We start from the raw sequence: 144,179 nt of genomic DNA, 5'->3' as shown, positions 1-144,179 counted from the left end.
ATGCAGCTTTTATTTAGCACATTTATTTATTTTTTATCCCAAGTTAAGCACTGGGTTGAAAATTCAAGCTTTTTCCTTATATTTTATCAGTCGTGGTAACTTTCAAATGAAGTAGAAAATGTACTGCATTCGTTTATTACTGTTTTAGTTAAAACTCATTTAATTATTTAAAAAAAAATTATTGCCGATTTTGAAAATCACAAAAAACGCGCATCTGTTTTTTTTTTTTTTTTTTTTTTTTTTTTTTTTCTGCTGAATCAACTTTCTCACTAGCGCAAAACAAAAATTTCCAGTTATTATAATATCTATTAAAGATTTATTATATGATGAAAGATTTATTACGATGCTAATTTGAAGTTAAAAAAATATCTGGTATCTTGAAAATTTCCTGACACATTTTTGATAAGTGAAAAAACAAAACTGATCATATCCTTTTAGCATTACACATATTTATACTTTCGCACTTTATGTTTTTATATTTTTTAATAAAATAGCACTGTTAATGTTTTAATGTCACTAATGGTCTTATTAAATGAATTATTTTTTTATGAGTAAAAATATTCTTTTAAAAACAAGCGGCATCTTCAAATACGTTATTGCGAAATTGTTCAAGACATGTTTCAACGCTAGGCAGACTACGAATGACACGTAAAAACTGAAAGTACAATAAATAAGACGTCTAGATCCGAAAGAAACCTTTTTTTTTTCCTGCCAATGAAAAAATTGTTGCTGTCAGGGCATTTTTTGTTGCAATACTTATCTTTGTTTCCTTAAATATGTGACATTTGCTCTTTTTATTCGAATAAAGAGGCTTAACTTAGAAAAAATATCGATTTAAAGGACCTGCATCAAGATGTTTGTTGCCTCCTAGGAATTTTATTCTCTATGTGTATCTTTGTTTACATGAAAGGTAAGGATTTTTTTTTTTATATTCGAAGCATTTTCTGCTTGTAAATTTTAAATAAATAATGAGAAAGTGTGTTATACACACCAGTGCTTTCTTCGGAAAAAGATGCTATGCTTCGTTTTTGGAAAAGACGTTGACATTCCCCTTTCATAGGAGAAGCAACGGTGGCTCTCTGGGTACTACCATGTTGATGAGAGAAGTCCTGGAATCCGAGGCGGGAAAGAACGGTGTTTTTTCTAGAAAAATGTTGGTCCCCCCGGGGAAGAGAAGATGAAAATAGTCTCCTTAAGGTATTCCGTTAGTAATCAGATTATTTCGTATATTGTTAGTTTGCATGTTTTAGAATTGGTGAACAAAAAAAGTACTTCTCGGTTGCTTTGCCCGAGTTTAAATGCGTAAATTGTAATGAACCGTTAATCAACACTTAAGCAATATTATGTTTTCAGAAAATCTTAACGTATGATATTTTATTCTATAAAATCTTTAAAAGTTCTAGCATTCAGTACATTACAGTAAAAATAATTTTTAACGAAAGACGTACTTTAAAGATAGATAGGTAGGTAAACAGACAGAAAGATAGATAGACAGACAGAAAGTCAGCTAGATAGATAGACAAATCGATAGATAGATGGATAGAGCCATTAAATTCTCCTGTATATCTATGTCAGGCTTTTTTGAAGGGGTCTGGGGAGTGTTCAATGCAAAGTTGTGTAGCAATCCAGAGGACAAACCAGTGGACAGATATAAAAATTCAAGTAGCTTATTTTTTATAATTATTTAGAAATAATTTGTAGTTGCCAGCTCATTTTTTAAATATTTAAAATTTTAAATTATATTTTGTAAAATACGAACGGTTTGTTAACTGGGTCTGTCCACATTAGTTGGACTACCCAAGTGATTATAAAGACGCTCTAGTCTAGGAAGCTTAGGGAATCTTTTAAACCAGTCATCAGCATTTGAAATTGAAAACTAGACGAACCCACAGAGATATTTGTAACTTCAGAAATCCTGAAGTTACCGTCTACCGTTGATTACTTTCTTGAAGCATTCTATAAATTCAGTATCTAAGAATATTTAATTAAGAATTGAATTTCATAAAATCTATAAAACATGTCAACAGAATGTATTTGAGTTTGCGACAACCCAGGTAGCCTACATTAGTTTTAAATGTTTTATAAACGTTTTAAAATGGTTGTTAACCACGGTAACAACCATTTTGAAACATTTATGAAACGAAATGTACCGTTTTGATAAATTTGTACGTGCATCAAAAGGGTTGCTTATAAGCTGCTCAATGGCTAATAACATCAGATTGTGACTAGAAATGAGGCAGTGAGAAGCAAAGGGATGTAAGTGGAGATTTTCAAGTTTTGAGTAAAACGCATCCAGACATCCAGAAGGGCAAATGTCAACTTAGCCATCAGATCATTGAACTCACAAACAAAATCATTGGTGCCCAAAGATCCTGCATTTTACAATGGATAACGGCTCATGTAAATATTTTTGGCAACGAGAAGGCCGATGAGCTCGCAAAGGCATTCCGTAATTCTCCTCAAACATCCAATGCCCTAACCCTCGTTGACGCCAACGCTGTTGCTGGCCGAAATCTAATCGGTCAACAAGCGAAAAGAAACTCCATTCCGGATTTGAACTGTGACAGAGTCATATCAACTACTATAACCAGACTTAGGACAAATCTCTAAAGGGGATGAGGATTTCTGCGGACGGACAGCGTAGTTGCACCAACTTTTGTCCTCATTGCCCAGATGACATCCCACTCTCTCGTCAACACATCTTCACCTACCCAGCAATCCAGGCCAAACTTTTTAACATCGGCTTACTAGACCCAGTGGACCTACTCTATAAAAGATAAGGCTGTCGAAGTTGCAAAGGCTGTCTACGACAGCTTCGGAGTCATATAAATGCACATTATCATAGACACGACATCATCATCATCATCAGTAAAATACGTATAAAGATTACGTACTAGGTGGGCTTTCATTTATTTTTTTTCTAAATAATGCTATACTGCAGCATTATTTAGACAGCTACAAGTACTATTTCGTGTCTCAAGACAGAGGAGGGGTTCGCCTACCATTTGTACTGGTTAGCTCCAAATTTTTAATTTTGCCACTTGCATCCCTTTGATTCTCACTACCTCAAATGTTTTCTTACTTTTTATGACAGCTGCACGTTTATAAAATTTCTACCGAAGCAAATTTAAGAAGTCAATCGGTTGAAAACTGTAGAGTATACGAGCAGCAGTATACCGACATTCTGGTTATGAGATCCACAGACTGCAGTTTTATTTTTGTTATAGACTGATCAATCTAGAGTAGTTAATAGCCGAGCTGAAGGCAAATATTCTATGAGTAGTGAAGCTGAGATTACCAACAAACTAGCAGCTGAAATTAATTTAGCACATCAATGAGAGTGTTATGCAATTAGTAAATTAAGGGTATTGGTGTGTTCTTTCTGGGTGTGCCAAATCAATTTTGACTGTAAAAAAACTGCAGTGCTACTAAAAATTCTCTGGGAAATTGGACTTTCATAAAGATTCTTAATGATGATACAGCTCCTTCTTAAGTAACTCTGTCAATGTTACCTTAGAGGAAATTGTATCGGAACAAAAAAAAGATTTATGGAATCCCAGTTTCTTTGAGGTTTTCTAGTCGTTCTGCAGGTTTTTTTACAGCATATACCATTAGCAAGAATATCTTATATGAATTAGTAAACTACAAAAGCGGAATGCAATAGCTTGTAAGTTGTATATATAGTTCTATATAAGTTATTGATACAGGAAGTGTATCATATCCTATCATACTCCAGGGTACGCCCCAGGTGACAGCTCTGTTTTATTGATCCGGACCAGAAGCCAAGCAATCCATGGTCCAGAACCCCCAGAGGTATTGAACCACTTGGAGGTCTTTGTGATAACAACATATTTAACTTACCCCATATACCATTAACAAACACAGAGGATCTTCGAGCGTCTAGCATCAAACCCAGGATCCTTTCGTTACGGACCCGATTACCAATCACGCCACAGCGGACTTTATGTAAGTTATAACCGTGTTCTGCAACTAGTTTGTGTAATAGTGATGTTTGACTTCTATAAAAATAGTAGAGAAATACCGATTCACAGCAGGTTCTGCTGATTTTTTAACAGGAGGACGTTTGTGTAGGATGTTTAATTACAAATAGCATGCCAAAATTCTTCTATATTGCTTTTAGAATACTGCTTAATAGCATTTATTTCCTTATTTTCCTTTTCCCGTAAGATATGCTTGATACTCTGTAAAAGGAAAAAAATGTCTGACTGCGCCAACCCCTTTTCGTGATTGATGCTGAAAACTAACCTGACTCAGTTCCTGCCAAATTCCACGTATACAAAAATTTTCGTTTGACCCCGTTAACTTGTAACATAACAACCATTCGTAGTAAGAAAAACGTTCGATTGTACTGCTCATAAACTTTGCAGCTGGTGTCAGCACCAGTTTTTAACAGGGATCATGAGAATGCAAAAAAAGTCTTCACTTGCGTGCAAATATATAGATATCTTCAAAAATGATTAATGTTCAGAACCTTAAAACTTGTTAACAGCAATTGTTGAATTTTTGTCAAAATTTTGAAGCGATGAAGCATTTATTTTTGCACTAGCGGTACCCGCACGGTTTCGCCCGTAGTAGAAAACTGAAAGGTCATTTGGTTCGCCTGTATATTTACAAATAATGGATAATGAATTTCTCGCCAATTTGCTATGTTCGTTTGTTAGCCCATGTTACGGTTCCACGTTATGATAATTTCGTAATTTACTCTTCCACGTTATGATAATTTGCTGGGTAAAATGTTCTTAAAATTGGAATAGAAAAAGAACAAAATCGAAGTTTCGAAAAATCGCTTTGGGGTGCTCACCCCAATGCTACGAACTACAGTGGTGGTGAAAAAATTGCATCACCCGCACCGCAAAGGAGAGGAATATCATCCCGACTGTATTCAACACACAGTCAAGCATCCCGTATCAAAGATGATTTGTGGATGTATTTCTGATCTAGGAGTTGGTGGGCTTCAATTTGTGCAAGGACCAGTAAACGGTCAGGTGTATATTGGCATTTTGGAGGAGAAATTGCTTCCTACTATCCGCGATCACTTTACTTCAGTTCCAAACCTCATTTTCCAGGATGATTCTGCTCCGTGTCATAGGGGTAAGTAACAATTTAAAAACCTTTATCCTGCCATTAGACTTAAATTGGTATAGGGTTAAGTAATTTTTTTTCTCTAATCTCACACGCAGGTTCAGAAATGGAAAAATGAGTATGGGGTCAGCAGTTTGCCTTGGCCCGGAAACAGCCTGGATCTAAGTAAACAATGATCGGTTTTCTGCAGTTAAATGTATATTTCATAAGTTTTGCAGAATTTCACATACACTCATCGTTAATCGGTCGACCAAAACTTCTCACATAATCCCATTGTTCTGAAAATGCGTGGGTGATGCAATTTATTTTACCAGCACTGTAATTCTATGCCAAATTTCATGAAAATCGGCCGAAAGGTTATGCCGCTATGCGCATAGCAGACATACAGAAATCCAGACATCAAGAGACACAGACTTTTAACTTTATTATTAGTAAAGATTTAATGATTCTACTGTGGTGGGGGGGGATTTCTCCCTCTTTTTTCAATAGTAGTGTTTTTAAAACAAAGTTTTTATCCCCATGTAGAAATGTCATCAGAACTTTAAACTTCGCACTTTTCTTTCCCCATGATAAATCCGCTAAATTACTACGTCGTTGCGGTGGACCTGCCATGTTACGCGTCTTCTTTATTTCAAGAAAATTCTTTGTCGGTGTTAAGTATCTGCTAATTGGCTCCTGAAAGTCTTTATTTTCGGCTCTTGTTTGAAGGTCAACAAAAGACGTTCATTAGCCAAGATTTCTGGATCAAAACTTACGTTGCAAATTTTTATCAATTACATCATTTTCATTTTGTTTCCAGTAGAAACTACTTTTAATTAACAATAAGATGCTACTGCCGTCTTCTGGTCTTCGGTCGCCAGTGATTGGAACTGCAAACAGGTCAATTCATTCGGAGCACTTCGAGATTCGAGCTCGCTTCACTTACCCCTAGGAGGGTTGGAGAAATCTATGTACCCTTACTTGGAGGAGGGAGAGAGTCAAACCAATTCTTAAGTAATATTTTCGAAGTCGATATTTTAACTAGAAATTGCGCGGTCAAATGGCTTGGCAGGGATTGTATTTCATTTGCGTCTGGTAGGTAAATAGTTCCTTAGAATGAGATTTTTTTCACTTGGTTTACAAAGAATAAATAGGATAAAATGTAATGAAAGAACCGCACTATGTATGGCATGTCTTATTTTTAACTAGTATGGCATCATGTTCAAAAAAATGTCGTTAAACATTCAGTCTAGATTCTTTTTAGTAAATATTTCTTCACACTAAAAGGTTTAAAAAAAATAAAAAAGGAATAGTGAATTTAACAACACGATTCCAGTATTGTAAGATTCGTTATTTTATTATTTTGAAAAACAAAATGGGAACCTTACATAAGAATAGGAAGAAAGTTTTTGAAAAATCGTACGTACATGGGGGTAGGGGGTAATTGCCAAAATCATCCTTACGTAATTAATGAATGGCCCCCTAATCATCTGACGCACGGGCTACACTTTGAGTCAATTTGACCTTAAAAACTTTAACATAATGAAAAACAGTATTATTTCTATGTATTAAAAAAGTTAGCTTTGTTGAAAAAAAAATGTGAAATTGTACATGGGGCTATCCCATGTCCAGATGACCTCACAGCACCAACAGCCTTGAAATTTAGGACACAATTGCTTTAGACCCCAAAGACTTGCACCACGGAGTGTTTTTTTTTTTTTTAATTTTGAATAAGCTTTTCCTATATATAGTTTAAGATTAAATTATCACATTAAATGCCTAATAAGAGGATGAACGAATTTCCATACGCCTTAATATTTCACGCTTTTGGAAAGAGCTTTTTGTTGCACCACAAGATGAAGGGTGTTCCAATTTTCTCAATTAGTTACAACAGGCGGCATGAAGATTTCTAATTTAGCGGGAATCATTGGATAGACTCAGTTCAAAACGGAGCTAAGGAACAAAATGTAATTGGAAACCACAAATTTGAAAATGGCTTCTCAGGGGTTCCAAGCTGCCGTTCTCCCATGCCTAGGATTCCCCTTTGTGTAAAATCTGGTAAAAATTAGTTTGGACACCAATCCATGTTCTTTTCGTTCTTCGAGTAAGAACGGTTTACATATAGTGAACTCCTTAATGAAATTCTATTTTCTTTGGGAGGGGGAGAGGGATTCTCATTTTATTCGAGTATTAACACTTATTTTTATGAAATTATTCCTTGTAGACGATTTAAATCTTCGTAAACCAAATAAGATTGCGAAACAATCTTCGCAGGCTACTGAGCGCAAGCAAGCATAATACTAGGAGGCAGAGCCCATAATATCGAAAAAATATTTAACATTTATAAGACGCTATCTCTGATTTGTTACCTGGATTGATGCTCTTGTAATTTGGAAGTGCTCTTAAAGCCTTCGTCGGATTGACAGGATTATCAGATAGTGGAAGAACTTGACCGTCTATTAGACAGTGAAAGAGCCACCCATTGAAGCATAAAACAATCTCGTAAAACAAAAGTATTCTAGATTGTAAAAACGTATGAAGTGTTATGAGAGAGTGCCGTGGAAAAATATGTAACAGATATTCAGCACGTTTGGTAACATAGAATATTATTTGAAGACTTTTTCTATTGAAATCCATGCATCTTTGTTCTCGTCCCTCTGACATTTCTCTTTTAAAAATAACAATAAGGTCGTTTCCGTTTTTTTTTTTTTTTTTTTTTTTTTTTTGAAAGAGCATGCTTAAAAACATAGCATTTGGCCATTCTTAAAATAATTTGACAAAGTTTACTATTTTTAAAAAAATATTTAAATCTGTGGCCAGACTCAATTTTATATTTTACGCTTCTGCGCATGACATCACAAATGATGAACTGCCATTCACTGTTGCCATTAGCGCAGAGCACAATATTTAATTCGCTTCTTTACTCATATGTAGTGGCAACGATATAGTTGATAGAAAGCGTAGAGCGCATTATTTAATTCGCTTTTGAATTATCATAACCTGGAAACGCGGTAGACAGCAAGCATAAACATTGAGCGCACCAGTGGAGTAGCGCCAAAGTACATTATTTGTGACGTCATAAAGACCACGCCTTGTTTGAAAAATCGGATCTTTTAAAAAAACTATTAAAAAACTGACTGTTGGGGTCCATGGATTTTTTTTTTTTTTTTTTTTTTTTCTCATTCTATCAACTTTAGTGACTAAAAGTAGTAGTATTTTTGATTGAAGGAAACAACCCCATTTGTCGAATAGAAAACTGTATGGAGAATTGTACGAAAAAATTTTAAAAAAAACCTTGCTGTTCTTTGCTTTTTTGTCGTATGTCCGTCTGGCTGTGAAGTAGCGAGCAGAAAAAAATGCTTGCTACTTAATTTCAATCTCCTTTATCGAATTAGAAATTTTCTCGTAACAAAATGAAACATTATTTCGGAAAATGAGTGGAAACGAAAAAAAAAATTATTATTTTCTTTTCAAAATGGCTACAGCATTTCTTCTGCAGTATCGGAAACTCTCAAGTTTGTCGAAGTTTGACAACAAAAGAGGAAAGGAAATCGAATTTTCTTACGAAATTGTCAAACAATGTGTAGGAGGCACTTTCTTACTAGTTCTGACATGTAAGATAAATATAAAAAAACGTCGGTAACACTGCAAGAGCACGTCAAAACAAATGACACAAAAATAAATTGGTCTCACCCTGCAGGGAGAGAAATAAATTTGACTGCAGATTTCTTTCAGGGTTTTATTTTTGCCACCTCGTATATTTGTAGATAAAATTTATGTTCGCTTTTTATGCTGAAGTATAAACACCTTCAAAGTCACATTTTCAAATCTTAAGAAAAAAATGAGTAGAGCAAATGTATTTTTATTTTGAATATTAAGATGCTTAAATGGAGTCGTTTCCAAAATTTTAAAAGTATTTTTTTCTGAAAGAGAATGCTTAAAAACATAGAATCTGACCATTTTTTAAATAATTTCTTTAATATTTTTAAAAAATTACTTAAATCGGTGTTTTTTCATCGTTTAACGCTTCTGTCGATGATATCACAAATGATGAAATGCTATTCAGTGTTGCCATTCACGGTCAAAATTATTTAATTCGCATCTTTACTCACTTGTATTTTCAACGATATGGTTGATAGCAAGCGTAGAGAGCAATTGTAATTCGCTTCTTGATAATCATAACGTAGAAATGAGGTAGAAAGATGCGCCACAGTTTATCATTTGTGACGTCATAAAGACCACGCCTTGTTTAAAGAATCGGACATTTAAAAAAATTAATTAAAAAATAACTGTTGGAAAAATAAAAGTATTTTCTGAGTCCATGTTTTTTTTTTTTTTTTTCTATCAATTTCAGCGATATTCTATCAATTTCAGCGACAAAAAGTACTACCTTTGGCTGAAGGAAACAACCCCATTTTTACAATTTTTAGTTTTGGGAGCACTAGAAGCTGTTTCCTCATCTAGTTTTTATTTACAGGAAGTTTCAATTAAATGGCAGTTTTCTTCTTGACATCTTTGTATTTGATTTTAATAAACACTGCTTTTAGAAGGTGGTTTCATCGAATGCTTACATTGTTTCTGTTGTACGCACTAGCCCAGCCTGAAATTCCTTCAAAAGGAGGTTTTTTAGTCAAAAGAGTCCTTAGATGTGAATTTACTGTGTTTAAATTGGCAATAAAGTTGAAACCTGGGCATCTGTGGGGTGTTTTTATTTCCCACATTTAATTTTGACATTTTAAAAAATTAATTAAAAAATAACTGTTGGGAAAATGATTTTCTGAGTCCATGTTTTTTTTTTTTTTTTTTTTGCTTATTCTATCAATTTCAGTGACAAAAAGTACTACTTTTGGCTGAAGGAAACAACCCCATTATGAATTTTAACTTTGACATAAAATTGAAATGTGAGAAATATTTTCTAATTAAGTAATGTTATTTATAAGATGAGAACGTTTGCCTTTTAGTTATTTTTACTGTACAAAATTATTGACATTAAAAAAGGAGGGGAAAAAATCTGCACTTTTTTTTTCAGTGCAAGTAGGTGTTTTATCAAAGAAAGTGTTTTACTTGGTAAAAAATATTCAACACTTTGGGTAAATTTTTAATATTGAAAGACTAAATATAAACTCTATATATATATAGAGAGAGAGAATAAATAAGATCAAAGCATGAACGTCTTCTAAGTCATCATGTTTTTAACAAACAGATTACTTTAAGTAAATGTACACAGTACTAAGTAAATCCGCCTTGAATATTAAGATGCTTCAATTATTCATTTGAATTTTAGAATAAAATTGAGTGTCAAATAAGAAACACTTTCTAATTAAGTAATTATGTTCAAAAATAAGCACGTTAGTTCTTAATTATTTTTAATCGAAAAAAAATTTTGATATGGAAGAGAAAAAAACTGCACTTCTTTTTCATTGCAAGCATGTTCTTAACTGTAAAAAAAAATTGATAAAAAATATTTCATATTTTTCGTCATTTTTTAGCAACACTGAACAGCTAAACTTATTTTTTAACGATGTGAATGCATTAAATACCACTTATTTTTATTTCAAGCGCTGAAATAATTTTAGTAAACACTCTCAAAAAAACTTCATGAAAAAATTTCTTCCTTTGAAAACGTATCAAATACTTCAAAAATTTTACTAAAGAATTTTGGAACCATTCATACCAAATAGATAGCTTAATTGCCTAAGTTAATTGGGTTTTCATTTGTAAAGAACACGAAAATATTAACATGAATATTTAAAGTCACGGATACGAAGCAGTTTTGTAGGCACTTAATATCTACGAAAGCTTATTAATATTTATAGCTTCATTAATGAATTAATGAAACTCTGTTGGTGTAAGTTTGGGATAACACTATGTGTTAATAGAGACTTTAAACAAGAATACGGTAGTGATGTGGAATTAGAAATAAGGAGGTTAAGGATCATTATTGAATGATCAAAGAAACCATTTTAACAGCTGGTATTGATTAAGGAACCTTAATTTAATCATGCTTAGGAAAATTCAGTATCACGAACATTCAAAATATATTTGAATTGCTTTCCACATCACCACAAACTGGAAAAAAGTTCACTCTGTCAATATATATGTTTCAGCTACAGATATTTTCATTTTAAGTTAGGTAGATTTTGTTATAAAATAGTAAATCGTGTGTCTTTGTTGATGTGAAATTATTATAAAAAAGATATCCTCTAAATTTCATCCACTTTCTTTAGAGCAACTCTAGACGTTTGATTCTTAAAACGTAGAAATTTTGGCCATAAAATCTTTCCTGATATTCTGCCATGACAAACAATGGATCACACATAAATTTTCTTGTCTGACAATTTTGTTATAGTGGATGATATTTCAGTTGCGTGCCAATGAGCTACCTTTTGCCATTTGTTAAGGCATCTAGAAGGAAACACTTCATGCCATTTCACTGAATTTAGTCCTGTATTACTAGCCTTACAATTTCCATGCAGTAGATGATATTTCAGTTACGTGCCAAGAAGCTACCTTTTGCCATTTGTTAGGGTATCTAGAAGGAAACACTTCGTGCCATTTCACTGAATTTAGTCCTGTAGGACTAGTCTTAAAATTTCATTGCAGCAGATGATATTTTAATTGCATGCCAATGAGCTAGCTAACTTCAGCAATTTATTACGACGTCTAGATGAAAACACTACAGGCCCTTTTGTTGACTTTAGTCCTATAGGGAAACTTCTTGACGCACTACTTGTTGTGAAATTTAGAAAAAAGACTGTTGATCTGCCTACATTAAGTGTAGATGCACATAGTAGTAGTGACTAAAAATATTTCGTCGAATAAGAACAGCACTCAGACATCTAATCCCAGGAATAACAATAAGATATCTTGCTATAGTTCTGAGGCGACGATTTATCTCAAGTATGTGAAGCGATATCATAATATATATTTAATAGAGAATTCACTGATCGAGTAACGCTCTTAGTAGTAGAAACATGGGGCTACGGCGCCGTGGAGTTACTCCGACCACGCCCACCCTGCCGACTCCACAGGGTAGGCGTGGTCGGAGTAACTCCACAGCGCCGTAGTCCCCATGTTTTTACTACTACGAGCTTTGTGGAGGGGTGTTTTTTGGTAAATTTTCACATACGTCATCCAATAATACGTTAAATTTAGCTTTGTTGAAAATGTACCAAGAGATGGTGTACTTAATTTAAAAAAAAAAAAATCATCAGCTGAAGCGACACTTATCAGTATTACTTCACTTTCATTATTTATTTAAGGTGTTTCAATAAAAATTTGAAAGAATGAAAAGGAAAAAAAAACAGCTTAAATCAGTTCATTATAAAAATAGTTAGTTATGAAATCAAGCTGCATTTTCATGTGAATCTAAGAAGGATCTTTTTTTAAATAATGTGCTTTTTCTACATTAATGAACTCGTCTTTGCTCTTGGGCAAAGCAGATTCCCCTAACCAGATTATTATGCCGTTTTCACTTCCATCAAACGGCGTATGTCCGAGGTTCGATCTGCTGATCTTAGAGCATTCGCTTTTATTAGTAGCAATTATACAATTTAGACCACGAAGCTTTTATCTCGTTTCATGTTACAGTCGATGTTTGGAATCATTTTTAAAGAAAAAGTTAAACTTATATTATCTGAGGAGAAATTAAAATTTTCTTTCCTTTAAAAAAATTTTCATTTAAACAATAACTCAGTATAAGGAGCGAAGCAAATGTCTAGAATTATTAGTAACAGTTGACTTTTCAATAAAAAGAAAATATATCTTTTAACTGGGAGAAAAATGATTCGGTAATTTAGCTATGAACATACAACTTAAAAAAAAAATAAGGGACATTTCCCCTTCGAATGGTAGTATAGATGAAATAGCTTTTAAGTTATTTCCACCCTTTACTTTAGGTTATATTTTGGGGGGAATATATTAAATTGATAGTATATGAGTAACAACAAAATAAAAAAATCATGTGAATTTTAAGGTGTTTTTACTGTTCTACTACTTTTTTTAGCCTACTTTCCCAATAAAAGTCAGAAAAAAGAAGAAAAAAGCATGAAAGAAGACTTAGTGCATATTTAAAATATCGCGAAAAACAAAAAAAAGTCAAAAATAAATAAAATAATTAAATAAATATCGAAAAATTAAAAATTAGAAAGTAGGGTATTGAGATAGGGGAAATTGTCTGTCTGTCCGTCTGTCACCCTCCCCCTAATAACTTTTGAATGAATATTCCGATTCGAACAAGCTTTTTTTGTTCGAAAGATCTCGGCGAGGACACCTCATTCCCATATTTCACTTTTTGGTTTGAACTATTTTTTGTTCAACTTTGAACAGTTCAAAAAAACTTAACATTAGCGATTACGGAGAAATTCAAGGCAATTCCGAACTGTGAGGCAAATTTGCTTCAAACAAACTTTGTAGGAAAAAGCTTTTGATGAAAAACTTGTATATAACATATCTTTTTGATTTGAACAATTTTCTGTTCAATTTTGAACAGTTCAAATCCCTTAACATTAGCTCCTACGAGGAAATTGTAAGTCCGTGTAGATTCCGCACTTGAAGGCGGATTTACTTCAAACGAAATTTGTTGGAAATAGCTCTTGACGACAAACTCCAGATTCCGACTACGAAAAGTTAGGGGCACCTGACTCCGACTCCGTTTTCTGTGCCCGACAATTAGTCAAATTCCGACTTCGACTCTGACTTCGTAGCTTTGGCAAAAATTTATACAAGGAAGAAAAATGACTGACTTCGATTCTTGGATAGTCGACTCCGACTCCTTCATCCCAAAATGAGATTGACTCCGACTCCGACGCCATGGTTTTAACTGTGAAATAATTATTGTTAATATGACTTGTTTTTATTTTCACTCTAAAGTTTTACTTTATGTATTCAGTTTTCCGCGGATAAACTCGAAGTCATTTATGCTTCTACATAAAGATATGCTTAGACGATTTTTTTTTCTTTTTCGACAATGAAAATTATTTCTTTAAGTTGGCATTTTAAGTGCATTAATTCATTTAAAAAATATATTTTTGGCAACAGGGGCAAAAGAAACGATTTCTTTTATGATGTATTTATTTTCTTAAACTTATTAATTTTAATTATTATTTTTTCGTTTTGAAAGCGGTTAAAGAATTTTTTTTAATGGAAAAAAGCGTGTTAGCTGCTTTGTTTAAAAGGTGCTGCTATTTTATTTGTTCGTTTAGTTATTTATTTATTTTTTAGATGTGTGAGGCATATTTTATTCCTAAAAATCAGCTTAAAATGTTTAAAAAATATGTTTGAAACAATTTGTGATTTTAGCTTTTTTTGAGAATATTGATCAGGTACTAGAAAGTAGTATGGGTACACGGGAATGTAGGCCCGTTTAGTTTTAGACGGAACTTCTTGTCATTATTGTGTTGGACATTCACAGAAACAATAAAAAAAATTTAATGCTTAAAATTTTAACAAGTGATCTATTTTTATTTTTTATATACTATATATAACTGTATTATATGTTATACAACTAGCAAGAAGGCATATTGTTGTACTAAAAACACAACACATGAAAACTTCGATGGATTTCAAGACAATGCTGTTTATCTTGCAACATTTATAAGCATAGTAGTTAAAACTGATTCTACCCGTTCACCATACTCGATGATTCAGGGCTTGCAATTGTTTTCTCATTTTTAAATACCAATAAGTTTCAATCCATTAGTAAAAATTGTATCCATCATAAAATATAATATTCTCATAATTTGTACTTACACACACAAAACACAATGGCACATACAAACACATTGGAGCAAGCACACACACTGGCACTCATTCGCACTAACAAACACAGACACTGGCATAAATTGCTTGGTTTTTTGATAAAGTAATTTATATAAATCTAACCAATTTTGACTTTACACATTACTGGTAATTTATATTCATAATTTTCGATAAAATAAGCACATTATGTCACTTTTTTTTCCAAAACTTAACAATTTTAAGTGCAAGTATTTTCTATTCATTTCACTAAACTCATACGTAGTCAAAGACTTATTTTTCTTTTTCCATTCATATTCAAATTACACACATTTTTATTTTTAAATACTTTCTACGATTGCGTTTAATGCATTACACTTACGATTTTAAATGAACTCTGTTGTTATATCAAGCATTTAGGCATTTTCATCGAATAATAGAACTTAGAAAATATTTAAAACAATTGATTTACAGAATTTTGTTCCGCGAATTTAACGTTTGTTTTTTTCATTCACACTTATTTAAAGTTACGAATATCTCGTTTAATATTTTGAAAACAATTATTTCAGCATTTGGCATTTTTCAGAACATTTCAAGTTCATTTTCGTATGCATTAATATGAAACAAAGATTTTAAAAATAAATAAGAATGCAACATAACATTTATTGGACAAGCTATTCAAGAAGCAAGTTCATACACAAATCATTAATCAACTATTCCTACATATTACCTTTTCCTTTAGAACTTTTCATTACATATGATAGCGAATTTATTTCGCTTATGCATCATTGTAAATGTTGATATAAAGAAATATATATATTTATACTCTTAATCTTTTAAATTCAGAAAAAAATATCCAACATATGTTTTTACATATAGATGAATCAAATCTTTTAACGATAATTTTAATCACAATTTTTTTTTTCTTTTCAGGAACTTAGAGTTCTAACGAATGCAATCTCAGTCTCTGATATTTAACGTTTTATTGAAAGAAAAAAAATCGTAATTGAAATTGTGATATTAATTTTAATTCATAGAAATTATCCAACAAGAAGATTTATACTTGTACACACTCTCAAAAATGGACTTTCAAATTTGACGAAATTTTCTTCGTTTTTGAGGAAACCACTTCCAGGGATATGCTCCGAGCGAACATTTCGTCAAATTGAAGAAACTGCTTTTGTTAGTAATTTGAGGATGCGAATTTCGTCAAATGTAACAAAATATTTCTTCATTCTAGTTTCGTCAAATTAACAATCATTTTCGTAGTTTTGAGAGCATTAGTTTCGTCAACTTAATTTCGTCATATACGAAGAAGTTAATTTCGTAAATTTGTAAGAAAATTTATTTCCTTTTTTTTTTTTATCTTGGAGCACATTAGTTTTTTTTTTTTTTTTTTTTTTTCAGAATACAGTCGAACACGCTTAAAATAAATAACTGCTGAAATGGACTTTTTTGCAATCCTTGTCTTACTGTTTATTGGTTTTCGGAAAAAGCGAACCACGTTTTTAATCGATTTTAATGGTCCCTTTAAGTTCGTTATAACGAGGTTCGACTGTATTTTATAAGATTCGTGTGCGTGTGATCAAATTGTAACTTCAGAAGCTTACCACCGTAGTTTCCCATTTTAATGCGTAGAGTCACTTTCACAGGCCCATCATTTATGGGGTCAGGGGGTCAATTAACGGCCCCTCCTCCCGTCTTGATTTTTGAACATTCATGTTTTTACACGTGACTGGCCGTCGTTTTACTTGGTTTTCTGTAAAATTTTTATTGAATACAGACTCTTTGCCATATTTGGGAAAAAATTGAAATAACGGGCCTGCAGCCACCCCCCCCCCCCCTCCCATCAAAAAAAAGACAAGTAATTGTTGAAAAAAGAGGCACATAAAATATGTCAAGCAAATTTTTATTTATGGTAAAAATGCAAACAAACAACTTCTTAAAAAAAGTAAAACAAATCATTGAAGAATAAACTCCCCATGGTATCTAATTAAACCCCCATAATGGGGGTTTTCTTTCAAAAAATCTGATTTTTGTCGGATATTTTCCAAATTTGGCACAGAGGTTCGTTATTGGAATCTCGGGAATTCACACAAGGTCGTTTATGTCTCTCTATGTGGTGGGGGGGGAGGACAGACAATCCCGCATTGAGGGTTCTTCGTATTAAAAAAAAGTTTTTGTCCTATCTTTTTTAAATTTGCCATAGAGGTTTTTAGATGCTCAAGAATCACGCAGGGTAGTTTTCATCACTTTATAAGGAGGGGGGGGGGGGGGGGGGCCTTGAAAAAAATCTAGTTTTTGTCGGATTTTTCCAAAATTTGGCACAGAAGTTCTTTGATGCCTGGGGATTCACGCAGGGTAGTTTTCGTCCCTCTTTGGGGGGGGGCAACCCCTATGGTAGTTTACCTACAAAAAATCCAGTTTTTGTTGGATCTTTCCGAATTTGGCACAGTTTCGTTATTTGATGCTCAGGAATTCTCATAGGGTGGTTTTCGTTCCACTATGGGGGGCAACCCCCATACGGGGGAGTTCTTATGAAAAAACAGTTTTTATCATATCTTTTCCAAATTTGGAACAGAGGTCCTCTGATGCTTGGAAATTCACACATGGTAGTTTTCAACCCTCTATGATAAGGGGGGGAGCAACCCCGCATCGGGGGTTCTCCTTATATAAAAAAAAGTTTTTGTCCGATCTTTTCTAAATTTGCCATAGAGGTTCTTTGATGCTCAGGAATTCACGGAGGTTAGCTTTCGTCACTCTTTGGGGTGGGGGCAACCCCGATGGGGGTTTTCCATGAAAAAAATTCATTTTTTGTCGGATCTTTCCAAAATTTGGCATAGAGGTTCGTTCATTGATGCTCAGGAATTCTCATAAAGTAGTTTTCGCTCCGCTATGGGAGACAACGACAAAATGGGGGGTTTTCTTATAAAAAACCAGTTTTATCAGGAATTTTCCAAAATTGTCACAGATGTCCTTTGACGCTGGGGAATACCCATTTTCGTCCCGCTATGGAGTGGGAAACCATGTGTGTGTCGGGGGGGGGGGGTCTTATAAGAATCCAGTTTTCGTCTGATCCGTTGTAAATTTAGTACATTTGTCTTTTGATGTTTGGGAATTCCCATATTGTAGTTTTCGTCCCGCTATGTGTGCCAAACCCCACGGGAGTTTTCCTTATAAAAATCCAGTTTTCGTCGAATCTTTTCCAGATTCGGCCCAGATGTCTTTGATGCTGGAAATCCACATAGGATAGTTTCCCATGGGGTAGTATTCATATGGGGTACTACCCCATGTGATTAAAGAACCTATGTGCCAAATTAGAAAAAGATCTGACAAAAGCCTGGATTTTTGTACGGAAAACTCCCCTACTAATGAGGGAGGGGGGGTGCCCCTAAAGCGGGAAAAATATTTCAAACTGTTTGGACTACATCGCGATGTAAGGATGGCGATGCATCACGATGTAGAAATTCCTACATCGCCCTGTCCTACTGGGAATATAAAAGTGCTACTTCCTCAGCAGACATTGGGTTCTGAAAAATAAATCATGTGCCCCTTTAATGCACAGTTACATCGATATATGCTCGGGAGAAATTTGCTGGGGATTTTCTTCTTCATTGCATTGCATGAAAAAATTCCAGAAAAAAAAAAGATTTTTATCCAACTTATACCACAAATTTCAAAGAAAAAGTACAATAAAATGAACAACTTTAAGTTAGTATATCTTTGTTCTAAAATTAGATACAGAAAGTAAAATTAGATTATCTTAAGAAAAAGCTTACCTTTTTCTTTTTCCAATCAATTATTTGTTTTATTAATTTTGCTTGTATGTAGAATGTTTATTTGGCCAAATTTATGTTTAATACAGGAACTTTATTATTGCATGCATTTCATACTTCATACTTTGAAAACAATTCTCTGCCAAAATTGCAAAAGGTATTTGAAAATATGAATCTTAAAAAAATGCAGATGTGAAATAAATCTTTTGGTAAAATTAATTTAGTGTAATGCTTGTTAAATAATTATAAAATATACCCTTGCTTTTTACCTCTAAGTTTTGATTATTATTTCCAAACATGTGCACCATGAAATCAACGTATAATATACTAACACTCTGAATATTGTTATAATTATGGAAAAAATCTTCGTCTGTCTTGGTTCTGATTATCTCCATGATGTTGGATCCATCCTAAAGAGTTTTAAAAAGAAAATATATGTATAATAAGTAAATGTGTAAGTCCATGGGTGTATGCCCTCATGCACATTGATCTTTTTTCTATTTCGAGGCAAGTTTTACGATTAATTGCAGCAGCTTATTTCTGAAATAAAGCATTTTTCCACAATTTGTTTCAAAATTGTTTCCCTTTAGTTAAAAAGCTACGATTCTCTTGTAACTTTAAGGAGCATCTGATTTCATTTTCATATTTTTCAAAATATGATTATTTCGACGGTGACAGCTATTTTTCCAAGCAGATTGCAAGAGTGAGTTATTTTTACAGCGGATGGAAAAAAAAAATTATTTAGGCAGACAGACAATGATTTCTCTCAGTTGGTATCTGAAATTAATTTTTGAATAGCGTTCTGGAATTAGAGTTTCTTCAATTTATCGACAATCAGCATTACTTAGCCATTAAACTAGTTAATTCCTTTGCGTATCAAGTCGTAAATTTTCATATTTTTTTTTCGAGCTATAAAAAAAATCAAGGGTGCGACAATTGTTGATCTGTGATTTTTTTTTAATTTATTTTTTATTTCAGCCGACAGCCAAAATATACCGTTTTCTCCCGACTTTCGTTTTTAGATTTGCAGTTTTCTTGACGAATGTTTTCTGAAGTACTCCCTATACCACAAATTATTTCTATTAAGATACTAACAAATTAAGTAGTACTGAAACTGGTAATTACGATTTATTTTTACTTTTTTCAGAAATTTTATTGTGTTATGTTATCAATAAGTAACATTTACTTACCGAGCCTTACCTCCTTAAACCACTACCAAATTAGAATCAAAAACCAAGGGCTCCAACACTCGATTAATTGATAGTATAGTACCTTGAAATCTTTAAAAAATATTCAAACAAAATCATAAAAGCGTCAGAATTAATCACTGGTACAAAAATATTCAAACGTCTCTCTACTAGTTTGAGACGGAGGGAGTATTACCAAGTAAGTATTACCTTTTCCCCAAGCATATTTGATTTCTAAAATATGTAATTTTCACGCAGTAAATAAAAAACACGCCAAGGGAGAAGAGTTGCCAAAGACAGGGGAAACCCAATAACATAGTGCTTTTCTTTGTTTGTGTCTTGAGAACTAATTGACAAATATCGATGGATTTTCTTTTTTTTTTTTCTTTTTTTTTAATTATTATTATTATTATCCTTTCAATTTTTCAATTAAAGTATAGCTGAACGGTTAAAATTTCAGATATTTTACTTTGCATCCAGCAAAAATCACAACTGTAATTTACATTTGGATTGATTAGTAGTTCAGCTATAAAATGCTTCTTAGTCTGGTTTCATGTAGACCACATTTCTCATTTTTTGTTGACAATGCCTTGAAACGTGAAATATGGCAATTAAATTAATGCTGCATTAATTTTAGCCGTAGAAACTATGTATAATAGAAAAACTCATAATTATCAAAAATCATGTAACACAAATTGACATAGAAAAACTTATAAATTTAGTGTATTAAGTGTGGAAATAAACAACAAAAAATGCTTATCATTATTATTTTCAAAACATGCTACTATATATGTATTTTTTTTTTTTAATCGACGTTAAACATTAAAACTCTATTTTCATTAATTTATTTAATTTGCGGAAAAATTGAAAAAAATATTGAAAATATTCTGCTGAAATAGCACTAAGATAGAGTTCTTTACGGAATTTAATATCTTCCCTCACTTAAAATGATTTGTATTAAATTGATATTTACTTTACTTCATGTTTTATGCAAGTAAAAAAAAAGGGCTCCACAAATAATGAACATAAGCACTTTTTGCTAGAAACTTCTGCCGTAGGGAAAGAGATTATATAAACAACATGGGGTAAGCATTTATAAGTCCTGTCTACGAGCATAAAAAAAAGGGTATCATTTCGGATCCAAAAGCTGATATAAGCGATTTGCATTTATTTTTTATTGCATCAAGAGCCTTTTTTCCTTGAGTTTTATCGGTTTTATTTAAAGATTGCTAAACAATTATTTTAAAATATTTTCTACGAACACTTTTGTGTTTTAAAGTTCTTGATACTTTTTGATTATTAATTTCTTCAAAATCATATTTTATTTTGCTATTAAAATACTTCATGTAGTTTTGTAATATTGTTTACCCATTCCAAAATATTAATTTTTACTAATGGGTAGAGCAATATTTCATTGAAAATGATAAGTGTACGAATACTTTTGGGAGCAACTGTATAAATTATAACATTGAATAAAACATTACATGTAGAGTGGCAGAAAAAAAAATATCAATACTTATTGGGGAATGGGTACATATTTGTTTAAGAAAATAAAAATGCACAGTTAAAAAAATTTGAACTATTAAACTAAAAAATACACTTTGTTTTACAGAATTATTTTTGTAAAATTCATGAACAAGAATGAAAACACATAACCATGCAATACATTCAACGTTGAAATTAAAAGCTTCAAAGTTCTATCCCTTTTATAAAAGCGCTATATTTATCATTTGCGTTAGTTTAGCTACGGTGGAATTTTTTTTGTAAGTTTAAATTTGTACAAATTCTGTGGTCATGTTTGACATTTTTTTAACGAAATAAAGGAACTACGTTTTGGGAAAATAATGTCAATAAACCAACATTTCCTTTTGAAAATAAAAAACAACGCTAGTTAAGCCTAACGTGGAGGTGACTCAAAGTTAGTTCAAAAAACACACAGAGTTCTATTGATTATCTATACGCTATGGAATTGTAAAGAACATTCAGGAATATTTCAAATTGACCCATTGAGTTAAAACAGTCACTACTTTTGTCATTAAAACATAAGTGTACGAATGCTAAAGAGGTTTAAGTATTAATTTGCAAAGATTAGGAACAACTAATTTACAGAAAACTTTAAGAAAACTAACAAAAAAATTCTAAAAATGTTAAATAGGAATGTTTATTGAATAGTTCACTGTTTCACGCAAGTGAAATCATGCAAAAGTTTGCTAAATTTCGAAAATCAACATCAGTCAAATGACAAAGTAATGAATTCTTAGGAATTTTATAATTTCTATCCTTCCATAATACGCTAGAAAATACAAACATACATACCTTGTTACATCATCACGTACCTAAAGTTTTAGAAAATTAAATCAGAAAAAATTATAAACTTGTAAACTTTCACGTGGAAAAAACTTGAAAACAAAAAAACTTATAAACTAGAAAGCTTACTAGCATAAAATCTTAAAAAACTTAAAAACTGGCATATCTTCACTTGCTAAAATTCTTTTTTTAAATAACATTCTTGAAACTTATAAATTTGGAACTTTCAGTTACAAATATACAAATCTTAGAACTTTATAAAGTTAAAAAATAAATACAAATAAATAAAAATAACTTGCAAACTTCGAAACAGAAAATCTTACAAGCTCTAAAATTTTGAAAACAGTATAGTGAATTGTTTTGTTTTTTTTTTTTTTTTGAGAAAAACTAACAAAGTGTAAAATAAAAATAAGAGGAAAAAAAACTTTTTGAAAACTTCAAAGGGAAAAATCTTTTGAATTTTGAGACACAAAGCAAGCGAACTTAAAAACCTTTAAAATTTTAAAACGACAGAAACTACGAAACAGAAAACTTAGTGGGGAAAATATGTTTTGAAAACTTAACAGGGAAAAACTAAAAATTTTTAAAACGGAAAAACTTGCGAACTTGAAAAAATTGGAAACAGAAAAAAATGAAAAACAACAATACAGGGGAAAAAAACTTAAAATTTTTTTCGCAAAAAAATAAAACTTGAAACTCCTCATTAACTTAAAAAACGTATTTCATGACAAAATTTGAAACTCTTATTAAGCTTGGAAAAAACTTTAGCTTCGAAACAGAATAAACTTCAGATTTGAAACGGAAAATATTCGAAACTATATAAACTTGAAAACACCGAAGCAGAAAAACTTGATAAACTGGAAAAAGTATATGAACAGAAAAAATTGAAATAGAACTACATACAAATTTTGCAACAGAAAATAATCTTGGAAATTAAAAAAGACAAATTAAAACGGAAAAAACTAGAAAAAACAACAAAAACCTAAAAAAAGAAAAAAAAAATATTTTTTTTTTTTAGAGTTTTTAAACTCTAAAGATTTCTCAGATTTTTAAAGACATATTAATTCATAAACTTAGAGAGAGAAAAACAGTTACATAATAATTAAAAACCTAAAAATAGAAAAAAAACTCAAACCTCTTAGAAGAAAAAACTTGAAAAATAGATAAAATCAAAAATGAAAGTCTTGAAAACCTTGAAAGTAGAATAATTCGAAAAACTATGCATAAGAGTATTATAAAAATTAAAAAACTTGGAGAAAAAAGCATGAAAACTTAAAAACATAAAATATTTAAGAATGGAAATAAAACTACCATTCAAACAAGAAGTATGAATTCTTGTAAACTTGAAATTTTAGACTGTACAAGATTTTCTGTTTCGTTGTAACAGTTTTTCTCTCTCTAAGTTTATGAAGGAATATGTCTTTAAGTATCTGAGAAATCTTTAAAGTTATTAAGTTTAAAAAAAAAAAATCTTTTTTTAGGTTTTTGTTGTTTTTTCTAGTTTTTTTCCGTTTCAATTTTTCTTTTTTAATTTCCAAGATTATTTTCTGTTGCAGAATTTGTATGTAGTTCTATTTTAATTTTTTCTGTTCATATCCTTTTTCTAGTTTATAAAGTTTTTCTGCTTCGGTGTTTTCAAGTTTATATACTCTCGAATATTTTCCGTTTAAAATCTGAAATTTATTCTGTTTCGAAGCTAAAGTTTTTTCGAAGCTTAATAAGAGTTTCAAATTTTGTCATGAAATACGTTTTTTAAGTTAATGAGGAGTTTCAAGTTTTATTTTTTTTTTTTGCGAAAAAATTTTTAAGTTTTTTTTTTCCTGTACTGTTGTTTTTCATTTTTTTCTGTTTTCCAATTTTTTCAAGTTCGCAAGTTTTTCCGTTTTAAAAATTTTTAGGTTTTCCCTGTTAAGTTTTCAAAACATATTTTCTCCACTAAGTTTTCTGTTTCGTAGTTTCTCTCGTTTTAGAATTTTAAAGGTTTTTAAGTTCGCTTGCTTTGTGTCTCAAAATTCAAAAGATTTTTTCCTTTGAAGTTTTCAAAAAGTTTTTTTTTCCTCTTATTTTTTATTTTACAGTTTGTTAGTTTTTCTCAAAAAACAATTCACTATACTGTTTTCAAAATTTTAGAGCTTGTAAGATTTTCTGTTTCGAAGTTTGCAAGTTATTTTTATTTATTTGTATTTATTTTTTAACTTTATAAAGTTCTAAAATTTGTATATTTGTAACTGAAAGTTCAAAATTCATAAGTTTCAAGAATGTTATTTAAAAAAAGAATTTTAGCAAGTGAAGATATGCCAGTTTTTTAAGTTTTTTAAGATTTTATGCTAGTAAGCTTTCTAGTTTATAAGTTTTTTTGTTTTCAAGTTTTTTCCACGTGGAAGTTTACAAGTTTATAATTTTTTCTCATTCAATTTTCTAAAACTTTAGGTACGTGATGATGAAACAAGGTATGTATGATTGTATTTTCTAGCGTATTATGGAAGGATAGAAATTATAAAATCCCTAAGAATTCATTACTTTATCATTTGACTGATGTTGATTTTCCAAATTTAGGTAACTTTTGCGTGAAACAGTGAACTATTCAATAAACATTCCTATTTAACATTTTTTGAATTTTTTTGTTAGTTTTCTTAATGTTTTCTGTAAATTAGTTGTTCCTAATCTTTGCAAATTAATACTTAAACCTCTTTAGCATTCGTATGTTTTAATGACAAAAGTAGTGATTGTTTTAACTCAGTGGGTCAATTTGAAATATTCCTGAATGTTCTCTACAATTCCATAGCGTATAGATAATCAATATAATAAGCAATTACAATAGCCAGGATAATAAAACAGATAAAAGTTAAACCTATGCGGTAATGTAAGAAAACTCGTATTTATGGTTACAATGTATAGTATAAATCGACTTCTTGGACAATTTCTATGAATTAAAATTAATATCACAATATCAATTACGATTTTTTTTCTTTTAATAAAACGTTAAATATCAGAGACTGAGATTGCATTCGTTAGAACTCTAAGTTCCTGAAAAGAAAAAAAAATTGTGATTAAAATTATCGTTAAAAGATTTGATTCATCTATATGTAAAAACATATGTTGGATATTTTTTTCTGAATTTAAAAGATTAAGAGTATAAATATATATATTTCTTTATATCAACATTTACAATGATGCATAAGCGAAATAAATTCGCTATCATATGTAATGAAAAGTTCTAAAGGAAAAGGTAATATGTAGGAATAGTTGATTAATGATTTGTGTATGAACTTGCTTCTTGAATAGCTTGTCCAATAAATGTTATGTTGTATTCTTATTTATTTTTAAAATCTTTGTTTCATAATAATGCATACGAAAATGAACTGTGAAATGTTCTGAAAAATGCGAAATGCTGAAATAATTGTTTTCAAAATATTAAACGAGATATTCGTAACTTTAAATAAGTGTGAATGAAAAAAACAAACGTTAAATTCGCGGAACAAAATTCTGTAAATCAATTGTGTTAAACATTTTCTAAGTTCTATTATTCGATGAAAATGCCTAAATGCGTGAGATAACAGCAGAGTTCATTTAAAATCGTGAGTGTAATGCATTAAACGCAATCGTAGAAAGTATTTAAAAATAAAAATGTGTGTAAGTTGAATATGAATGGAAAAAGAAAAATAGGTCTTTGACTACGTATGAGTTTAGTGAAATGAATAGAAAATACTTGACTTAAAATTGTTAAGTTTTGAAAAAAAAAGTGACATAATGTGCTTATTTTAACGAAAATTATGAATATAAATTACCATTAATGTGTAAAGTCGAAATTGGTTAGATTTATATAAATTGCTTTATCAAAAAACCAAGCAATTTATGCCAGTGTCTGTGTTTGTGAGTGCGAATGAGTGCCAGTGTATGTGCTTGCTCCAATGTGTTTGTATGTGCCATTGTGTTTTGTGAGTGTAAGTACAAATTATGAGAATTTTATATTTTATGATGGATACATTTTTTACTAATGGGTTGAAACTTATTGGTATTTAAAATTGAGAAAACAATTGCAAGCCCTGAATCATCGAGTATGGTTAACGAGTAGAATCAGTTTTAACTACTATGCTTAAAAATGTTGCAAGATAAACAGCATTGTCTTGAAATCCATCGAAGTTTTCATGTGTTGTGTTTTTAGTACAACAATAAGCCTTCTTGCTAGTAGTATAATATATAATACAGTTATATATAGTATATAAAAAATAAAAATAGATCACTTGTTAAAATTTTAAGCATTAAATTTTTTTATTGTTTCTGTGAATGTCCAACACAATAATGACAAGAAGTTCCGTCTAAAAATAACGAGCCTACTTTCCCATGTACCCATACTACTTTCTAGTACCTGATCAATATTCTCAAAAATAGCTAAAATCACAAATTGTTTCAAACATATTTTTTTAATATTTTAAGCTGATTTCTAAGAATAAAATACGCCTCACACATCTAAAAAATAAGATGCGTAAAAATAAATAAATAACTAAACGAACAAATAAAATAGCAGCACCTTTTAAACAAAGCAGCTAACACGCTTTTTTCCATTAAAAAAAATTCTTTAACCGCTTTCAAAACGAAAAAATAATAATTAAAATTAATAAGTTTAATAAAATGAATACATCATAAAAGAAATCGTTTCTTTAGCCCCTGTTGCCAAAAATATTTTTTTAATGAATTAATGCACTTACCAAAATAAATAAAAACAATAAAATGTCAACTTAAAGAAATAATTTTCATTGTCGAAAAATAAAAAAAAAAATCGTCTAAGCATATCTTTATGTAGAAACATAAATGACTTCGAGTTTATCCGCGGAAAACTGAATACCTAAAGTAAAACTTTAGAGTGAAAATAAAAACAAGTCATATTAACAATAATTATTTCACAGTTAAAACCATGGCGTCGAAGTCGGAATCAATCTCCTTTTTTTATAAAGGAGTCGGAGTCGACTATCCAAGAATCGAAGTCAGTCATTTTTCCTCCTTGTATAAATTTTTGCCAAAGCTACGAAGTCAGAGTCGAAGTCGGAATTTGACTAATTGTCGGGCACAGAAAACGGAGTCGGAGTCAGGTGCCCCTAACTTCTCGTAGTCGGAATCTGGAGTTTGTCGTCAAGAGCTATTTCCAACAAAATTCGTTTGAAGTAAATCCGCCTTCAAGTGCGGAATCTACACGGACTTGCAATTTCCCCGTAGGCGCTAATGTTAAGGGATTTGAACTGTTCAAAATTGAACAGAAAATTGTTCAAATCAAAAAGATTTGTTATATACAAGTTTTTCATCAAAAGCTTTTTCCTACAAAGTTTGTTTGAAGCAAATTTGCCTCACAGTTCGGAATTGTCTTGAATTTCTCCGTAGGCGCTAATGTTAAGTTTTTTTGAACTGTTTAAAATTGAACAAAAAATAGTTCAAACCAAAAAGTGAAATATGGAAATGAGGTGCCCTCGCCGAGATCTTTCGAACAAAAAAAGCTTGTTCGAATCGGAATATTCATTCAAAAGTTATTAGGGGGAGGGCGACAGACAGACAAACAATTTCCCCTATCTCAATACTCTACTTTCTAATTTTTAATTTTTCGATATTTATTAATTATTTTATTTATTTTTGACTTTTTTTTTTTTTGTTTTTCGCGATATTTTAAATATGCATTAAGCCTTCTTTCATGCTTTTTTCTTCTTTTTCTGACTTTTACTGGGAAAGTAGGCTAAAAAAGTAGCAGAACAGTAAAAATACCTTAAAATTCACATGATTTTTTTATTTTGTTGTTACTCATATACTATCAATTTAATATATTCCCCCCAAAATATAACCTAAAGTAAAGGGTGGAAATAACTTAAAAGCTATTTCATCTATACTACCATTCGAAGGGGAAATGTCCCTTATTTTTTTTTTAAGTTGTATGTTCATAGCTAAATTACCGAATCATTTTTCTCCCAGTTAAAAGATATATTTTCTTTTTATTGAAAAGTCAACTGTTACTAATAATTCTAGACATTTGCTTTGCTCCTTATACTGATTTATTGTTTAAATGAAATTTTTTTTTTAAGAAAAGAAAATTTTAATTTCTCCTCAGATAATATAAGTTTAACTTTTTCTTTAAAAATGATTCTAAACAACGACTGTAACATGAAACGAGATAAAAGCTTCGTGGTCTAAATTGTATAATTGCTACTAATAAAAGCGAATGCTTTAAGATCAGCAGATCGAACCTCGGACATACGCGTAATGAAAACGCGTGCGAAAGCTAAATTTAACATATTATTGGATGACGTATGTGAAAATTTACAAAAAACACCCCTCCACAAATCCTGTAGTAGTAGAAACATGGGGACTACGGCACTGTGGAGTTACTCCGACCACGCCCACTCTGTGGAGTCGGCAGGGTGAGCGTGGGCGGAGTAACTCCACAGCGCCGTAGCACCATGTTTCTACTACTGCTCTTAGTGTCATCAACAATGTTAATCGCGACACAGCATGATAATTTTTTTTTTTTTTTTTTTTTTGGTAATTTTGACAGGCAGGGAGAAATACTTTATTTTGACAAGGCTGAACTCGATCCGGCAACTGAACTGTTTTGCTGGTAAGACTGTCATTTTAGGAGAATGAAGAAACAAAAAAGGATCCAACAATGACCGCTATTTAATCAATTTAGGGTTCATCCACTGGAGTTAGGGTTAAAATTTCAGATATCAAAACATCACCAGACAGGCAATTGCTTCGTTCAAATTTAGAAGTAATTTTCACCCGTCATACCTTGACGGGCGATTTTCTAGTAACGATTTTTCTAAAACCTTTATACACTAAGCCACTAGAAAAGCTCTCTCCCGACAGGTTAATAGAATTACTTGTTGGTTGGTTGGTAGGTTATTCATCATCCTACTTTGACAAATCCCCAAGTTGACAAATATCATCCACTAAAATGAAATTGTAAGATTAGTCAAGAAGTTTCCCTACAGGACTAAATTCAGTAAAATCTCATGTCATGTTTCCATCTAGACGCCATGACCAATGGCTGAAGGTAGCTCATTGGCATGCAATTGAAATATCACCCAATACAAAAATTATTATAAAATACTATTGGGTTTTTTGGCACAAGATACTTAACAGGCTATGACGCCAAAAGATTGTTAAAAACTAGAAAAAGTTGCCAGAAAAATGAATTAAATTAACGGACAAAGGACAAAAAACTTCAAGAATTTTTGAAAAAAATACCAATAAACACATGAATGAAGCTTCAAATTTTGAATAACGATCCAAAAGAATAAACTGAAAATTTATTTTGAGTAACGTGAAGAATATGAGTAACAAGAGCAAGACAAGATGAGAATAAGGACATGAAGACGAACACTAAATTATAGAGATAAATTTTATCTCCTGAAGGGGGATTTTCAGCAGCAATTAAATGCTTTGTCTATACATTGGTATAGAAACATTACGATTGACAACATGTTAAAACATTGAAATTATGCAAATAATAAGAATTTCTCCGACCCAGCGGGAGGTTTAAATATCATACGAGATCAGAATATTTTTTATCAATAAGCAAAGAGTCTTACTGTGTAACTATTTATGCTAATGGCAAATAAAAATTGTCTTACATAAAAAATTTAAAATTTAGCTTTTTAAATGCTTTTTTTTATACATATTTAGCTAAACTTCAAGGACCTGTGTCTAATTTCTATTCAATGACTTCGTAAAAGAAAATGGTGTTTTTCGGTTTCCAAAGAATTTAGATATGCTTGGTTTATTTTTGAATGGAATTTCCCTGAATGTTTTCCTTTTACTATTTAAATCAAAATATAATTTATCATTCATCAACTTCTTGATGTGCAATCGGGTCGTTTTCAAAATTTTAAGTTTTTTTTTTTTTGAAATAGCATGCTTAAAAACATAGGATTTGAATTTTTAAATAATTTGACAAAGTTTAATATTTTTAAAAATTATTTTAATCGTTGCGCTAATTCTTTTTTTGCGCTACTGCACATGACATCCCAAGTGATGAAATGCCATTCACTGATGCCATCAGCGCAGAACGCAATATTTAATTTAATTCTTTGCTCACATGTTGTGGCAACTATATGGTTAATAGCAAGCGTAGAGCACAATATTGGATTCGCTTCTGAATCATCATAACCTGGATGATTCAGAATTCCTGGATTTTTTTTTTTCTCATTCTATCAACTTCAGTGACTGATGGAAACAACCCCATTACATATGGTTCCTTAAAAATGAATTTACATCTCTAAGTTCATTAAATATTCAACGCGAAAAGTATAAAAAAAGTCTGCATCTGATATTTGTAACAACGAAAGGTAACATAAAAATTCCCTTACACTAGTTTTCATTAAACTCTTATTTACAAATTTTTACTTCGGAATAAACACACATTAAAAGACCTTTTACCATAAAATACTTCTCGAGTTAAGATCCAAGAGACATCGAATTCAATCTTAAAATATCAATTAAAGAGCGACATGAAAAGTTACTAGGATTGTAGAATTAACAACGTTTGGGGAGTAATAAAAGTCATGAAAGGATGAAACAACACGCGACTAAACTTTATCTCAACGGCATAGCATAAATTTAAATGTGATTTTATTGATTCCGTAAAGATGCGTCGGATGCTAGGTATCTCAGATAGTTGAAGATTTTTATGAACATTTAACGGTTATTAATAGTTGTTTCAGCAGTCGATGTGAGACAGTGCAGCTAAATTGCTTCAGAATATTGCTTTCTTCGTTGTTTTGGTACCGAAGTGAAGCAATTTAACATAAAATGTATGTTTAAATACAGCAAAGTTTACATTAATTCATTAAAAGATTCATTTTTTTTAAAGCAATATGAGCACCTGTTTAGCCAATGTGCGATAAAGTAGTTACACGTGCAGAAATAAGTTAGCTTGTTTTCTTTTGTTGTACTATACTTTTTACACTTCGAAATGTTGCTGGACTACGAATTTGCTTTTAAGTTGTCAAGCTGTCAAGTCAACTGACTGTACCTTTGTTCAAAGGCTGACTTAAGTTAAAAGGTGTTCCCCTTCATTCTTTAGTTCGATCATTTGCTGATAAGTTTCTGAGAGACAGAGTACTCTGCCCATGATATTAAAAGAAAAATAGAAACTTCTAAAGCGGTAGAATCCAGGAATCCGAATTAAAAACGAACGAAGATGGGCACCTTTCCTCAAGTAGAATCAGCTCAATTCAACTGGTTCCAGCAGTATCAAAATCAAAACCATGCTTTTTGATTTTTTTTACTCGCAATATTTTTGATTTAACTGTGCACATTGTGCGATGGTTTTTAATACTAAAATGTCTAAAAACAAAACTAGTGGTGAGTCAAACTTCCGATAAGTCGAAGATTTTCGTCGGTCTTTTTAGATTCGAGTTATTGCGAATTGACTGTATATTTTTATTATAGCACAGTTTACATTAATTTTTTAAATTATTCAAATTTTTTCATTTTTTTTTTTTTTTTTTCATTAAAGAAGTAATTGGAGATTTTGAAAAACTGGTTTACTTCCCGACTCAGTTTTTAAATCTGATTTTATTGATTACGTGAGACACTTCTTTGAATGCTGGATATCTGAAACAGGTGAAAATTTGTATGCACATTTGAGGCAGTAAGAAGCAAAGGGATGTAAGTGGACATTTTCAAGTTTTGAGTAAAACGCGTATAAAGATAACTTCCTAGGTAGGCTTTCATTGATTTTTTTTTCCAACCTACCAGGACTACTAGTACTATCTCTTGCCCCAAGACAGAGGAGAGGTTCACCTACCATTTGTGTACTTGTTATCTCCAAATTTTTAATTTTGCTTCTCACTGCCTCATTTGCATTTATAGTTGTTTTAGCAGTCGATGTGAGACAGCGCAGTTAAATTGCTTCAGGATATTTCCTCCTGCATTGTTAAGAGTAACTTTGCTGCAGTAATTTAACTCCAAAAATTATATTTTTAAATATGGCACAGTAAACATTGATCCTTTAAATGATTCAAATTTTTCAGTGTTTGTCATTGAAGAATTAATTGAAAATTTTGAACAACTGTTTTGCGTAACCAAATCAGTTTTAAAATCTGATTATATTGATTACGCTTTGGATGATGAGTATCTTAGATAACTGACAATTTTATGCAGATTTAAAAGGTATTAACAGTTGGGTTTTAGCAGTTGATGTGAGACAGCGAAGCTACAGTGCTGGAAAAAAAAAATTGCATCACCCACGCATTTTCACAACAATGGGATTATGTGAGAAGCTTTGGTCGACCGATTACGATGAATGTATGTGAAATTCTGCAAAACTTATGAAATAAACATTTAACAGCAGGAATCCGATATTTGTTTACGTAGATCGGAGGTTTTTCCGGGCCAAAGCAAACTGCTGACCCCATGCTCATTTTTCCATTTCTGAACCTGCGTGTGAGTTTAAAGAAAAAAATTACTTGACCCCAAGTCAATTTAAGCCTATTGGCAGGATAAAGGTTTTTAAACTGTTACTTACCAGTTTTGCCCTATGGCACGGAGCAGAATCATATTGGAAAATGACGTTTGGAACTGAAGTAAAGTGATCCCAGATAGTAGGAAGCAATTTCTCCTCCAAAATGCCAATATACACCAGAGCGTTTACTGTTCTTTGCACAAAGTGAAGCCCACTAACTCCTTGATCAGAAATACACCCTCAAATCATCTGGGATACGGGATGCTTGACTGTGTGTTGAATGTAGTCAGGATGATATTCCTCGCCTTTGCGACGCGGGTGATGCAATTTTTTTTACCACCACTATAAATTGCTCCAGAATATTGTCTCCTACGTACGTTGTTAAGAACGCTGTAGATGGAGTAATTTGACTCCAAATGTATCTTTTAATGCAGCATAGTTTATATTAATCACTTATACAATGTTTCAAATTTTTCATTGAAAAAGTAGTTGAATGATTTGAAAAACTGATTTGCTTAACTGACTCAGTTTTTAATTCTGATTTTCTGCTCCAAATTTTGAGTATCTTGGATTTTTTTTCTTTTTACTTGCAGCGCTAAATATACTCAAACTGATTTGTGGGTTAAAATCAGTTCTTTTTTAAGACATAAGCTAAAGTAAAAAATATGGCTTTTTTCATACTCATGCAATAGCCAAAAGCGTTGAACTTCCTATGTTAATTATAAATAAACATCGTAGAAGATCAGGCAGACAAATACTTACAATCTTAAATTTCAATTATTCACACGAAAATACATTTGTATACATTTTAAATTTATTTTTAAAAATACGGAATAAATATGCATACACTTAATTGCTTTGTTTTTTTCCCAATCACAAGATCATTTTTGTAATTCTTGCTTTCATAAAGTTTTGATGTGAATATTATAGCCAATTTTCAATGCACCAGCTTCGGACACTCCACTTTATTCACATATTTACGCTTAGTTTAATATCAAAAAGGAATCTCAAATAAGCTCTTCACTCGAATATTGTGGAAGTGCCAAAACCGAATCTTGTGGCTAGTTGACCGAAACGTTTCATAAACACCAACTTCACTCCAATTCTCGCCATTTTATTCCCATTCATGGCAAACATCAACAGCGAGTTTCGACTGCGAACATATTACTAAGAGCGCAGAAATGTTTGTGATGGAGCCATTACACATTACGAAAGGCAATTCACTGAAATTGAGGCAATATAAGAATCAGCGTAGATTAGTAATAGTATGAAAGCAGAAGAGGAATGATTTTGATTACTTTTGCTGTGCAACTGTTGAAACTTTGGAAGTGGGAATGAGCTAGTTTCGCTTAAGTCGAACTATAAATAAGAAATGAAGCTGTCTTGTACGCTGCTTATGTGAAAGAGTAACATTTCTGTATAATGTCAGTAAAATAATGACTACTGGATTAATAAAAATTTCGGCTTGTGTTAATAGTTTCGTGATGTAAGTTTCGAAAAATTGCTGCAAAGTTGCTTCTTTGTTGCTATTCAAACTCGAATATTTGAAAGAATCTATTGTGCCAGCGTTGTCTTTAAAACTAATTTATTATCGCAACATTTTAATTTATCGTTTGTTACGATCTTACGCAGAGCCCGATCATTCTGAATTTGCACATGGGGCACATTTCTTATTCAGGGCCCACCTAGGGTTCAACTAAGATTTTTGAAGACACTGGGCACGAAATTCATTTTGTGCTCTCTGCATTCCCCTTCCCCCCTATTCCCACTTATTCTATATCATGAAGCTATAAAATATTTCGATTATGGCGTAGTAACACAGCCATACTAAATTTGGTGGTACTTTTTACATTTAAAAAGTTGAAGAGATATAGTATACGATACTTGTATAAGACTTGGGTTAAACTTTGCCTGTTGCAGTAAACCGTAAATATCAAATTTATCTCTGATATAACTTTTAATAGTAAATACAGACTAAACTTGGAGTCGTTTTGGGATTTGCAAAAAGATCACATTTTTAAAGGGAATTTTTATCAACAAATAAGAGATTTTTCCTTGTCTTGGCACTTGCAAAAATATCAATGATATCATTGTACTCTAGATTCTGCGTGAAATCATTAATTAATTTTAATTAGCATGATAAATTAAGAAGAATTTGGGGCCCCCTGAAATCAAAGAAGAGGGGCCTGTGCCCCGCATGCCCCTGCGGTATACGGCTCTGACCTTGCGCCAATTGTTTGCGCCAAAAAAATATATATATATTCAAATGAGTGAACATTGTTGTAATTCCATTATGTGAGTTACTGTGTATTTTGTAAAGTGAATAAAATATTTTGCTAACCGCATTTGTGTAGTTAATTTGTGTGTTCTGTATTGAAGTTGACAGTTTGCTTAAAAAATAATTTTAATCATAAAATTAAATTTTCCCAGGCATTTTCTTGGATTTTTTCTGGAACTTAAGCGTGTTCGAAAGACTTATTACGGCTCTATATCAGAGTAGAGGTTAAACTCAAATTATTCGAACTTCAATAAACCGAACGGTTCAAATACGATTGAACATTTTCAGATACGATTGAGCTCGCAGAATAAAAAATTACTCCGATGAATAACACAATGAGGACTTAGGGTAAGGGGTGAAATCAAAGTTAAGACAGAAAAATTCTAACAGTTGCCTCTTCTAAAACTGGTTAAAGTGTGCAGGACAATGTTTGTTAACTGATTCTACCTATTCAATTCTAAATTTGACTAAAACATGCCATACACTTGAGTTTTTTAAGCTATAAATCAGTGATTCTCAACCTTTCAGGCTCTACTTCCCCCTTTGAATACAGATGTGAGGCTACGCCCTCCCCCCCCCCTAATACTTCATACCAGATCCAGTCAGTCAATACAAGTAGTACAATTGGAATTCGCAACTGAAACTTTTTGTTAATAAATAAAAATATTGGAAATAAAAGTTTTTGAGCTGTTCCTACAACAACTCTAATGTATTTTATGAAGAAAACTTTCGTAAACCTTATTCATAGTCGTCAATACGAACATAATTCAAGATCGTCTAGGAGATTTGAAGCAGCACGTTATCTTATCTAAATCACAATAAATCCAAACCCGAAATAAATGGTATTGTAATACGGACATCATCTATTATCAATGATTGAATGTTTTGCTTTCAGGTAAGCGGTAATTTATTTTAACAATTCACCTTCAACTTGAGCCTCGACCACGGAGGGGATCGAGTCAGAAAACGATCCTGCAGTCAAAGTTGATTAAGATTTAATTAAATGGCTGATTGATGGCGTGTAGCTACATGCATCATTCTTTATTGACAAGATTTTCATACGATGCTGCGTTTTAATATTCATGTATGTGAAAATTTTGACTTGCATTTTTTTTTTTTAATTTGAATTAACAACTTACAAATTCCAATAAGTATTTAGGGCTAAGCATTGTTGATATGTGCCGAATTTATATTAAAAAAGCTCTATTTAGCAACATTATTTTGCTGTATTTAGAAATGCGATGCGAAGTTTAAAAAACCAATTATGAAGCTTTAGAGATTCATTTATTTTTATTTATTTATTTTTTCATTTGATTCATTATATCTGTGGTCAGATGGCAAAATGTTCTAAGACTTTTTTTTTTTTAATTCAGTTTTTTACGTTATGAATTGTTTTTATGTGTTTGTCTGCAAATAATCTACAACCAAAATAATAATAATAATAATAATAATAATTTCTGAATCATTGTTGGAAAATTTGCAGGCAAACGAAAAATTTATGATTTTTCCGGATTTATTGAACTTTTAAACAGCTGTAATGAAAAATTTGAAAAAAGTGTTTTACTACATTTTGCCATTTGATCACAGATATATCGTTTCATGAACGTTTTAAAATGATTTTCAACGCTGTGACAACTATTTAAAAATATTTAGGAAACGCTTGAACACCACATGTGTTACTAAGAGAATTAACTATTTAAGTGCGGTAAATACCTGTAAATATTTAGGGCAGCGTTTCGTAAATTGTGCTCACTCAAGGGTTCCTCAAAACGTTGTGACAACAATTTTAAAACTTTTACGAAACACTTGAACGCCAGATGGGCTACCAGAAGAATTAACTACTTAAGCGTGATAAATAGAAATAAATATTTAGAGCAGCACTTCTTAAATTGCGTTTTGTAGAATCCCAGGGCCCATAGAGCTTACTCAAGGGTTCCACTATTCGTTGTAACAACCAGTTTGTAACTTTTACGAAACGTTTGAACGCGACATGTGCAACCAGGAGCATAAACTATTGTCTGTTTTTTACAAGAAGGCACTTTGGCTCCTCCCTCGTCACGTGGTATTCGATGATTCTATTTCGGTGTCTTCGGCAGAAGGTATACACGGATCATAGCATTTCGTTGTAAAAGAAGCAGTTTTAAAAATGCAAGAATAACTAAAATGCCAACAGACAAGTGATGCAAGTGATGTAAAGGACACTAAGACTTTTTTGCACATTAAAATGCACGCCCATGTTAAGGCTGTGGTTGTCTCCTTTAGAAACGCGTGGATTGCGTACTGATCACCCCTGCGTAAAATGGAACTCTGCGTTCGAGGGGGTGTGGCAAAGTGCCTTCTCATGAAAAACGGACAATACTTAAGCGTGATAAATATCAGATTAGACACCAGGAGAGATTGTGAGGATTTTAAACAGCGCTCAAAGCTGTTACTAAAGTGAAAAAATTTTGAAATTTTCTAATTGATGCACTCACTTCTTCTTTGTACAAACTGAGCAGCTTGTTGAAAAAAGCACAAATGACGTTGGAACGATTGGTGTAAGACGAAAATAACTCGTTAACAGATTCAAGTCTTATATGAAGAAAAACTCTTTCCGCACTGATTATGAAAAAAAAAATTACACAAGTATTGTCCGCTTTTCACGAGAAGGCACTTCGCCACGCCTCCTCAAACGCAGAGTTACATTTTACGCGGTGGTGATCGGTAAGCAATCCGCGCGCTTCTAAAGGAGACAACCAGATAGCCTCAACTTGGGCGTGCATTTTAATGTGCGAAGAAGTCTTAGTGTCATTTACAGCATTTGCTTCACTTGTTTCATCGGATACCACGTGACGAGGGGGGAGTCAAGTACCTTCTTGTAAAAAACGGACGATAATGCTTTGCACGTTATGTTCTGAGATTGGTACTTCTCCTGTCTAACCGTGTGAATTATACACCAGTTAGCCGAAAACCCTACGTAGTCTATATACGGGTACAATATATTCTTTTATTTTAAATTTTAACTATAAAATTTCAAATGATGAATGAAAATTTGAAAAACCAAAACAAACTAAAGTGGACGTGTTTCAGGATTTCTCTGAAAATACTATTAATAAGGGTAAACCATTCCTTCGCAATCTTACCCTCTCACGATGAATGACTTTGAAACTGAAATCGTAAGAAAGTCATGCAATACATAGATAGAAAAATCTATGTCCCAGCTTTACAACTATTTTTGAATTTTCATTCTACTTCAATTAGGAGAGAAGTTACAGTCATTTATAAGAACGCACTTTTTATTTTTATTTTGAGTTTTTTACATTATTATATTTCGAACAATTTTCAAAATTGAAATCTAAAAATTTGCAGGATTACTTATTTTGTCATATGTGTCCTTCATGCTATTTTTTTTTTTTTTTTTTTTTTTTTGAAATCGAAAATGGTGCGGTCGAGAAGGTGATTTATCTCACATTGAATTAATTGCCCATAGGTAACTAACCCCGAGATGAAGTAAGATTGCGAGGAATGGTGTACTCCTATACATACAGTAAAAGCCTAAAACACGCAGTTGCCAGATAGGGGGAAATTTTCCCATTTTGGGGAAATCTGGTGCTCTCTGGGGAAATTTTGGGGAAACATTTTTTTCTTGCGGAAAAGCTGAAGAAAAAAAACCTCGGGGAAAAAATAATTTTTTTCGTATTTAAATTCGCGTCAAGAAGTTGTTTGTATCAAACAGCGTTGGTTTAGCTTTGCTTAACTTTATGGAATTCGCATTTCGCATTATGTGGAATATTATGCTACGGAATTCGCATTAATGTTCTGCGTGAGTAACTAGTTTTGATACGTGAATTAGGTAAAAATAAGTGATGAAGAACGTTCTTGGATAAATGTATACAAAAATCATAGCTTAAATGTACATGCAGAAGCAGCGTAGTAAATGCGAGTAGAAAAAAGTATTTGGTTATTTCTTATCTTTCAGTCAGGCGCTTGTATTTATGACTAGTGGCACCTGCACGGATTTGCCCGTAGTAGAAAATTAAAAGGTCTTTTGGTTCCCCTGTATACTTACAAATAATGCATGATGAATATCTCGCCAATTGGCTTGCGGACGTCACGGTTCCACATTATGATAACTTGGTAATTTACTCGTCCATTTTATCATAATTTTGCTCGGAAAAATGTTCTTAAAATTGGAATAGAAAAGGAACAAAATCGAATTTTCGAAAAATCGCTTAAAGGTGCACATAGCCATGCTACAAACTAATTCTTTGCCAAATTTCATGAAAATCGGCCGAACGGTCTAGGCGCTATGCGCGTCACAGAGATTTTGACAGACAGAGAGACTTTCAGCTTTATTATTTGTAAAGAAAGATAAAGATAAAGAAGACAAAAAAAAAAAAAAGCGAAAATGTTAAGAAAAAAAGTTGGGGAATTTTGTATGAAAATGTGACTATTTGGGGGGGGGGGAATTTTTCAAGAGACAAAAATATTAGAGGAAGTCGATTCATTTTATGAAAATATTAGTGGGAAAATAATTTTTGAATTTGGGGAATTTTGATAGAAAACATCGATTTTTGGGGAGAAGTTGGAAGGGAATTGGGGAAATCTGGATTTGACCATCTGGCAACACTAAAACACGCCACCTTTAGTTTTTTTTTTTTAATTTTCATTATTTGAATTTTTGTGATTATAAAATTTAAAATAAAAGACTATATTGTTCTCTCTACTATATCCCAATTATCCAATATTTAGGGGTAAATTTCACCCCGTTAAAAGTGTTAGTTGCCGATAAAAAAAAATGCAGATTCAATATTTTAAGTGTTTTATCGATGCGTTAAGTTTTATTCCAATCGATGATTCACACTTGGGTAGGGTTACTTATAAGTTGCCATGTGTGAAGGAGGCCTAAAATTATTTGATAGTTTAAATTAAAACTATTTGTAATCGTTATTACAGATAATTTCGTAGCATAACAGCTACAACACTTCTCTATATTTAGATATAAAATACGGAGTTTTAATATTCAAGTATGTGAAAGTTTTTGTTTTCCTTTTTTTAAATTTCAGACAACCATTTGAGCGTGGTATAATAATAAATATTTTCGGATAAACATTCTTGATGTGGTACGACGTTGTAGATCAAAAGCTATTTTAAAGTTTAAATTATTATCAATCTCTCAATTTTTATAACAATTAAATTTGTACATTTAAAAAATATCCTCTAACTTTTCTCTGTGTTTAGAAATTTTACAAATATTCACCTCCAATTACTTATTAAAACAGAAACTAGTTTAATTTCATGGTACAATTATTTAAGTCAGAGAGCTGATAACTTGGTTTAGAAAATTCATTGCAGTATACGCCAGTTAAACTTAATTGTCTTAGTTAGAGTATACGTGACGAAATTATGCGACCGGAAAGCAGTAACTCGATTTATCCCCATGTTGATAATAGTAGATTCTAATTCCAAGCGAGCTGTGTATTAAATGGATCAGGGTTAAGATGAGAGAGGATAATGTGAGCTTACGTATTCTATAATCGTTTGCTGAAGTTATTGCTAGTATAAAATTTTGAAGTCAAATAATTTCGTATCTCTACTGTGAGTTATATCAATTTCAAAACTCATAACGTGTGAATCCCACTCAAAACTCACCTACCTAAGCTTGGATTTGAAGAATTGATCGGACACAATTTCTTAATAAAATACTGTAACCCAAAAAAGGAAAAACCTTACAAAACATTCTTAAAGTGTTTTTTTTTTTTTTTTTTTACTCGATAACCTTTCTCCTCCTCTAACGTCACCAACAATGAAACTCGTCCCACGGCATGATAATTTGATAATATTTTTTGATAATGTTTGACATGCAGGGAAAAACTTTTTTTTGACTAGGCTGAACTGGATCCGATAACTTAACTATTTTAGTGGTAGCACTGTAATTTAAGGAGAATAAAGACACGAAAAAGTGGTCAACAACTAACGCTATCTACTGGAGTTAAGGGTTAGTTCACTGGATTTAGGGTTAAAATTTCAACGATCAAAATACCACCAAACAGACAATTGCTTCGTTCAAATGTTGAAGCAATTTTCACCCGTCATATTTTGACGGGCGATTTTCTAGTTAAGTAATAATAACAATGATTTACCTTGAGTTCATTTCTCACAAATAAAAGCTTTCGCAAACATTGATTGCAGCACTGATTTCTCCGTGTTTATGAAAGCAATAATTTTATACAAATTTAAATCTATCTTTTCATATCTTTTTCATTCTAAGTCTTATACAAAAGGAACACTAATGAATCGTAATATTTTTAAAGTTATACCATTAAAAATGAAGCAATAATCAAAAAATAAATTAATCTGTGGAGTGAGAACTGCTCTTAGTTATAATAATAAATAATAATAGATAATGTTAAAAAATATAACATTTTAAAAAAGTGAGAAACCTTTTTGTTTGAAAGAAAATAAAATGAGAAACTAAAACTAACTTTAAAGCTGAAATTCCTCATTTTGGACCAAAGAAAGTAAAGATATCAAATAATGAATTCAATACAAGAGTGTAAAATAATTTACTGACATAATTTCAATATTCAGTAGTATTTACAAGCACATTGAAACTCAATCTTTTACAAATAAATAATGCATTGTCAGATGCTGTTTTCGGCAAAATTTCTCTCCTAATATTCTTTCAGGGTATTTCACTGTAAAATAACTGCAAGACTTGGATTATCATTCCATGATTGCAGTTAATGAAGTTGGGTACCACAATTATTAACTGGGTAAACAACATGCTTAAACAAATTTATATACTACACTTTCAAGACATACTTTTTTTCCTTACTGCAATACATACATGAATATACATAGAAAATATTATTGCGAAACGTTCTTATTTGAATAAGGATGTGCTATAATAAACAGATGTAACCGGAATACCAGGGGAAAAAATCGCCAATAAAAAAAGTATTTAGGAGAAATAAAAATATTTTTTCTTCGAAACTAGCTAATTTCTAAGTTTAATCTTAAACAGTCGTAATTAATGAAGGTACTTTGAAAGATACTGTTAAACTAATTGATGACGTATTAACTATTTGGGAGAAGCAAGCATTAAATTAGTTCGACTGTATTCAATTATATTAAATTGATTAGACAGTAAATGAAAGATTGTACAAAATGCATTTGTATATAAATGAGTTACCGGTGTTTATAATGAATTTAAATGAGATGTAACTGTTTGATAAAAATATTAACATGAATCATCTATAAAAATAAATAGCGAGGAAAAGTCGAAAAATAAAAAACCTGGAACATTATTTCGGATTTAAGTTTTTGTTTTTTTACGAAAGACAAGCAAGTCAAAAACTTTAAAAATTTACTGCGTTTCTCACATTTGACTCTTACTACTTCCAACAAACTTGCGTTAAAATGTTTCCTCCATTTATTTGAAAGAGTATACATTGTCAAATGTACTTAGCAGACTTTACATACATTCTTTGGAGCAATAGTGAAATTCTTTAGGAAGAAAAATAGCATCAACAGCAATAAATAGTTAAGATTTGGTCAATATAAACCGATATAGTAAAAGTAACTTACAGCTGTTCAATAAAGAGGTAACATTAAAAATTTGATCATCAAATGCTCTTTGTCAGCTGCTGATACAGCCAGAATAACCAATTTGTGTCCCTTCAACTGCCATCCTATTCAAACACTTCCATGCCCATAAAACCTTTAGCCAATCTAAAAACAAACTACTGAAGCAAACAAAACTTAGTCACGATTACAAAAGACACATTTCTGTCCAATTGAACGATCATCAAACCATTCATCATTAGACATACCCTCCAACTGCTACGTTTCTGTAGTGGCTACGGAAATTAATCAAATTCCAAATTTAAAAAAATGCTAAAAATATTTTGGAAATACTGACACTAAAAATTCCTATCATCCATATTCATATTTGAGAAGATATTAATCAAAACCACACATCTCCATTCTAAACGACTTTTGGGAATTCACGAAAAACGTGTTTCTGAATAACCTTTTATAAAAAAAAACGTATGTATGTTTTTATTTAGATTTATTCAGTGTTATAAATATTCTTCAGAGAAAGTTTTGTTGGAAGTCTAATAAACCTGTAATTATTTCTTTAATTAGCCTATGTTTTCATTTGATTGGATCTAATGGACATATTTTCCTTTTGTTAAAATCGTAAGGGTCATGTTTGTTTTTGAACTAATTAAGAATCGAAAAATACTCACAGAAGTCCACCATACCCTCAACAGCAAGTAGCAAAGTTTGACAGTGTACTTCAGCTCTATGTCACGTGACAAAAATGGGGCATCCTATTGGCCAAATGGACATGTTTTTTGATTGAACAAGTCATGGCCCTTAATTTTTACAAGCCGTGACAATTGCTGAAACTCATGGCAACAAAGAGGGCGCTACAGGGAACCCCTGTTTCCGTTACGTTGCCATTGTTTGGTGGATACAGGGGTTCCGTTCAGCGCCTCTTGCTGTCAAAATGAGCGACGTTCAATCAAATATAAACATTCTTTGAAACGTTGACATTGATTAGGGAATGCATGGCAGATCATAAGTTGCATCGGTTTAACACAGAAAAGTCATAAATTGCCAAGGCCGAAAGTATGAGCGCCATCTAGTGGAGCCATGAACAAGTCTATGGTTCTTGTTTAATTTAGGACTCTAAGTTTTAAAACAGAATTTAAATACAACATGACTTTCGTTTTCCGAAACTAACAGTACAGTGTTGTAGGAACTATCCTGTAGTATTTAAATCTGCGGCTAACTCAATTTTTATTAAAAATTGACTTGTGTAGTTTTGGTTGGAACATCTTCATTTGATTGTTTCTTAGATTTTGGTTGTGTTTATAATATTTCGGTCACGGTACAGTAAATGCTACAGATGACTGGATGATCAATGTAAGAGGGTATGTCATTAGATCATATGAGGCCGTGAGAAACAAAGGAATGTAAGTTGTATTTATAAAGTTTCAAGGAAAACGCGTTTAAAGATAAGGTCCTAGGTAGGCTTTCATTCAATTTTTTTTTTCTAAATCATGCTGTATAGCAGTCCCTACCAGGGCTACTATAGCACTATTTCTTTCCGCAAGACAGAGGAGAAGTTCACCTACCATTTGTACTGGTTTATCTCCAAGTTTTTAATTTTGCCACTTACATTCCTTTGCTTGTCACTGCCTCATATAGCATCTTTAAACACTACTTTCTTTGTAACATAGTTCGTGGACATTACTTCTTTCATAAACTGACGAATTAATATCGCCCTAAAAATCATCACGTTGATCTATAGAGCAAAATTGTCAAGTCTTTGTAGGCTAGTCTGATGTAGCACTGCTTCGAATGCGTGACACAGCTGCCCCAGTTTCTCCCAACTATGCAGTGCCAGGTGGGATGGTACATTTGGTCAAAGTCTTGCTTTATGCTCTCTGCTATGTGTTTCTCTGTCGTGTAAAGTTTAATGGCTTGAGTGGCACTGAAAACAGCCGATCTTTGCATTTCCATAGGCATGTCTGCTGCCTGAATTTTAAGATCTGTAAGCTCTTCGTCATAGGTGGTTGAAGCCGTAGCAGACCCCATTCGACTCCTCTCTGGACGAGCATAAACGGCCCCGGTCCTCTTTGAGCTGGAAAAAAATACATTCTTCTTAAATGAAAAACAGCGATTGTGAAGTTTCGTACAAAATCTGTCCATTGGCAAACTAGAAACTAGCAATAGTGTAAACAAGCCCGTCATTTCGAATTTTTCCGGCTCAAAATACTGGTAAGCTTTAGAAAGAAAAATATGAGCCGCGCAGAAACAATAGATGCATTTAGAATTTAACTAACAGTTTTATCTTTCTGCTAATAGTATAAACGGAGGTGTAAGTTTTCTCATTGATAGCTATCTTTTACAATTATAATTATTTAGTTCTTCGCCCTATGTTTTGCCTTTTAAAGCTTCGAAGTATTTTGATACTTTTAAAAACTCACAATCACAAATTTTCCGGACAATCTACGAAATTCTGAAATTGTACAGGACTTTGAATTTGTATGAAGCTTAGAGAAATTGGGTTATACATTTTTGTTCACATTAAAAACATGATATATTAAAACTTTTTTTTATTTCATTAATTATTTTCTGATTTTCAGTATTATGTGCCTGAAATGTTTCAATCAATTTTAAGTAATTTGATCAGGCAATCACAGAGACGGTTAAATTGACAATGACGAATTCGGCAAATGTATTTAGTCGATAAAATTAGCTTAAAATTAGCAATAAACTGCACGATAAATAACACTGAAACCTAAAAACATGGAGCTTTATTTACAATTTCTATGCGCAACGTAAGTTCAATGCAAACAGAATATTTTTAATGTGATAATATAACCAACTATCATATATATATTTCCCTTCGAATAAACTGTAAACCCCCACATAGTCCATTACAAAATACACCATGGATGAGCCAAGCAGAAATGAAAACACATTTCTGCTAAAAAGTTGCAACTCAAACTAACATTTTATTTGCAGTTTCCAGCATTTACATTGAAAGTTTGCAAATCTGTAACGTGCCTTGCATACACTAATCACCACACTTAAATTGCTTTAAAAATTTGAGATACATATTAATAAAAGCTATGATCAGCAATGAATTTTTAATTGAAGACTCACCAAGATTTTAGAATAAAATTAATTAAAAACAATTACAATTCTCCTCTAATTACCTTGAAACACCGGAACAAATTTTATCAAATGCAGAAAAATCAGGGGTTTCTATAGATTTTACTTTTTGCAAAAACGTTTATCGTCCTCATATTAGAGGATTTATGCAAAAATGTTGATCAAAACTGGAACAAACTAATAATTAATAGTTAATTAATCAACTTCTTCATAGAATATTGCATTGTTTTTGGGGATACCAAATTTCAAATGATTTGTGATCATTGCTAAAGCATCGAAGGTAATAAATACAATGAACCAAAAAACAATGTTTCATTAAAACATTATTGTTCTAAGAGATTTTTAGAAAATGATATATTTTTCAGAATACCCGCATGCGTAAAAATTCATCACACTGGTAAAAGGAGATATAATTTTACTGATGCAGTGTAAGTTAATGTGAAATAAATTTTTCGATGAAAATATTGTCCGAAATATTTAGGAAGGATCAAAAACTTAATATTTTCAAAAGTGAAAGAACGAAATACAATTGAATAAAAAGAGTAAGCAGTATCTAATGAATATACTGTTTAGCTATAAAATATTTTCCAAAATTAATAAAAACACTCGAATAACACCTTTAAAAAAAATCGATTGAATACAAATATTTGTAATGAAAAAATCAAATATTTCCATCCAATGCTAACAAAAACAGTTGCGTGCAAGATTTTTACTTTCAAATAATAGCTAACACAAAAGAATAATAGAAATATTTGAATAACAAAATATCTTCAAGAAATAATACAAATATTTACAACGATTTGAAATTATGTACATCTTAGGAACGCGATGCGAAAGTTGATACATTTAAAGCAATGGAGTTTTTATTATCTAGTTTTTGGAGTTTATGTTTGTTTAACATCATTGTTTTCCTCTCGATCATTTTGCAATTTTCTTATTTTATTTTCGAATGAAGAAAAGTGTCACTTAAAAGGGAATGTAGCAAATATCGGTGTTAGAATTATTTTAAATTTTCCCTTACTCAATTAATAAGTTACTAGCCGTTAGTAGAGCATTTTCAAATCGCTGTAAAAATATTTGTATTTTTAGAGTTTGAAAAAAATTGTTGTGATGCGTTCTTTATTTTTTTCAATGTGTTTCTTTTTGTTTTCTCAGAAATTCATTTTATGTGTCATTGTTCTAGCTTTTATTATGATTTTATTGTTATTTATTTATCAATTTATTTATTTAAAAAATATTGCACACTACAGAGAAAATCCAATTACAGTGGCAAACAACATAAAAATAACAATTAAAACAAATTATTTATTTAAAATATTCAAACATCTACGCTTAAATTTAAAAAATGGCAGGTTGAAAATATCTAAACCACGGCAATGAATGTTAAAAATTTTGTAAAATAAAAGATAAAAATCATTAACGTAATTTATTTATTTTTTTTTAATAGTTTTAAAACATGAATGAGACTCCTAAGAGTTCTATTTACAACAGCAAATTTGAAGGAGTTAACAATGCCGGAGCAGTTAAATAAATTATTCAGGACTTTGTAGAAAAAAAGAAGACACAAAAATTCACGTCGTGACTAAGACTGGGAACATTGTAAGTATTACTAAAATAAGATTAAGAATATGTTAAAAAATCATGATTATCAGTTCTGTAACACAAGTAATACATAAATTTGGATTATGGTTATTATAACAAGAATAATTGTTATTATAAGTCAGTGTAAAAAATAATTGCTATTTAACTGAAACCTTTTATTATAAGTTAATTAAAAATCTATTTCCAAATGGGTAGATATCGCTATCATTGATTAATGTTTCGAATGTACTATAATCAGACTGAATTATCATAAGTCCCGCCCCTCTAAAGTTGATGATGCTTTTTCACGCTTTCTACTTATTGGGACAAAAATTCAACGTCGTAAAATATCGGCAAAAACTAGAATTTTAAAATAATACACATGAGTACTTTGTTATTTTTTACCCGACTGCGCGTGCGTGACGCAAAGGAGAGTAAAGGAGAGTGTTTATAAGTGTATGCATGTATGTTCTTATGTGGCATCGTACAGGCTAAACGCCTTGGCCCAATTTTGGTAATTCTTACGTCAATCGATTTGTCTTAGCCTTGGGAGTGTCTCTAAACACATGACAGTAATTAAAATTTACCATATCAACAACCAGTTCTAGTTGCCATTTTGTCAGTTTGGGATCGTGTCGCACGCTACCTGCGTGCGAGAAATGTAGATAGTTTTCGCTGCCTGAAATTTTTTGGTTACTACGTCTACTAACTGTGGTCTCAATGGCCTAGTGGTCTAAGCGATTGCTTCTCCCACTTGAGGCGGTGGGTCAAGACACCGTCGCTCCGGATGTACTTTCCCCTCTTTCTGATGTAAATTCTTTCATGTGTTCTTTATATGTATGCTGTACTGTAATAAAAAATATATCATGCGTAAGGGAGGCAAGACACTCAGATTGTAGTCCTCATCAAAATAAACCCGTGCAATAAGCACCAAAAGAAAGAAAGTCTACGAATTCGATTTTCATCTCTAACATGTTGCATTTGTTTTTGTCATGATTCAAGGGACTGAGTTTCGCGATGTGTACTTTCTTGACAGGCTTTTTTAGTTTTGCAAGAAGGATTTGACTGACGACGTTTCCTAGCTCGCCTCATCATGAGTTATACTGGCTGTTTATATAGCTGTGCTGAGGTTGACTTAAGTTCGCGCATTTTTGCTGAAGGTTAAGCACATGTAGCTTTAAGCCGAGTTGGATCCCTAGAGGGACTAGTTATCAGTAGCTTAGACCAGGGCTTCGCAACCGGTGTGCCGCGGCACACTGGTGCGCCGCGACAAGGAACCCGGCGTGCCGCGGTATTTTCGTAGTTATATTTTAAAAAAAAGGAGAGTATTTTATTTTAAAGTTACTACCGAATAGCGACATGCCTAACAAGGGGAGAGGCGGGATTTGCTGCCTCACCTCTTTTAAACTTCTTGTGATCCTATTACTTTCAGTTTTAAAAAACGGATTCTAATTTCCACGAAGTCAACTAATTAAACAAATATTTTTCTAAATCTTTCGCAAACGGGAGTATCGCCCCTCCCCAAGGCAGGGATCGTTCCCTCCCGCCCAGAGTTTTAGTCCCAGCTTTAGCTTTTGTTTTCTTCTTTTCCAGTTCCGATACTAATTCCATTCTATCGCAGTTTCTCGAAGCTTGGTTCTGAGGCTTAACGAAATGGAAATTAAAAGAAAACAAAAAAAAATTTAACTGTAAAAACAAAATCTAGGACGAATGAATATTTCCGGTTATTGCTGTTTGAACAATTCTGAGAGTAAAGCGAAAGAATTTTTTTTTCTGACTTATGTTCGTTTATTAGTTTTATTATTATTATTTATTCAGCTTATTTTAGACACAAATATTATTCACTTTTTCGTGCTCAAATCATCAGCAGCGACATTCTGGCTTGTCTTCATCTCTCAGTGTGTTATTCGGATGGGCGCAAAACATCCGCTTTTATAACGAATGTGATATGGAAAAATTCTTGGTTAGAGAAGGCTCATCAGCTGCTAAGTCTGCGACTGAATGTATCGATACAGATGGACCTCCAAGTAAAAAGGCTAAGTCACTGAGTAGGCAGTACAAGAAAGGATACCTGGCTTTCGGTTTTACGTGGATCGGAGATGTAAAATCACAAAGCCCTCAGTGTCTCATTTGCGGAGAGAAACTTTCAAATGAAGCGATGGTCCCCCTAGCAAATTAAAACATCACCTGTCGACTAAACATTCTTCTCACCCATGCAAAGACATCGGTTACTTCAAGCGATTGCAGGATAGCTATAATGTTGCACGGTTAGTTGCCAAAACGAAATATCCACACACTATCGGTGAAACGCTTATTTTACCAACGTGCAAAGAAACTGTACCGGAAATGCTAGGACCCGGTGCAGAGAAGGGGGTGGTCCGAGTGCCACTTTCTGACGACACTATCAGGAGAAGAATTGATGACATGTCGGGTGACATAAAAACAACTTTGGTAGAGAAATTACGAGTAGCTGAAAAATTTGCATTTCAAGTTGATGAATCAACAGACATCGGAAGCGGTGCACAACTCATTGCTATTGTACGCTTTGTTGATGAGGGAAGCATTAAAGACCATTATCTTTTCTGCAAAGAACTTCCCCAACGTGCAGCCGGTGATGAGGTATTCTGCGTTACAGATGAATATCTGAAAAGTAACGGGATCCAGTCGCAAAAGTGTTTGTAACGACGGAGCTGCTGCAATGACAGGATATATCAAGGAGTTCCTGCCAAATGTGAAAAATCGTAACTCCAAGTGTTCAAACCATACACTGTTTCTTCCATCGTGACGCTCTCATGGCAAGGAACTTATCAGGTGAGCTGAAGTCAGCTTTAGCTGAAGTCGTGAAAATCGTGACTTTCTTAAAATCGAGTCCGCTTAATTCCCGCCTTTTCAACGTACTTTGTGAAGAAATGAGGGCAGATCAACACTCACTACTTCTTCATACAGAGATTCGCTGGCTTTCAGGTCGTAAGGTACTATCAAGAATTTTTGAATTGAGGAACGAAGTACGACAGTTTTTTCTAAAAGCGAAATGCATTACGCCAGTTTGTTGCAAGACAAATATTGGCTGAAAAAACTAGCGTACATGGCTGACATTTTTGAACACCTTAACAAATTGAATCGGAAAATGCAAGGACAAGGAGAGAATTTGGTTACATGTATGGACAAGATGAACTGGTTCAAATCAAAAATTCAGTTGTGGAAAGTAGTAGAGCGTGGCTCGTTGGACATGTTCAAACGGACCGTCAACATGGTATGTGAAGGAAATGGCATGGAAAGCTGCTGAATGTGGTGGCAGAAGATTTTAGTCATACTTCAGGACAAGTTTGCACTATTTCAAGAACACTAACATAGAACAGTACGACTTAATTCGCGATCCATTCTCTTCATCTGTGGATTTTGGTTGCTGGTTAAAAATGAGTATCCCACCATATAATGGTGATAACTTGTGTAATAGCAAGACAAGACCATCTCTTGTCTTGCTATTGATGTTCTGCTACCATTTTCAACTAGATATCTTTGCGAACTCAGCTTCTCAGCCCTCATACTTATAAAAAAAACAGCAAGAGATCATCTCTAAAGAGCCTGGATCAAGAACACCGTGTAGCTCTTTCCAGCATAGAGCCGAACATCAAACGTCTTTGCTCCTCAAGGCAGGCTCAAGTGTCTCATTAGCTTCAAACGAAAGTTAGGTGCTTAGTTTTAATTTTTTGCTTGCTTCTTTCTTGAAACATTTTTTGATAATTCGTTTAACTGCAAAGTGCACTTTAATCACATGTTTGACAAAAGTGATTTTAAAACATATTAAGTATAATTTTCTGTAAAGTCTGATATAGGTAGTTTTTGTTGCTCATTATCAACCTCAATACTTTCGAAATATTTCTACTTTCTAAATAAATTTAAATACACTACGTTAGTATAATTGTTTTATTCATATGAAAAATGTGAAAAAAGTAACCCCTCCCCCCCCCCTCGTCTTTTTAACTGTGAATGATGAAAACTTTTCTATATTACCAATGCGAAATTAAGTTAAGTGTGCCCCGTTGATCTTGAAATTTCTAAAGTGTGCCGCAAAGTAAAAAAGGTAGAAAAGCACTGGCTTAGACCACCGCAAGTTACTTAATAAACCTCACGATACAAATTCTCTCAATGAAATGACAAGACTGCGAAATGTACCGTCTTATAATCATAACTAAGACAATGAAAATCAACTAAGAAGTGTAAAATAAACAAATTATTAAGTAAAAACAAAAAACCCGACTGCGTAAAAACCAAAAAAACTAAAAAGAAAAATGTGTAAGCCCAGTAGTTTAGAATGTTATTAAGTACTACGGAATAACTACACCATTGAAATAGTTTTATAATCGTACACAGATAAGAGAAATCATAAATTCAAAAGCAGAATAGAAGGATCAACAGTCGGGGTCCATTCAAATTTTACGGGGTTCCTTGATTCAGAAAAGAATGGGCCCTGACGTTGATCCTGCTATTCTGCTTTTGAATTTATGATTTGTCTTATCTGTGTACGATTATAAAACTATTTCAATGGTGTAGTTATTCAGTAGTACTTAATAACATTACAAACTACTGGGCTTATGATTTTTTTTTTTTTTTTTTACACAGTCGGGGGTTTTTTGTTTTTATTTAATAATTTTAGAATGTAAAGGATAAAATTCAAAATAGTACATATCACTTCTTCTCCTGCTATCTTCCATTTCGTCCTTAAAAAGTTAAACAAAAATACTATACTATACATTCAACTATAAACTAAAATTTTACCAAATTAATCCTCCAAATTTGAAGAATTGGAGTCTGAGATTAGTATTTTTTTTTTTTTTTAGTATGTCTGTAGACATTGTAGTGCTGATCCGCAAGTTTTCTTTCGTTTGATATTTTTTGTAATCCTTAGTTACAAATTTAATTAAAATAGATTAAAAATTGGTATATTTCCAGGGCTGACTCTAACTTACAACTCAAGTTTATTTTCGAAGCATCCTTATATATATAATAGCGAATGATCGAGTAACGCTCCTGATGTTATCAACAATGAAACCCGCTCCACGGCATGATAATTTGATACTATGTTTTGTTAGTGTTTGACATACAGGGAAATGCTTTATTTTGACGAGACTGAACTGGAACCGGTAACTTAACTGTTTTGCTGAAAAAACTGTGTCATTTCAGAGGAATGAAGAAACGAAAAAGTGGTCAATAATGAAGGCTGTCTCTTGTTGTTTAGGGTTAATCCACTGAAGTTAGGGTTAAAATTTCAACTCAAAATATCTCCAAACAGGCAATTGCTTCGTTCAAATGTAGAAGCGATTTTCCCCCATCATACCTTGACGGGCGATTTTCTAGTTTTTTAATAATAGTGATTTAGCTTCTTAGTATATAAGAATATACAAAATAGCTAAATTTAAAGCACAGTAAAATTAGTTAGCTTTTTTATTACAATATTTTTGGTTTTCTCTCTTATTTTAATTCTCTCTGTTTATGAGAAAATATTCCTGTAATATAGTACAGAAAAAGTCGATTTCTACGGAAAGATTTTTAATGGCCACATCCTAATGTCTTCAGTCAGCAATCTTTTATACTTAGATTTTCCACTAGTAGTTTTAACCACTTTTTATGTGTCTGTGCATGTGTTATGCTGGTAATCCAGAATCTCTGTCATTAGCATTTCAATAGCTACAAACTGCGAATTATATGAACGCTTATTAATTACAGCTTAACTGGTATATGTTAACTATACAAATTTCAGTTGCTTCTTTCAGTATTAACCATGAAATTGATCTGACATTGCAGATGAAAATCGTACAGGATGTTGCATAGAAAGCACAAAAAAAAAAAAAAAAAAAAAAAAACGAGTGATTTCATAATCGCATGTTTAATAGCTTTGAAACTGTTAGATGTGAGAGAATCGATTAAAACTGTTATAGTACACCGCGCTACACAGTTCAGATTTAAAAATAAAAATTCAAAAAAAAAAAAAAAAACGGCGTTTCCGAAATGTTTGAAAACGTTTTTGAAAATTACAGCGAGGATTCCGCAATGCTCAGAAACGTTTCTGAAAATTTCATCAACCGCAGCTGCACAATACATTCAGAAATGTTTTTGAAAACTAGAGTAAGAGGATTCCGAAATACTCGGAATTGTTTTTGAAAATTTCATGAATCACAAATGCCCCATATGTACACTTAGAAACGTCTACTTTTTTCGTATACTTTTATTATTATTACTATTATTATTATTATTATTTTGCAGTGTAGTAGAATAAATAATGGAAGACTAAAAACGGAAAATGTAGAAAATAAAGTGACCAAAACGGCCAAGTTCTTTTCCAAACTTGACGACCAAGCCAATTTCCCTTGGAAAGTCCTATTAAACATATCTATTTAATTTCTAATATCCAAAGTTTCAATTACATGAAGTTCTCCCCTCCATGCCTTGTGAGAAGTAATATGAATGCTATGTCTAGAGCCCTATTTTTGAAGAAAATTCTCATAAAATAATAGCAAATTGAAAAAGTAATCAAACCGTTTTGCTCAACAGAAGGTTACTTGTTTCGATTTAAAAAGAGATAAAAAAGGCAAAAGGGATTTCCCTTTTACCTTTTTTATCTCTTTTTAAATCGAATTTAATCTCTGTCTTTTGACAAGTTTTAGTACACGTAAGTTCTAACATATCTAAAGATCATGCATAACTTTCTAAGAAGATTTAGTTCTAGAAAATGCTACTTCAAACATATTTTATGCATTTTTTGCAAGCAGTTATAAACTCACTTTCGTCAAACTTACTATTTTCCCATCAGTGGTTTTGGCCCGTAGTCATCAAGAATTTTTAATCGCTCTATTCTTGAAGAAGTATCAGAATCGCCAGTAACTTGCTCTGCAATAAATTTTTGTACATTAAAAATGAAAAAGTAACTATACTGCGTTCACAAAAAAGATACACGCTTACTACTTTCACGAGAAAGATAGTCTATACTGCGTTCACGGGAGAGATAGACGATGTAAATAAAGAATTTTACCATTTGGCGTCATCAATCACGTGTTTATCTTGAACAAGAACAAATCGGTGCCAAGCAGATGGTGAAAGTGAAGTCTATTCGTCACCTTTAATTTTTTTTCCAGACAAAATCCTCAAAAGAGGCATAGTGGCAAACCTTCTGGCAACCTGCCTGTTGATTTCGGTTTATCTTTTCCGTGAACAGAATGTAGGTGTGAACAAAGAAATTCACCATTGGCGACCTCAATTACATGTTTGGCTTGAATAAATACAAATGGGTGCAGAGAAGACGGCGAATGCGAATATTATTGGTTTTTTTTTCCCCCATTTATAGAGAGAGAAAGCAGTGGCCCATAACGAAAAACTTTCTGGCAACCTATTTGTTTACTTTCGGTCTATCGTTTTCGTGAACAGAGTGCAAGTTCTATGAACAAGCAAATGAGCAATCAATATCAACAAATGAATGATGTAATTTTTAATGAAGGACTTGACTTACTGTGTTCATAAAGATCAAGACTCCCATTTTTAGCCTTTTTGTAGTACGAAAACACACAAACAACACTGTACACCTATTGAAAAAATAATAAATTCAGTTGTTGTTTAAGAACACAATTAATTTCTAGTTTTTAACTCACAGCTTTTAGTCAAACCTATTGTTCAGAATCATTTGATGGAAATGTGCACGGTAATGCAGTTAGAGTTACTAATATCTTCTTCAAAAAATTTTAATGTATCTGCCATAGAATTATGCATTCCTCTTAGTTTGATTTTAACCATAAATAACGCGGCAAAACTTCACTAATTATAAAGTAGAAACTTTGTGGCACAAAATTAGTTACGAATATGGGCCACACGTGGAAGTACTGTACATTGGGCTGTACGCCTCCTTTTAATATCCGACCCTCTCTACTTTTAACATAATGCTCTTTGGACAAAAATACCATCCAAAGCTCATAACATCCAGCATCCAGCACACATCATCTAGCATCCAGCAGCAGGCATTAATTTGAGTTTTGACGTTTTAAATTCTAATTACCTTTTTCGTAATTATGATTGCAATAGGAGATATTTGTGGAGAAAAAAAATTACCCAAATCGCAATTCGTGATTGTGAGACATAATTTCAATTTAAGCCGCCGAAATTCAAATGAATGCCAGCTGCTGAATGCTTAGGGTTGGTGGAAGCTAGATGTTGTGCGCAGGGTTTTTTTTTTTTTTTCCCCCAGCCATTTTTAGACAAACATTTTTCCATTTGATGCTGATAGAGGGAATAAATTTTATTCATATTTTTACGACATTCAAAAGACTGGATTTAACTACATAAGATGACGTTTGTTTGAAGAGCTTGAAACATTTATTACAAATTTTGTAAATGAATTCATTTCAAATTTTGCACATGAATTTATTGCAATCTTTGCAACTGTCTGACATACCCAAACCCATGCTGTAAACCAAATAATACATGGTGTCTTATACAATAAGCATTTTTCATGAATTTTAAAATCAAATAGGAAGATCGCATTTGAAAAAAATCATTGCTCAAAGAATGAATTAATTCAGTACTCAAAAACAACAGCTCAAATGCCTCAGGTTTTTCCGTTTTGCTACATTTTTTGCTATTTTAGGTATTATTTATTTTGACTATTTTTGGTCGCAATAGCACAGTTTTTAGTGGCGCCATCTCTACTTTAACAGAAAAACATTTTAAAGTAATAATTGTGAAAAAGAAATTTCATTACGTTGGGGGAGGGGGGGGGGGTGCTTAATTTTCATGAAAAAAAATGGAAGCTCAGTTTTTATCTTTTTTTTTTTTTTTTTCAGTTTGAAAAAATTCAGATTAACACCCAATTTTTATAAATGAAGAGAAAATCGGTTGAATAAACTTCCGAACGCCTGCACTAATTTTGCTCGAAGTTATACTCTCCAAAAACCAGCAGTACAACATCAATATCAATATAAATTATTACCTATGTACGCGTTGGGGGAAACTTTTAACTAGAGTTTTTGAAACGTTAAACAGTTATCAAAAGCATAATTATTGGAATATTGTTTCATTTTTTGATTTAAACAAACTCTTAAACGTAATCCAAAGACCTTTAAACTGCATAGTACTCCTTATTATTCCCTTTTCCTATGCACTCAATCACACACATCCACAAAATCCGCACAATGTTTCATGTAATGATATAAAGCTTAAAAAAAAAATGTAAATCAGATTTGATCAGTTTTCCCTATTTTTACACCAGATGGCAGCACAAGTAAACCGCTTCTATTGTCAATTTTGGGCATTTAAAGAATTTCCACATCATTAAAAAAGCAAAAATTTGCCAATTACAGCAGACACGTGTTTCGGCGTTACACGGAACGCCTTTTTCAATGCATAAAGTAATGCGCTTTTAGCTTTTATCGGATGTCTTTTCATCCATAAGGTCATTACTTTTTGCATTGAAAAAAGCGTTTCCTGTAACGCCGAAACACGTGTCTGCTGTAATTGGCAAATTTGTGCTTTTTTTTAAGTTGTTTTTCTTACTTCACAGTTCAGCACAAAGGTACTTATTTATCTTAATTTCTACATCAATCTAGAACGCGTAAAACATGTGCAATGTGCAATTCCTCAGTCCTTCTCGAATTCTCGAGGTACAAATTCAAGTTTGCGACTGAGTTTCAATCATGATATTTTATATTTTCTTTTACAGAGTCAAGTCCTCGCTTCCGATTTTACTCATCTCAGAGTGGTAGCTACGATTTCATTTCGGAGGGTGTTATTCAGTTACATATAAAGTTTTTAAAAAAGGGGAAAACTCAGCCCAATATAGATGTCCTCAAATCCAATTTTGCATAAAATCCTCGAACAAACAGAACACATAGTTCTGGACTTGAAAAAGTTTCTTTTCTTTTATCAAAAAAAAAGTAAAAAACTGTTTTAAATATGATTTTTCTTATATTATTTTTAAAAAAGTAGGAAAATAGACAATGTACAAATGAGTGTACTTTAGTACGAGTTTTCTCGTCTTTTCGAGCAGACAAATAATGAGTGAAATTTTGCATACTTTTATTTTTGAATCAACTAATTCATTTTGGGAAGGGTCTATTATTGTATTTACCTCTTCTGAGTGCATGAATGTAAAAATGAGTTGCCTGATATACTTTATTGAGCCTTCAAAAATTACTTAGACATAATTTTCAGAACAATAAAAGGGTGCTGGAAGGTGTTTATTTCAAAATCTAATTAAAATTTTAAAAAATGAAAATTTATCAAGTAACCAAAAATTTCCTACTATTCTCCAAAACTAAATGGTAATACAAAAACTGGGGGAGGGGGGAACACTGCAGAATTTCATTAACTTTATTCTACAGAATTATTAATGAGATCCTACTAAAAAACTTGTAAGGACAATGTAACAAGCAATCTAAGCATTGCAACAAATAATATAAGGATTGTCACTAACAATCTAAGCATCGTAACAAACAATCTAAGCATTGTAACAGATAATTTAAATAATTTAACAAATAATCTAAGCATTGTAACTAACAATCTAAGCATTGTAACTAACAATCTAAGCATTGTAACTAACAATCTAAGCATTGTAACTAACAATCTAAGCATTGTAACAAATAATCTAAGCATTGTAACAAATAATCTAAGCATTGTAACAAACCATCTAAGTAAATCTTACTCTTAATCCTGTTAAGAATCCAACAACTATGATGACCAGAATATCGATGCTGCCACAACAGGACTGAAATATTTTTTAAAGTCTTTACTTTAATTTACACTTAAAATGAACATGAAAGGTATTGATACATTATTACAAACGAAAAAGAATGACTTTAAAGTGATTTCAATAACTTATACATATTGCATCTATGGGGCAAGCTCAAAATGGCATCGTCATAATGCTGTGATTATAGATCTGCGTAACCTTCACAGTGCCGTCTGCTTAGGATTGCCCCGACTATAGGTTCCAATTTCTTTCTGCTTTGATAAATTTTTCTTTCGATAAATTTTCAAATTATGTTTTTTAAAATTAATGAATTTCAAAAATAAAAAAGGCAATCATTTTAGACTGAGGTTAAATAAGTTCCGTAATTAGGTTAGAATTACGGAACCATATTAGAAGATGTGTGGAATTCTAATCACAATATTGTGAAAAACTTGAAAAATACAAATACAAATGACCATCAAGAGACTAGTACTAGCGCAGCTGGGCAATGACCATCAAGAGAATGTCTAGGCCCAGCTGCGCTAGTACTAGTCAATTTATTGGTCTCCAAAAGTGACATACGAAATGGTGTGGTCCCCGGTTCCGGACTCCTCCCTTGAAGCTCAAAATGAATCTCCCTTTGAGGTGAAGAGTTTCTGGCTATCCCTCGCCCGCCACTGATCCCCAATGATGATCAATGGCCCTCTTAAAGCTGTCCACCACTTTGCTTATTGCAACCTCTTCCGGGAACCTGCTCGAAGCTTCCACAACGTATGTAATAATTTTTCCTAATTTCCAGAATTGGTTTGGTGAATACCGACGCGTTAAGCCTTTTTAACCATTTAACTACTTTTTTTACACCACCTTCAAAAAAATTACATTTTTCTATCCCTTCACTTTTTAAGAAATAACTTCATTGACAGTAAATCAGATTCATTTCGGAAATTTAAAAAAAAAAAAGGTTTTGAAAACACATTTTTAAAGAGTTAGTGATAAACTGAAATTTAAAAAAAGTTTTTGATAAACAAAACTTCATAATCATTCAATTTCATCATAGCGTTCATATAATGTGAATACAACATAAAACCCTTTATAAAAATAATTTCTTCGAGCTGTATTCATTTAATAACTATCAATTTCTAATTAGCACTCATGGCCATCAATATACTATTTCTCCAGTATTTTTCAACCAAACAATAGAATGCCGAAAAGTTGGCATTCCATTGATATGCATTAGGCATACCGAAAAGTGGCAGAGTTTGAAAATGCCGGGCCATTGGGAATGCAGGAAACAGGTATTTCAAGGTTTTTTTTTTTTTTTTTTTTTTTTTTGTATAACCAGAATGTGGCCGAATTTTTGTCGAGTTCTTGAGACTCTACTGTACAAAAAAAAAAAAAAAAAACACTTAGTGCAGATCACACGTCCAAATGTTTAGTTGTCGTTTAAATTGATGGAAACTTAAAAAGTCATGATTTGTTAACAGTTTAAAACGTGCTACAGCTGCTTTTCTTGGGGTATAAGAACGTGCCGTAAAACGGTACAACTTTGTGCCAAGGGAGCAACAATGGGCCACTGTGGGTCATGGCGATGATTTTGCTCTCTAGTGGCCTCTTTTTTTGAGCTTACAAGCTGTGAAAAAAATCATTATTCTCTGTAGGGATGCTTCCGTCATATTTTGAGTTATTTATTGCAAATAATGGGGAGAAAGCTTAAGGGTCGCCCTACCGTCCGTATTCATAGGAGCTTCTGCAGAAGGTGCTGACCGAAATCCGGACCAAATACAAACTGAGATAATTTTTAAAAATTATTTATTTTGATGAGATTTGGAATAAGAAATGTGATTTCGCATTTTAGGGTTTTTTTTTTTTTTTTTTAATCTCATTTAAAATTTGTCAGACCTACGTATTTTCTGAGACCTAAGTATAGGTACCTAGCTGTAAGTTGGTGAGATTTTTCTATGTCAAAACCTAGGCAGATAATAAAGAAGTTACTTACATTTACCATGTTGAACTTTTTTGATCACTCGAGACAACAAGTGAGATTAAGTCTTAAAAAATTAAAAAAAGAAAAAAAAGGTAAATGACGGATTAAAAAAATTTTTATACCGTTTTAAGCAGAGGACAACGTGTAGTCTCAGACCACAATAGGCGAGATCAAGTTTTCAATGTGTTATCTACGTTAAAATGAGGTCGCAACGCGCTCCCAATCAAGAGTTGCAAAGTGGTTTTGCGTTGCCGTCGCCAAGTGTAGTCGCGTATTGTCATCGTGAAACATCAGAACACCAGCAGATCTGAGGCGGCTTTTTTAGATGATTTCTTCCAAATTGCCTTTTTCCGTTTCGACAGTGTCACTGTACCGCGTAGCAGTGAGCCGTAGTGGCTAAAGCCCTGGATCCTTCGGTTTAGTAACAAAAAAAAATATTTTACGAAGGTAAAATTCAACATTTTTGTATGTATATTATCAGTTACATAATTTACGATTAAAAATCTGTAAATATTCGTTGATAAAAAGATACTTTTCAATGAGCGAAACTCTGTATTTTTCTACAGTTGAGATAGGAAGAAAGTTGCGGAACGACACAAAATGGCGGACGCTGGAGCGTGTCGCCACTTAAGAGACGGATCGAGGATTTTAGTGGTGGCCTGATCGGTAAGGCATCGGACTTGCGATCGGAGGGTCCCGGGTGTGATCCTAACCGGTCGAAGATTCACCGTCTTCTGAAAGGTGAATATGCTCGTGGTCACAAATTCCTCCAAGTGAAACGACACCTCTGGGGGTGTTGGACAAGGGATTGCTCGGTTACTGGTCTAGATCAAAAAGTCAGAACTGTCTTCAGGGTCCTATCCAACTGGCTAAACCACAAATAGTGGTAGGTGCAGGGGACCCTGAAGTGAAAAGCACCGCGTGGCATCATCCTACACAAAGCCCTGATGTTTATTTGGTGGGATTTTTGAAGCTTATCGAGCGGTATTACAAACGTCTCAACGTGCTTGGTACTTATTTTAACAAAAAAAGCTGTATCGTATTTTTATATCTCCTTATAGTGTTTGACTTCCATACACACCTGTGCCCACAGTTGCCAGGGCAAACTTCGTTTCCGACTCAGCCTCGTAGAACTTTCAAAAGCAATCTACATTCCGAAATTTCCTGTGACTCGCAACGGGAACTTTGTGCAAGTATCTGAAAAGCGAATTTCAAGCAGTGTAAAGAAAATATTTTTTGCCGCCATTTTAATATGCAGGTTGGGGGCAGGAACTTCCTTTTTGAATTTGGCGCGTAAAAAGTGTGGAGCATCAAAGAGTTATGGGGAGAGGCTCAACGGAAAGATCTGAATGGGAAGTTTTGTTACATTATGCTTTCAGTTGCCGTCATGCTTTGGTCGTGACAGCATCAGGTTTTTACTGCGGAGGCATATTTTTTTTAACAGTCGCTCGATCGGAATCGGGACTTTAACCGACCTGCACGCTCACCTGATTTAGCCCCCTGTGACTATTTCCTGTGGGGTTATCTGAAGTCGTGGGTTTATAACGATCGTCCACGAACCCTAGAGGACCTGAAACACCGCATCCGAGCCGAAACTGCCAATATACCGGTCGACATGCTCAAAAGAATTGACCAAAGCTTCCAAGTTCGACTGAATCAGTTTATTGACAGTGGAAGGCAACAATTACAAGATATTGTTTTCAAAACAGTGTAAAGCATAACCTCCCATTATGTGTGACAGTAAAAAGATAATAATAAAAAATTTTTACGAATATAGTTTTTTTTTATTTCATCTTCAAAAAAGGAAGTTCCCCCTGTACTACCTCCAGATGTATTCTGCTATAATTTCTTCTCCTAATATTAGCTTATATATATTTCGGAATGACATCGTGGTCTTGAGCTTTACAATTTTTGGATATTTCAAAAATGCACAAATAATAATGGAGTTCATCTGTTCTATATTTCAAAGCAAGTTAAAAATTAACAAGAAACGGTTTTTATATTATAAATAAATGCAGAAGAAACATTGCAGTTACCTGTATCGTAAACAGTCTCAATGCGGCATAAGCTGCTAATTGATCAAATTCCAGCGAAGGAATGGGTTTTCGCATTTCCTGAGGAAATACGTGATCTTTACGAATGTACTGCAAAACAAATAACGAAATTAATTTTCAGATAGAAGTAAAACTACGAAGTTTCAACTATTCTGCCGTGCTGAGCGCAAAAGTCGTATCTGCATCTTAATTCAGAAATTGCTGTTTAAAGTTTTGCGATATCATATATTTGATTCAGACACAACTTTTGCATTTTTTTTTTTTTTTTTTTTAATATTTCCCATTCTTAAATGACAATGAAACATTATGTTCAGGTAAAATATGCGGCAAAGAATCACATGGTGACCGTAACTTAATTTTGACAAAAATTGCAGATACGACTTTTGTGCTTAGCACGGCAGTAATCACTGAACGATTCTGGAAGGAATGATTTAGAGAGGGATTATTTAGATAAAATAATAAATACAGATGCAGTTTGTTAAACTATTGATTAGAATGAAGTTGAATAGATATATTTTTTACCATTATTATTCTGAGTAGGATAAAACCCGTGCTTGCAGCGACGTCAACTGCTGCGAAAACAGCAAGAAGTAAAACTGTTCTCAGAGAAACGCCACCCTAAAAAAGAATGAATTTCGGCGTTCACCACAAAGAAGAAAAAAAATGCACATTATACAAATAAGCAAGCTTAACAAAATTCAAAACAAAAATAAGTTCAATAAAACACATAATAAAAATTTGTTGGTTTGACAAAACTTAGTAAAAATGAGAAAATAAAACACACCATACACACAGACTCACATACACATCATAAAAGTAGGTATAATAAAACACCATACGAAACACACATTAAAAAAATAAGTAATTTTAACAAATCTTAAAATAAAATTATATAAATTTAATAAAGCACATAATAAAAATAGTAAGTTTAATAAAACTCATAATAAAAATTAATAAATACACATATTAAAAAGTTTTTATAGTACATCTTATAAAAAATGCATAAGTGAACAAAAGCATGCTTTTAACTATTGAATTGTTTTCAGTTTGACGAAATCTCTTCCATTTTTATAATTGCCTCTACCAATTTCGCATAAAAATGAATTAATCACGTTTAAAAAATTGTAAATTATTAGAATTGTTTGATTTCATCAATGAACAAATCCATAACTTACATCTGCCCTAGCCTGCTTGATAGCGAATGCCATCCACCACCAACTGAGGATGAAGATACCAACAAAAACGATGCTTAAAATGAGCGTCATTCTGGAAGCATCCAGTTCTCCTAAGGGAAGTAAGCAAAAGTTGAAGAAAACTATCAGAACTTATATTCATATTTCAGAATTTTCCTACAACTTAACAAATTCAAATAGAATATTACTTCAAATGTTAGGAGATGATACCGTGTATGATATACAGATGACTGAAGAAAATTTCCTTCCCTTTCAGCCTTGTGTTTAAATTGTGAGAGTGGAAGTAACTGGTGACCCGATCTTTTGATTAAAAGAACCAGTTATCATCGTTCAGTTAGGGTTTAAGGTGGTCACCCACTCTTAACCTCTTGACATCTGTCCATCGTATGACGAGAAAGAATGCCGAAAGGTAATGGGGTTGTTTCCTTCAGTCAAAAATACTACTTTTAGTCCCTAAGATTGATAGAATAAGCAAAATAATAATAATAATAATAATAATAACGTCAAGCAAGAAAACCTTTCATTTTCCCAACGTTTAATTTTTAATTAATTTTTTAAAATGTCCGATTTTGAAAATAAGGCGTGGTATTCATGACATCACAAATGATGTACTTTGGCGCATCTGTCTACCGCGTTTCCACTTTGTGATAATCAAGAAGCGAACTAAATATTACACTCTACGCTTGTTATCAACTCTATCGTTGCCAACACATGTGAGTAAAGATGCTTATAAAATATTGCGCATAAAGAATAAAATATTGAATGGCATAAGTGAATGGAATTTCATCATTTGGATATCATCGGCAGAAGTTTTAAATAATAAAAGTGTGTCGATCAAAGTAATTTTTTAAAAATATTTAACTTAGTCAAAGTAAAAGAATACTTTTAAAATTTCGGAAACGACCCCATTGGAGACACGTTAATTAAAAAATGTATGACATACCTTAATCAGTCAACAGTACTGGATTCCCGTACTATCCATCCCGGGTTCAATAACTTCGAGGAATTCTTTTTTTTGCCAAAATGTACCTCACTTGTTTAACCTTGTGACGTCTATTTTTGTAGAGAATCTAACATAGCGTATACAAAATTATGTGTATCTCATTGAAAATAATAGAAAAATAAATACCCCTGAACACTGCAAAAAAATACATTCGATAATCCATCATCAACTATCATCGCCAATTTTTAATAAAATCATTCGGTATGGCCGATATACTTCCAAATTTTCGGACAAAAGATAAATTTTCATGAATATTAATGAAGTATGGTTTCCTACGAATCTTTTACAGAAAAGTTGCTCCTGTAAACAATCTTCTTTTATACATTGTGCAAGGTGTCAAAACAGTTTTTGTTTTCCATGTTTTTATGATAATTAGCATTCAGGTGCATGTACATAAATATATAATCGATAAATAAAACTATATTGTTAAATTTTAGACATAAATTAACAAGTCCTACCCTAATTTTGTTGCCGTGGTAATTCAAATTATAATTTATAATCGATTGAATTTATCTCTATTTTCTCTATTAAAAATACATTACGTATTTAAAAATAAAGTATTTTCTACAAATCAAATTTCAATTAGCTGTAACAGTCGCTTAATAAATTTATATTTTAAAAAAATCTTTGAGAAGTATCGAACCCGAGATGGATTGCACGGTATCCAGTACGTTGACCACATAGCTACCGAGCTGCTGCTGGCGAGAAATCTCTACTAGCATGTATCAGCTGCGTGTAAAACTTTAGAGACTGTTTTCTCGGAATGTTCTGGCTAGTGAGATTTATTAGTTTACTGTGTGGATACTGTCAAGGGTTACTACTAATCTGCTGAATTTAATCCCGATCTCAATTTCTGAGACCCTAAGGTCTCCTTGTAAGCCAAATTGTCCCGGAGCCATTTTAAGTAAGTGAGGCTCTCAAAAATAAGCAATTTTGTCTCAATTTAAAGAAATCTGTTTTAACAGTATGGTGGGTAAGATATAAGAGTAGATGCACTTGAAAATTTTGTGCACCACCTTTATTACAGAAAAACGCTACGGAAAGAATTTTTCGCCTCTGCAACAATTTGTTCTAGTAATATAAACGAAACATTTAAATTTGAGCGTCTACCAGAAATAAGTCAAGCTGTTTTTACCACTACAATAACATACCTTTTAGACATTTATGAGTTGAAAAAACTAAATAAAATCACTGCAACCGTTCTTTGACAGCCTTAAGGCATTTCTTAAAGGAAACTAGGGTTTATATTGACCCATAAAAATCTCATTTTCAAACGTTATGCATCATAATACTATTACATTTAGGCCTTAATTGAAGCTTTAAAATTAAACTACAAGTTTGGTGATGGAATTTTTCTCAACTTCCACTCCTGTCCTATTAATCACAGCAGTCACCAATCCTTCATGAAATTTCCGACTACGCCCTCATTAAATTTTAATTACTTACGGTGAAAATACCGTACATCCTCTCTGAATGCAAGCAGCGTCCTCTGCGCATGCTCTGTAAGCATGGGTGGCTTCTGACCCCTCTGAGCAGCAGCGTTGGTTCCGGAGCCCCGCATGGGGGCGTTGCTGGTCATTGGGTGTGGAACAGTTTCGCGAAACCATGTGTTGAGAATGACTTGGAGGAAGCTGGCCTCTTTGTCCACCTGGTGCAGGCGACTGCCAAGGATGATGAGTGCGACGAAGGATAGGCCCTGAAAAAAAAAAGCAAGATGTTATATTATAATTTCCATTGTTGTCCATTGCTTAGTCACAGTACTGTTCGAACATGCATGGCCCCACCTGATTGGCTAACGCTTACGGGCCTTGACAATTTGTGATTTATCTGTGTAAAACCGATGCAACCTAGGCTAAGATGATCTGCTCTTGAAAATCTCGAAAAATGCGAAACTTCTTATGTCACCCATTTTGGCCGCAAGAGGCGCCGAACCCAGTTCTGCGTATCCACCATTCAATGGCAACGTTTCAAAGTTTGTTCATTTTTGATTGGACGTCGCCCATTTTGAACGCAAGAGGCGCTGAACCCAATCCTGTGCATCCACCAATCAATGGCCAAGTTTCAAAGTTGGTTTATTTTTGATTGGACAGGGAGTGGATATTTTGATTTTAGGAATGGAAAACAGGGATTGTTTGTAGCGCCCTCTTTATTGCCACGAGTTTCAGCGATTGTCACGGCCTATAAGAATCAAGTGCGGCCATGTATCATGTTATGGTGGTAGGCTCTATATGAATGCGTACCATAATTTTCAATTTGTTCGCTGCTGGTGTGCGAATAGTCAACAAGATTATTAAGTCCGTGTCATCACCAACTACACAAGCTTCAAGTTTTCACTTCCTTCTTAGATTTAAAAATGGCTGTTAAAACTGATGAACTAGGCAACCACCTCTTTGCAAGGAGAGAAATAAGTCCCATTTTGTTCTTAGCATTAGCTAGAAATTCACTTCGATTAATAGTTACATGTATAGAGTCTGAAACTGTCACTTCAATATTAGAGTGGTATTAGAACGTGATCTGCGTATGTGTTCGTCTTCTTTTGTGGTTCTTTGCTCGTATCCATCAAAAACAACAGTTGCTGGCCCATGATGAGCAAATATATAATCTGTGTTTTGCTTGCATATCTGTCAGAAGGTAACTGGATATTTCCAGACAACACGATGAAGAGGGTGACCCCCATCAATGATGTTGGACACTTTCTCTAAAACTGCGGTGATTGATGGTTCGTTTGAATTCAAAACTAAACAAACACCATTCATTGAAGATTTGCTTCCCTTCCTCATCAAGCCAGATTTGTCAAATAAAGATAGAGGATAAGAACACAATTCAAATTGAAATATTTCTTCAAGTCTCTCATCGCTTTTTACAGCACACATCATCCGATTTAAGAATGTATTTGGCTTCACACCTACAACGAAGTTATGATTGTCATATACTTTGTTATAGAGGTTATAGACTGAACAGCTAACTTTCTTTTCAAGTGTATCTCATTGAATGTTTGCTCTGATCAAAATAAATGGTTTTAAAATGTGCAAAAAAATACATAGTTAAAAAATAAAATAAATCAGTTGAACATAACATTCCAAAAGGTAAACTATCGATAGAATTAAAGTTATACGATGTAACTTACTCGGGAAGAAATTAATAAAATCGAACAAGTATTCATCAAAACATTGTACACTATTGCATATTAACCGAAAATTTTGAGCTGACAACACATTCTAAAACTTCTAAAACTAAAAAGCTTTAAAATGTCCCCCCCCCCCAATGATTTTAATTATTTTGCACATATTTTACATACACATATTTGAAGAGTTTTTATGGGGAGGGGGGGTGCATAGCTTCCTCATACTTTCCGAAAATTTCACACTGTATTCTGAAATATTTACTTGACTCCACTATCACCCCTGGCTCATGTTCTTACATTAATTCGTTGATTGCTCCTTAAAAACACCTTTCCAAACATTTTCCCCTAAATTTAGGGGATAAACCCCTAAGTTGGCAACCGTAGACGACTGATGGAAAGAAAAACCGCAGGTGAGACAGTGTGTGAAGGAGTGGGGCTGTGGCTGGTGCGGAATGTAGGTGCGGTTGACCAGCGCCACGCTTGTACTAAATCGGTTCTCGTTCTCAGTATTTCTACATTTCGAACCCTATATGGCGCTTCTTAGCTTCTTTTGGATTAAAAGAATTATTAACCGAAATAACTTAACAAATTGTTTAGTTATTTCTTTTTACATAGTAATTATGATTTCATTTTCCCAAAAAACCTGAAAAAATACGAAAAATGTCTACTTTTACACCCTCCGTAACTCTGAAATCGTACTAGGGTTTCTATTCCCGAATTCCTGATCCCGAATTCCGCGGGATCCCGCAGGATATTTAGCGGGATTTCCAATCCCGCAAATTTTTTCCATGCAAGCATTTTTCCAGCTTTTGCCGCTCATAAAATGACTATTTTCACAAGCATCATCTGAAGTTTGAATCATCTTCCTTGTATGTCTGCAAGAAGAGCAAAGACAACTTTGTGTCTCTTCTGATCAACGTTGGATTTACCATTTAAGAACACAATAAAAATAGTGTACATTTTCCTGAGAATGAATTGGTAATGGTATTCTCCTTCGAGGTTTCCACTGAAGTAGCCTGAATGCAATATTGGAGCCCTTCTGAAAGCTTAAGGAATGCACTGAAAACCTTAAAGTTACAAAAGTGCACTCCAAAGAAGAAAACAATGAAAACCCTAACATATATTTGGCACGACTTTGAAAGGGGCGACAGAAACTTATATGAAACACAGGATGACTCGACTGACAGTACAGTAAGTTAAGCAGCTCATGTTTTCGAATTTCTTTTTAAAGTGAGAGGTAAAATTAACGAAGTTATCCAAAACATTTTACTAAGACTGCGACTTGATGAATCCAAGTAGCTTTCCCCACTTGCTGTAATGAATCAAATTCACTGATACAATGACCAACGTTAATGAAGCAACAAGGGTATTATCCATACAAGTTAAGTTGGAAACAGCAAAACACATATCCAATGGACATATTTTTGTCCGAAATTTGCAGTTTTTTAGCAAAAACCAGAGCATAAGAGAAAAAAATCCTAGTTCAGAAGGTGATGAAGTTAATGGTGATATTTTTCTAAATGTCCACAATTATTTAATTTCAGTAAAACCAACTGCAGTGGAACCACAGCACGTGTTTTTATTAAGCACATTGTTTTTAGAGCAAAAATCTTTTACCATCCCATTCGAGCGGCACACTCTTGCTTACCAAACGATAATTGTTAATTAGGTTCTGACTTTGTAGTGATCTACAATTGGTGTACGGAACTCAAGAAGACTACTATATAATTCAAGTTATTAAAACAGTCTTTCCTAAAGAACATAACGTTTTCTTTTTGACATTAAAATGTAATTTTTAGAAAAATAAAGTCAATCCCGCGGGATCCCGGGATTTTAAAAGAAAAACAGTTTTGCTACTGAAATCTAAAGCTGTTAAGAAGCTTAAATCAGAAGATCAGGTCTTCAACCTGTATTATACGAAAATGTTTCATAAAACCAATCATTCTCCTTATGTTTTTGAAAACACGATTTTTGAAACACTTCTTGCTTATATAGCATAATCTTGATTGCATAATCTTGATTATATCGCAATTGTATCTCTAATAAAAGCAATAAAATTGATCCCGAAACGTCAAGTTTCTTGTGAGATTTCAAAATTTCTCGTAATCACTTTTCATAGCTTTATTCAAACCTCTCCACTTTGCAAGTTTGATTCATTTGTTTTATTAGTTTCCTTGTTTTCTTAATTACTGGAGAACATAAATTATAACCAAACAAAACTGCTGAAACTTTCGCACCGTTCTGTATTAAGCAAATATTCGCATTGTGTGCAATTTGTTTGACTATACATTTTCTTCTATATCTAAAGAGTAAAAATGTTAAATTTGTACTTGTTTAAAATGCTAATATGGTCGATATTAGACCCTTTTGTCTTTAAGTCTTTTTGATTTATCTTGAACAAAGAAAGACTCATTTATGCTCTTTAGCTCCTGCTTTCAGAGCACAGGAGATTTGGAATTGATCATTCTTTATCTTAAGCAATCACACTTATTCCTAATGACCAGCACAAAAAATAATGCATTAAAGTTTCATCGGTGATATCAAGGCACACAGGTCCACGGCAGTGATAGAGCATTAATAATTAGATTTCAAATACTACACGTATCAAATATCATTTAAATATTCCTCTTATTTATTATTATACAGGTCTGATTAGCATTTCAAGAAATGATAACATTCAGAAAGACAATCACAGCAATTTGTTCATTAACTCTTTAAAAATTAACAACTTTGACTTAAAATTATAACTGACTTTAATTGATGATTTCCCACTTTAGCAAACTACAGAAAATAATGAAGACAATTTATTACATTTAAGAATTTGAGTATCGTTGTCGTACTAACAATTACGTTCGTAAAACGGAAAACATTTTTGATTAATACTATTAGAAAAGTTTCGTTTCAGAGCAATGTCTATACACACGTTCACATGAGTTAAATAAAAAAATTTTAGTTTTCCTTCCGTCCCGGTAGCAGAAACAGGGCGACACTGCGTTACAGAGTCTTAAGAAAGTCGGTACTATTTTTTGGTTGGAGGAGAAAAAAACATAAAATAAAAAAATAACATCTTAAATTTCAGCCCATGAAGATTTTTATCGTGTACAGTAGGCCCTCATTTTGCGAAGGGGTTACGTTTCACGGAAATGCCGCGTAAATCGAAACCGCGTAAATTGAGACCTGATAGTAGTGTTAAAATAAGGGTTAGGTTCCGTAGATTAAAAAAAATACTTCATTCTAGTGATGACTAATTAAATAATAAGTTTAATGTGTACTTATATCGATTTTCACGCACAACATGCATAAAGAAAACAAACTAATTTCTTGTTCTGCTTATAAAGAAGAGCTGGCTATGATAGTCTTTTGACAGTCATTAAGAATGTGTCTCTAATTCTTTGCAGAACATTAAAGCATCCATCATCACTTGCGTCATTTCCATGATAGAATTTCCTTCACTAACAAATCAGAAAAATCATTAATACTGTCTAGGAATGGCTCAAAATTTTCAATGTAAACGTTTTTGGTCGTGTGTCACAGAAGTCGGTATCCTCGTTGACTTTGGCCTCCTTTGTCACTCCTAAAAGCTCTTCTTCCAGTGAGTTCTGAACTGTGTTTGTTTATTAATTTTACTTCTGGAAAGAGCTCTGTGACCAATCGCATAAAATGTCTCCAGGGATTCAAGTACGGTTATTACCATGCCAAAAAGCAATTTATTACGAGTAATCTGCAATCTTTAGGAGATTGAATTTTGAAAGAGAGGAAAATATTATTTATTTGCATTGCCGCATCCGCGTAAAATAAAATAAAGGTGTCCAATCTTAAACCGCGTATAATCGAAACAGCATAAAATAAACCCGTGTAAAACGAGGGTCTACTGTTAGTCCAGGATCTGAAGGGGGTTGAGCATGCATGGAAAGGCTGACGCAATATTATTTCTGATTATTGTTACAGGCACGATGGTGATTATGAAACCACATGTCGTCGCCCCCCTGGGTGGTCGACAACCCCGGGGGAGGGGGGAAAGCAGTGGGGGGAGCCGTTTGCTAAAACACTCATAACTCGCGAACTATTTGAGATAAAACACTGAAAACAGTGGCAATCGACGCAACAAAACAAGGGCTTCATAAAAGCTAAATATGATTATGAACCTATCTTTGTTGGTTTCTGAGTAAAATTCCATTTTTCGCAAACTAGCAAAATTTTTGAATAAAATGCGCAAAATAAACTTTTTTTGACCAAAATAAATTCCAAATCAAAACTGTTTGATTTTTTTTTCAAATAAAGTTCGAAATATCATTATTCAGTTTGTTAAATCTATTTAAGTACTGTTGACGCGTTGAAAAACAAAATGACAGTAGCAAGCTCGAACACGATTCATAGTATAGTTCAGGATCTGAAGGGGGTTTTGAGCATGAATGGAAAACCTGACGCAAAATTATTTCTGATTATTGTTACAGGCACTCTAGTGATTATGAAAACACATGTGCCTCCCCCCCCTCGGCGGTCGACATCCCCGGGGGAGGGGGAAGCAGTAGGTGGACGCCGTTTACTAAAACACTCATAACTCGCGAACCGTAGGAGGTAAAGCACTAAAAATGTGGCAAAAGATGCAACAGAACAAGGGCTTGAAACACCTAAACATGTTTATATATATAGTCCCATCTTTGTTGTTTTATAAGTAAAATTCCTTTTTTAGCAGCCATGCAAAAATTTTGAATAAAATACGAAAAGCTTTTTTTTTTTCAAAGATAAGTTCTTTTTCAAATTATTTAACCGTTTAGGGATTCAATAAAATCTGAAACTTCATCATTCAGTTTGTTTAAAACTATTTAATTATTTCCACCGTGAGCGTTAAAAAGCGAAATAGAAAATGCCTAAGTTAGCGCATTGAATAAAACTGCAGTATGCTAAGGAGAAAAAAAATAGCCTTTTTATCCTTATGACGAACTATTCATTCTTCAGTTTACAAACTTATTCTAATTGCAAAGTATTCAATTATGGCTTTAATTTTGTTATATATTGCTTTAAATTTGAGAGGAACTGGGGAACCAGGCCCACAGTAGTTTCAATTCAAATATAATTTTAATTTATTTCTATTAATTTATATTTTCAATTTGCACAAAAGAATATTGCGGGTATTGTTTTGCGGATATTGCTTTTTATAATTTACTCAACAAAGAACAATGATACAAGAAATAATATGTACTAAATAAATATAAAAAATGAGAAGCATCTTTGAGCTTGTATGAAAACGAATATCGATATAAAATTATACACTAGAGTTCTAAAAATACTAATTAAATAAAATTAGTAAAGTAATGCGTATTAAAAAAATAATTGCAGAATATCAATATGCTTACATAAAGTATTAATATATCAGAAATTCTGAATGCTGGATCATACTCTTTTTTTACTTCCTTTTACAAAAAAGGAAGTATTGTATTCGCGAAAAAATTTTCACTCAAAAATCGCCCTTAATTTCCATTTTGCTCACCCCCAAATGAATGTTGAGTTTTTTTTTCGATTCGACCACATGCGGAAAAGTGCCTAAGAATGTATAGACACGCGAAATATCCATTTTGACCATCACCGAGGTAATTACAACGACTTTTCTCGTGACGTCTGTATGTATGTGCGTATGTGTGTATGTGCGTATGTGCATATGTGCGTATGTATCTCGCATAACTCAAAAATGGTATGTCCTAGAAAGTTGAAATTTGGTACATAGACTCGTAGTGGGGTCTAGTTGTGCACCTCCTATTTTGGTTGCATTCGGGTGTTTCTAAAGGGGTCTTTTGCACCTTTTTGGGGGGAAATCATTGTTAATTTCGATGCAAACTCAAGTGGTGTTATAATTTGGCGGTCACTTGGCGATATATCGCCAGTCTTTTGGTTGCCAAGTTTTGTCGCCAACTTGGCGAAAAAATTTGGCGATTTTTTTTTTTTTTTTTTTTTTTTTTTTTTTAAATCTGCTTTCAATGTGGCCATTGCTAGTGATATTTAAAGAGTTAGAGAGAGAATCCCATTAAAATTGCAATAATAGGGAAAATAGCATTAAATTGGTGTAAAAGGAAGTCATGTGATGCACACATCAGCTCGTTGTTGACATGTAATTGTTCTATTGAATCGTCCTCTTCCGAGAATTTTTGTAGTTTAGGGGTTTTTGCTTTAGCCTTAAAAGCACAGTATTTGCAGCAAGATGAATAATTAATAAAACATTTACAAGATTATTTACAGTTCTTGCCTGCACAGGATGGAATTAAAATCTCTGGTAACACTGGCTGCATCATAAGGTGTGGGGCTTTATTGTTTTATTTTCATTCAAGTGAAACCCGAACTTGGTTACATCTTAAGGCACTGCTAAGGTACAGGGGAATTGATTCAATAGTACAGTTGAGCAATACTTCTTAGCACATGTTGGAAAGAATTGCAGGAGCAAGGTAGAGAGCTGATACAGTAAAACCTGTAAAGTTGACTACCTTTGTAAGTTGACCACCTGTCTATGTTGGCCGCTTTTGTCAGGAACGGAATTAGTCCTATCTTGTATAATGAAGGAAAACCTCTGTAACTTGACCACCTTTCTATCTTGACCACCTGTCTATCTTGACCACTAATGTACCCCAAATTTGGTTTGGAGTATTGTAAAAAACCCTTTGTAAGTTGACCACTTGGTTTATTTTTTAAAACTTAATTTAGCAAATTATTTTATTTTATTATTATTTTTTATAGCTTTCCAAGAATATTTTTGATGCCACTTTTATTCTCAAAACTTGTTTTTCTTTTGTTGTTCTATTTGAGATTATCTTTTGTACTCTCTGTTCAAGTAGAAAAGTACAAAGTATTTTTTTCCAGTTGCAATATTTTGTGGCAACACTGGAATTGTGCTGTGTAAAAGTTACTTGCGTTGCAAGTATTTCTGGTGCAAGGGATTAAGAAATAGGACATTTTCATATTCAACTGCCTTTTAGAACTATGAGAGCCCAGCTTGTTGCTCTTTGTGTTATAGTTTTACATAAAATGGCTTCAAAAAGAAAGTTAGTTAAACTTGAGATCGATGAAAAGTATGAAATATTAAAATTAATTTAAAAGGAAGAAATCCAGAGAAAATTAGCTGACACATATGGAATATCCAAAACTAGTGTCTAATATGTGCACCAAACTTCAATAAGGAGCTATTTTGTTGAAAAGTAGATCATCATGGTTATAAATGTATTAAATGTATATCAGAAAAAAAAATAAGCAAAAGATTTGTTATTTTTGATTAGCTATGAATTTTTAGGAACTATTAATATTTAATAACTTTTTATAAACAATGATTTTTTTTTGGATCAATTTGCTGAAATTTTAAATTTACTTGACACATTATACGTCATTCTGAGAAAATAACCTCTAAAAGTATTTGAATAACATTTTAAATTATTGTTTCAAAGTAATGTTAAACAATGAAAGTGAGTTGAACGGAAAGGTAAGTGTCAATTAGTCAAAAAATGAATACATGGTGCAAGAAATGACAAAAAAAAAAAAAAAACCATTACCCCCTTTATAAGTTGACCACCTGCCTAAGTTGACCACCAAAGTACTGCACCGCAAGTGGTCAACTTACACAGGTTTCACTGTATTATATTTATTTCTGTTGGAAATGACAAGAAGTTATTGTGTGTAATGGTTGCATTCGCAAGAAATACCTATTTTCTTGACAATTTTTTTATAATACAGTTTCTAACAGTTGAAATTCTGAAGCACTCCGATATTGTTTTAATGATAACTCTATCGTACAAAAAACAGTTTCCGACTTTTTTGGTAAAGTGAAAGCATACTTTTTTGTCCCTGTTTTAGTTGTTGAATCACAGGTGGAAAATGCGTCAAAAGCTTGTAAAATTTTAGATGTTTTTCCCGTAAGTGCTCCTGAAGATAGATGCCATCCTAAAGCTGTTTTCCTTTCCACAACACCAGCACATAAAATGGCAACCTCTGTCCTTTAACAAAGATTGCCAATAAAAATTCATTAGTTTCTGATCTATAAACTATTAGTTACTTTTTCCCCTATTTTGCACTGAATCATATGTAGGAAAATAGATTCTGTTGCGTGCTTCGTCCTGGTTGGACTCGGGCATTTCAAAGAAATTTATTACTTGACTCTCAGATTTTAAATAATATTCATTTTCGTTTTCAGAGTTACCAGACACCAGAAGCTGATTGGATGCAGGAACGGATATGTTACATATTACATACTCTGAAATGTACTTTTAAAGGTTCTTCTTATTTTCAGGAATGGCTATGACACGAAACCACTAGTTTGATACCAGTGATTTTTTTTTATAAGCGAAAGAGACTTTCCTGAACTTCTGGTTTTCAAGTTATGAAAACGACAAAGAGATGTACCGATTGTGTTTAAAGTCCACTCGTGTAGTTTGACTATTGGAGAGAAATTTTTATTCTTTTTTATTTGGAGACCTGCAAAATCTTTGCTACATTTGAAAGTAGTGTTTGGGACATTATGGACCAGAGTTATTCCATCGATAACTTGAACTTTGTTCTTAAAATAGGGTGCTTCTTCCAGAGTTTTGCTGCAAGAAGTATAATTTTCAATTACATTCACGAAATCAGACCTCGCGCTTTGCTTCAGTGAACCATTCTGATGAACCTAACCTATAGCATTGGGCTTATTGTATGGAAATGATTTTTAGATGTACTAACATCACTTTTGAGTTAACGTTTCCCAGCTTAAATGTTTTTTTGGTTTTCTTTTGCTGTTTTGCAGTGGCCATTGAAGACATTGCCATTGCTCTGGATAAGATACTGTTCATTTTTTCTTTAACGTTCCACTGAAATTTTTACGCTGCTTATGTGGCAATACCCTCGTTCACTATGTTTCATAACTCAAGTGTAAAATCTGCAAAAGGTTATAAAGTTATTTTAAGCAAACTGGACAATGATATTTCAGATTTTATTGGTTCCCTAAACAGTTAAATAATTTTGATTATTTGAAAAAAAAATGCATATTTTATTCAAAAATTTTTGCTTGTTTGTGAAAAATAGAATTTTACTCGGAAACTAACAAAGATTTGATCATAATCATATTTAGCTTCTATGAAGCCCTTGTTTTGTTGCGTCGATTGCCACTTTTTTCAGTGTTTTACTTCAAATAGTTCACGAGTTATGAGGATTTTAGCAAACGGCTTCCCCCCCCCCAACGGCTTTCCCCCTCCCCCGGGGTTGTCGACCACCCAGGGGGCGACGACATGTGGTTTCATAATAACTATAGTGCCTATGACATTAATCAGAAATAATTTTACGTCAGGTCTTCCATGCATGCTCAAACCCCCCCCCCCCCCTTCAGATCCTGAACTATACTGCAAATCGTGTTCGAGCTTGCTACTGTCATTTTGTTTTTCAACACGTTTACAGTACTTACATAGTTTTAAACAAACTGAATAATGATATTTAGAACTTTATTTAAAAAAAAATAAAGGGATGCAATAAAGGAATTTGATTTGGAATTTACTTTGGTCAAAAAAGGTTTGTTTTGCGCATTTTATTCAAAAATTTTGCTAGTTTGCGAAAAATGGAATTTTTCTCAGAAACCAACAAAGATAGGTCCATAATCATATTTAGCTTTTATGAAGCACTTATTTTGTTGCGTCAATTGCCACTTTTTTCAGTGTTTTATCTCAAATAGTTCGCGAGTTATGAGTGTTTTAGTAAACTGCTCCCGCCACTGCTTTCCCCCCCTCCCCCGGGGTTGTCGACCACCCAGGGGGGGCGACGACATGTGGTTTCATAATCACCATCGTGCCTGTAACAATAATCAGAAATAATATTGCGTCAGCCTTTCCATGCATGCTCAACCCCCTTCAGATCCCGGTCTATGTATTTCGTTATATATTTCCATAAACAGCATGTACTTGCGATAACATCTTAATTTAAATTATTTTTCGGTATGCCGATGTAGGTTTTACGAGTATTCATTCTTATGTCGGTTTATCTTAACTTTTTCGGTTTATCTTGCAGACTACTGTTTGATATTTGGTTAGGGTCGCAGACAATTGAAAAAAAATATATGCTACTGGGCCCAAGTATTCCTTTTAATAACTGTAAGCTGAAACGTTTCCGCAATTCTACATCCCTAAAAAGAAACAGATTAGTGATGGCAAATACACGGTGCAACCTTACTGCTACTAATACGACAGTGAAATAAGTAAAAACAATATAAAAAAAAGTTCACTACAAATTTTGAAATACTTAACCCCCCCCCCCCCCTCTCCTTTCAAAGGAAAACGCCCACATACTATGCGTATACAGGAACTATTAAAAAAATCTGGAAGTTCTCTATCAAAAATCTACTAAACTTTTCAATCAATGAACTTTTCTCAGGGAATACATTAAACGCAGAGCAGCAAATTTCGGCAATCTATAGCTTTTAGTATACTACAGGATGAAAATATTTCTACCGGGCAAGATTGCATTGCTATGTAAACGTATAAATATTAATAATTAAAATCGAACAACTAAAATAAATTTCAAATGGGAAAACTTCTAAAAAAACAATAATAAAAGGAAGTAAAAACTCTTTATTGTACTTTATGCATCTGCTTTTACTACGGGCTCCTAAAATCATACAGTTAAGAATAAAATTACACGAAGAAGTGATCCGCAAAGCTGTCCCTAAACCGATCTGCCTGCATATTGGATCACGGAAAACATCGTGCAATCGCTATCTTTTGCTAGTTTTATTAACGAACTTTGTCTAAAGATTTTTAAATTTCAAAGCTATATTTATTTCATTAACATTTAACATTAAAATGGCGAATGGATGAACAAATAAGTATTATGAATAACTGCGAAGATGGTGTAAACGCCATCTACCAGTTTTTTATAGCTATATTTATTTACCTTCGCAACATTTTACTACTACACACTTAAGTAGACATAAAACATGGGATAAAATTCTTATAGCAATAAGAAAGAAAAGGAAAAACTTTAAAGCAAAATTGTAGTTCGTGCAGCCTTCACAAAAAAATATTTCAATTCTGAAGTTTCGTGACTGTTACTAGGGATAATATTATATATATCTACTTTTTATTTTCCTTCATACTTCATTACAAATTTAGATATTCATCTCACAACGATGAAAACTTTCAATTACAATTTCGAATAATAGTTATGCAAATAATTTACAGACTGTATACTTATAATCAAACTTATTTTATTAAATGAATGAATCAAACAAATGTTTTGGAAAGCTTTAAAAAGAATTAACTTTTCTTTTCTCACTCCCATGAAAATGTTGAGTCACAATTTTGAACAATAGTTATGCGAGTAATTTAAGGAATGAAGAACTCTTTATCAAACTCATTTTTTCAAATAAATGAACCAAAGAAATGCTTTGGAAAGCTTCCAAAAAAGGATTTTTTCAAAAATGTTCTTTATAATTCCAGAGAGTTTGGAACGATCTTGCTTGGCCCCGTTACACAATTGCCACTCATTAGCTTAATGAAGATATGGTACACAATCGATCCGCGCCTTAATCACGTGAATCGAACCGAAAAAAGATTTATGACGAACTGTCATCCGTGTCCCACTCAGAAAACAAAGGGCGCTGTTGGATGCATTAAAGATGAGTTTTTGCATGCATCTGCAAACATTTTCCATCTGCAATGTTGGTTTGTGTTTTTTAATAAAATAATCAGATCATCAGAGCAGAGTTTTAAACAAGGGCTGTCCACAAATGACGTCACGCTTTAAGGGAGACGGGGTTTCGTGAAATTGGTACAGTTTGTGACCAAGGCGAGGGAAGGTGTGTTGTTGTAGAGAGAGAGGGTTGTGGCTTAGGTGTGTTGATGAAAAGAGTGTGCTGATGAAATTACAACGTGACATATGAGTGAAGAAAAGGGATAAGATGAACTGTGACGCTTCGTGATAAATGGGGGAAAGGGGGTCAAATTTATTGAACAAGGTGTTACATTATTACTGAGGGATTATTAATGGGGAGTACTTGGGGTAAAAAGATGGAAGCCTTAATTTAACTATTCATACAGATTATTCATTGCATAATATTGTTATAAATTTCCTTTTTATTATACTCAAGAAAAACACACTGTGTAAGTTAGATTATTATTATTGTTGTTAAATTTTCATAATTAAAAAAAATATGAGCATTAAATGTTCATTATTAATAATCTGGTTTTGTAAAAACTGTCTCGATTTTGGGCATAAAATGTGAAAAGTAAGATGAGGCACAGCAATTAAAAGTCCAAATACTATTAAAGTCTGTTTTCGAAACTTTTTTTTTTTTTTTTTTGCACTTTTGATAACGTCATGTAATTAAAAGTACGAAGATAATTATTTAATTAGATTTATAAAGAGGCTTAGCAATCTCATTTGCACTTCCAACTAAGATTGGTCACTTTGCATCTCATATTAGATTTTACTGTTTGAAATAGCAAACGTGATCTGGTACCATGGGCGTCCATATGAGGGGGGGGGGAAGTGGGGGCTCAAGCCCCCCTCCCCTCTATAAATTAGAACTGCCTTGCTTTTAGTACTTTATTCATCGAAAAAATGTAAAAACATATCTTCTCCAGCCATTAATCAATGAGTTATTAAAATTTTCAAATTTTAATAACTCTAATCTGTATTGAAATCGGTTTCCAAGGGAAATATCCTGCTAAACTTTAGGGAAAATATCTGACCCCCCCCCCTTAAAATTTTGCATATAAGCGCCCGTATCTAGTACGATAAATAAATACTTTTGTGCTATAAAGTAAAACAAGAAATAACAACGTCAAAAAGCACAAATTGCAGATTCTGCCATTTGTGCTTTTTTGACGTTTTATTTCTTAGTGATCCGGTACTACATTACTTACATTTATAATTCATACAAGAATGCCGCTTATACTTTTTTTTCTGAAGCTTTTGAGAATTTTTAATAGACATAACTGACCCGAGATGGGGGAAATTTTAAGATGATCCTTTTTAACTGGTAATAAAACATTGTGTCAAACCTAATTAGAGTGCAACAACAGAAACACATTAAATCTTTTGTAAATCTACCGTCAGCTTAATCCTGAAATATTTTAAGCAGTTATCTGCTTCGACCTTTCTTTTACTCTAGAGATGTTAAATCATCTGGTTTTTCTACCATTAATTCCGGAAATAGATATCTATAAGCAGCAAGTATTAAAAAAATCCGAAGATTCTTTTAATTGTCTTTAAAAAGAAAAAAAGGAAGAAACGTTCTTGCAAGTGAGCCGCCACGGTTCACTGAACACTAAAACGGCTCATTCCAATAAGAGGTCAACCGTAGAATGTTTCTTTTCTTGCTCGTCAAAGACGAATAAATTCTGACTGCATTAAAATTGCTTTTTCAAAAAAAAAAAAAAAAAAAATTGAACCAACGATGCTTTTTGAAACTGTTTTAAAATTATCTTCTAATAGTTTTGTCAGTAAAATGCTGCAAATCAAGAGGGGTTTTTTTCGTAAAGAAACAGTCGCAGTAACATCCAAACAGTAGAGGTTTTCTATTTCCATAGCAGCTTCATCATTTTCTAAGTGGATAGACAATTAGTCAGATAGGACGTGAGGCAATGTAAGGCAAAATGAAGTAGTTAAGATAATTTTTTTTAGAATGAACAAATCGAAAATTTGCTTTGAAAATTACTATACATAAAGAAAGAACAAAGAATTCAAAAAAAATTTGCATTGAATTTTTACTTAAGCCAACTGTGTGTTTAAGAACGTAGTTAAAATATGGCGAAATAACAGGTGAACTTGTTCAGTTTCCGACCCTTAAAAAATGTTCGGTGGCAGATAACAAGATTCCTGAACGTCCCTAAGCCCCCCCCCCCCTGAAATTCTAATTTCTCATCATCACCTTGACCAGTTAAAATCTGACATGGAATCAAGATTTGAGGACGTAACAAAGTTAGAAATTGCTAATTGGATTTGAGATTCATTTTGTTTTGGAGCTGTGATAAGCTTAATAACCTGTTAACATACGGAGTTTCTAGATCTGAAGTATAACAACTGTTGTGTCTTACTGGCCTTTAATTGCCTACTTCAAATTAAAATTAGACTAATATATTTTCGATAATATCGATGCATAGTAGCGGCAACGTATGGCGTTTCCAAGAAGAGAGAAACAGGGAGAGGAGGCGATGGGTGCCAGTCAGTAGCAACGATTTGGGGGGGAGGGGGCAAGGGGGGCAACCCGCCCCCTTTATGGTTTATTTATTCATTTTTTTTCAATTTTGGAACCAAAACTAGAAATTATATTTTAAAAAAAAAAAGCAGAACGGTCAAAATTTTCAGAATATAACATTTTTTTTTACTTTGTATATCTATTTATGAAACATTGTGTCGCACAAGCATTAACGTTTAGATATTAGTAAATCAATTGTTTTATTTAAACAAGTCATACTTGTTCAATGAAATTATTACCAAAAGTGTTTATAACATTTCAAAATACTTTGGAGTAAGTAATATACGCCAAAATCATGTCTACGTTGTTTCTTCAGGAAAAGTTATTGTGTGCAAAATTCATCAAAATCTTAACAAAAACGTGAGTTAGGTTTTTAAATTTACATCAATTAACACTCATTTGCTCTCAAAACAGCCCAAGCAAAATGTTGTACTCCCCCCCCCCCCCTCTTTTTTTTTTTTTTTTTTTTTGCTGCCGCTAAGAATCCTTTGACTTTTAGTTGTCGTCCTTTTTTTCCCCCTCCCTTCCCCCACTTTTTTTAGTCCAAATCGCTACCTGTAGTGGAATTCATCATGTAGAGGGGGTGGATGGGCCGAAAAAGGTTGGGGCTACTGGTTTAATATCATGTCTGAAATGTTGGGAGTTTTTATCTATCGAAATTTGATGTTGGTAATCAGTGATTAAACAATATTTCAGAAATAATAATAAGTAAGTACATCTTATTGAGTTATATATTCTGCTATAATATTAAAAAATGCACTTGTTTAATTTCACAGTTTATCAAATCTTTACTAATATTATAAAGAGAGAGGGCGGATTTTTGTGTGTTTATATGTTCGAGGTAATCTCTGGAACCACTGCACCTATTCGAAAAATTCTTTCACTATATGAAAGGTGCTTTCTTACTGAGTAACATAGGCTATAATTCGAAAAAATTCGATAAATAGTTCTTTTTTTATTCCAATTTAAGCCCAAATTTCACGTAAATTGCCTATTATTGGCTACTAAAGGGGTGAAAAATTACTTGCACATATTAATATTTTATATCGTTAAAAAGGGTAAAATTTTCTGAGTTCTAAACAATTTATTTCAATGCTCTATAACTTAATTACGGCGGGAGTAATTTTGTGTTTTTAGCTCGAACTTTTTTAGGCTTAGCTGAAATTTAAGTACTACTTTCTTCATTAAATCTATCAATAAAAAGTGAAGGAATTGTCCCACAGTTTTCTTTTTGACAGCATTGGAAAAAGCGAGATTTTTTACTCCAGTTCTCTCTCGACCTTTGGTCGAAAAAGTTAGCTTCTATCTTCAAAGGAAAAAAAGTTACTATCGTTTTTAAATCAATTTCGAAATACGTCATTTTGGTTCAGGTTTTCAACCATTTATTTTCGCGTTTCCATGGTTACGCTTTTTGAATCCATTGTTCATTTCCGTATTTTGCATATGATTCCTTAAACTTATTCTATTTCATGTTTCCTTGGTTACGCTTTTAAAATCCATCTTTCGCATTTTAATTTCTTAAAAGTATTTTAATATCTGTCGTCATTGTTTGGAAGGATAATTTTGCATGGTGTTTTTTTTTCTTCTTTTATTTAAGTTATTCTTTAAGTTATTAAGTTATCCTTTTAATTAATTGTTGAATATATGTCACTTCACACAATTTGTGTTCTCAAGGTAGACCGGGCAAAGCCGGGCAACGCAGCTCTTAATATGTAAAGATTTGAAAGCTACTGTTAATGTGATTTTATACCTTTTTGTTTGTTTGACGAAACATTTATTATTGCCAAAGAAAAAACATCCTCTTCACTCGCAAAAGGGCTGGGTTCCGGTAGCGTGGTCGCTTGGCACGTTAGGCGCTGAGCAGGTTCAGTCTAGTATTATTGTTTTAAGGCAACCGTTAATGTAATTCATTGTTTTGAAAGAAAAGAAAGTTTTGATTTGTTTTTATCGAAGTGAAATGTACGACATTTTCTTCTTTTTTTCTGACGATGATTTTTGAATGTTCCACGGGATGTTTTTCTTTTTTTTTTTTTAGACTGATGGATTATGATAGTGTGGTTGTTGGGCAAGTTTAGCGATAAACAATAGAGCTGCGGAATTATTTTTACATTTAAAAGATATTATTTGATGTCCTTTTTTGTTTATTTGGCGAAATTTTTTAAATTGTAGTAAAAAAACCGCTTCACTCGCTAAATAGAGTTTTAAAGCAACTGTAAATCTAATTTAAAAATTTGACGAAAAGTTTTAAATTCCAAAGAAACTTAAATAGTTTTTTTTTTAAAGGTGTGTACGCGTTTTATTCAAAGAAAAACGATCATTTCACATCAGAGAGGGAGGGGGCGTCAGTTTTTTTCATTCAACGGACTTCCATTAAATTTTTAGCACGGGCATCGCTGTGCGTGTACTGCTAGTAAATAAATATTTATAAAAATCTGATTAATATTTAGCTTTTATTGTGGAGAAAAGGCACGTAGAAGAATGTGGGGCAAAGTGAACTGATTAAGATGAATAAGCTTTTTCAAAGTAAACAAATTGAAAATTTGTTTTGAAAGTTACAGTATATAAAGAAAGAACATTATATTTTATGATAAAACTTGCATCGAAACATTATTTTTAATTTTTGGCAGTAAAATCGAGACTTCAAAAAAAAAAGTGGAAAATGTTCTTCTTTTTCCCATGGGGCAAAGCGGAAAATGAAACATTTTCTATTCGATTGTCAAAAATATTTTTGAATCAATTAAAGAGCAAATAAAAGGATAATTAAATAAATGAAAAGATAATGAAACATTTAACTAATAAATAAGTAAGTTATTTAACTAATACATGAGGGAAAATTTATGAGTGTAAATAAAACATTGACTGAATAAGAAACTAAGCGAATAAATGAATTAATAAGTTAATTATTATGTAAAGGAATGTAAATAAATTATTTAATCAATGAATAGTTAAGTGATTTAGTAAATGACTGAATAAGTAAACGAAATGAACTATTTCACTTTGCCCCGCATACACTTGACTAATTGTGGAAAATATTAAAAATACAAATAAGCTTAATATTAGCTAAATAAGTACGTACCGAATATTAAAAGATCCCGATTAATGTTTAAAGTGTTAAATTTGAGTCTTCAAAAAAAAAAGGGGGGGAGGGGAATTTCTCCCCTTTTTTCCATGGGGCAAAGTAAAAAATAAAATATTTTTTGAAAGAAATATTACTATTCAATTATGAAACATATTTTTGATCAAAAGAATTAGTAAATGAAAGGTTAATTAAATAAATGAAAAGATAATGAAACAAGAAGCAAATAATTAAATGAATAAATCAATTAATATATAAGGAAAAATAAATGAGCGAGTAAAAGAATGACTGAAGACGAAAATAGGTGAATAAATGAATAAATAAGTGAATTAATAAGTGAAAGAATGCAAATGAGTTAATAAATGAAAATGTAAGTGATTCATATTAAATGATTGAGTGAGTAAATGAAAAAAACTATTTCACTTTGCCCCACACGTACTTGACTAATTGTAAAATTTATTTAAAATTCAAATAAGCTTAATATTAACTAAAATAATACTGCATTGAATATTAGGAGGCATCAATTAATATTCAAAATGTTAATAACAAGAACGTTATCATTTTATAGTAACAAAAATAATTTTTGACTAATAACAAAATATTACAATATGAATATCACTTTTTAAAAATTACCTGTATTATCAAATGCTTTCATCTTCGGCGGTATTTTTTTCCTGACTTTAATAGACTATATTTATAACTATATACTTAAAATAATACCAGATAGATGGAGCTAAAAGCAGAATAAATATTTCATCATTTCACTTTGCCCCGCTATTTCATTTTGCTCCATGTTCCCCTACTCTAAATTTACCTCAACTGTACCACAAAGCACAAAACATACATCTATCAGCAACTGGCAATATTTTTAAATTTATTGAAATAAAAATCCTAATTTATGCGCAGTAAAAAATAGACTTTGCACCAGCATTAAAAAAAATCCTTTTTCTAACTTGATCAGTTTCCTACTTTTTACGTTATGGTTCTTAAAATACTTTTACGGAGTTTTTCTCTTGTTAACTTCATTGCTAACGTTATAAATGCATTTTACAAAGTTTATTCTTTGATTCTTTGCAAATGATTTTAACAAGTCAGTTCATTTCAAATCTCCCTTTTTTTTCCATTTCTTTTATATATGCAGCAAACATATCTTCTCCAAAACTTCACGGAAAGAAGCTATTGAAAGTCATACAATGGCGTGACTATTTGCACTTCACCAACAAATAGGAGAGGCTGAGCTACATACACAATTACACAGTAAATAACGAGTTGCAGATAAAAATCGCGTCTATGTTCAGAGTTCGTTGTCCTAGAAGCGTTTCACTTTGCTTTTGAAAAGAAGGGTAATTAAACGTCAACTGATGCAACTTTATTGGCCGCGAAGGTACGAAATGTATGAAAGGTTAAAATAAAAAGGGAAAATAACGGTGTTAAAACAAAAGTTGAAATTCCACAACAATTTTCAAATTTTTTATTAACTCGAAATTTACTTTTCTCGGAAGATAAAAATAATGTAAAACTTGGCAATGTTTTGCAATAGGATAAAATATAAGTGCAAAAAATATGTTGTCCAATATTAACGTAAACATTTTCAGGTTAATGAATTCAGTTTTTTTTTTTTTTTTTTTTTTTTTTCATTCAGTTACAACTTTTTGAAATTATATGTTCGTTTAACATCAGCACTACAAGTAGTAACTCCGACACTGAATTGAGCCAGTGAGAATCAACGGGATGTAAGTGTCCAAATTAAAAATTTGGAGATGACCAGTACAAATGCTAGGTGGACCTCTCCTCTGTCTTGGGGCAAGAGATGGTACTGGTACCCCTGGTAGCTGCTGCTGTACAGCATCATTTAGAAAAATAATCAATAAAAGCCTTCCTAGGACGTTATCTTCAAACACGTTTTACTCTAAACTTGAAAATGTCCACTGACATCGCTTTGCTTCTCACTGCCTCAGTTGGACACTAGCTTTTTGTTTTTTTGACAGAAAATTTTTAACATGTGTTGAGGAACAAAACAATCTGGAGAACAACAGAATAAAATGAAAGGCATTTCTCTGACAATTAATGCAAAATGAATTGCGTGACGTGCAAATGTAAACTGCAATCACGAAAGGTTCAAAAGTTTTTGATCTTAAAAATCATCTCCACAGATGCTATTTATTCGAACTGAGCAAAACCGCGATTAATAATGTTCTAAATACTACAAGATTTGATGCACTTGAAAAAGAACAGAAATAATCTACTTCTAATAACCACAACTTCAATCCAAGTAAATTTTTTTACCCTTCCATATTTTAGTTTAAAATTACCGTTCCATACCTCGAAAAAAGTACAACTTCGTAGGTAAAATATTATTTCACTATCTCAATTATACTTGTATTGAAAAAATTATTATTCGCATGATAATACTTGTAATATTTTAAAATAAATCTTACATGCAACTGCAAATGTAAAATGAAAAGAGATAAAAGTGCACAAAACAGCTTCAAAACAAAACCAGACAATACTAACTACATGTTCATGTGACACGTGTGAGACAAGCAAAAAAGAAAAGCTGCAAATAAATAGGCGCTGCACGTCTACTTAAATATAATATATTTAAGACAGTCGAAAATGGACAACCGAATTATAGCGTTATCCTTTTAAATGAGCTCTTGTAGGAAGTTTACACATGGCATAGTCTCACGTCTAGCGAATATTAGTTTGCTAACCTTAAGTTAAAATCAAGTTTGTGCATAAAAATTTGAAAACTATGCGTTAAGAAAGGTAGATAGTAATCCATAATATATTCAGGTCATGAAGAACTGTTTTACGTTATCTTTAAATTATTTGTAGTTAGTTTAAAACTTTGTTTTTCTTTATTTTCAAGAAACAGCTTAAGTATCATTTAAATAATTAATATTCTTACGGCTTTCCACTTCTCTCTACGATTGCATTCTGATTAACCTTTAAAGACTAATGATAGAAAGAGCTTAAAATAATGTAAATTTAATTATTCCTTACGTAGAATATACGAACAAAACGAAAGTTTAACTCTTGACTGTATAGCAATTTAATACATTCAGGAATGAATCTCAAAAATTCTGTTTAACTTTTGGTTGTTTAATCGTAAAGAAGATCACTTTGCGAACACATTATGAGGAACATTGCGTTTTTTTTAATGAGAAACTATTATGACCCAGCTACAGATCGAGATATAACACCTCTAAATGCGTGGTTTTTCACTAATTAACTAAGCTGACATTCAATTTTTTTTCCTAATCCTTTTTCCTTCCTTTTTTGTTCATTTATTTACTTTGTTATGAATCTCATGTCTGTAAATTTCAATTCATTTATGAGGATTTGCAAATTTTTGTTTGTTTCAATTACAACACTTAAACCCCCTTATATATATATATATATATATATATATATATATATATATATATATATATATATATATATATATATATATATATATATATATATATATATATATATATATATATATCATTCGAATAACAGACAGTTAAGCAATAAGTTACCACCCTTAAGGAAGGGTTAATTCGGAACCACACGTAGTAAACCGACACCTCGGTTTTCATATCCAGATATTGCAGTTTCGTCCTAAAGACAGTCGTCCTGCAGGACGAAACTGCAGTCTCTGGATGTGATAACCGGGCTGCGTGTTGTTTCAGTTTTCCCCTCGCTTAAGTGTGGTAACTTACTGCTTGAGATCCAAGTTTTGCCTTTAATTTACGAGTTGAACCGCACTATGGCTGTGGAATCTCGCTGGTGAGATAAATTTATTTTATCTACCAGTTTGTTGACTCTCTCAGCTTTAATGAAATGACATCTGCCTCCAGCTTGGATATTCACTATTCCAGACTGATGAGTTCATAACAAGGACTAAACTGCAGTCTCTGGCTGTGATTAACGGGCTGTCGGAACATCGCGTGTGACACAGTAGATTAACGAACAGGTTAGTTTAAGAAAATAAAATACTATATCTGACGCAAAATCTAATTAAGGTGTTATTCTTAAATTCGGAAATGAAAATCTAAACAAAACTCTATTAACAATAGTTAATGAGGTATTAAACTCTTTCAGACGGTTCACTGCTTAAAGTCTTTTTAACACGGGTGAACGCGCTTTGATGAAGGGCACTATATTCTCGGTTAATCTCCGTAGCTCCTAAAAGAAGGTCAAGGACAACACAGCATGACAATTAAAGTGTTAAACTAGAGGATTATAAGATTACTTTGCTACGTATCTTCATTGTATCCGGTGCATGTCAGTGATATCAAAGAATTAAGGTAATCAATGATTTACCTTGATGTTTTGGTCAGTATTACTTAAATTTGAATGTTCTAGAGCAGCGATAGGCAACTTAAACTAAATGTCGATCTACTTTCCAAGTTTAGCGAATGCCAAGATCGACTTCGGAGGAGAGGCTGATCCTCTCTCTTCCTTGTTACGCGGCTGACCACTGGTAAAATCCTGGTCCCCAACAACAATGTTTTCCTACTTTAAAGTTTTAATATTCATACCAAGTTTCATTTGTAAACCAATATAGTAACTTTTGCAGAAATTTTTCAAAAACAAAAGGCAACTTTTTTTTCGTAAAAATTAAAAATTGTGGCTTTTTAGCGATTATAAAAAGGAAAATAAACGGTTATAAAGATAAGAAAATATTCGAATAGCTTTTGATTAAAAAGTTGAGCCTATTTTTTTACCTCAGAAAATAATATTAATTTTTCTAGTAATTAACATAATAGAGATTTTTATCGTGATCAACTGAAAACAGGCTTGAGGTCGACCGGTCGGTAGCGATTGACGGGTTGCTTACCGCTGTTCTAAAGCATTCTCGAACCTTTATTTTCAACTTACATCAGTTACTTTGTTAGCGAATTCGTGGTTTAACTTGCCAGGATTTCAATGGCTGTATACTCCTACATTATGCGTGATTGCATAAAATTGCCATTAGCGGGAGAAAAGTGGTAAGTTCTTAGCCAGACTATTCCCGCAAAATTTTTTAGGAGAGAACATACGGACAGGACTGACAAACACTCCTTTCCCAGCTCAACAGCCTACTTTCAAAAAATTTTATTTTTCAGTATTTCCGTATTTAATTTCATATTAATTGTGTTCGTGAAACATGTAATACACCTTCTTTATTTTTTTTTCCTACTATACGGAAGTCATATTAAAAAATAAATTTCCGTTAAACAAAAATTTAAATTTTCGTGCTTAGTTTACTGCATGGGGTTCTCGACCTGGGGGACACGCTTCCTTAAGATACGTAGAAAAATTTCAAGGGAGGCGTGAGTCTTCAAAAAAAAAAAAAAAGAAAGAAATGAAAAAGTAAAACCAGCCATAATTTGCTCAATTTCACACATGTAAATATTTTCGACATTATCGTTCATTTTATTTTTATTTATTTATCAATGCATTTTTTTTTTTTTTTGAAGGTTTTCATATAGCTTTCATTCACATGTCTAAGGGCATCTGGATTTTCAGCGTTAGCATGCATAATGTAAAAATAACAAGAAAGGCGGAAAGTAACCCGAGATGAGCTTTGTCACAGTTACAACCTATGTTAAAAAAAGTTATCAAAGACAATGGCAGTCTTCGCATCGATGTTGAGAAAGCTGCTGGTTTTTTCATGCCTACCTCGCCTACGTAGATCTTTAGATCACCTCAAATTAATTCGAATTTAATTCTTTGATTTCATGTAACATGTGACCTAATCATAAGTTCAAAATAAAAATACGTGTAGTAATGTTAAATTTTGTGAACGAACGTATCTTTATTTTCATTTCATAACCAGCTTTAGGAACTGAGTCAGTGACGGTAGAGAGGTATGACCTCAAAACAGTGTTCAAAGCAGGATGCAGAGCCTGAAAAGTTGATAAACCCTGGTTTACAAAGCATATTTTTCATTAGCTTACTAAATGTAATGCGGCTATTTTTTAAAAAAAAATCAGATGCTCTAGGGAGAACAGAAATGTTGTTTGAATAATGAATGTTTTGAAATGGCGTAGATTCATAAAAGATAGAAGTTGGAATCATTTTGCTGGATATAATCCACTAATAAAGTAATAGTTTATTATATAATCTCATTTATAAGTCAGCATATAAAGCTAATTGAAATTGATGATTTTCTCTTGTTTCAAAAGTATTCTTTATTGTGTTTTATGGAAACTCCGAAAGCTACAGAAATTAAACATTTTTACCCAAAAAGTAGCTTAAAAAAATGATACTTCTGAGAGTTACTCACCCATGAATATTGCGTTTAAGATAGATAAAAACGAGCTAATGTACGTGCATCACATGACTTTCTTTTACGCTAATTTAATGATAGTACTGCTTTGGAGTAAACAAAGAAACACTTTAAATATTTTTACTCCAAGTTTGTTGCGAACCGAAGCAAAAAAACATTTTATACAGATTAATTTTCTCAATATTTTACATTTTAATGTGATTTAACGGTTAACTCTCTAAATATTGCCAATATTGGACAAAATGAAACCAGATTTAAAATAAAAAAAGACAAAAACCCGACAAATTTGTCGCCAAGTTGGCGATGAAACTTGGCGACCAAAAGCCTGGCGATACATCGTGAGTGATAACTTAAAATTGCCATTAGTGGGAGAAAAGTGGTAAGCTTTTAGAAAGACATCACCAAGTGTTTGCCAAATTATAACACTACTTGAGCTTGCATTGAAATTAACAATGATTTCCCCCAAAAAAGATGTAAAAAACCCCCTTTGTAACATCCAAATGCAACCAAAACGGGAGGTGCACAACTAGACCCCACAAGGAGTCTACGTATCAAATTTCAACTTTCTAGGACATACCGTTTTTGAGTTATGCGAGATACATACGCACATACGTACACACATACGTCGTCACGAGAAAACTCGTTGTAATTAATTCGGGGATCGTCAAAATGAATATTTCGGGTGTTTATACGTTCTTAGGCATATATCCACGTGTGGTCGGGTTGAAAAAAAAATCAATATTCATTCGGGGGCGGGCAAAATGGAAATTAAGACCGATTTTTGGGTGAAATTTTTTTCACGAATACAATACTTCCTTTACTTCGCAAAAGGAAGTAAAATATGAAGTGGTTTTCACAAGCGAATTTAATTGATTTAAAAATAAACATATCACACTTAATTACTTTATTGTCTGTGTGAAAACGTGACAGCAGTACTAATAGTTCCAAGATCATTAATAGGAACAATTATAATTTAATAACTCGACGGAAGAAGTGAAGATTTAATAGAATCCAGTGTTACCATTTGATTACATTTCTGATTATTAAAGCTATTAGTTTTTTACGTTGCATTACAGGAAAGTGTTTTAAACGAAAAATGATCGCGTTTAAACAAGATACGTGACGTACATATGAAGTCCACTGGACTCGTAAGAGGTCGCTAACTTGTCATGATAAATTCCAGGGCACCTGGAGGTTTTTTTTCCTTAATGTTATTTTTGTTTTAGATTCACTGATTTAATGCCTTTGATACCTGAAAGTAATTGAGCCTTAGCTGATTAACAATTAATAGTTTTAGTATGCCCACAACTAAGCGAATGTGACCATAACTGGTCAAATCAGTATGTTCTAATTTATTTCAAAAATATGCAGATAGATCATAGTTAAAATTCAATGAAATTTTACCGTTATAAAAATGCAATTTTTTGAGTTCTAACACCATGAGAATTAGTTTCTCCCTTGAAATAGAACTGTAACATCACAGTTCAACTACAGCCCAATTTTGTTTAAAAATCTAACTAGTCATTTACCCCATCTATATTCGACTGCTAATAATGTAAACATCAAGGTGTACCGAAACATAAAAAAAGACAAATAGCAAATATCGTTTCTTTATTTACATTCATCAAAAAAAAGTCTAACGAAGTTCAAAAACTTCCGCAAGGTTAAATCATTGCACAGATAAACATCTGTTCTATAGTCTACTCTGGGCCACTTCAATGCTCTGGACCAAGGGTGGAAACAGGGTCATGGGAGTCATGATTCCTTACTTTCTCAGCCCCTAAACCAACGATTTCAATAATCTTTTCAATTCATTAGTGACTTTTGAAATGTAATATTTGAAATACGACTTCTTTTCATTGCTTATAAAATTAGTAACGTTTATGTTCTATTATGTACCTTATTCCTGGCAAATGTGATGCTTTTTATTGGCACCCAAAAAGTTTAAGAAGTGTTTCGCCCTCGAAGCCGTAGGTTGTTCGTTTATAGGGTGGGGAGTGGGGTTCATTTTTCAGCATGACCCCTTCCCCCCTAAAATGGTATTATGTATCCACCCCTGCTCTGGACAGTGTTTATACTGCCATACCCTAGGAAAACCTGAAATGAAGTTAAGAGCAAAATGTATTAGCAGTAAGAATTAATGGGGTTGTTACCATCAGTCAAATGCTCTACTTTTAGTCACTGAAGTTGATAGTATGAGCAAAAAAAAAATAACGTGGAGCAAGGAAAAACTTTTACTTTCAAAACGTTTAATTTTTAAGTAATTTTTTTAATGTCCGATTTTTCAAACCAGGCGTGGTCTTTATATCGTCACTAGTGATGTACTTTAACGCTACTCCACTGGCGCGCTGCATGTTTACGCTTGCTGTCTACCGCGTTTCCAGGTTATGATAATTCAGAAGCGAATTAAATATCGCGCTCTACGCTTGCTATCAACCCAGTGACGCAGCGAAGGGGAGGGGGGAAAACAACCTCCAAAGGCATTGGTTTTAAAATAAATGCAAATTCTAATACAGTAGTTAGTGCATAGGAAAGGGCTGTTTTGATCAAAAAAAAAACCCTTTCGGAAGGTATTTTTGATCAAAAATCCCCTTCAGAAGGTATTTCTGATCAAAAAAACCCCTTCAGAAGGTTTTTTGATCAAAAAAAAAAACTCTCCAGAGGGTATTTTTAATCAAGAAAAGCTTTCCAGAAGGTATTTCTAGCTGCGCTCGAGTCTCAACCATATCGTCGTCACTACATAAGTGTAAAGAAGCGATATATTGCTCTCTGCGCTAATTGCATCAGTGAATGGTATTTCATCACTTGTGATGTCATGTGCAGAAGTGTAAAAAATGAAAGCGCACCGATTAAAATATTTTTTTTAATATTATACTTGGTCAAATTATTCAAAAGATGGTCGGATCGTATGTTTTTAAACATGTTTTTTCCGATAAAAATAAATTTAAAATTTCGGAAACGACACCATTGTTACGCACCACCCCTACGCAAATAAAGTTGCACGCGTGCAACTTTATTTGTTATAAGTAAAGTTATTGTTCCGTTCAAGTTAGATCAACATTAATGACACATTTCCCCTAATCATTTCACAAAAAAACAGCAATGAGTAGTACATTAGAGTAGCTACTTTAGCACGGTTGAATAAGGTTTTCTAACATCAAAACAAGTATTCCTACATTTCCGAAAACATCCCATCAAAATCTTAGAAGAGTTGATTGCGAAAGTTGACTGCCAGCTAATTTCCGGCACTAAAAGATCTGCAGAGGATCAAGAAAATTTGATGGATGGTACTATCCCCCGTGAATTGCTACATGAGTAGCTTTTTACACACAAAGAACTTATCAAAAGGTTTAAAGTTCATTCACAAAAATAGTTTCAAGTTCATCCATTATGGAAAAGAAACAAGTTTGTTCTTTCTAGAATGTGACTGGAGGGCCTAAAGGAATCCATGCCATAACCTCTCGTTTGGGTGAAGGTTATGTCTGTTGGCGAAACAGGGAGGCTCTAATGAAGCGGCGTCTTCTTTTAAAAAAATTTTCAATCTCAGCATGCTCAAAAAACGTAAATGATTTGATTGAATCATTAGAACTCATTTTTATGCAGTCGGTCTTGATCATCAACTTCAAAATACGCAAAGTTCAAACTACGAGTATAACAGTTTAAAGATTTTAGAGGGGATCAAGATAATTAATTCAGATTGCAATGAACAGTACATTTAAAAACTTCTACTTTAATAGTTAGACAATAGTTTTAAAACAATTCCATTTACATTAACATTAGTGGAACCATTCAACAGATTTAAGCAAATATGCATTGTTTCAAATTTCTACATAAAACTTCTTCTTTTAACATTCTTTTCCTTTAAAATCGTTTCTTTAAATTTTCATTACAGAAGCAGGGTTAACTAAAACAGGGGCACTAATAAAAAGTGAGGCCTTATTCCCACAATAATTTGGGTGGCCGCTGAAGGCTCTACAGCGGAATACAGTGGTTCATTTACTGGTTTGAGGGCCCCTTTTTCTATCACAGAACTATGTAAATCATTTATAAATCTCCTTCGGGGTATCTTAATTGGGACATAGTAAATTCCCTACTGACAGAATGAATAAAAATTAGTCTTCAAGAAAGTTTTTTTCAGCAATCACGATTGCTTATTGCTTTCATTTGACTGTTTTTGGCGAGCTATCATTTTATTTTCCCACCAGTACCTTCTGCAGCATCACCGTCGACCGGCTCCTCACGATGCTGCTCCTATTACGAAAGCCGTCTCAAGGTTGCATCAATATCCTACTTACACGCATACATACACACACGTACACACAAACACATACACACACGTACACACAAACACATACACACGCATACATACAGACGCCTACACATACACACACCTACACACAACTACCCACACATTCATGCATACACACAACTACCCACACACTCATGCATACACACAGACCCAAACACATATGCCTACACACACATACACATCCCCCCCACACACACACAAGCACTCATACACACAACTACCCACACACTCATACCTGCATACAGACACAACCCTAAAACAACACAAACACATGCCTACGCACACATACACATACCCCTACACACAAACACATATACCCTACACTCACGCCTACATACACACACACACACTCGTGATTGCAAAAAACATAAATTTAATTCAAAAGGTCAAAATTCAAACTAATTTTCTTTTTTTTTTTTTGGATTAACAAGTCATTATTTTTTAACTATTATTTAAAAAATTTGGGTATTTTTCACAAATGCTATGCGTAACTCTTTAAGTAATGTAGGGCTCCTTAGGAAGAGAGGCCCCAGGTCCAGGCCTAGTGGGCCTGTGCGGTAATCAGGCCCTGTACAGAAAGTGTCCTTTGTTGTCCTTTCATTAAACTTTGTTGTGTTTTAGTAATTTATGTTGCTTGTTAAAAGTTTTTATTCCCAAAAATCTTCGTATTAACTGTCTTAACTAAAAATATCTTTAGAGCTAACTAACTGCTAAGATGTTAGATTTGAGAAAAAAATATATATTAAGCGAGAAAAGGTGATTTGGAACTTAAAGCACGAAACTTATCCTAAACGAGATTACTTTTCCGTATGTCTGCATCGATTTTCTCTAACAGCAGTCGCATATCTCTCTTGATTGTTTTAGGTACAACCGATTTCAAAAATACCTTTTTAAAAGTCAAAAAAAAAACTTTAAAAGCGAAACGTGTCTCATATGGAAAAAAATTGGAAGTTAATTTAAAAGCGACTTCCAATTCATCCTCTCTAACTTGCTAAACATTATGAAGTTTTATTTATATATATTATCATATCAATTAACTTTTTAAATAGGAATATTTTGCATTCATGCACTTACATAGACAAAAATATGGGAAACAAACTATACAAATGAATTACAACAAAAATATTCTTCCGAAATAATATTTAGTTTAAAAAAAAGCAACAAAGTAAGAACTATTGCTATGCAATACTTCACATTGAAGCCTAACTTATAATAATATTGAAAATAAAGTTATTTTGAATCTACAGTGGCTCCCAAAAGTGTTCGTACACCTACGACTTTCAATGAAATAGGCCCTTATCCATTCGTTAGAATTAATATTTCGAAATAGGTATTTTACTATACGATCTATGATCTATTTTTAACAAAACCACACGAAAATTTTTAATAAAACATTAAAACTTAATTTTTTAAAAATCAAAAACCAAAAAGTGCCGGAAATTTTATCTCACAAAAGTCTTCGTACATTTTAAAAAAATGTCAAAAAATTAGTAAATAATATAACTTTTTACCAAGTTATTATTTAGTAGAATATCATGCAGTATCAACAAAAGCTTTTAAACGTCTGGGAATAGATTTCATTGTTTTTTCTTTCTTTTTTTGTGCAATTTCTGAGTAAACGTTTAGCCGCACTTCGAGCCTTACCGTTTCTAGTTCGCTTTTTGTTTTAATGGTGTATTTTCGTAATCTAACCACCAGATATCTCCAAATATGTTCCATTAAGTTTAAGTCTGGCGATTGAGGAGATATTTCTAAGCTTAAGGACAATTTTTGAGGCACCAAACGCAAACGTGTGATTCTTATCGTTATCTTGATAAAAAAAACAAAGTTGTTCCCAATTACCAAATTTTGGGCACATAGTTTAAAATTGTTTTTTAAAATATTTAAATGAACAGCATGATTCATTATTTCATCAAAAAATTCCAAATTTCCAAGTCCTGATGCTGATATGCACCCTCACACAAAAACAACTTCACCATCCTGATTAACTGATTCAACTAAGTTCTTAAGATTAAATTCCTCATTTTTTTATTCCATGTACAATTATACCACAATTTAACCCAAATTGTTAAATTTATTTTCTTCTATAAATAAGACGTTGCTCCAAAACGTTTTGAGCTTATTTATCATTGATTTTACGAAGGAAAGCGTAAGCTTACTGTTTTTCGCACGAATGAGAAAATTTTTGCTGGAAGAGATCCCATTTACTCCAGCTAATCAGAGAAGTTGGCGAACAATTTTAGGTGAAAATTAAACGTAAAATGTTTCATTCACTTCTGCAGAAACTTTTTCAGTTCTGAAATGTGTATTTTTCATATTTTTTTTAACTGTAAACCTCCGATCACGCTTTGTTAACTTTGCCAGTTGGCCTTTTCTTACCTTTTTTTCGATCCAATTCTTGTTTTTAAAGCATTTTATCAGGCACTTCACTATAGAATGGTATAACTTAACTAATTTAGAGACATTTCAAACCAATTTACGGCTACTGTGAGGGGAAAAAATCAAATTTCGAATCGTGTTTGTTGTTTTCTACGCATACCTGCCATTTTAAAATAATATGCAGAATATTGGGGAATAAATAAACAAAAAGTTAAAGGCAAATGATTTTACAGTGTTATTTCAATGCAAAAATAACAAAAAAACCACATATGATAATTTTAATTACGAACTTATTCGAAAATATTTCAGTGTACGATGACTTTTGTGGCGTATTTTTTCTCTGTCTCTTCGTTCTTTGACAAATTTCAAAAACAAAATCTGGCAACATTCTGATAAAAACTACTGGGTTTTATTCAGAATGGCATAGGAATGGTGTGAAAAAAAATTGGACTTCATATTCGATTTCAGTTTTGCGTTATTTTGGTTTTACTACAAAATTTCAAGGTGTACGAACACTTTTGGGAGCCACTGTATATCAATTTCCAACTTTCATCAGCGTTTAATCTCAAAGATACTACATTTCGATTTTTATTAGCGACTTTTTTCAATGTTTCTTGAAACAGGAAACCAAGAATATGTTTAGAATGTCTGCAATTTTCTCGATTTAAAAAAAGCCACTTAGAATTTCAAAATCTATGATATAATTTCGATACAAGATTACTCTAGATTTCCTTATTGGCTTTGGTTTATAATCAGGGCTAACTTGGCATATTAGCTCACAGAAACTCAAACCCATCACTTATTTTCAATTTAATTATAATTTTAACATGTTAGACTAAATTCAGGCTATTCACGAGTGAAAACACGTTTTGGGGATTATCGGGCTCCTGTACTTCCTTTAGTAAAAACTAAGTCCTGCTCATAATACCAATTAATTAAACATTATTATAATCAAGTTTAATATCATTTCGTAGTCAAGTAATTTTATTACATCCCATTTCCAAAACTTAACTCAAGATAATAAACACTGAACAATAATTTCCTTTGCCATGACCATCAAAAAAATCCAAAGGTCGAACCATAGACTAATATTTGTATTATTAGTCTACTAGTAGCACCCGCACGGCTTTGCCTGCAATAGAAAAATTAAAAGATCTTTTAGTTCGCCTACGTATTTACAAATGTACATAATGTATGGTGAATTTTCTCGCCAATTGGCTTGTACCCATGTTATGGTTCCACGTTATGATAATTTCGTAATTTACTCGTCCATCTTATGATGATTTTGTTCTTAAAATTGGAATAGAAAAAGAACCACATCGAATTTTCGAAAAATCGCTTCAAGGTGCACACTCCCATGCTACAAACTAATTCTGTGCCAAATTTCATGAAAATCGGCCGAACGGTCCAGGCGCTATGCGCGTCACTGAGATCCTGACAGACAGAGATCCGGACAGAGAGACTTTCAGCTTTATTTTGAGTAAAGATTAGTCAAACGAGTAATATTACGCAGTACAGCAATCAGCAATACATACGGAACATTGCCTTAGTTATGGGCAATTACATATTGTTCTCTCCTTATCAGGAAATAAGGGGAATCAATGTTTTAAAATCTCACAAAAATGAAAAAAAAAAATTGTCTAACATGATGTTTTAAAATAAACAGTGCCGTGCACGATATTAATTTAAGATAGCTATTTTTTTTTCACTCGAACAAGTTCGGGAGCGGCCGCAAGTGACTAATATTTTTCATGACTAATATTCGCGTGAACCATGATGTTTTAAAATAAAAAGTACCTGCACGATATTTATTTAGGATAGATAATTTTTCAACCCGAACAAGTTCGGGACCGGCTGCTATTGACTAATATTTTTCTTAAATATGCGTGCTCATGAATATTTTTCTTTGTTGTAAAAAAAAAAAATAAAAAAAATAAACATTTATTTTCTAACTCATTTAAACGCTTGTTTGTTATTCTGAAGGCTTTTAAGAGCCTAGGGGAAAACGCAAAACAATATCAAGTGCAACACGTGTTTCTTCTCTCGAACAAAGCTTTACAAACAATATCACGTAAATGGTGTTTTGCTTTTATGCAAGATCCGTTCAGTGTCATAATAATCTCAAGCAAAATACTGTAATCGGTATTAAAGATATTTATTTCTCTGCTACACTTGTTGCACATTGGAAATGCTTCCTGCGCCAAAATAAATTGCTGAAAATTAGAGTTTTTGATGAGATTATTAGAGCGTATCAGTTATTCTATGGGATTTTTTCCTTAGGCGAACCCACTACCCTATTTCTATTTCGGATTGTAGGAAACCTCACCCTATTGTTACGAAGTACTGAGGGAAAAAAATATTCCCTCGCTTTCCTTACTTACTATCACTCGTATTCTTTACGTGAATGGACTTTTGCGTTGAGACGCATTGTAGCAGATTTAAATGTTCTGCTGCTTTACAAAAAAAATCTCACTTGTTGTTAATGAATGATACGAGAATGAATGGGTTGAGATTATTTAATAAATACTCACACAGACAGGCAATAAAGGGCAAAACTGGGGAAGTTCTTTAGTCGCCAGTGGCCGATAGTAACAATATCCTTAGCAACCACTTTTTTGGAACAGTTGCCACATTTTTTTTTAACTCAAAAAGTAAGAAGTCATTTTTGTTTAATTTGTTGAAATTAGTTCAATAATAATGAAATTAGTTCAATAGAAATTAATCAAATACATTAATAGAGATTTCTTTTTCATAAATAATTGTATAAAGGCTGCATCTTGATTTGGTAGGAAATATTTTAGCAATTACTTAATGCATTTTGTGCTCTTGAAGGACTTCATTATTATTATGATTTAGTCACCCTGTTTCGGATGGCAGCCGCTACTTTTGTTCTTTGCCTAGTCGCAAGTATTCAATTAATTCCCTCCAATTTAGAATATTTTTACTGAAATATGGATGAAACAATTTAAAAATAAATGAAACAAATAAATAGGGAAAGTGAGTGAAAGGAATTGACAGCTATGGACTTGATACAGAATGAGTTTGGTGCTTTTCAATCTAAGTTTATAGACTGCTAACTTCTGGTTTCGGTTCAAACTTAAGAGGCGTACCAAGTTTCTGGTCAAAGCACAGTTTGTGTGTACTTGAAATCATCGTTTAATCAAACACTTTTTAGGGTATAAATGCAATTTTTAAAGGTGTTCAACAACAAAGAATGAAAGAAAAAATTCACTTTCAAGAACTTGAGAGCCCTGTTACAACAAAGCTTATTAGGGAAGCATGTTATAGGACACTTCCATATAAACAACGAGTCTATTAAATAATCAAAAAGGAAGTACTTTGCTTTTTCGTGCATACCTCCGCCCTTCAATGACCAGACCTCCATCAGAGCAGACCAGAAAGATATAAGCTATTTCATTATAGTACACAGTAAAAAAAAAACTATTTTCATCCCCTTATTTTTTCTTACAAGCAAATACACACTTATGGCACAACCACGTTGTTTTTACAGGTATTTAGTTTTAATTCACGTATTAGTAATAATTCAATTTCTGTCTCATACATTTAGTGCAGGGGCTTTCAATCTGTGGGTAGTGACCCCCCCCCCCCCCCCGAGTGGGGTCATGAAGCATTTCTAATGGGGTTCCACTTTTCGAAGAAGTAACATGATTTTAATTTTCCTTTGTAACGATGTTAATTGCGTTTAGTTTTATTAATAAAAGTAGGGGAGACCGGGGCAAGTTGACGAGACGGGCAAGATGACGAATGTCTTAATTTTTGCGTTTTTCAGTAGGAAACAGCATCAACTGGATACTACTGGCTCTCCTATCGGCTGTTCGTTCATCAATGCTATAAAGACGGTGAAATTGTCATATTTGTAGTAGTTCTGCAGCTCTGATTGTTTACCGCTGCTACAATATAACTTTTATGCATGTGTAAATAAGCTCTGCTAAACAAACAAGAATGATCGATTGTTTTTCTTTAGTATTTATGAGTAACTTAGTTTATATACTGCCACTTACCATGAATAAATGTCAATTAGTTGCCTTCCTTTATGGCAATGAAGATGAGTCCTTTCAAACAGGCAGTCCGGGGCACGATGACGGGCCGAAACACGGGGCAAGATGACAATACTTCTTCTTAACAAGTCCTGCTTGTAAAGAGGAATATTGTGACCCTCCAACAGAAGAATGGTTCTAGTATTGCAATGCCGAGAGTGGTGGCGTGAGGAATGTTCCAATTATGAAAATGGCATATTTATTTGTGACTATTGTTAGCTGCACAATTAAACACTTCAACATTACTTTGCAATTCATTACGCTTAATTTGATGCTTTGTAAGATGTAAAAACACAGTAAAAATTTGTTAAAATATGTAATATATTCAAAAAATAAATTGTGTTCAACCTTTTTCAGTGTTGTCATCTTGCCCCAGTACTGGGGAAAGATGACGATTTGCTAAGGTTATGAAAAATAAAAATATCTCTCATTTATTTCATTTGAAAAATTTAATGGTGCTATATTTAATACTACAAAGGACCACTCTAACAGCTCATGCAAAGGAAATTTTCTTTTCCTTAAAAATAAATTAATAAACAACAAAAATTGTTAGCATAGTCATCTTGCCCCGGTCTTCCCTACGTTGTTTCAATTTTTGTACAAAATGTGGCCATCAAGTTTCTGTTTTCATAGTAGATAACTGAATTATGGGTTACTTTTTTTAAAATAAATAATATTGATTTTCTATAATTTAGTATTTATCATAAATCCATGGTAAATCGTACAGTAATTTGTACAATAATTGTGTTAGACGGAGGACACGTATAGAGAGTACACATATGTGGTCACGGGTCATTTACTTGACCAAAAAGGGTCAAAACGTGCAAAAGGGTGGGAACCACTCATATAGTGGATCGTATTAAATATTTATTCTGCTTCACATCTCCCGTCTTTTTGGTAATTTTTATATTGCATCATTTTAACTAATGCGTTTATGCTAGCTGCATTTAACCTTTTGCATTAGAAAAGTCTCTTATGTACTCAGTATCTACTAAGTGACGATCGTGCTAGTAACAAAGTTAATAATTTAGTGTGTAGCTATTACAACAATACAATGTTTGACAGTGCAGTCAATATTGTAGAGAAATGCGTGTATTGTGAAATTCCATTTAGTTCACTACGGTGCAATATATAACAAACAATTTTTATCAAGCATTATTTTTCTTCTATTTTTATTAGTACATTATTATTCTAAAACTTAATTTCATTCATCAAAATAATACGACTAAGTTCAATTTTTATCCGCAATCTGCTTAAAATTTTAATAGAAATTATTGCAAGCAAAAACTCGTTTTGGACAAATTTTTCAGTCTTCTGCAGATTAATTTCCAGCTCAAGAAGTTAATGCTTTCAGAAAAAAAATATAACGAATGGGGGAAAGGGGGTGGGTTTTCTTGGGGGGAAAGTTCATAATAAAGAAGGGGAGGTAGGGAAAAAATACATGAAAAGTTTTTTTTGAGAACATAACTGATTCTTTCAAAAAGCATGTCTTTCAATTTCAAAAACGGAAAACATAATTTATTACATATTGAATGCCTTTTTTTTCTGGACACATTTAAAATTTAAACACAATTTTTATGATTGATAAAGAATAGTCTCAAAACTTTTTATTTTAGAGGTGAAGAAAAACGTAGCTCAACAATAGCATCTTCCTAAGAAAGAGTCACTTAAACAACTATGCCATTGCACGGTTGGACGTCTTATGTGGAGGAAGGATTTTTACGGTGGTCTTAGATTAATTTATGTTTGGGAGGTCAACTCGCAGTGGAAGATCAAACCGACTGAGCTGTAATAACTGTTTTTCAAGCTAACACGGAAGAGCGGATCAGCATACATTACCTAAGTTTAAATTGTGTTCAAATATTATGTCGGAAATGACTTTGACACGCTGAAATTTCAGTGAACTTTAGTGAACAGTTTTTCGCATCTAAATAATTGCAGCAACAAGTGTATTTTATTTATTTATATTTTCTTTCGGGATAACTTTTTCAACATTTAAAACATATGTATAAAAATAATATAAACCCAGTTCTTTTGAGGATTGACGGAGTTTGAAACAGCACTTGCACAGTCACCAGTGCAGAACACCAGTCATTGAACGTATTGTACTGCCTAAAGATAAAAAATATGTGTTTAATTATCACCTGGAGCAAAGTTATCTATGTTTTAAATTGAGTTCTTTTATAAACCGTAATTTTTAAAGCAAACTTTTAATTTTTCATATAAATATAAATAACCTTATTCTTCTCCTTTTGCCCAACATTCTTCAGCGTAAAATTTTAAAAACGAGCTACCAAGTTTCAAGTGGCCAGGTATCATGTAGTATTAATGGCACGAACCGCGCCATTGAAATTTTTCAGGATATGTATTTCATAGGGCATTTTTCTCTTTTGGGGGCAAGGTTCGAAAATATCCGATATTTTGATATAAATATCGGATATTTTGATATCTATCTGATATTTTCGATCAGCACAAATTAAAGTCTTCAAAATAGTAAATGAATCCTCAAATCACTCCTTATTTTCTTAAACATTGTTATTACAATATGTAGACTGAAAATTAACGCTTCCTTCATTATTTAAATCTAATATTTCATTTAAATTTTTTATCAATGTTAATGTAGTTCATTTAGTATTAGCTGCTGTACTCTTTTTTATTCAGTTAGCCGCTTTTACACAGTTATATGGTTCAGAAAAAATATGCTTTAGCCGGTGCACAGTCATAAGAAATTTTCTTTTTTTCTGACCAACATGTATTATTTAATGAGGCACTTTTAATATGAATAAAAATTGTAACATTACTAATCATTTTATGAATATAAAATTTAAAAGGAATATTTTATTACTTTGCTGTATTAATGCATCATAAAAATATAATACATAACTTATTACTTGGTTATGTTTAATAATAAATGAACAATATTACTATGATTAATTTAGTTTTTATATTGAAAATACCATAGTTGAGAAAATAAATTTCGAAAATATCAAAATATCATGATATTTTCAAAATAAATATCGGATATGTATCGTGATATATATCATGATACATATCAACTGATATATATCGGCGAACCCTGTTCGGGGGACAGCTTGTTCTTAGGGGGTAGGAATTCCGTAGCATTTGAGGGGGTGCGCCATCGCTCTTGGGGGAAGGGAACACACGTACACAATACTACCAAAGAGCCTCCATGAGGAAAAAGGAAGGAAAGTTTGAGCAATTCTCTCTTGTACAGAAAATACGATATTCAGAATCTACTTCGTTTTGTCTTGATTGAATAATTTTTCAAGTGATAATTCCTGTGAGTTTTTGGCAGCAATTACATTTTTATAAAGACTGCTTTCATCATTAATCATTTAACAGCAAGCTTGTTCTTACATCTCTTCGCAAAATGGAAACAGATAAATTCTAAATTAATTTTGGAGAGATTTTTTTTTCTTTTTTTAATAGTAAAAGAGCATTTTTCTTGAGATAACGTGCATTTCAGCACAATTATTCATTCAGAACTCCTATAACAGTAAATAATTTTTTATGAGAACTTTCACTATTTCATCAGATGATGAAATAGTGATCGATCAGTCGTTCAGATCACTCTGTAAAAACTACTTCTATTTAAAAGTTTTTGAGTACAGTCATTCTTGTTTTTGAGTACAGTTATTTCTCTATTCTATATTAAAGCATTATTTTAAGAGGGGTTTTTTTTTCTAATTTTTGGTATAAAATGAAAGAAACACTCTTAAACTAATGTACAGCTATCCAATTTTTTTTAATGTAATTTAATCCATTTAAAATGAATAATTAGCCTGTTTTAAAGATATCCTGCTATTTACGGTTACTTTGAGCCACGTCAGAAATGGATTGCAAAATAACTGAATTTAATAAAAGCAGTGCAACTTTAAAACAGAAAAATAAAATTTCCAAATGTTTAAAAGCTCCCCCGTCGTTCATCGCACAATATCACAAATCTGTTGTTCATAATATCCCTTAAAATATTGCTATGTAGAAAGAGCACTTTCAGTATCTTCAAAAATAGCTTCCAAGCAGCAACTTCAGAATTGTTGAATTTAATGCAATGAGCTGAACTGTGATGAAATATGTCACCTTCCAAGGATTCAAAAGACGCATTTGAAATTCAATCATTTCAAAACTTTATCCCTAAGGACCATAATATGTAAGATAGAGAAAATTCAAACTGAAAATAATGTAATAATGGGGTCGTTTGTTTCCGAAATTTTAAAAATATTTTTTCTTCTGAAAAAGCATGCTTAAAAACATAGGATCTGGCCATTTTTAATTAATGTGATAAAGTTTATAATTTTTTTAAAATTATTGAAATCGGTTCGCAGGTTCAATTTATTTTTTTACGCTTATGGCATGACATCACAAATGATGAAATGTCATTCATTGTTGCCATTAGCTCAGAGAGCAATAATTAATTCACTTCTGAATTATCATAACGTAGAAACATGGTAGACGGCAAGCGTAAACATTCAGTGCGCCAGCGGAGTAGCGCCAAAGTACATCATTTGTAACATCATAAAGACAACGCCTTTTTTTTTTTAAATTGGACATTTTAAAAATTAATTTCAAAAAAATTGTTGGGAAAATAAAAGTATTTTCTGGGTCCATCTTATATTTTTTGCTAATTATATCAACTTCAGAGTGACTAAAAGTAGTACTTTAGACTGAGGGAAACAACCCCCATTCACTAAAGCAACCAGAAGATTCTCAGTAAGTAGAACCGGCAAAGCTTACTTGAAACATTGCCACTCTGGTGCTTTTTATTATTATTTTTTTTTTAATAAAGAGTAGAAAACTTATTTCTCAACTTTGTCGGTAGAGTACAGCTCTGACCTCTTTCACGGTGTCAAATACGTATACTCAACAATTTTTGAGGTAGCGAAATATATTTCATGTGCAAGCATTTGGCTTTCGAAAAATAAACACATGAAGAAAAAATCAAAAAATTCAAAATAGAAAAAAGAATATTTTAAGGAATGAAGCGCGATGCGATTTCTATAAATCTTACAACGTTTTCCGGTTCTTTTCGGGGGGGGGGGGGGGTTCCCTAAATACTACAAGTTTAAAAGCAGTCATTATTTTCCAAAATGTGTTACTACACCCAAAGAAATCATAGATTTTAAAATTTTTAAGGTTAAAACTTGATAGTATATTTCAAGCCAATAGCATGCTAGCAATTACTTAAAACCTTTTTGTAATCATTAGCATGCTATAGCTATCTTCTGAGTTACCAGTTTAGTTTTTATACTAATACCATTTCCTTTTTTTCTCTAGTATTTAGATGTCTTTTTTCTCTCTTTTTTTTTTTTTTTTTTTGGTCTTGTCCACTCGATTTCTTTATATGTATGTATACAACCAAACGTTATACAAATACTTGGAACAGTGATTCGAAACTTAGATTGACCTTTTTTATTTCTTTTAGACTTTGAGAGTTTTTAGTAGAAACGACAATTTTTAACGATGTTCTTAGACTCAAGATGTCAGGTGCTAGAGATATAAATTTTGATAACTCTTTTTTTTCGCACATTTTCTTTTGCTTCATTTTCTTTAGATGATTAATTTTTTCTTTATTTCTTCCTTACTCATAATGTCCAAAAATAATGTGACGCATTTAGCACCCTCCTGTTTAATTTTATTTTTTCTTTAGATATATTACTGTTTCATTTATTTATTGACTAGTGGTACCCACTCTGATTTGCCTGTAGTAGAAAATTAAATGGTCATTTGGTTTGTCTGTATATTTACAAATAATGGATGATGAATTTCTCGACAATTTGCTACGTTCATTTCCTTGCCCACGTTACGGTTCCACGTTTTAATAATTTCGTAATTTACTCGTCCACGTTGTGATAATTTGCTCGGTAAAATTTTCTTAAAGTTGGAATAGAAAAAGATCGAATTTTTGAAAAATCGCTTCGAGGTGCACACCCCCATGCTATAAATTAATTCTGTGCCAAATTTCATGAAAATCGGCCAGAGCCGCACTATACTTATGCCTCAAATTTAGTAGTAATGATAGTTAATAAATACAGATGTATTTTATGCATAGCACATACTTTTTTATGAGAAATGTAGGGGGAGAATATAGTAGTCAAAACTACTCACCATAGCATAGTGGCAAATGACGATACTTCCAGACCGCAGGTCAGCAAATCCGCTACAACTTCTCATCGTCATGATGACTTTTATTTAAACACACACACAGAGAGATTAATGATAGCTTCAAACAGATAAATTATTCTCAACCAATCAGCTACTGATTTACAACTAGTAGTTAACGCAGATGGATCATTTTTGGAGGCATAATGGCACACTTATTACTTTTTAACTTACTTTAAAAGTTAAATCTATTTTCTTGGCACGGTAAAATAATGTTTGGCTGAAGGAGACAGTCCTCCAATAAAAATATCGGGGGGAAAATATCCATATAATTACTGAAATTTTCTACAAAAAAAAATACATTTAATTTCAAATTGAATAATAATCAAATAAAAAAATGTTACACTATCAGTCTACAATAAGAGTTCGAAAAAACAAACCTCAATTTTATTCACGAGTTGGGTCAATTTTACGTTCTAAACAAATTTCAAAACACGCGATCGTAAAATATCAACTGAATTTCATGAATCAGTATAACTTACTCATAGTAACAATAAAAAAATATCTCAAGGGCACTGCTAATAACATAACTTAAGGCGGTTCTAAAGGAGCAATATGAACGAGCAAATATTCCATCTTAGCGTCGTGAAATCATCTTCGGAAATGCAATAGATGAGTTGACAGCGGCTTGTTTCCGGCAAGCAAGTTTCCGGATTTAGACAAGAAGTAGCCAAGCAAGGAATATGGTTCACTGAACCAAAATCTTCGCTTGAAAGGAGAAATGCATCGCCAAAACTTGATTTCTTTTAGACATACATCGCCAAGTTGCTAACGAGAAGTTTAATAGTTTCTTCTTGAAAGAGAATAAGTAAAAAATATCGTCTTTCATTATGAGGCTTTAAGAGGTCGTCTTTTCAGTTTATTGCTGCAGTCCTTTAATTTATGTATTTTTTTTTTTTTTTTTTGTAAAACAATATATATTTATAAAATTCTCCGTCGCAGGTATATTTCTCCAAAAGAAAAGATGAAAGAAAAGCTAATAATAGTGAATATTAAGTAAACTAATTTATGGTTTAAGCATCAAATGCTTCATTTATTTATTTGTTTCAGTAATACAGGGTGTCCAAAAAGTCCTTAGAAGAAGAAAAGCAACAATTTGTCATGTGGTTTGTGCCATAATACTGCACAAGTTCAAGATTTTTTTTATGACATCGCAAAAAAACAAAAAAGAAAAAAACAAAAAGGGAAAAAGAAAATGTAATTTTAAGTAATCGCTGTATCGTCAAAGTAAGAGAAACAAGAGTCATGCGAGGTGTTTAATCAACTTATTAATCAGAAAGCAATACCTTTCATTACTAGAGTTCAATGTATGCACCGTTAGGGTGCGTCTTATAATGCACTTTTTGAAAAAATTTTGAATTTCTTATGGGGCACCCCTTTAATTGCTTCCTTTTGATGAAAAAACACCCACTTAAAAGTTTCATAGAATTTGAACAAAAGTTAGAGGTTGCTACCAGCGATTAAAATTACGTTCATTGTGAAAAAATAGAGTAAAAATATATTCCCCCCATTTTCGATTGCAATATTTGACATCAACATGAAATTGGGTTGGCTAAGGTAGAAACATAACCCAAATACTTATTTCCTACACATACAAAAAAATAATAAGCATTTCATGGTTCCTATGCTGTGTAATAATGTCAAACAAAAATCATGTGAAAGCTCCACTACGCCATTCATATCATTGGTTTACGATTTCAGTATCTTACATTCACCAATATTGTAATTTTTTCCCCTTTGTTTCTATTAATGTGAAACATACAAACCTTTTTCTGATTGCTACTCATCATCCAAACTATTTGATAATATCTCTTCAAAAATACTTGATGAAAAGACCTTTATAGTGAAAAATCTGAATGCTAGTAATGAAATTCTCTATTTTTTTCCTTTGATTTTAGTTCTGCAACATTTACTGTTCAGTGTTTCATTGAAGGAGTTGTTGTTTTAGGTTTCTTTAAGAAAGAGACCAATTTGGAGTTTGTCTGTTCAGAAATGATACGTAGATGTCAAATAAAATTACTTAAAGCAATAGTTTCCTTCTTGTAAGTGAAAATGCTTTTCAACAACAAAAGACCAAATCTAGATAAACTTTATTGCAAAATCGTGTTCTTCAGATTCAGAATCAGTCAAAGTACATTCATTTACGACAGAGGCTAAAAAAATATACTTTCACTACAGTTGATTCAGATTCTTCATGATTTTCTTACTTGCAAAATTTCTTCTTTTCACGCAAGTTCTATTGCCTTTTTAAATAGAGATTTATTTGTTATCAATTTCGCCTTGTCCACCTAGTTTTCTTTCAGTTAGAAATAATTTCTCGCCTGGAAGTGAAATCTTGCGTAAAGTATCATCAGCAAGAGCAAGGTCTAGCAAGCAATCTAATGATGGATTCCAATAATTTTGTTTTTGATTATTGAAATAGAACACTTTTAATTTTCTTTTTGAGTTCTTAACTGACAACTTGTGTTTCTTTGAGTTGCTAAGCAACGGTTAGTTAAGAGGTTGAGAGTTGATTGTAGCTACAGTTAATTAACATGATTTAATAAAATATGAAATGATTTCAAAGTCAGTAACAATCTAATTTATTACTAATTAAAATTAATGACAAAAAGATAACATAAATAAATATTATAATAATCGATGCAAAAAAAAAAAAAATAGATTTCAAATTTTGCAGCAATGGTAGCAACCTCTAAATTTTATTCAATTTTTATTTTTAAGACATGTGAATTTTTTTTTCATCCAAAGGAACAAAATGAGAGGGTGCCTCATGAAAAAATAACATCTTCAAAAATAAGACGCACCCTAATGCACCGTATGTCGCTCGAACCACATCTAAGCTGTACTGAAGTTAACCCCATTTCCACATATTGAAATCTTGTAATGAAAGGTGTTGCTTAATCTTTACTAATAATAAAGCTCAGAGTTTGTCTGGATATCTGTCGGGATGTCTCTCTGTGATACGCATAGCGCCTAAACGGTTCTGCCGATTTTCATTAAATTTGGCACACAATTAGTTTGTAGCATGAGGATGTAGCACCTCGAAGCGATTTTTCAAAAATTCGATTTCGTTCTTTTCCTATTCCAATTTTAAGAATATTTTAACGGAAACGGAAGGACAGTTTTACAAAAAGAAATAAATGCATTTCTGTCTGTGAGCATATCTCACAGAAAGTTGTTAAAAAAGCCAAAGCCAAGAATTTTTTGTTAGTAACCTTTTTTAAAAGTCAAATTTAAAAAACGGTAACGGAAGAACATTTTTGCGACATGATTTTTACGCCATTATGTTCTCCCCAAAAGTTCAGCCAAACTATAAAAGGGAAAATTCTATAAAAATTAGAGCATCTACGGGAGTGTTCAATCATTACAATTTCATCTTTAGTTTTAAAAATAATTATTTTAAGCACATGAATTATGTATTTGCTTAGGGTAACGGAAGGACAAGAAGTTCAAAACAAGTAAACTTGGTAAATTTCAACTTATAAATATTTATTCATTTAATACAGCAGTCTAAAACAATGATATATAATGCCTGAGTCAACTGTTACACTTCTGAATTCTTTAAATGCTCAATAATTTTAACATAATACATAGAATATTTATCTTCTTTCTCAGCAAACACGAAGATCATTCCCACATTATTACGCATTTTCAAACAAGATACTTCTATTTCTTCATCTTTTATATGAAGTACTTGTACAACATTGCTCTTTGTTCATTTCTTTCCCTTCCATCCAAGTAGCAAAACTTGTCCAAACGTTAATGAATCCTTTGACATATTCTTATGATTTGGTGTTTTTTGATTCAGCTGTATCTTCATTTTCAACATTATTTATTGACTTTCAAAGTCAGTCTGTTGACTTTGAAGTGAAATCTCCTTCAATTTGTTGAAGTACTTAATCTATTCAATAACATAACTTATTACATGATTCAAATAGCGCATATTTTGTGTGTCAGGATGAGAATTGGATATTTTTGGATTCTTTTTTCTCAATTTTTTTGAAAGTTGATCTATGAATTTACTGATCTCTTCGCAGTACGTTTAACGGTTAAATCAATGCTCTCAGCAGTCCTTTCCTGTGACTTTTGGCAACAAATCTGAAAGCAGTTTCAATATTGTATTGTTCCAATATAAATTTCAAGTTTTTAAGCAAATGCTTCTGCTTGAATTGGCTTGTCATATCACAAACATGTCATACCAAAATGATTTTCACATGCTTAGGAGTTTTTAAGTGTAGTTTTCATGATTTTCATCACATACAAAAGAAGAAATAAAATCACAAAACAGTTTTTAATAAATCTAAATAAAAGTTAAATTTTTAAATAGAAACAGGCATAATTTCGTACAAATATTACTTATATATGTTTTAAATGTGACTTCTAACTTTAAATAATAGCTTGTTTTGTACTAGCATTGTAAAAATTTAGCCTGTACCAGCTTTTAATTAAATGTCCTTCCGTTACAATTAAAATCATATAAATTAAATCTATATTAAAATTCTAACTATGCCTCTTTGACAAGGGACATAATTCTGCTTTGCATTAAAAAAAAAGTTTCTATACGCAATAGGCTCTTGGTGAACTAACTGAGATGTGATATTTTGGTAACGGAAGGACATCAAATTGTCACCTTAGTAATGGATCTATTCATGGTTGAAAGAAAAAAGAATTTTAAATTACTTACCAAAAAGTTTAACTATACATTCAAAAGATAAAAGTTAACCTAAATATTATAAGCAGATAACAAGTTTATTGAAGTTACAGTATGTAACAAAAAAAAGAGATTTTTTGCTCTGTAGAAACACAGAAAACTTGATTTTGCACTTGATTTTCTAAAAGTCAAACTATTTGGGAAAAGCAAGTTAAGATTCAAGAAACTCATTTATTTCTGAAGAGAATGGTATATGGCTAGAGACAGAATATTAAATTTTTAAATTTAAGTGTAATGTCTCCTTTTTCCTGGAATTCACCGCTAATAAAAAGGAATTGAATTCAAATTTTAAATCAAGAATTGTTACGCATTTTCCATTTTTTGATGTGTGCCACTATTGTCACTACTGAAGGATATGTTCATAATATTCAGTACACGTACACAGAAAAAGTATGAAAAATATATAATATTAACAACGCTATTTGAAACAAAAATGCGAAATACATATAACAAAAAGTTTTAAAAATGAAACAGTTTATGTTATTCAGTCCCTAAATATTTAACTTGAAAACGATGAAAAAAAATCATAATGAACAATAAACGCGATATGGAGCCTACATTGTGTTTCGAAAACTTTCAGTGCTTAAATTCGTTAATAATCATTGAAAAAAACCATTCAATAAAATTCAAGTTATAGCCTTTCAATTTTTTGTACTGTGCAATCGACCTGAAAATCATCACTCCCCACCTGGCGACTAAATGTCTTAATTTGGCGACTAAATAAAATACTCAACCGGCCACTTTCTAAAAATCCTACCGGCCACAGATAATAATTTCTACATTGTTTTCCTATTTTGTCGGTAAAAACGATTTCAAGTTCTCTCATGATATTCAATGTCGTCGAAGAATATGAAAATCATACATACATTTCAAATTTTCTTTCAAAAGCAATATTAATTCTTTAATTCTGATTATTCCTTTTTAATACAAATATTCATTTGTATAATGTTACAGTTAGGTCCCATATGCCACTATTTTCGTATTAAGTAAATTACGGATAAAAATGGCTACTATTAATAAAAATGCGGCTACTAAACTAAAAGATTCTACAGGCTAACGGCAACTAACTAAAATTTGAATTTTCAGGTCAACTAAGCAAATCTAGTCGTAGGTCATGAAACTGCAAATTCCGAACCACTGTGAACTGTGTGCACTGTGCAGTGCACATGTCGGAAGAACTAGTGAATCTAGACAAACAACAAACTAATTAAATTCATTTACAGAAATAGTAGCTATAAAACAGTATGAATGAACAGAGAATATGAGAGATTATCCAGAAACGAATTTAAAATTCGCTTTGTCTTTTTTTTTTTTTTAATCATTTGCTGCCATTCTCAAAAACAGTAATTAAATTCATGCGGTCTTCTTCATCTGTCTTATTTTCAGTAATGTTATTCCCCTTTTGTATGTTTGGGTTACATTTCTACTTAAAATTGTAAAACATTTTTATTGAAGAAAAAAATTTTATTGCACTGGTTGAATTATTTAAAAAAGAAAAAAAATGTTTTTTACAAGAATGGTCTATGTAAAGAAATTTTTTGTAGAAGATTTTCCAGCAAAATATCTTATTTATAGAACACAAGAAAAGAAACCTTCAGTAATATTCCAATATTTATTGCAGCCATTAGTGCCTGTTAAAAGAACACGACGAAAACAGTACGAAAGAAGTATCCCATTGAAACACTAAACTTTAAATCGGACGAAATAAACGTGAAGAAAAACTGAATGAACAATGGCTTTCAAAACAAAAATAAACCTCCTGGACATCTCGCTTGATTCCAGCATTAGAAATATTCGTGACCTATCAATCAAGGAAGAACACTTCCGATTCTTCGCCGTCACTTACTAAGTGAATGATATAAAAGCAACTCTGACACATGAAACGAATTACACACGGCAAATCACGTGCTTTGCCGGCATCGAAACATCGTAGGTATTGCAAGAAGCATTGACCCCGAAAAAAAAACTTTTTTTTTTCTTCTCTGGAGAAGATTCTCGCAACCTCTCAGAAGCAGTTTCACCTTCAGGTGTGGGCACTCCACTTGAAATGCCTTCCTTTAAAGGTTTAGAGGAAATTGCTAGGAGGAAAATTTCTCTCGTGATTCAATATGTTGTGCACTTGCGCGGTTATTTTTCTGCGGTGTATTTAGATAATTTAAAAAAAAATACAGTCATGGAGGATAATTTTGAGCCATTGCGGTTAACTTCGTACCACTTTTTTTTTTTTTTTTTGGGGGGGGGGGAATTGACTTTAAAAAAATGCTTAAATTTTGAGATCTTGAATTATAAAAATATATTTTTCGCATTCAAGAATTGCGATAGGACCCTACTCGTTGGGTTTCTTGTTGCTACTAATGGCTTTTATCGCATCCATAATTTGAAAGACGAAAAAAATGAAATGAATGTCAGGGGGCTGGATGTTATGTGCTGGATACCGTTTTCGAGTAAAAAGAATTGTTTAAAGTCGAGAAGGTCGGATCGATAAGTATAATTCAATTCTGGTGCACATGGATGCCTGCCGTATAAGCATACAAAAATAAAAATCAAAGGAGGCGGACGTCATTAAATGGTCATGTGAGAACAATAAGCAATTCGCGACTACTCAAAAACAACAGTGCTTAACTCATCTTGCCAAGTTTTTCTATTCTTTATTAAAAATATTTTTAAAAAGGGCAAAAACAGCATCCAGCACACAACATCCGGAATCTAGCTCATGCAATCAATTTTAATTTCGATATCTTGAACTCAAATTGTGATTTTCGCAATCACGAATAGCGATAGGACCCTACTCGTTGCGTTTCTTGTTTCTACATATGACTCCTATAGCGATAATAATTGCTGCTGGTTTTTTTTTTCCTAAGAGTATTGTGTAAAGTCGAGAAGGTTGGAATCAAATCGATTGATTGACATGGACGCCACCACCAAGAAGCCGTACTTCATGCACGGAGGCTGGTGGATCTCAAACATGACCCGGGACGCCAACTTCAACCAAGTGAGGACAATTTGCTATTCATGATAGCTTAAAAAACAAAGAAAGAAAGAAAAGGAAAAGAAAACAGTTTGACAATATTGCAGTACACAGCTCATTGCATCACTGAGTTACTGTTAGAAGTTGTTTTTGAAATTGAAGGGCTCAGGACAGGAATGTGACAAACCACAAGGAGTGACTTTTCGATCAAAATTTTTGTTTCCCATACTAAAATTGAAATAAACATGACAATGAATCATGCGATTTGGGAAAAAACATATCTGGTTTTAGTATTGCAGAATATAGAACGTATAATAGTACCTTTGAAAAATTCTACAAATATTTTTTATAAGTTGGAATTTGGTCAACTGAAAAATTCACATCATGAGGCATATCACATTTTTGCCCCCCAGCCCTTCAATTGTTCAATCGGCAGAATTTTTCGGCACATCTGCTGAGTTCTGGGCTGTTTCACCTTGGGTTTGAATGCAAAGCAAACAGAGCTGCAGAGAGTTTTCTAACAGCATATTTCAAATTTCAAAATTTATAAGCAATAAATATTTGATTTACAATACACCAAGCATCTCAAAATATAACATATGTAACAAAATATATAATTATTTCAGAACAATACGGCGAAAACAGTATTTTAATGTTTTGACAAGATTGGTTAAATACGTTATGACACTTTTTAAACAAATTAAGGAAATCTAGTGCCATCATTGGCAGCTTTTCAACCCTACCCATTACCAAAAGTGGAAAAATACCTATTTTTACTAATTTTGCTAAAAATGTCAAAAAACAGCATTCGGTCCAAATTTCAACGTAATTGCGGCAGATTGTCCAAAACATTACAAATTTTTTATGTGCCATTTTGCTCCACCAATGACACCCTTTCTGCTCTACCCAATCGAAATTAGAAAAAAAATGTTTTTTTTTTTTTTCGGACCACCCTGTTGACAGTACGTGGGATCCAGCTAGCTCGTTCCTGAATCTTTTGGTGAGTAAAGATAGTGTTTGAAGCACATTTTCGGATTTTCTCTGAAGTGTTTATGATTTCAACCGAGTTTAAAGCCCAAACATATGTATCACTTACCACACTGCCCGTGGGCAGGCAAACGGCAGTCTGCAGAAACGAGTTTTCGAGATAGTTGAGGAAATGTGTTAGATTCAATACTAACAAGAAGGAAATGTTGGAATTGGACTTTTTTTTTTTTTGCGCTTTTTTTTTTTTTTTTTTTTTTAATTTTTTTTAGCGGAAACCAAATAAGCGAGCTTGTACTATGAAATTATGAAATTAGCGTACATTAGATAACAAAAATACAAAAAAAGGAAAAAATGTGCAGTTACTGATCTTTACTTGTCTACGACAGCACAACAGTATATCAGCTGGAAAGTCATTTCGTTTTTGAGCAATAAATGGGAAAATGTTCCTTGAAAAACAATTATGTGATGATTAAAACATGTCAACCTTTCATTCATAAACTCGAAGATTTACGAAACAATCCGGAAGCTTCAAAAACCGTAATGGCACCCACTGCGGTGTTATTTAAAGTCTCTTGGTTCCATTAAATCTTTTGTATCACCTAATCAACAACCCCCCTCTCACAAAGGACCAGGTTAACGACTTCGAATCTTTTGCTTCCTGCTGCTGCTTCATGCAACAATCGTGGAGTTTGATTCCGTTTCATGAAATGGGAAAATAAAAGGACGCTTTTAAAAGATTTCATCTTTTTACATTTTGTTTCGCATTTTCCTCTTTAAGATAGAGTTTTGTTTGCGTAACGAGCTTAAGGAAATTGTCATCGGAGAGAAAATGATCTTCACGTTTTCTTCTTATTTTCCTAGGTGGTTGAAGTTGCATGTTTGCGGAAATGAGAGACAATCATTACAGAATTAAAAATGCAGAAATAGATCTAAATTTACTACTGAAACAAATATAAGACTTTGAGGGCTTTATCCTGTAATTATTAAGAACGTTTTTGAAGTAAATTGTATCAAATTGTGTGCTTAACTCACACAAACTAGCATTATGGGAATTGGACTTCATGTTCAGAAAAACTGAGGTTCGTTTCCTTACACAGCAAACCCTAGTTATATCGCTTATTCGGATACATTACCCATTTTCATGGCCTTCCGAAATACTTGAAGTAAATAAAAACTTTCCTTTAAATTTGAGACCACTGAAATAAAAATATTGCATTTATCACGAAAAGTCGTTTCTTCTTTTTGCCATGTCTTTATTAACTCGGTTTGGTATGTGTTATGCATGTGTCATTCATGTTTTCAAAATGAACAAAACAGTATAAAATGATTTCTCTAAGCTTCATGTAGATTTAAAGCCCCGTAAATTGTCAGAATTTCTTACAGATTGTATGGAAATTTTGTGATCGGGAGTTTTTAATAACTATCAAAATACTTGTAAGCTTTTTAGAACTTACAAAAATATGGGGAAATAGAAAAATATGGGGTGAATGTACTACATAATTATAGGTGTAAATGATAGCTATCAATGAGGAAACGTGCACCTTATTTTATACTATTTGCAGAGCGATAGAATGGGGGTAGTTTCCAAAATTTTAAAAGTATTTTTTTCTGAAAGAACATGTTTTAAAACATAGGATCTAACCATTTTTTAAATAATTTGTTTAAGTTTAATATTTTTAAAAAAATTACTTAAATTGGTACGCTTTCATTGTTTACGTCTCATGCCGATGACATTACAAATGATGAAATGCCATTCTGTATTGCCATTCACAGAGCAAAATATTTAATTCGCATCTTTACTCACGTGTATTGGCAACGATATGGTTGATAGCAAGCGTAGAGCGCAATTTTAATTTGCTTCTTGATTATCATAACGTGGAAACACTGTACGAAATGCGCCAAAGAACAGCATTTGTGACGTCATCAAGACTACGCCTTGTTTGCAAAGTTGGACAGTTTAAAAAATTAATTAAAAAATAACTGTTGTGAAAATGAAAGAATTTTCTGGGTCCATGTTTTTTTTTTTTTTTTTTTTTTTTTTGCTTATTCTATCTCAGTGACTAAAAGTACTACTTTTGACTAAAGGAAACATCCCCATTGTTAGTTAAATCATAAATGCGTCAATTCTCTGTTGCGTAAACCCCATATTTAAAAAAGAAAATTTAATATTTATTTTTTGAACAATTTTCTAACTATGGTTTATAACTCGTTTTTTATTAAAAGACTAGATGAATTATTTTTTTTTAATGTAAATGAAAGAACCTTTATTTTTAATGTGATAAATGGAGAAACAGGAAAAGCGAGTCAATAATAAATTACATGATTTTGAAATCAATAATCTGTATCGGTTACATTCTCAAAAGAAAACAGGAGGTACATTTGGAAAAATAAATTGAAAATGTTATGAAAGACTAGGTTTTATCGAAAAAAATGTTTAGTTTAAGTGATAATGTGAAACACCAAAATATTGTTGCACCAAATTGCTTTTCCATCGCATTTGATATTTACTGATATTTCATGATTAAAATTGACTCAAACTTTTTTGCGTGCAACCAGAGGCGCAGAGAAAGAGGGCTCGGGAGGGAAATAAAAACACCCCTCAGATGCCTAGGTTTTAACATTATTGCCAATTCCAATACAGTAATTAATACTTGTCTAAGGACTCTTTTGACTAAAAAACCTCCTTTTGAAGAAATTTCAGGCTGCGCGAGTGCGTGCAACAGAAACAATGTAAGCTATAAACTATTCGATGAAACTACGTTCTACAAGCAGTGCTTATTAAAATCAAATACAAAGATTTCGAGAAGAAAACTGCCATTTAATTGAAAATTCCTGTAAATAAAAACTAGATGAGGATATTGCTTCTAGTGCTCCCAAAACTAAAAATTGTCAAAACTGTTTACAGAAAACTCTAGCAGTCGGTGCAGCTCACCGGCTTAATGAGTTGAAAGGAAGCCTTCTTGAATGCGCTTCCTTTTTCCTAAGTTCTTGAAATTGGTTTAAGGGGGTCCAAGACACAAAAACCGCCAACATTTGCAACTTTTTTTTTTTAATCATTTAAAATATTTCTCCGTTTTTTTCTACGAAAATGACGTTTGACACTTGTTTCTATCTTAATTAGAATATATATATATATATATATATATATATATATATATATATATATATATATATATATATAAATGATATTATTATTCTCAACTTTAAAACTTTAAACACGTTTTTCTCCATGATGCAATTTTTCCCCGAATTTTCGCATTCAAACCCTTAAAAGTCAGGAACTGATAAAGTAATGAAATTTGGAGCATATTTCTTTCAAACAGTTTACTTTAATTTTTTTGGCAAATTCGAATAAAAAAGACGGTTACTGCCATTTTTTTAATTGAATTAATATTTTTCAAATTCCCAAATAAAAATTAAATCTTATATAGTTGTGCATACACTCTTTTGAAAAAAAATTTGAAAACTGACCGAGAATATTTTGAGTTTTAACGACTTAAAGCAACCCCCCCCCCCCTCCTTTTTTTTAATAATTAAATCTAAATAAAAGAATTTTTTTTATTTACGTTATGATTTCGCTTATTAAATAAATGGTGAATCAGTGCAAAAAATTTCAAAATTTTAAACTGTTTACTAATTTTTTTTTCAAATCTGTTCTGGACCCCCTTAAAAAATGATTCGTATTTTGGAACCAATAGTCAAGTTTTTAGTCGAAGGATCCACAATGTATTTAACCTTAAAAATAAATAAATGGGTATTTTATACCAATAGTTAAACATTTTTGTATACAGTGACGTACGTAGTGGCGTTCACCCCCCCCCCCCCCCCTCGTCACCTTAAGGCTGCGAGTTGAAAAATTTGTACATTATCCAAAGTTATCATTTTTCATACTATTTTAGTTTTTATTATATTAATTTTTAAAAAAAAAAGCATTTCAGAGTTGGATTAAGGGGGGGGGGGGTCTCGAGGGAATATTTGCCACTGGCGATAGCTCCGGCAGGGGGCGGCAAAACGACTAAAATGTTCAAAAATTTTGAATTTTATTGATAGTAAAAATTCAAAAAATAAAAAAAAAGTTGGTTCTCAAGTTTGCGAATTTAGAGAGTAGAAAAAAAAAGCGAAATAGCACAGGTTTGTGAAAGCAAAGACAAAAAAAAATGCAAAAAAAAAAAAAGGTAGAAATAGGGGCTCAGGCCAGTTCTCCTCTGCCTGAGCCAAAGTTCTTATTTCTGCTCCAACCTGAACTTACAACTAGGATCATGTATGTAATTAAACTTGTTGTTTTTGCAACAAAAGATGTATTAGCAATATTTCTTATTTCTTTTATTCACAAAAGGTTTATTTGAACATTGATGACTTAGAAGTTGAAATTAAATATAAAGTAGCAAAAATTGCAATTGCTCCGCCCAAAAAATTGCCCGGCGCTGGTATTACATTAGCTACAAGTTCAGACTTTGCTTACTTTGGGAATGGGGGGGGGGAGAGAAGCGGATTTACACATCGCTCTTCCGGTGGAACATTGGCGCAACTGCAAAAAGTGTAATTTTACAGGAGAACCAAGTATACTCGTACCAAATTATTTTATTCATTACTTCATGCAATGAAACATAGTTGAGTTTCTGCTCTGGTGGCCTAAAAGTTGAAAAACAAATCTGTCAGTATCCCTCCGTATGGGGTGACCACGTTTGGGCCCAGTCACGACAATTACTCATTTTCAGTTACTTTTACAGTTGCGTCAATGTTCCATCGGAACAGCGATATGTTTGGGGGGAAATTGATCTCTTTGAGAAAATCCAGCGTATGCCACCGTATACCATATTAGATACTTCTTTTCACAAGATTTATAATAACACAAATGCAAGTCTTCGTTTATTAAACCAGTAAATCTGCTACCCTAGAGTAAAGCTTCAAGTCCGAGAAGATGAATGCCAAGTCTAACAAGTTTATAACACAGCGATTCTCAACCCATGGGGCGCGGCCCACAGTGGGCCGCGAACAGCGTGTAACTGGGCCGTGAACACTGATCGAGAATCTGAACCGAAAAAAATCTTTGGGTATTAATTTCCGTTTTTTTGTGAAAAATTCACTTGTTAGATGTAATGTCACTTAAAAGCTCTCCCTGTCTCATAGCTAATTAAGGAACTTTAAGATTAAGATTTTTTGTGAAGATGAAGCCTAATGAATCGGAAAAATTGCCAAAGAAAGTAGTATTAGCTTCAAGCTTCAAGTTAAAAATGCTTCTTATCTCCTTTGTTGAACTGTCAAGACTAAACAGTGAATTGAGACACTTGAGGGGCGTTGGTCAAAAATTCCATGGAGCTTTAACTTAGATGATTTGCTTTTGAGTTTTCTTACAGCTATGCCAGCTAAGTGAATGCATTTTTTTTTCTTTCTTAAAAGTCATTCTGAATATTCTTCTATTACATCATATCGATATCAGTGATGCGGAATCAAGGGAGAAGGGGATTAACATCTCCAAAGCTCTTGTTTTTAACACTTTCAATCCCAGTAGGGTTTAATATTTACACTTAAGGACAGTTATGAGCACATGATATCCCTCCCCCATCAGAAAGTAAATTTAGGCTGTGCAAGTAATATATAGTAATTAGTGGACCACAACAATGTTTTCTAGGAAAACAGTGGGCAGCACAACTAAAAAGGTTGGGAACCTCTGTTATAAACAGATTAAACAAACAATAAATCAGATTAGACACCTATAATCTATTTCTTTTTACGAAATGTTTAAAAATACAAATGCATGTTTGGTTTATTTGATCTGTACATCCGCTACCCTACATGATTCTTAGAAACTCATGAAGAGATGGAAAAAATCGTCTCAATTGAATGAATACGGATGTTTATTTTTGCTCTTATCTCTTTAAATGCCAATTAAAACCTTTGCATGTATTTGAGCAGAAATATTCTTTCCGTAAATTACCCGAAGGAAATAGCCTTACTGATACAAATGTCAAGAGATTTGACACATTTTCTGAAAAAGAAGGTAAAACTTTTGCTAAAAGACTTCCGCTAAACTCATAATTACCTGTATCAATTTAGATGACTTGCCTAATTTTCTGAGTGCATGCGTGGTTAAATGAAGTAATCCGATTTTTTTTTTCTAATCGACATCCATCTGAGCACGAACTTATAAGGAAACTAAAAAGAATAATTTATTCAAAAAGTTATTCCTCGTCTTATTGGGCCGTCGCTAAATTTTACAGGATATGTGGAAAAGTGAATGTTTGGAGATCCCGCAGCGTTAAATAAAAGTTTAAATTGAAAAAATTAAAATATTCAAAACTGTTAAAGGTTTAGTTATTTTTTTTAACTAAAATTGTATCTAGGTATTTGTTGCAAAAACACGTAAGTTTGAAACAAAGGGGGTTCGGACATTAAAACAGAATGGAAACTTTTGCACATTTTTTTTTTTTTTTAAGCTTTTTTATTTGCTACTGAATATCAATTTATTCTTTCAAAGTTTCAACCACTACAAAATGTGATATATTCATCGCAAACCAATGTTTTCCCTATCGAGATACGTAGTTTATTTTCCTCATATAAACCATCAGTCATTGATGTTTAAATAATTATTTTTCCTCAAGGTAAGATCAGGAAAAAATTCATAAAGCTTGCTTCAAAATTAAGTTTTAAAAAAAGTGCTTTGGTTATTTGTATTAATGGAACTTTGAATGGCGTAATCGAAACCAGAAGTCTTAGAATGTGTGAAAATGTGTGTGAGAATAATTTCCAAGTTGAAGATATTTAGGCGGACTATTTTTAAAAGAAAAATTCCTCTCTTTAGAAATAATCTGTTAAAAATCAGGGATGTTCGAAAACTCGGTCTTTCCTTTAAAACAGCGTTTCTTAAATTGTGTCCCGCGGAACCCCAGGGTTCCACGGAGCTCTCTCAGGGGTTCCATGAGATTTGTATATTTTCTTTCCACACATTTCAAATTTGTCACTTAAAAAATCGACAAAAATAACGCCATTTCAAAAATACATTTACTGTCAGTTTTGCATCTAATCTAATTACTATTACCCATCTGGAACAATTTTATTTCTCACCTAAAATAATGAAAATTTTTGACTGTCAAAAATAGCATGAAATGGTGTCTTTAAGGTTTTAACTTCGAAATTTTTTCGAGATCAATTCCAAAACGCCTATTGGAATTGATCTAGAAATGTCTCCCAAGATAACACAAAATTTTGTTTTAAAACCCTTAATTTTGAATAAGAAGCTATTGACTCCCTAATATCGCCCAAAATAGTTTAAAAGTGGCTTCAATGTTGAACAAATTTCGGGAAAGCACCTCAAATCCCTCTCTTACAACATTAACAAATATCGCCATAAATTACGAATTTTGACATCATTTTCAAATATTTTGCCCTTGATACTAGCTACTCTCCTAGTATCTATGGCAAGGCCGGGGAGGCCTGATCGGTAAGGCATCGGACTTGTGACCGGTGAGTCCCGGGTTCGATCCTCGCTCTGGTCGAAGATCCACCATCTTCATTAATGGTGACTGGGGACATTAAATATGCTCGTGGTCACAAAGTCCTCCAAGTGATACGATACCTCTGGTGGTGCGGGACCAGGGATTGCTCGGTTACTGGTATGGTTCAAAAAATCAGAGCTGTCTTCAGGGTTCCATCCAACTGGTTAAGCTACAAATAGTTGGCAGGTACGGAGGACTCTGGAGTGAAATATATCTATGGCAGCAGTTGAAAGGACGATTTAAGCATTTAACAAGTGATGACCAATTTAAGGAGGAGTACTGGTCACGAGAGTCTAAATCAGGGGCGTAGCTAAGGGGGGGTTTGGGGACAACCCCCCCCCCCGAAACAGTCTCAAAAAAAAGAGAGAAAAAGAGGGAAGAGAAAGAAAAAAAAAGAAGAAAAAGAAAAAAAATCAATACGACTTTTTCCTGAGTAACAAAGGTCAAAAATTCATTTCGCCCCCCCCCCCCAATGCCATTGAAAATCTGCTCCATGTGTGATCCTCAAGCATAAAGACGCCTTCCTCTGGTGCGACAATTTTTTGATAATTGAGTGAAAGTTGACACTTCGCTTTAGAAATGAGATTGATTTATTAAATCCACGTATATGCAGTCTTTGTTTGTCATTGATTCTGCAAATTGTTAAATATGTTTAATTTTATGAGCCGCGCAGTGCGAATATTGCATACAGTCGAATCTGTATATTTCGAATTTCACATTAAAGAAAAAAATCGAGATAAAGACGTTTTGAAATACGGGGGCTTTAAGAGACTTTTTATAGAAATTTGAAATATGATGGTGAAAATTTGAAATCGATACTAAAGACAACGTGGGCTCTTGATTAAAATTCCTCTTTATTAGTTTTGTTAGGTATTTATTCTATTATTACATTATTTAGTGCTTTATTGAGAGTTTAAGGAATCATTTTGACAGTAAAAGAAACTTTAAGCATATCCTTTTCAAGAAGAAGTCTTTTATTGCTTTTTGGTCCCTGATTTTTTTTTTTTTTTTTGGATTCATTCTTTATGCTCTTGAGGTTAGCAATTGCAGCAAATCTAACTTGGTCAGTATTCTACAATTTTCCTTTTTTCATCACTTGAAAACAACTTATACTTTCTTTTCACTCCTATCATTTCGGTTTTCTAAGGAATCACAATTTTAAGAAAGAGAGCTACCAAAGAACAGTACTAATCCGGATAACAGAGCGAAATGGTTTTTAACTTGAATGATCTTTAAACATGAAATTGTAATGTTCATCTTAACATTTCAAACCTGTGAATTTCACCCCTTTACTCTTCTTCCAAGAAAGTGCGCGAAATGACTGTCCTTTGGTTAATCTTCCTGGAAAGCCTATTCGTGGAACGCATTTCTCCCTTTTTTCCACTGCCTCCTCAGCTCTTGAAGACAATTCCTCTGTTTCTGAGTTGAAGAAAATGTTTTTGTTTGCTGCTTTAAAGATCATTGGGCTTTGAATCCGAAAATGATAGCATAACCGGAATTCGAGACGATAGAGGTTTTTGTTGGTCTGATCTCGTGTGTGTCATAGGTCATAGTCAAAACGACCTTTGCTAACTAGAGTATCCATTGCAATCACATTGATTTTTCATCCAGTATTTACTGCATATTCTTTTGGAAACGTACAATCTGTTTAAAATAGTACATTCTAAGTGAAAGTTGTTGCATAATGAAGCGAGCAAGACCGATAACAAGCTTTTTTCAACCAAAAAAAAAAATTAAAATGACGAAAAGGATTGCTATAAAAAGAGAAAGTTAACGTCGTCTGAAGAAAACGAAGTACAGTCTGCAAAGCAACATCAGTCCCATCGGACCCTTCTGAAGGTAATTTTATTTTAATTCAAAAGAAAAACTGCATAGCATTACATGAATAAAATGTTTAAAAACGAGATGAATCTAGATTATTTCTATATTAAGCAGTCACACTGAAATGAACGGAACACGCTCATCAGATATTTGATTTCCCCTTGATTTGGAAAGACTGGTTTTGACAAGAGAATGCTAGAAAATTCCACTTTAAATTAAAGGAAAAAGAAAAAAAAGTTAAATTTTCCACAACATTAAAAAAATTAAAAATTCCTTGCTTTTGTTTTGTTTGACACAAGTATCGGAATAGGGTCACCCCTTTCCAAAGTATGTAAGATACACCTCCCTCTCATTTCTTTAATACTAAAAAAATGTATATATATATATATATATATATATATATATATATATATATAAAAGAAGAACCCCCCCCCCCCCCGAAAGTCGGGTCTAGCTACGCCCCTGGTCTAAATGGTTTAGTTCTGTCTAAGGTCCCTATATATACAGCGATTCTAGCTCTGTCTGAGGGAACACACATTGAAATCAAAAACTCAGATTTGTAAAATATTAAAAAAGTAGAGATATTTTTAAATTTTGAGGTTTTAAAACTTTTTCTACGTAAATTTAAGTGAATTATTAACACTTTTGTATGTAAAGCACATCAGTATTTCTTTTCCTAACTAAGAAGATATTTTAATTATATAACTCATGCAGAAATTCTGAGGCTATTTATCCCTTTTAAAAATTCTGAGTATTTCTCAGAATCACAAACAAGAGTGCATGTGCTGGTATTTTACAGTAAGAAATAATAATTAGCAATCATCAATAATTAAAATGATCTATAATTATGTGTATTTAATTAGGAATATAATGACAAATAGTTAATGTGATGGCTACTCCACTGTAAACTATTGAAACACCAGGGGCTCCACAAAAAAACGCGAGCATTAAAAAGGGTTTCACTAATCAAAGAAATTAAGAAACGTTGCTTTAAAAAATAATCAATAAATAAACACACCTTCTCTTTATTTTCATGAATCTAGAATTTTGTGTTTTATTATTTCTTTTCGTTCTTTAAAAATGTAAGAAAAATATGGACGGTTTAGCCCGTTATTAGCAAAATAATCAAATCCCCGACGATTTTTTTTTTCTCACTACTCCACTGAAAACATTTGTTTATTTTCTTGTAAAGTTACTTAATTTCCAAATTGAGATTATTTGTCCGCCTGCAATGTTAAACAGATTTTTACACTGCATTCTTTTTAATAGTTAGTTCTCAGCAGTTGGAACTTTTAAGAAGTGTACAAAATGGATCAAACTTTCGAATTTAGGGAGGATTGGCTCAACAGGAGCTTTATATATGTTAGTTTCATCAAAGCTTGTACTCATAAACAAAACCTAAATAATGGTTCCATCAATTGTATAAAAATTGTTTGAAAGAAATAAGATGCACAGAAGTGAGATCGCGTGAGCCCTCAGGCAAATTAAGCTCTGAAATCTATACTAATAATATAAAACAGTAGAGTTTGTTTGTTTTAACGCCCTAATCTCAGGAACTACTAGTTCGAATTGAAAATTTTTTTTATCTTTAATAGTCCATTTACTGAGGAAGGCTATAGACTATTTTTTTTAAATCAGATTGACCGAAATATACTGGCTTCAAAAAGTTAAGATACAACCCGTTTTTCGAAACTCACCATTAAAAAAATGGCAGTAACAATAAAATGCATAATTTACATGAATGATAATAGTGATTTTTAAAACTATTTATGAAAAAACGATTGGTGCCACTTTCATTTTATAGAAAAAAATCTATCTTTATGAGTGAGAAAAAAATATGCAAATCTCAAGCTTTCGTAATTTTGTGTGTAAGTTGTTTAAATTTTCAACTGTTGTTGGCAGTTTCGGTGACAATAGTCAATAGGATTTAGAAAATGTCTCTGAGAGGTCGTTTACCCGATTCGTTAAGGTGGCGGGCAGTTGAATGGATGGAAATGGGACTGTCTCAGGCTAATGCTGCTAGAGTCTCAATGTGTCTCGTAGTGTGTTCAGCGACTTTGGGATCAAGACCAATCAGAAGATTCTGTGTCCAGAAGACCTGTTCCAGGCCCACCACGAGCTACAACACCTGTAGCAGACCGTTTTCTAGTTCTTTCTGGCCGAAGTAGAAGAACCCTACTGTGCCGCAGCTCGTTGCAGACCCCTTTGTAGCATCAGGAAGAAGAATTTCTGCTAGTTGTGTGTGTGATCCGCTCAACGGACCATCGCGAAGAATCAGCTTATGCTGGGCAAGAGAACATGTTTCCTGGACCCAGCAGCAATGGGCTTCTGTGCTGTTCACAGAAGAGTCCAGATTTACATTAGAGAGTGATTCAGGGCGTCTACTGATTTGGAGGGAACAGCGCACTAGATACCATAAATTCAACACTGTTGAAAGGCACACTTATAGAGATGGTGGAATCATGGTTTGTGTGTGTGTGAGCAGGGATCTCGCTCGGTGGTCACACTGACCTGCATGTGTTCTGTGGAGGAACTCGAACTGGTCTGAGATATTGGGATGAGATCCGTGATCTATATGTCCGCCCATATGCTGGTGCTATTGGTAAAGACTTCATTCTGATGGATGGTAATGTACGAACTCACAGAGCTCGGGTTGTTGAGGAGTATCTTAGTGACTATGGTTTGGAACGTATGGAACGGCCAGCTCGATCTCCAGACCTGAATTCGAAAGAACATCTTTGGGACTATCTTCGCAGACAGGTTGCCTTTTTAAATCCTTCTCCAAGTTCGTTACATGCGCTGGAACAAGGCTTTCTCTGTGTCTGGTCTTCGCTTCCTATTCCGGTGTCCGACAACTCAATAAGCAGCATGAAATTCGATGCCGCCAATGCATTCAAGTTAAAAGGGGACACATTCCTTATTCGAACCCAATTTTGAATCGTTTCTGTGACATTTTACTACATAATACTCTGATGTTCTGTTTTCTTCAAAAACGAACTTTTGCACAAAAATTGCTTTTTTTGTTTTAAATCATTTTTGCAATAAATTTATTCAAATTTCTATGATGCATTCCATAAAAAACTATTTAATAAACATATCCTCCAATTTTTTTTGTTTCTACATTCATTCATTTGCAAATAAGAAGCAAAAAACCAGTCGTACCTTAACTTTTTGAGGCCAGTGTATTTATAATTAGAAATTAAATGTTTAATTAATTGTTTAGTTTTATGAATCCTAATAAATGGCGGGGTAAGTTAACTCTTCGAGAGGGCGCTGGCCGACAGTGTCGATAGCTGCGAGGAACCATGTCCATGCTACGCTGTTGTGATTAGCGAATACATTTTTGAATGCATTTTTTGCGATGTTCAGGTACATAATTTGATTTTGTAGGATGTTTCTATTGGGTTTTGTTTTCCTTATTTCTTCAACGTTTGTTTTTGTTCTTGATTTGTCGTATTATTCAATTGTGATTGTTGATTATAACGTTTTTATTATAGCATTGTTTATTTGGCGAAACACTTTAAATTGCAAGGGGAAAAAACGCTTCTCGCTAAAGGGCAGCGTTACGGTAGCGTGGTTGCTTGGCGTGTTAAGCGATGAACTAAGTAGTAAAAGGATTATTTTGAGTTTTGAATCTACTGTTAATATTTTTATGTGTTTTGGCAAATAGTTTTAAATTCTAAAGAGCCTTTAATAGGTCTTTTGAAAACGTGTGTACGCATTTTAGTTGAAGAAAAATGATCATCTCACATCAAAAGGGGGTCGGGAGGGGCGTGTATTTCTTTTGCTCATCGGACTTCTTTTAACTTCTTAGCACGGGCATCGCCGTGCGGGTACTGCTAGTCGACTATAAAGCATTAAATCACTTTTTTCTGGAAACTGAAACGTGCTGCCTAATAACTAGGACTCGACCGATGGCGCCGATGGTTCAACAATTTAGCCATCGGCATCGGCGGCCGATGCTAACTTGCAGAAAACATCGGCCCATCGGCCTTAAAAACATCGAAAAACCGATGGAATTGGCCGATGTTTTTGAAAAAAAAAAAAAGACCTTTGTTGTTTTACTTTTTAATACAAAGTAAATTGAGTTATTGTTTTCATATAAAATTCTTTACTTAAACTTCAGTATGAATTTCTATTTTAGTCATCGCTGAAAGAGTTTTTAATACTGCATTCAGGTACCAAACAAGTTAATTATTGCGTTGTTTCTTGCGGCTGGATGTACGTATGTATCTCTAATAAGTCATAACTCAAAAATGGTAAGCTGTAGAAGGCTAAATTTTCGCATGTGGGGTGTGAGTACGTTCCAGTTGTGCACTTCATTTTTTGTTTTCGATCGGGTATTCTAAAAAGCCTATTTACTCATTTTTCTGCTATTAATTACTTATTTCAATGCAAAACTAATATAGCGTCTCAGACTGACGATCATTTGGTGATATATTGCCGAATTGGAGACTATGGAAATAAATATGAGATGGCGAAACCGGTTTTGTTTCATTTTGTTAGATTTCCGTTGAACCGATGGTAATTTTTCGATATTTGTAATATGAATCACAGTAATGCAGTCTTTTCTGTATCGCTTCTGCGGAGTTTCAAATTTGAGGCTCGTCGAAATACATTTTGGGGCCCTATTTCTCTATCACAGAAGTTGTAAAACATTTATCATAACCGTTTTTGTAACTCCTACGGTGCCCCTATGGTTATGTGGCCTCTCGTGCAATTGCAATATTTGCTATATTTTAAATCCACCAATGCACGTCAAAACAAACTCGAGTGCAAGTTTTTAAAAGGGTTCTTCTGCTCAATGTTTATGATTATTTTGGACTCTATTTTTTACGACTACTTTTTGTATTTCCGAGAACACTTGCGTGCCCCTCCTCCTACTCCCTCAATTTCTGAAATTAAACTCTAGTTGTACTTCTGATTTGTTTAAAACTAACACCATTCTTTAAATTAGAGATTTTTTTTTCAAGCTTTATCTATTGTTTAGGAAAAATTTAGAGCATTAATGTAAGAAATTGATTAAAGGCGTTTTGAATGGTGACATAATTCAAAAATCAAAGGAACTTTTGAATTTTTTCTTCAGAAGTGCTGAAGTAGATTCAGAAACTCTTTCGAGGAGTTGATGGTAGCGGTTCTGTACTAAATAAATGAGGCCGAAGTTTAATATTGTGATTTATTCCAAAATCAGAGGGTGACACTCCTAACCCACCCTCGTCGTTTCAAGCATTTCTTAAATATTTAGCAATTATTTATTTTGGTCAAGAAATGTCGTTTTGCGTATTTCTTATACTTGTTTCACCTATATTTCGTAATGCGTCATTTTTTTTTGCGATCGATTTTTTTTTTTCTGTTATAAGTAACTAATTTTATGTATTTATATAAAATCAATGAATAAGTTATTTTGATTTTCATCATATTTTTAATAATATGTTATAGAAAAGCTTCAAGGATTTTCTATTATGCAATTTTTTAAATTTCAGAAAATTATTGTTAAATTAAAAAATTCAATTAGAACTTGTTCGTAGTTCTTCATAAAAAATTAAACAATCAAATTGTTCAATATTACGTGTGCAAACATCAGATCAAGTAGTATATGTATTCAGTTATTAACTTGGTGTAAATATTGAGTTTGTTTATTGTAGCTGCGTTTTAAGAACCTCGCTCTTTTCATGGCTCGTTCTTTTTTCCGCAAAATTTATGTCACTGTTATAGCTTTTATGAAAAATGTAAACTTTTCTATTCATAAATTTTAAATAAGTATAAAAATATTCCTATTATGATTTAATATTGTAATTTATCTGTTACCTTTTTTGTTTAACTTGATGACTAAAAAATGTCTACGTGCAATCTTTCCACTTGAACTGCATAATTTGTTAACGGTTTCATAGTTTTATGCTTAATTTCTTTTTTGAATAATTAAACAACATAATTTAATGTTTTTAAACTATGTTTAGTGTACCTAAATCCATACATTAAGCAGTCTTAAAAGGAGAAGCATAACTACAGATTATACGTAGTACGATCCAAAAGTTCGGGGACATGCTGTATAAAACTTTCTACAGAATAGTTCACATTACCGAAGCACATCCACCTTCAAAAGGTCACCTTGAGGGACTATGTACTTCTGCCAGTGTTCATATAATTTTTGGAAACACTCCTGGAAGCCATTTTTCGCTACCTTCTGTGACGCAGCTTTATCCTCTCCTGGCGAAAGAAAGCGGCGTCCATGCAAGTGTTTTTTTGCTGGGAACAGGTAAAAGTCACACGGAACTAAGTCCGACGAAACGTTATATTATTTGTTTGTCATATCAGAGTATTGACCAATCGAACCGTGCATCCTCAACATGAAAGTTGCCTTCTTCCCTACGATGAAATTAAAGCAGCAGCGCAAGATGCCTTACAGGAGGTTGCGATAAATGTCTTCCAAGAGTCCTTCTAAAAGCTATACGCACGTTGGCAGAAGTGCAGAGTCAGTCAAGGTGATTATTTTGTAGATAGATGTACTTCAGTAGTGTGAACTATTCAGGGTAAGGTTTTATACGACTTGTCCTCGAACTTTTAGATCATACTACGTACTTATGAGTTTTCAACTTACTATTTCATAACGTTTTTGAGTGACGCTAGTTTACGCACATGAAGACATCACAAGAGAATTTGCGATAATTTACTAAGGAGGCGTTCAAAATGAATATTTCGGTCATCTATATATTCTTAGGTACATATGCATGTACAGATGTGCCGAAAAAACTTGTGAAGTGTAAATTGGGTGACTGTAAAATAGAAATTTAGGTTGAAATCTGATTTTGTTTTTGTGATTACAATTCCTTATTCGTAGAAAGGAAGTAAAGTGAAATGAATCAATGATCTTTTAAATCCCTAACAGTTTTATCAATTTATTTCTGTTACATTTTTTTTTTTTTTTTTTTTGTTTTTTTTGCCATCGGCCAATGGCATTGGCCATCGGCAATCGGCCATTTGGAGAAAAACAGTCGGCCATCTTTGAGCAATCGGCCAGCAATCGGCATCGGCCCATCGGCCAAAAAATGTCATCGGTCGAGCCCTACTAATAACCACGTATTTAAATTTGCTAACCCATGTGAAGTTTCTATCATAAAATATTCCGTCCCGTTACATTATTTTTCCTATCATAAATTTCAATCGTAAAGCTTATTGTATTAGATCATATTTTGCATAAATAAACATCACAAATTTTATTACTAAATATTTGATTCACATCGCAAACCTCGCCGAGTTTTCTAATTCTAACTTGTTCTAAGCTACTAACTGCTTGCTGTGCCATGTTACGAAACGAAATTACTTATAAAGTTAGCTTTTTATCAATTTCTTGCATTTTTTATTTAGCATTTCTAAAATTAAAGTTCAAAAGGTAATTTTCAAAATAAGAAAAAGAGTTTGTTTTATCTATGGCCAATGTATTTTAGAATATAGACAAAAATCAAATTGCTCAATATTAAATTTGTATTATTACAGTACGTTTTGAATTTGCTTATTCTAATCCACTCACTGCTTATTGTGCTATATTATAAAACTCGAAGTAATATTTACTTTTCTTTTAATTTTACTTTCGTCATTATTCGGTTATTCTGTGATTTAAAAAGTTGATTTTCAGAATAAGAACGCCAACTTATTTTATCGTTGACCAAGATAATTTCAAATGTCTTGCAATTTTTCGATGTGCAAAATATTAATTCAACCGTAAAAGAGCTACTGTCAATGGTGAATTTACCATGTCGCTTTTGCGAGGGACCTCACGACTAAGAGGGCCCCGATGATGATACAAAAATTCAAATAATAAATATTCTACTTTGTTATGTGACCGACAAGGGGCTCCTGAAATGCAATTCGAAAGGCCCCCCAACTTTTAACTTGTCATTGACTACTGTAGTGTCATTCCACGAAAAACGGTCAGTTGTCTCGCACTTAACGGATCATATATTTCATTAAAAAGCAATAATTTTAAATGGTAAAGACGAAATGTTTGCTGAAAAAGTCACACGTACGCTTGTGACTTTTTAAGCAACAAAATTTCGTTCATTACCTTTTTGAATTATTATTTCTAATGAAATATATGAAGTGTCCCTTACGGGACAAAATGACCATTTTCTGTGGAATAACGATGTAGCAAAATTAAAGCAATCTATATTTTACAAAATAACTTACGATGAAATCGAGATCTGTCCGTCCATCTACCCTCGATGCACCACCGCTGGTAAATCCAGGTAAATTCCAACTCCTCGTAAGCACCATTTAAATTTAACAAAAAAAGCCGCACAAGCCCTTTCAAAATATTACCATTCCGATGACCATGTTCCCAAAGCAACACATATCACGAATACATATTACAACTTCATCTGCAGTAAACAAATCCTATGTTATGATCTACTTTACTACGATAGTGTACATAGTTTCCTTCTTCGATCATAAGTGTGAATGATTGGCTGGACGCATTTGTTGCCGCATCTAACGATTTCAAGAGACCGGAGAATTTGGGCTGTTTTCTGATGCAGATGACGTCTTTTTCCACTCTAGGTTAACAGGGGACGAGGAAAAGAGATTGTAGGTGATGTGATCGAATGATGAGTTTTTCCACCGGATTTTTTTTAATGAGATTCGTTCTCGTTGACTTGTCTTGCGTACTGTTTAGGAATTCCTTCAATGCTAAACGGGAGATGTTTGGTTAGAAAAAAAAGCGGAACCGACGTCTTGGTATTTATTTTACCTTGGATTTTTTTTAACTGAACTGAATTGATCAAGTGGTTCTATTTCATTTATTTATTAGGGACTTCCGTGACTCTGTGGTAGAAGCTTCGTCTTCTAAACCGTCTTCTAATTGAACAAATAAATTTATCTCTTTAAAACTGTTCTGAAAACTGAATACAGCGAATTTCCGTTACAACGATTGCCAATGCAACGAACTATCCGTTTCAACGAAATAAATGGGCGGTCCCAGTGTAATTGCCATTATATTGCTTGAATTCCATTACAACGAAATTTTCAACGAACAAAATTTGGGCTCCTTTGAAGTTCATTGTAATGGAATTTCACTATAGTGAGCAGTAAAAAAAAAAAAAAAAAAAAAAAAAATCCGTAATATTTTGTGCTTTTTTTTCTAAAGAAAACTTTAACTCACAGCTTTGAACTACCGGAATTAGGATCCCGTCCACAAGTGATGTCGCGTTTGGGTGGGAGCAGGCCCGACGAGAGGCCATGTCAGCCTAGTCGGAGACTCAAGGCCCGGGCCTTGAGGGGGGAGTGGCGACACTGACGCAAAAAAAAGAAAGAAAAAAAGGAGAAAGCAAAAAAAAAAGGAGGGAGGGAACTCCGAATAAGAGAAAACGTAAAGATTAAGTAATATTTGCTCTTGATATTTACTCTATGGCACTTAAAATAGGGTAAATTGTTTTGTATTCAGCAGTTGTTTTTTTTCCCCTACGTTTTTTCTTCTTTTTGCCCTTTTCTCTTCTTTTTTCCCCATTTTTTTCATCTCCCCCCCTTTTTTCTTCTTCTTTTCCCCCTTTTCTTTCTTCTTCCTTCCCCTTTTTTCTTCTTCTTTCCCCCTTTTTCTTTCTTCTTCTTTTCCCCTTTTCTTTTGTTTTTCTTCTTTTTTTTGTAAGACGGGATTGGCCCGGTGACATAACTGACAAGGGGCCCACCTTGGCTCTCCGCGGCTCTGGGTGGGGGGAGTTCTCGAAATTGTGGCTGTTTGTGAGTAGAGGGAGGAAGGGGGTAGCAAGAAGTGTGACATCACAGGCTTTAGTTGAAATAAAACATTTTCATGGCAAAATGCTTGTGTGATTTTGTGTAACATGAGACAAGTTGAGGGGGTGAAATGTGACACTATATGACAATAGATGCGAGGGGTGTGTCATGGCAAAGTACTTTTCGCGCCCCTTTCATGTATCCCCCTGCCTAATATTTCTACTTAGATGAGTGGAACTTTTTTTTTTCCAAGTACATTTTTGGATTTTCCCCACCCCTCTTGGAGCTATGTTATGAGGGCTCCTCGCAATTGCAACATTTGTGATATGGTAAACTGGCAGAAGACAAATTGATATAACGTTGAGAAAATTCGGAAATAAATGAACTGATGACAGTCAATTTGTGCAGTTCAAAAGACTAGCAGATATAGTAGGATAAATTACTCATTCCTTGTAAAAATATAAACAATATGGGGAAGTCAAAATTTCTAAGATATAATTTAAACTTAAAACCACAGAATATATAGCTCACTGGTGATAATAACGGCAAAGCACGAAAATTTGAAACAATTATTATTTTTCAAATTAAAATACTTATATATTATTACTGTAGCCTGTTTTTTGTTCCTACGCGAGATCATCCTCATTTCTCGATCGATGTCTTTGATTTACCCTTCATTTTAAAGCTTATCGTGCAGGCTAATGACGAAAAATAGACCAATGGTCAAAAAAAAAATTTTCTGTCAAAAAACCTGTTTTAAAGCGCCAAGTTGAGGTTTTCGATTAAATTTATAAGTTTTACTGGCGTGTAATCGGCAGAGCTGAATGGCTCGATCAGCAGAGCGTTCGACTGGTAACCAGAAGAATGAGTGTTCGGGCCCAGCCCGGACGATCCGCACCGAAAAATTAGCCAAACCTGCCGCATTACATGAATACTTAAAATAAAATTAATAACACAAGTGAGGCAATAAAATAAATGAGACAGGAACGCTCCTTGCTGTTACGAAAGCTTGACGCTACCTATAGCAATGGTAACTTTTAATTGTAAGGTTTTTTAAAAAAAAAAAAGCTTTGGTGCCGGTCAGAAAATTAAAGCATAATGTAAGCGCAAATATAAGTATCAGGTTTAAGAATTCAGGCTACAATGGAATAATTTTTTGTTCAGAAAAAAAATCGTATACTAAAATGTAGACTCTTCTAATGACAGTTTTTGACATTTGTACAAATAAAAATATTACTACCCCAAATTAAAATTGCGCTTTTAATTTAGTCACCATGAATATTTATTAGATTACTAAGTAAAACATTAAAATTACTAATAACTTGATGAGCAAAACAATTAACCAGTCACATATTTACTGCATTCGAAAAGCTACGCTTAAAAAAGGAACTTAGTTTAACTGATTTTGTATTTTAACCGTTCGGTTAAATGATGAACACGTGCTGCCATCTAAGCCATAACGGTTCAAGCAGCCTGCGATAACAAATTGTATAAATTTTCAAAAATAAAAACACATGTTTTCAATATCTTAGCTTATACATTATTTCTGTGGATTATTTTTCTATCGGTAGGAGAGATCTTTCTTATTTCTTTAAGAAATTCTTCCCTAATTTTAAAGCTTATCGGGCCGGAAAATGAAGAAAAATAGACCTATGATCTAAAAATAAATCTTTCGGAAATGCTTCTCGCTATTGCGAAACCTTGATTGCCTCTAGTTCTTATGCAGATTTTTTTTTTTCCCTTAAAGAAAAATTCTAATATCTTACAATTTTCCAAACTGTTGTGTCCATTCCGGCGGGGGGAAAAATCACAATTAACCTGTTATTATTATTATTTTTTTTAATAAAACTTAAAAGCACTGGACTTAGTTGTTCGGTTAAATTGATAAGTTTTTTTCGGAAGAGCGTTCGATTATAAACTAGCTGAGTTTTGGGCCCGCCCGGCTGTCCGCCATTATAGCAAATATGATTAATATTACGTATTACATGTACTCATAACATACAACAGATAACACACGTAAGGCAATAAAATAAATGCGACGGAAATGCTCCTTGGCGTTTCGACTCCTTATTGCAGATTACAGTTATTATTCAGATAAGTTGACTATTAATCGATGGGTGTTTTTTTCTTTTTTTAAAGCTTTAACTCCGTTCAGATAACTAAGCACAATGTAAGCATTAAAAAAAGCATTATATTTAAAAGTTCAGACCGCAGGGGAATCCTTTTTGTGCAGAAAAACGTTTCTATTGTATGCTGAAATGTAGATTTTTCAAAAAGATCTTTTGTATAAATAAAAAAGTACTACGCCAAATTGAAATTATGATTTCACCCAGTAAACCTTTAACTATTTATTCGAATACGATGTAAAACATTAAAATTATTATCAGCTTCATAAGTAAGAAATCATTTTCTAGTCCTCTGCTTTCGGTGAGAAAAAAAGCATTTTGTCTACTTTCGAAGAGATTTTCAAGACTTACAAAATCTTGAAATTCTTTTCCTGCAGTTTAGATATTCGGTTTTTTTTTTTTTTTTTTTTTTAATTTTTTTATGGTCTCATTTTTTAACAGTATATCACACATTCATTGCTAGTTTTTGAACTCGAAACTATTCCTTAAGAACTTTATCTTTTCCATTCCTAAGCTGCGCATCTTCAAATTTCATTGGTTGTTACGCTTTTTAAAAATTATTCTGACAGTCCTCTTATTTTTATCGTTAAAAATTGCAATTAAGAAACAGACACAGTTCAACTGATTTTGGTATTGAATTTTAAGTGTTCGATTAAAAGAAAAACATGTGCTGGCATTCAAGTCGTAACGGTTAAAACAGCCTGCTACGGGAATTGGTGACAATTTTCAAAAATAAACGCTTATTTTCAATCTAATTTATTATTTCTCCAGAATGCTTCTTTCAATCGCTACGCGAGATCTTCCTCATTCCTTAATCAAAATCCATGTTTTACTAAAAATTTTAAAGCGTATTATGCTGCCTAATGATAAAACATCGGCACATGGTCTTTTTCTTTGGCAAAAAGCTTTTTTGCTGTTTTTATTACACATTTCTTCAATGAATAGCATTCAAATACGAAAGCGCAATTTTTCGGTTGATTGGAGTGTCGTGCTGATGATCAGAATGGCGCCAGTTCGTATTCGTGCAAAAAAAAAAAAAAAAAAAAAAAAAAAAAAAAAAAAAAACACGAGTTCACAAACGAAAAAAAGTGCCATTCTAGTCATTTCAAACCAAACTTTCCCAATAAAAAAAATGCTATTTCAACACTCAAAGTTATGATTGAAAGCTAGATAATGATAAGAGAAATTCTCTTCATGACTTGAGCCGCAATTTTCTTAGTTTGTGGTGTCATTTTCTTGTAATTTTCGAAAACTACAGGAATACTTAAATTATCCTTTCTGACCCAGAAAAGTTATTTCGACCTTTTGAGTGCATTATAAAAAGTGTTTAGTATTTTTTAAAAAATTCTGTTATTAACAAAAGCTAACACCTATTATCAAAAAGAATTAATTTAAAGAATGTCAAAGCGATGAATTTGTAAAGAAATATGTTTCAAAAGTGCTGTACATATTTTAATAGTGCATGATTGTCACGTGGCATAAAAATAACATTTCTATTACTTTGCAAGCACTATTCTCAGAAACGCATCTCTCACTTTCAGAAATTTTTTAATTGTTCAACGAACTTCATCATTTATGACTATTCTTTCCTTGATGGATCAAAAACTCATGCACAAATTCTAAAAATATGCGTCAATTTGTCGAAACGTTAACTCAATTTGACGAAAATTTAACAGGAGCATTTTTTACGAAGTCATTCAGTCAAATGAGGCGAACATTTCCTGAAATCTCAGGATGTATTTCTGAGAGTCTAACGTTTTGATATGGCTACAATTTAACAAGAAAAAAACTGTATAGCTTTTAAAAGGGTTGTGCTGTATATTTTGCGTGACTGTAAATGCTTTTTGAAAGGATTTAAACATTTACCTTTTCCAAATATGGCGTAGCATCAATTTTAAGTTCGAGTACCATTAAAATATGTGCAAATCTATATTTGATGCAAATAACATTTTTGTTTCTAATGAATAGAATGCAGATGAAGTTCCACATCTGCACGCTCTGGTAATTTTTCGATTAGTGTTCTCACATCTGGAGAAGAAATAGACTCAGTAATGGCTGCAATAATGAATTGGGTTATTGCTCTGAAAAACTTCATTAGCTCGTATGAAGTTAAAACATCTCACAAGGCAACTTCAAACGCACATAAGCTTGCGAAAAGCTTTAAGGCGTTCTTAACGAGATATATTCATCGAAAAATTAGGTTAAATGCAATAATATTGAACAAAAAGAATTTAGAATTAATTCGAGGAAGGTTCTAAGACTGACAGTTTTGTCCGAAACCACTTGAATTTCTCTTTCACTAGCTTTGTAAAATGCTTTATCCATTTGATGGATAGTGATATTTTTAAGCATATATTCAGAGTCGGCCTTTGGCCGATTGGGTCCTATCGGACACCGCTTTAAAAAAAATCCTGTTTATTTCGCCCTTTTAGGTAAACAAAAGAAAAACTGTATGAAAATAAAAATTTAAAAGATGTTTAATCCGGGAGGGTGGAGCTACCTTTTGACCAATTAATGGGGTAGAGCAGGATTTTAAATTACAAATTTAATCTAATTTTAAGTTCGATAAAAGTTTCAGGAGTCAAAGTTAACAAAATATACCTACTTCCAAAAATACTTGTATCAAATGAAGTTCTGAAAAAAAGATTAAAATATCTGTCCAATTGAATATTTTGAGTCATTGGTCAGACTTACTTTACTTTATACAAACCGCTCAGGAAAAGGAAAGTAGGTAATGGGGAGTCAAAGAACAAAGTTTTAATGATTATCGCCTATTAGAAGGGAGAATAATAACATAAAGGCCTCACATCCCAGGACCTTACTATCGCATGGGCAAAGAGGAAACTGACATTAGGCACCCAAACTTTAGACGCCGGACTTCAAGCCGGGAATAGGGATTTTTATTATGTACTAGCTGTACCCGACGCGCGTTGCTACGCCAACAAAAAAAATACAGCATTATACTGATTTTCATGACAATCGGTTAAACGGGGCAGAAGTTGCTACTCTGCAGTGCCACCTGGTGGCGAGTGGCTTCAATGAGCATATTATGCACCTTCTCCGTAAAAAAATACATATATATATATATAGCAATTTTCATAATAATCGGTCCAGGTATCAAGTGAAGTCGTGACTTTACTCAAATTTTGTACTCACGCAGTTTGCAAGATCAATCAATCGCTAAAAATATCAAATAGAAAAAGTTTTAAATTCCCCCGTTGCATGAAAAGCCATAAAACAATAAAGAAAGAATTTATTTGTTCAAACTCAAGAAAAATGGCAACAGCTAACTTCTTATCAATGAGATCTTTCACGCGAATAAATTTCTGCAGCCGATAATTTTATTCGTATTTATCCTATGCATTGTGACTTAAATTGGAATAAAAAAGGAACTATCGATCGGATTTTTTTTGCACTGGTCTATAAACATTCCCAGTACCAAAAATAACAAACGGTGAAAGTTTCAGCCAAATCTGCCGGGTAGTTTTTGAGTTCATGGATGACATACAGACAAACATTCATTTATATATATATATATATATATAGATGATTTGCATTGCAAACTGCAGTTGAGCAATACCAACTCTGCATTTTCGCGCTCTCCACCTGGTACGGAGCAAGTCGGGAATTTCTTCCTGCTAAAATATCTTTTTTTTCCTGCTTGGGGATTTTTCTTATCGCAGTTTAGAAAAACCTGCAATGAGCCGGATTTTTGGTCAATGTAAACGGACTTTAAGCACACTTCAAATTATTTTCAAAATGTGAATTGAACTAACAGATTTAAATTCTTATTGTCTTTTCCTTTTCGGATCTAGTTGGATTTTATTCATGCAAGCAAGTAGCTTATATTTGACGAAGACATTAAAACCAGAGGCGATGTATGCTACAAAACACTCACAAAACCCTGTTAGATATCTGTAATCAAAAACTAAAAGTCAAAAAAAATCAAATTTAATTTTAAAATGCTGATTAACACAAAAACATTTAAAACGAACAATGTCCAGCAAATGTTTAAAACTTATCTTCTCTTAAATCGAGGAAACTTTCTCAGCATCTTCCGAATGCATTCCTCTTCTGGAGTCATTCAAACATCAGATTCTGAAATTAAAATACTTTTTTTCCCCAAAAGCAATAACAACAATCGGTACATATAGTAATCAAATAACAGACAGAAACGTAATTATTCAGTAAGTTAACGCCCATTAGCCAGGGCTAAAGCAGAAATACATGAAATACACCCCCGGCTCAGTCATTTCCAGCCGAGGACTGCAGTTTCATGCTTATTGGCACTCATCAGCCCGGCATAGGAAAGTGACTGAGCTGGAGATTGAAAACCTCTTAAGGAAGCCAAGAGTGCCAAACAAACTGGTAGCTAATATAGAATTTGCACAAACCTGATGAGTGACCGAAATAATGGTTATGTTCAACTCATAGATTGAAGGCAAGGCATGGTATATTCAGTAAGTTAACGCCCATTAATGGGCTGATGAGTGCTAATAAGCACGAAACTGCAATCCTCGGCTGGAAATGACTGAGTTGGCGGTGTATTTCTTGTAGAAACGTAATTAGCCTGTGGTGGGTTTGGCAACTGCCTTAGGCTCCTTTTTGAGGAAAAGGTGCTATCATGTAGCTTCAAAGTTGAAAAAAAAGTTTTAAATCTTAAATAATGCTTCCTAAGACAAGTATATGGTTAATTAAAGCTTATTAGAGTCGCATCCTATGTAACCACACCTTAAGAATACTTTGTTTACTAATAACTGTATGTCCAGTGACAGGAGTTTCAGAATACTTACGTATGCTTAAACAAATAGAAAATAATTTAAGGTTGTCAATGAAGCAATAAGAGAGACTAGAGTCCAATGTTAATCGAGCATGATACATTTACCGGTTTTGGTTTAGCTAATATCATAGAAATTTGCCAATGCAATAGCGCGAAAAGTTGCTTTAATGGTTTTAAAATCTTCCATCTGTTATGAAAACAGCACCTTAACTCTTAAGTTATATATTTACACCACAATTTGATTGGTACAAACTCAGCCCATTTGACAGTATTATCAATTATCTATAATTTTATATTAAACTTCTTTATTTCTCTTCAAATTAAGCTTAACCGAAGGCAGACGTCATGTTAAACAGTTTTCTGGTGTGGTTTGGCAAAATAATAATAATAATAATAATAATTGCATTAATTTAAAAACAAATATGATTAATAATTACTTCTTCGCCCTCCCAGTTTCATAATGAAATACTACCTTACACATTTCGTATTGAAACTAATTTGAATTTGATTAATGACTTAAACTTATCAAAATAGAGATAAATTTTTCTCAGTCGAGGACAATCAACATACTTACCGAATGAATTTCCACTTTTAAAGTATTTCCATATAATTACGACAATCCACGTGAAATACGTCTGAAAAAAAAGTATCTTACTTTAATTTAAAGTATCAAAATATTACATTAAAGGAAATTTAAAACACACATAATTTGATATATGTTCTTTGTACTAAGTCAAAAACTGATATAAATCAATATCCTGCGTTTCAATTCATTTACCATCTCCCCTCCTCCCAATTTACATGAACTATTTTTATTTTAATTTTTTCATTTATTTATTTTTTAATTGAATTGAATAAATCAATCTTCATTCCAAGTAATGACTTGATGCAGCCCCACTTAAACGAATATCAGCTGTTCTAACCACTATTATAGGATTTTGCGGGAAACATAATGTGTTTTTTGTGAAATTAAACACAATAGTAATTCATAAGAAATTATTGTTAATTGAAAATCAAAATATTTCTGAAATAAGTTGAATAAATAAGAGTGTTTTATTTTTTTTATATATTATATATATATATATAGAGAGAGAGAGAGAGATTCACATGTTAAGGGGTTTACACATTAAGGGGTAAACTCCAAGCTATGCTGACGCCCATTGAGAGGTCTTCCCCTGCTCAAAGCACCTCAACCTTAGACCACTTTTGATCTCCATTCCCAGCCATGAAGACACGTAAATGTTGAAACCTAAGGTATAGATCTAAAAGGTGGGGCGTGGCCATGGAAGGTCTATGTTTTTGAAAAAAAAAAAAAAACTATTTCAAGCGCGTTACAAAATTAGTTTCAACACAACACTGAAAACATTGCTCAGATGATTCTGTCGTTGCACTGAGATTTGACCATAATAATGCTTTAAGATAAGGACTACACACGGGGTATTTCTTTATTTCTTTCTTTTGTTTTGGAATGTGCAACAAAAGTTAACATTTATTTTCACATTTGACACAGCTCTGCGGGCAACAACATGACTCCTGCTTTCAAGTGAATATTTCGAACACACCTGGAATACTTCATTTTTAATATGTCACAAATATCCACAATAAATCTTCACTAATTTCAAAGCAGCAGGATCTACATTCTTGCTTGTGGCACCAAAAAAAAGGCGTGATTTTTGAAGCGTTAAATCCATTTCAGACTGCTACAGAGTATTAAATTTTTGACTTGAATACATAATAGGTTAAGAGTTAGCTAACATTTTAAATTAGTACATTATAACATAGAACCAAGTCCTAATTTTAAAATGCTTCATCATTTGTGTACAAAATACTATTAACGTTTGTTCTTGAACATCATGCGAATCCAGAATAGTTCCGTTCCCGTTGATTCTTTCTTAACAGGGCAAAACTAATTGTCTTGTAGCATAACTTCATTATAACATCGTATTTCCTTGTTGCTGGGTTGG

At 32.7% G+C, this 144,179-nt stretch overlaps 1 protein-coding gene across 1 annotated transcript; it reads right to left on the bottom strand.

The window, feature by feature from the left end:
- Window positions 1-44,103: 44,103 nt before the first annotated feature.
- Window positions 44,104-107,621, bottom strand: LOC129222146 (uncharacterized). The gene is made up of 9 exons (XM_054856601.1): window positions 107,550-107,621; window positions 65,462-65,711; window positions 62,995-63,104; window positions 62,342-62,437; window positions 61,802-61,909; window positions 57,755-57,817; window positions 54,575-54,647; window positions 53,868-53,958; window positions 44,104-44,452 (listed from the first exon to the last, which is right to left on the bottom strand). Exons 1-9 carry the CDS (start codon window positions 107,619-107,621, stop codon window positions 44,104-44,106), a joined length of 1,212 nt encoding a protein of 403 aa, XP_054712576.1.
- Between the last annotated feature and the right edge of the window lie 36,558 nt (window positions 107,622-144,179).

This window comes from Uloborus diversus, chromosome 5 (assembly GCF_026930045.1).
Source record: "Uloborus diversus isolate 005 chromosome 5, Udiv.v.3.1, whole genome shotgun sequence".
NCBI lineage: Eukaryota > Metazoa > Arthropoda > Arachnida > Araneae > Uloboridae > Uloborus > Uloborus diversus.
This window is presented reverse-complemented; position numbering and strand designations above follow the sequence as displayed.

Coding starts and splice junctions, on each gene's coding strand:
- LOC129222146 (XM_054856601.1), bottom strand. CDS start 107,621: ATGACGATGAGAAGTTGTAGCGGATTTGCTGACCTGCGGTCTGGAAGT. Junction 54,648..57,754: donor GATTCTTAACAGGATTAAGA/GTAAGATTTACT, acceptor TTTTTTCAATAG/GTGTACAGTGTTGTTTGTGT. Junction 44,453..53,867: donor AAACCACTGATGGGAAAATA/GTAAGTTTGACG, acceptor ATTTTTTTCCAG/CTCAAAGAGGACCGGGGCCG.